We start from the raw sequence: 144,179 nt of genomic DNA on the forward strand, positions 1-144,179 counted from the left end.
GGCAGACTCCTTGTGATAGAAGGCAGTAAATGATGGGTAGGGCAGTTAACTGATAGAGATGACACAGATTCAGCTCACTATGCTTTAGAGAACTATGGACTAGAGAAATGATTGCATTTTGTATCATGTCAATGAAAATAATTTGAATGAAACTAACATAGATCACAGTTTTATTCTCAGGCAGGCTATTTCCTGAGCAGATATTAAAATCACTGTGTTTGGGCTTTCTTGTTTGCTTGCTCTTGCCTGTTATTAATTATACAGTATGTTTGTGGAAATCTCTGTGTAATGATACAGATCGCATATTAGTTTTAGCCCTGGTCTTTGGCATTTAGATATCAGTGTATCTATTTGCTATTTTTGTTATCTTCTTTTCTTTGTATACCCACTAGATTCAACAGGAAGTCCCCTAGAATGAGAAATAATACAATTGCCATTGATACAATACCTGCAGCTCATCTTAGTCATGGTAAGGTTTTATAAGGTTAAATTAAAATGCATGACACCTAAATTTATTTATTAAAATTAGCTCAAGTTTCTTTTCACAGAAATAAAACTCCGGCATGGAAACAGCATTGTCATGTCTAATTTAGATAATTTTTTTACTCATTAGTTTTACTTTGTGTATACCCTTTCCTCTTAATGAGAGCAGAAAGAGAATTTGCAGCCTACTGAGTCAGCCATCATAACTGTAAGCTTGTTTCAGGGCCTCTCAAACCACAGGTTTTGTTAAAATTATAAGCCAATTTAGCAACAAAGCCCTGTTAATGAACAGAGTGCAGTAGTGTTTTTAAAGCAGAAGTAAATTATCAGCTCTTCATGGATTTGTTGTGTGTGTACGAACAGAAGGTCTCAGTGCAACAAGATTGTATTTGTGGTGCAGCTGGATCATATGCTGCCTACATTTGCTGATTGTCATGGTGATTTATTGTTGTGACCAAAACTTTCCTGCTCCTGCATCCTGGTGATTGTAGGCTATTTGGAATATTTATGGCCAAAAGCATCACAAATGTTTTCTGAGGCTCAATCTGCATTAGTAAATTTAACAAGTGTTGTGGAACTTCCAGGATGTTAAAACAATCACTGGTAGATTTAAGTTGTTAAAATCATCATTTAGACAGCTTCAACATGTTCCCACATGATTCCCAGGGGCAGTCCATGGGCTAGCACAGGCAGTTTGCATGCAATCACCTTAATTTGGAAACTAAGAAAATATAATAGTCTGGATCTGATTCCTTATGTGTCAGTGAGTCTCAGCGGCAGGGAAGGATCCTGGGAACATAATGTATTTGATGATTCTGGTGTTTTGACTGCAGGAAACATCATACAATATATGCAAAACCAGTATTTTTCTCTTTCTAGGTTTGTAGTTGCAGACCTAACTCTTTGTATATTCATGTAATAAACATAAACTTCCTCCATCAACTAGGAAGGAGGGGAGGAGGAAGGAGTGTCTGTCAGTCATACTGGGGTCTAACTGCTGGTGTCTTGCTTAAGAGGTTCTCTGGGGTCATCCTGACTTGCCATTGGGAAAACATGATCTATTTTCACTGATTACTTTATGTCTTCCTGTACTGGATTGGGAGTGGATTATGTTGGATGAAAATGAGTGGCTCTTCACTTTTCAGGACAAAGGTCCTTGGGCATAATAATGGAAGACTATTTTAGCTACAATATAAAATTTACTTTCAATGCTTGTGGGAAAAAGAGGATTGGTGAATGTTTTAGGTAGGCAAATTTCATTTAAGTTGCTTGCTATATCTCTATAGCTCTTCAGAAGGTCTTGGTTTCAGATTTAAAAAGAGTAATTTTGAACAAAGAGGCAGTTTCTGTATAAATTTGTTCTGTTTTACTTGTTCCTATATATGAGAAAAAAACCCCTGAGAATATTGAGCAAGGTACTGACTTTTACACTTATTTTATAATAACATTCCTTTACCCCTGTACTAAGAGGTGTAATATGCTTTTTTGGTTTACCTACCATAGGATCTGAGCAGAATCATGATCCTGCCTTAAAGGCGATTCTTACTAATTTCGCAAACTTTTTCCAAGTTGAAAAATCTTAAACACAGTCTTTAAATGTGTTTTTCATGTACTCAATAATTTTTTGGGGGCTCTGTTGGAACAATTAAGATTATAGATTACATTGGATTAGTGCAAGTCAATGAATTTAAAATAATTAAAACACCGTTATTAACCAAGACTTATCAGCAGGAACCTCTATGTGAGGATTATATTCTCCTTTCCCAAATAATTATATTCCATATTTTTCATCCTTCATATGGCACTTCAACTTCCGGAAATGCTCCCAAATTATATATTCAATAGAAACTGGGTGTGATTTTAAACACTAACACATCAGAAGCACCTGCAAGGGTAGTGGGAGTGGGGAGGCAGGTGTCTGGATGGGAGCAAAAAATAAGAATGTGATGTTTCTGTCTTATATTGACAAAAAGATAAATAGCAGAGTGGGGGAGGGGGAAGTTTATCCCATTTTCTCATTAAAACTGTAGACAGTTCAATAAGTACCTGAGAGTGAGGCTTTTGTAATATTAATCCCAATACTGACTTTCTTGGTTCTCTATATAATTACTACTGTTTAAGTTTTAAAAAGTGGGGTAGAATCTCCTCCAACAATCCTTGTTTCTCAAAGTGATATGTTTGTATGACCCTTCCAGTCACCAAAGAATCCACACACAGGAGATTCACTAACTCTCATTCAACTTCCACAGATGATTACTTCCCTGAAATGAGTAGGACAAGACTTATCTGAGCTGCCACAGATATTCCTTCTCAGCAGAACACAGAAAATAACAGCTAAATCAGCAACAGTTCTGTATATCCACAAAACCTGGGATGCATAAATCACAATTTTAAATCCCAATCTTCTTTCCATGTCTCCAGCGAAGGAGAAAAGAAATCACAGATACCAAGACTAGATTTCTTCTGTGCTATTTGCACTGCAAACAGCTAGAACAACTCAGCACACAGAATTAAGCTGACGGAAGTAAAATTTTGGCCACGGACAGAAAGAGTAGGGTAAAAGCTAGAAATGAGTCAGAGATTACCCTAAGATAACAAGCAGTGTTTATAGTTCTTATAAATTCCTCCCAAATGGCAAGATTTTTGTTGGTCTCATAGTGACCCTGTGAATCTTCAGCTCACTCAGGAATTTCTGTCTGTTTAGTAAAAGTCCCCTCTTCCAAATAGCCCCTACCCTACGAAATGAGTGAAGGGCCAGGAGACAGAGCTTAGGAGGGAACTGTTCAGGGCAGGAGATGCAAAAATGAGGCAGAATGTAGAATTATGTGGGACAAAATGATAGAGCTTATTTTGGAGCTAGGGCAACAGGTGTGACTGCTGACAAGCAAGAGCTCTGGAAGTTCCAGAGGATGATAGCTCTAAAGTATACTGGATACTGGACCTCACACATGCTGGGGATGGGGAAAGGCACAGCTCACTACATGCACAAACATATTTCTCTTAAAAATCTCATCACTGATTGGCATCACAAGTCCCATCTATAAGGACAAAAAAGCTAGCTTTGAGTATGAGGAGAAAAGCGATTACTAGTTGTTTGAGAGAATTTATTCCAGGAAAATTTGTTCCTTGGTTTAGAACTAGTAAAACACCTGGGTAGTAGCCTAAAGATAAAATGAGAAGAGATGAGAGTACTATATGCATGAATGTGATCTCCATAGGAACTAAACCTTTTTTAATTGTCCACATGACATTAACCACAGTCATCCTTTGCAAGACCAAACCTGCTGTTAAACATGACAAAATACAAGTTCAAAAAGAAAAATAATAAAAAGTCCAACAAAAATAATACACTATAAAGGAGTGCATCTAAGACTGCTGAATCAGAATTGTATAGTTTTTCTTGTTTTACACTCAATATGAGGCAACATCTCTACTGTACCCAAATTATCAAATATAAAAGAAAATAATGAGACAGTGCTTTAAGCAAAGAGACATTAAGAACACCAGACGAGGACTGATTTGCAAAAGTTGTGGGTAATTTTTAGAATTTTTTAGTTGACCGCCTAAAAGGATCCAGTGATGTATAAGGACATTCTCCATACCTTCTGCAATTCTCTGTGTGCTGAACATCTGATATCTCATATTTGTTGTTAAATAGGTTTCTCCTCCATTGGAGAGGATTTGTAACAATGGGCAGTGGATTGGCATGCCAATGTACAGAAGATGCAACTTCTGCCTAGCAGCATGAATTTACCTGACCCTCTATTTCCAAATTAGGGAGCTAAGAGTACCCACAGTACATCGCTAGTGCTATGCAATTCCCATGGCCTCAGAAGGTAATTGGGAGATACAGCCCATCATGAGAGGCTACTTCCTTCTTCTTGTAATGCACAGAGATTTGGAGGTAGCATATGAAACAGCATGAGTGTCTCTCTGCTACCTAGGCAGCACAAGAGATCAAGAAAGCATTGTGATCTTGAGACCAGCAGAGAATAAGAAACCTTTATTCAATCTCAAAGTGAATAAATAAAAGACTGGAAGTAATTAAATTAAAAATTAGAAGAAGAGGAGCCATGAACAATGACTGTAACCATTCAACACAAAGATAATGTGAGTGAAGAGAACAACGAAAGCAGAGCAGCAATTTACATTGTGTGGAGTGATCACAGCCCACTTGTGTTGACAGAGAAATAAACCAGTGAATAGGAAGAGGCTCAGGCTGAAAAGAGCACTGAAAGGGACTGGGAAGTTTCGGCTGGAAGAAGCTGAGTGCTTCCATAGGTGGATATGTTTGGAGTGAAGAATGTGCATGAATTTCCAGTTTCAGCTCCAAAATCAAAAGACGAAAGGGACTGGAAAAGAGAAGGTAGTAAGACACATACAGTATTATCCAATTGTTTTTTTCTAGGATGCTGGTATGACCTTCGGAAGACAGACGAGAGTGAAGAGGAAAGGGACAGAGGAATGAAGCTACCAAAAAGTTGCCGTCCACTGCAAAAATTTTAGGTCAGAAAGTTGGCCAGACTGGAACTGCAAGGCATTGACCTCATAAGGCATGAGGTCCTCTTTCTGTATTTTTTTTAAATGTTGTATTCTGAAGACTTATTTTTTCAAAACATAATTTGACAAATCCCTGGCATCTGACATGCCCACTAGCATCGTTAAGGTTTAGTCAAATTAATTTTATCTGCCTATTGTGGCTTCAGTGCACTTTGCCCCTGGCACAGGATAGCAGGGAAGTAAACCCGAGCAATTCAGCTGATAACCAAGCGCGCCTAATGCCCACTGCCCGCGCCCGCGGAGGGACCCGGCGGGGCACGGCCCGGCCCGGCCCCAAGGGAATTGCGGGGGCCCGGTCCGGCCCGGAGGAACCCCGCGGGGCACAGCACGGCCCGGCCCAAAAGGACCCCGCGGGGCATGGCCCGGCCCGAGGGGACCCCGCGGGACCGAAAGCACCGCCCCGGGGAAGCCGCTGGGCCGCGGGGCGGGCGCCGCGCTCTGCCCCAGGTTTTTGCCGTACTATCGATAACGCGAGGACCACCGCTATCTCCTCCGCGGGCAGAGCGGAGCAGAAACACCGTGTAACGGGGCTCCTCTCCGTGTAAGCGGCGGAGGAAGGGGCGAGCCCCGCGCCGGGATGCGATGTCGGCAGTCCGGCCGGCCCTGCGGACGGGCAGCCAGAGCAGCACCACGGACACTGCCTCGGCCTCCCGCCAGTGGAGCGGCGGCTGCGGGGACCGCGCCCGGGGCCGGGGCCGAACCGGCAGCTGCGGTCCCGCTCCAGCGGGGCAGGGCCGTCCCCACGGGGCGCGGGTGCCTCGGCAAAGGGAGAAAAGGGTGCTCTTCCCGACTCTCGTCTCAGCCTGACCGCGAACAACCTGTGTTTACACAGGGCGACTCCTGGGCTCTCAAGTTTAGCGCTGAGACGAAATTTACTGCGGTTATTCCAGGGGAGGGAAGAGCTCTGATGCTTGCGGCAGCGGCGGCGAAAGGGACCGGAGGGAGAGAACGGGCGGGGGAAGCGGCGGCGGGTCAGACCGGCACCGGGGTCTCCTTGGACAGTTTTACTCGTCAGCAATTTGGCAGTAACTTTCTCATGCAGCTCCTTTCATTTGAAACAAACGTTTAGCCGAAAATATCAGCGTAATGTCTCAGAGATTGGTCATCTAGTGGAACATGAGCCGTGTCCTCCGTTACTGAGACCCGCCGGTCCTCCCGGGTGCTTGGCGAGCGACAACCTTGCCCCCAGTGATTCCCGTTCTGTCCCCATGTCCTGCTGTCCTTGCACTCAGTGGAGCCCGGTGCCTTTCCGCTTCTGCCCCAGTAACCCCCTATTTTGGGCGGTCGCCTGTTATTCTGGACTTCTCTGCTGGGGCGACCTGCGGCTGTGACGGTGTCAGTCCGGCGGAGGCGGGAAGAGGGGAGGAACGGGGGACGTGGAGTGACAGACACGTACATCACGGTGCCACTGAGATGGTGTCATTTGTCTTTCAACCTTAAGGCTGTAATTCCCCACCCTCCCGATTATTTTCTGTTATCGGGGCTACATGAGCGCTCGGAGCTGACCTTCCTTCTCCCTGGCCGCGGGAGCCCCGCTCGCACGGCTCCCCGGCCACCAGAGGCTCGGGGTTTTTCCGTCTCCCATCCGCGTGCCCTCCCCGGAGCGCTCCCGCCGCCGCCGCGCCGGTCCTCCCTCTCCTGGCGTGACCTTCCCAACATGGCGACGCGGCCGCCCCTGCTCCTCCGCCCGCCGCCGCCGCGAGGGGCCTCCCCGGCGAGGGGGCGGTGGCGGCTGTCAGCCGGGCGGGGCGGGACCCGGCCGGGAGCGGGCGCGGGGCCGGGCCGGGCGCTGCGGGGCGGTCCCGGCGCCGCGCACTCTGACAGGCGCTCGGCCAGCAGACGGCGGCCGCGCCGGGGTGCAGAGCCCGCCGCGCACCCTCCCACCGCCGCAGAGGAGCCGACGGGGAGACGGCGTCGCCTCGGCGGGGAGACGCGGAGCGAGCGGCGCTGGAAAGCCCCGACCGCCCCCCATACCTGTGCCCTCCGGGGGCGGCGAGTGGGTGTAGCCGCCGCCGATCACCTGGGAACCCGCCCCGCAGCGCCTCCGCCTCCCGTCCTCGCCCGCCCGGGGAAGGCGCCACCGCCACAGCGAGCGAGCGAGCTCCGGGCGGCCGCGGGCAGTAGGAGCGGGGCCCGCGGGCGGAGCGAGGCGAGGGCTGCGGCGCCGGTGGGGCTCGCCCGCTCCCGGCAGCCGGGGCCAGGCGGGCAGCAGGGGCGGCGGCCCCCGGCCGGCGGCGCCCGCGGCGCGGGGCGCTAGAGCCGCGGCAGGATGAACCCCAATGTCACCTACGCCAGTCGCAAGCGGCGGAAACCTGTGCAGAAAATGTAAGCGGCGCCGCGGGCGGGCGAGGGACGAGGCGAGGAGGGCAGAGCGAGTGCCGGGCTTCCCGGGGGCGCGCCGTCCTGCCCCGCGCCGCGGCGCGGGGGCCCCGGCGGGGGCGGTGCGGGGCAGAGGCGCCGGGAGCGCTGCTGCTGCTTCGGGGTGGCGGCAGGACTCTTACTGCTTTTAGGGATTTTCCCTCCACCCCGATAAAAAAGAAGAAGGGAGGGTCGGGGCGGTGGAAAGAGGGAGCGGTGCCGGCCGCGCGGCGCAGCCGGCTGACCTAGATTGGGAGGCATCTGAGGTGACGGCTCCGCGCGGTGGCTGCGCTCGCCCTACCGCGGTGGCCGCCGTGGGCGGGGGCCGCGTTCCCCCCGCAACGCCCCGCACCGCTCAGGTGTCTCTGCGGGGAACGCGGGGTCGGAGCCGGGAAAGGCTTGGCCGGTTCCCACCGTTCAGGGCCTGCCTGGGAGGGCTGAACCCCCGGCTTGAACCCTCCGATACCGCATGAGATGCGTTTATTTGTGCAGAGTCAAAGAAACTCAAGTGCTGTAGACCAGTCGGAAGAGAAAAAAAAAAAAACCCGAAAACCTGTCTATATAGTGGCTTTTTGTTTATTAATTTATATTTTTGAAACTGTGGGAACAGTTTAGTGCTGGAGTAATTTTGTTTGCTGCACCTGCTTTAGGTTGGCATCCTGGGTTTTATATGATTCACTAAAACGTTGCTCTCATGAGAGTGGAATTTTTAGGCTAGAAGAGATGCTTAACTTGCACTTTCAACTGAAAGTCAAGAATCTCTAGATCATAAAAAGTAGTAAAGGTAAACTACCGAGTTGCAAGAAAAATAAGCAAAGTTCAAAAAATCCAAGTGCATTTCTGTGGGCTACTTCTGTAGATGTAAAATAACTACGAGGGGCACAAAAGCACAGAAGGAGAGAACGGGAAATGTTTGATGAAATTGTATTGTGAATGATACGTTTTTAGATTCACAGCAGACAACTCAGTCTCAGAGTGAAGGGAATTAGCTTGAGCGCTTCTTTATGGTTGGAGTTGTTAGAATGAATGCATGTACATAGCTTGGGTTTTTACCCCACAAATTAGGGAAAAATGTCTAAAAATGTGTGTATGCATATCTATGTGTATATACATATGTATGTGTGTATATATAATTCCCCTGCTAGAAAATGCATTAATTATGAAAACACCAGTGCCTGCTTTTTTGACCATTCATTTCCAAATAAAAAATGTAGAGGTACCTAATTAAATTCACACTGTAGTTTTTGATTTTTAAGAATGAAATCAGTGTTTGTTCATGAGGAAATGAAATGTACTGGTGGCATTTGTAGCTTACTAATAGCTAAAGACAAGTGGTTCTGGTTGTGAATGGTGAGGTGTTCTGCCTTGCTGGTAAGATCTCCTTATTATTATATATTGGTTAGACTTGGATAGAGGATGTGAAACCTTTTTGTTTTACCTTACTGTAGTGTCTATGTAAGTAATCCTTTTCCCTGTATCTTCTTGTTATGTAAGTTGGCTGAACTGCTGTGATTAGTTGAACTTGAAGCTTTATTACTAATGGGAACTATTTATCTATTTGCCTTAGGATCAGAGGGAGAAGTTTCTTCTCAAAATAAATGCATTCATATCAAAACCGTTTGTTCACCTGTAATTGAAATGGAGGTTTATTATTAACCCGCCTTGCTTGGTTACTGGAAGTTATTTTTACGTAAGACATTTATCTTGCTTTTAACACATTTATCATGTTCATGTGGTTTTTGCTTCTCAAAATACCTTATGCTCTTTGGTTGCTGCTTCTGTTGGGCCAGCGTTGGAGAGCATTACTAGTGGGTCAGAGGGCTCTGATTTCTCACATAACTACAGACCACACCTTTAGGCCAAAAAAAAAAGTGAGACAGGCAATAAACCCTTTTTAACTGTTTGCAGGAGAGAGGAAAGATGTACTTGGTGCTGGCTAATAAAGGTTTGACGCTACCGTCATTTCCATCTGTTTGAATTCAATTTTTTCTCCCCTCAGTAGAATTCAGTTATTCAGAAAAAAAAAAAAAAGAAAACAGAAAAAGGTAGAGGTGGTACATTACTGGGACTAATATCTTTTGTAGAAGAGACTATATCTGTTGATAGTTCTAATGTTTTGTCATATATGCACCTCTTAATGGTGATTAATAATTAGTAAGATGTGTAGACGGCTTATAGAAGTGGAAGAAGGTCTAACTGTAATGCCATAGTTGCCATGGGAAAAAAACTAAGCAGAAGAAATAGTTCTTGTTTCAGGTACAAATAATTCATGAAAGCCATGGTCATAACTCTATAACAATTTAAGAAACTTCCTCCTTACAACTCCCAGTTTCTACTATGTACCCTGTAGAGAGCTGAATTTGAGAGGGAATCACAGGCTGTTGTCTGACTGTGCCAAGTGTTGAAATGTGCTTTTTTGATTCAGTTGGGAATTACAGTACTGCAGCTGAAAAAGAAACACAGTTGTGGGGGAGCATAATAAGCAGTTGTTCCTGCAATTCATCTTGTTATCTTGTCATGTAAGGGGAGAGAAGAAAAAGATGCTAAACACGTGCACTGCAATTGCTTGTGATATGCTACAGAAATCACTTTCTCAATACCTTGGAGTCTTTCAATTTCCTCCCTCTTTAAGGTTTAAACCCTGTGAGTCCCCCTGGTGGCAGCAGGGCTGGGGGGTGTTCCACTCCCCACTGAGGCTTGGGGAGCAATGCGTGGCCCCTGCTTTCTGTTTTTGTCTTTTTTTCCAAGTCTTCAACTTCTTTTGTCTAGTGATTATTAAGGGAACTAATATAGAAGCATTGTAGTTGGAGGGAAAAAATGCAAGTTTTATGGAAGTGGGGTTTTCTGCAGATAGATTCTAACGTGAGATGAAAGGTATTATATAAGTACAGCTCCAACTTGCAGTTTTTATGTCTTTCTGCTTACTAGCTCTGATTTGGTTTGTTTTTCTTTTTTTCAGTGTTTGGATAAGAATTGTTTTGTATAACTGGATGAATGTAATAGACAAGGAATGGGGTGGGGAGTTCTAAATGTTTCATGTTATGCAGAGGCAAAAAGCATAATGATTTGTTTATCTAGTAGATCAAATTAAAAAAAAAATACGATAGAGTTTTCTTCTTAGTTATCTTAAATGTATTTGGGACATTAAGTACTCCAGAGTTTTGACTGATTGATCTTTAGTAATGAGTAGTCCTAGTAGTATTAGAAAGCAGAGCACACATTTTAATTAAAAAAACTGGAACTATTTATGTGTTCATTCAAGGTAAACAAACAGAAAGTGCCAGAATAAGCTTTCAGAGAGGAAGTTCATCAGAAAAGAAAAATAATCACTGAAATATTGCTTTGTGTAAAGAAGTATCTGCCACAAAGCAGTCTGCACCTCTTATTTGAAATGGAAGTAGTAAGACTGTTGTCTTCCATAGAATAAACTTCTTATATATATATATATATTTGTCAGTCTTGGGATAACTGTATGTTACATGTAGTAAAATCACTGTTCTAAGTTACTTTATTGTTAAAAGTCACTTGTTTTAAAGTTTGTGGGGTTTTTTGATTGGTTGGTTTTGATTAACGTTTCTTGCAAAAGAATACTTTTTAGAAAGAGAATCTACATCAAATGGAGGTATACATATATAAGTAATGTGGTCAGTAGACAGGAACATAATTTTTTGGGTTTCTTTTTTCCAATAAATGCTGGCTTGTTATCTTAGAAAGTTGTGAAATATGTTAAAACTGAGTGTCTGACTTTCATCCTTGATTGGTGTTCTGGATGTTTCTGTCATTCTGGTTGAATCCTTAATGCACCAAACAAACCTCAACTAACTATTTGCTACTGGATGACAAATAGTAGCCCAGCATCAGATGAGTAGCATGTCACTGATTGAGGTTTTTTAATAAAACAACTTTATCCCTTCAGCAGTTTGAATCTTGACTGGTCTCAGTCTCTGCTGAAAGAGCCATTGGAAAGGGTCTCTGTCCTTTTAAGATTAGTTGACAATAACTTTAACAGGTTGTTAGTAATTCTTATCTGTTGTTTCCAAAGAAATCATCAGCTGAATTTTCAGTAATTGCAAATTCCGTGTGGGAAATAAGAGTAAATTCTTAGAAGTATTTTTTAGTTACTAAAGTAAATAAAGATATACTTTTTAGGATTCTATTACTTGCTTAGTTTCATAACTGATTTTATATACCTGGCCTCCACTGAGTGAAACCCTGTGCATAGGAAAAAGATATGTTATTGCATGTATTATTAAATATGAGATGAAAAATATTCAAAGCTGAGAAGATGAAATCCATTAGTTAGGTGGCTTGTATGTTTTTCCTTATATCCCTCTTTCCTATGGCATAAGATAGTTCTGATGAACTAATAGTTAGGGGTTTTTAACAAATTAGGTTTTTTTAAAACCTCTCTCTCTGTAGTGTTCTTTTTGCACATTCATTTATTCTCTGATTTCATTTCATGCTTCAGTCTTGTTATTAAGGTATCATGCTTTTCAATGCTTGGCTTTTCTATTTTTTCCCCCAGTGTTTTATGTTGTTATGAACAAAATAAACTTGTTCTCTCTTTGCATTTTCTCAGAAACTACTAAAATTTCCATCTAAAATAATACAAATGAGCATGTAAATATTGAAACTTAATTTGGCCTTTTGATAATAATTAAGACTCCAGTAATTGTGCACTTTTTAAACATTTGGGGTTAATGCCTATAAAGGTGCACATGATGAGCATGTGTAGTGAAAACTTCTAATTAAGTATGCTGTAGTAGACCTGTGAAAACAGCAGTCAGCTGGTGTTGTGATGGAAATGCTTTAAAATTATTAAATCAAAAAATTAAGTGTTCTTGCTTGCCTTGCAGCTCTTGGGTGACAAGGGTTGTAGATAAGTCCAGAGGCAGTGAGTGTACAGAGACCTCTGGCCTTTGGTTAGAGAATTCAGATTTTCTGTGAAAGGTAGAAGATTAAGAATGGAAAGATCAGCTTAAATACATTCCTTCTTTTGGTCTTTTTTTTTTCTTTTTTCTTTTAAATAAAACACGTACATGGATTTAATCTTGACATAGCACATAATTTGCCTTGGAGACAATTTTCTGCATTGAATCTGGGCTGTCTTTAGCATCAAGGGCTTATATAAATGGATGGAAAATGGTTAAGTTGCTGCTTATGCCCCCAGCATTTCTGCCCTCATTCCCATTGTCACTGACGGATCTGTTTTTATATAGTGAATTTTAGTTGGGTGACAAGGGGGAAAAGTAGGGATAATCGGTGTTTGATTTGGGGGAGAGAATATGGCAAGATTTATGATGCAAATACTGGTAACTTAGTATTCAAAAATACTTTCAGCTAGATAAAAGTAAGAGAATCTTTAGAAAGTAAATGTAAAGTAGAAAAACAATCACATCTAAATTTGATGAGATGACTGCAAGTTGAACATAGTTTTAGCTGCTTGGTCAATTTGCAAGTTTAAAGCAAAGCAGGGTACAGTTGTTAAGATAGAAAAGCCTGTTACTTAGTGCTGATATATTTTGTAAAGTTTGCATGTCTTAAATGGTTTCTATGAGGTCCTCTGCTTTTCAGAAGCAAATCACTTTGATTTGATAGTAGTTAGCTGTTCACTGGTTGTTATACAACTGTTACATGCTTAATGTTTGAAATTTGTTATTTTGTTTCTACATTTAGAAAATGTCTAATACATAAAAATATTAAAGAAATACCCCTTAAATGTTGCTGCTAATATTTGATGAATTTTAACTTTATTTTTTAAGGGCTGTATGTAAGTTTTGCTAATTATATGGCTTGTACAAATTAGTTTTCTACCAGCATAAGATAATATGAAGGAAACCTTGCTAAATTATTTAATATTCACTTGGGAATATGGGAACTGCTGATGTCAAAGTCATGATTTGTGACCGAAGCACCCATCTAACCAAGTAGTTAGTCATCCATTGACACTGATGATGAACCCATGGTTTTTTTTGAGAGAATTTTCCTAATTCTTGATTCAACTGTTTTGCCCACTTTTCAAATGTTTTTAGGCTAAAGCACTACTAATTTATGATGTTTATTCTGCAGTAAGTTTAACTTTATCCATCTGGGAAGTGATTTCTGCTGATACATTATATTTCTGTCTGTTATCAACATTTTGCATTATGGCGTCTTTGCATTTCCAGGCTCCACATAAGGCTCCTTTAATGTGGAAAAGGGCAATTGTAGCGCTGGGGAGCAGGCAGCCAGGCTGATGTGCAAGTTTTTGACAAAAGCGACAATTGAATAAGCCATGGCTGTAAAAAGAAGGGATTTGATTTAAACTAACAAGAGGTGTAATTGAAACATAAAGTAAAAGCAAGCTAAAAATAAGAGTGTCCACTCTATCGGTACTCATTTGACTGAAAATACAAGATGAAATTACTTTTCTGTATGGTTTACTTCAAGCAGTGGCAAAAATAACCGTTGGATCTTTTGCAATTGCTCATCATGTAATTGATATAAGGATGACAGTTGGGAGCAGATTAAATGAAATACTGAAGAAATTAGCTGCTGAATGTCTTTCTGCTCAGTACTTTTGAGTGATGGCTCTTGCAGAACCAACATTTCTGTGAGAGCAGCACAAATTGATAAATGCTGTAGATCTCACGTAGAACTGCAATACTGGAAAAGTGACAATGACTCACTCTCTAATTAGAAGACTGTTTAATAAAGAACATAAAATGTTCTATGGCTTAGGCAGATAAATTATTTGGTTTCAATATTGGCTTGTAATGACTAGTTGTCATTTAAATGAGTGGGGGTTTAAACCTTTTCCCAGACTTCTGGTATGTGGGAAGGGGTGAGTATCCAAGTATCTGGAATTGGAGCTCAGGGTGGATATGAATGGAAAATAGCAAGTTTACAAAAACTTCATTATGTAATTCATAACACAAAGATTTTTAAATTGTTCTTTGTACTGTACAAAGGCATGCTTTTGCCATGCTGTACTCAAATGAAGCACCTTCAACTGCGAGATGACTTAAGAGATGAGCTCACAGTGTTTCCTGCAAAATTTTACATACTGGCTGAGCTATATTTCATGGTTTTTAGCATAGTTTTGAATGCCTAGGAAGTTATTAAAACTTTTGTTATATTCAATTAATACTAGCCTGTTCCAAACTGATAAAAATTAAGGACATCCGTGAGAAATTGTTATTGAAGTGAAAAAGTGTACCGTCAAATTTATTTGTACACAAATATTACTGCAAGTTATCGGTATATTTGGAATACTAACATTTGGGAGAACTCAAGTGATATTTGACTGAAAGCATAGGAAGATTTTTATAAAAATTGCTGAATCTAAAAGGTTTTGAATATTCATTCAAAAGTTCAAGTAGACATTGTAGCTCAAACTGCTTCATTGTGTGTTGGAGGGGAGATTAGGCCATTTTAGGTTATTTTTTTTCCCCCAATGGGAAACAAAGTCACTCGGGAAAACATTTTGGTTGTTACAGTTTGAGACAATATGTAACATTAGGCACAGCAAATATTTGCCTTCATTTTGGAAAGGAGCTGACGTTTACATGGTGTTTGTTTTTCTGCCGCAGTGTAAAGCCGTCGCCAGCTGAAGGAGTCAAATCCAATCCCTCCAAGAGACACAGGGACCGCCTGAATGCGGAGCTGGACCGCCTGGCGAGCCTGCTGCCCTTCCCTCAGGATGTGATCGCTAAGTTGGATAAGCTGTCAGTGCTTAGGCTTAGCGTCAGTTACCTGAGAGCAAAAAGTTTTTTTGATGGTAAGCATTGGGAATTTATTTGGGTTTGAACTGCTTGTAAAATTCAGTTTATACTGTATGTTGATTTCAGCTGTTTAAGTGCTTAAAACTGTTAAATTTATCTGCATTTTAATGGCACCTGCAGTTGCATGAATATATACAATGTAACTGTGTAAAGTAAGCTTTCCACTTTCTTGAAACCAAATGTAACTACTTATATTTCACTTAGGTCGCCAGTCATTCAAAGCTTTGCATTTGGAAGTAATATTGCCCTTAATGAGTCCTTCAATCCTTTTCATCAGACTGTCAAAGATACCCAAGAGATTTCTCTTTTCCCCCTCAGAAAATTGCCTCAGTAAAACTATTACTGTTTCAAAATATGTCATAGGACTTCCCATCCAGCTGTATTTTGCTTAATGATTCATCAAAAATGACTTTGCTTTGATACAAAGTGATTGATAGTGCCCCTTCCTAAGGTTTATTGCAAAGGTGACTTGTAAAGGATAGAGGCAAAATCTTTCCTGTGTCCAAGCCCTGATTAATGCAGGACATGAGGCATTAAAATGACAGCTAAGATTCTGCAGTTAGGTGGGCAGGTGTGCACTGACCCCAGTTGTGGCCAGGGCAATACAACAGCACTAAGAGTAGTCATGGGGTCAGAAGTGTGTGTCCTTGGTCACCTCTGAGCTGGCCAAGGAGCCCTGTCCCTCTCTCTCCTTCACTACCTGAGCTGCTCTGTAGGGTGGGATTCACTGCTTGGCTTGGTGCCTGTTTCTTGAAAGGCAGGAGTAGTCTGATCCTATTCATTGCAGGAATAAAGCAAATAATTGTCCTTTTCTTTTACCAGTCACTGAGGTTTTACAGTTATTATATTGAAAATGAAATCTTATTGATCAGCTGTAGCTAAAGAATCTTGATTGCAATGAAGTTGATATTAAATTTCAAGTTTTCTTTGACATTAAAATAACTGCTGTCCTCATCAGTTTAAGATTGTCTCAGCCTTCAAAACATGGATGAAAGGATTCAAGAAACCTGTCTAAAATAGTTCCATGTTTTCCTGCAGGAATACAGAATGTTAGTTTTCATTTATTGTGTTACCTGGCTTCAGTTTATTAGTGCATATGAATTTATATTCTGTTTTATTGTTTGAAGAATATATCCAAGTGTCTTGATTTCTGTGATTGTTCAGGACAATTCTTAGTATGAAGTCTAACCTCTAAAGCTAGAGCTAACCAAATATTTCTAGCTGTGCTTTTTTCAAATGCAAATATTTTCTCCCATCAAATGAGGGTTCTCTTGGCACATCAGTTTCATGAACATCTTTGCAAGAGGTTATCTCAGACTGCTGTAAAAAATTATTTTACTTGTCTATGTTCTCTTGGTGAATTGAAGAAGTTCTCATCTCAATTAAATGTGTTTTGTTGTGGGTGATTTAATAATATTTTCTGAAATAATTCTAAGATTGCAAGTTTTTCTCTTACTTGGGATAAAGTGGTAAAAGTAAATCTTAATTTCTCATCTCAATTTCTTGTGCAATGGGACTGCTAGGTTTTTATTCTTCCTGCCTCTTCCCCCCAGTTTGCACTTGAAGGTCCTGGAATAAAGTTTAAGGCTATTATTTAGAGTTTAAGTCTATGATTTCTCTACAGGGAAAAAAAGAATAGATACCTTCAGTAGAAGTTGTCTTAAAGGGTTTTATTAGCAGAAAACGTCTTTTTGCTACTTCTTTTCAGATCTTTGTGTTGTAGGACTGCAAATTAGGTTAGTATCAGTCTCCATCTGAAGGTATTTAAAGATTAACATTGATGACTTCAGTGAAGATAAACAAAAGTAACAAATTTGTGACTGACAGAAGAGTGAAAATTAGATGTTTATACTATTTTAAATGTCTTTTATTCCATGGAATCTATTTTAGTAAAATTCACCATCAAAAAGAAAAATTAGTACTTTGAAGGACAGAATTAGCAAAAAAGCCCTGAAAAGTCCCTAGGTTTGATTTTCGTGCTCTGTCTGTGCAGTGCTTCTCAGAATGGCTTTTTTGAAAGAGCGTTTTGTGTGGTAGGATATATGTGGACAAACATGTAGAATAAATCTGACAAATGCAAGAGGGAGCACTGATTGTCACCTTGAGTGCCCAGGCTGAGCCAAGGCTCCACTTTATTAACGCAGCATGCTGAAGTGAAGGGAAACGCTAAATGAATAACAGGATGCAAATGGGGGGTGTGTAAATTCCTGCGGAAAGTAAAATATAAACGCGTAATCATATGATCTTGCTTGAAAGGAAACCCAAGTTTTTGCTGTAACAATAGATATTTTTTTCAAAGAAAACACTTGCATTTTTCCAAGTTTAAATAATCTAGAGTGAATGTCTGTTTTCTGAAGGCGGAAGTCTGTGGGGAGAAAAAGAACTGTTTCGTGAAAGGCATCTCAAAGAGTTACATCCATTTGAATAAATGTGCCTCACTTAAATGTCTACAGGGTTTCTTTGGTGTTACTTAAAAGCTAAGTGTGTGTGTGTATATGTGTATATATATATATATATATATATACATATAATTAAAAGAACACCTTCATTTCCCCTAGTTATTAAGATGGTAGAGTGGTACAGAATGTTCTCTGGAGCTAGAGACAGGTGAGTTTTTCTGTAGTGCTTACTGAAATATGGTAGACCTCTGCATGCTTGCCATATTTCAGGTTGTAGGAAATAGTTGTGCGCATTTTACTCTTCCACAGCCTCAAAAGATCTTAGTGTTGGTGATTGTATTCTGTCGAGCAGTGGCTTTTGATTGTTGTTTTTTTGTTAATGAAGTTATTGTGCTGCTAAGTGACTCTTTACACACACTACAGTTTAGTGTGATCAGGGTTGTTTCAAGTCCACATGATGTCAGCAGGCTTTCTGTATGCCCATATCAGGCACCCTGGCATGCTTTTATATGTACAGATTTCACCGTACTCAAGAAGGAAATTGTAGTAGTGGATTAAAATAGTGAGTCTCAAGTCTGTTTCTTTATAAAGATTAAAATAGTGAGTCTCAAGTCTGTTTCTTTATAAAGAATCTTGATTGCAATGAAGTTGATATTAAATATGTGTGGCAAGTCAAACCTAAAAAGTGGTTTAGGGTGGTGTCACTTCTCAGCTGTGCACTTCTACCTGCTGTACTGAAGTGGATTAGCAGTCCTCAAAGTCAAGCAGGTTAGCTTAAATCACTGCTGGAGTGTTTATTTTGTGCATGTAAGATACTTTCTGAAAGTGGCTTAAGGCAAGCTTTTTATATATAAGAGACTGGGATGAATCAGGCAGGTGTCTGCTGACAATCACTAAAGCCTTTGTGTGTTGTCCTGGTATTATTTCAATTCATTTTGCTGTTAAGTGCCTATGTATGTGTGCATTCAGCAGTGAAAAATATAAAGTAGAATGTGGGACAACAGCTCTTTGTGTGGATGCAGGTTAGTGTGAGCTCAGCTTCTGGAGCACAACTGGACAATCATTTAGGCATAGCCTGTGTTCCCCATGCACTAAAGGAAAAAGCCCTTTTGCCTCTAGCCTTGGTCACTGGTTATATGATGAATTGATAATCACTTAAGTACTTTCCTGTGGTAAAGAAAAGCATTCATAATTGTTCTTGGGATTTTGGTGAAACAGATTAAAGGGTTAAAAGTAGAGTTTGTATGACTGATCACTTTTTTAATGTTAAGGGCATGATTTTTTTCTTTATAAAGGTGTACTGAGAGTAAAGGAGTGGCTTGCAGAATCTAAAATGAAGTAGCTGTGCTATGTGTGCATATCAATACATTAGAAACAAAATTCAGCATGTTGCTTATTAATTGTCCTTTCATCCATTTCACTAAGAATTCCTGTGGTTTAAAGTATTTGGGTTTTTTTTTCCCCTCTTGCTTATTGGGCAGTATTTTGCATTTATAGAAGAAAGTTTCTGCTCAAAATTAGTTTAGAATTGGTTTCTTATGTAGGATGCTAGGGATTCTGGCAAGCACAACAATAACAAAATAATTAAGATTTATTTTTTCCACTAAGTTTGCATAGCCTTTTTTCTTTAACTTTGTAATATAATTAACACACATTCCTTGGCATCATATGGCTTAAATTTGCAGTGCAGCCATTGTCATCACATAGAATATATTTTTTGATAATGTATTTTTCCTGTCATGCCCACTGTTCTATCATGCTATGTGCTGGAGAGAACAGACTGCATGTGGTTCCTGTTCTGGAGAGTATAGCTAAGATGTAGAAATGGGAAAGACCTGCAAAGTGGGAGACAATGTGTTTATTCTGTCACCCTGAGAAGGGCAGCAACATTTTGCCAGTGTAGCAGGTATAGATAGCCCTTCTGCCGAGTGTCAGGTGGTGGTCTGGAACAGAAAACTGAAAGCACAAAAATTATTAAAACGCAGTATCCCAGTAAGACCAGGATAATACAGTCCTGACTTTCTTGTATTTCAGACCGCTACCATCTTTGCCTGCTGTGTGTCTCTAATGCAGTTATCCTTGTGTATGTTTTGAAGGTGTGACTTCCCTTTCATGTTATACCTTCTTTCCCTGCTCCTTTTGCTGCATTCATAGATACTTGATCTCCACACCAGGAAAAGCTACAGCCTTGTAGCGCAGTGGAGTTAGGCTGCACTTACTGCTTTTGAGTGTTTATGTGGATGCTGTATAGGAATTTGCTGCTGCCAGCAGCTTCTAGTGGGTCTGGCTAGTATTACTTGATTCATGACTGTCTTGAGCCATTTTTCTACACCCAAGGTAGAAAATACCCCATAGTTTGGTTGTTCCCTAATTACTTTCTGGTATCTGGTATTTTATACAATGCACATGAAGTAATTTTCACAGTTTTGAATGTGCTTCTTTGAATGTTGTCTGAGAGTTGGAGGAAAAAAAATATTGGGGAAAAAAAACCCAACCCAAACAAACCAACTCTGTTTCCTTTTGTACTGTCTTCCCCCTGGCCCAAATACAAAATTAATAAATTAATACAAAATATGAACTTTGGAATTGTATTATTATTACAGTATCAGACTACAATACAATTCATGTTATTTCCTAATCCATGCTTCTTCTTTCACTGCTTGTTTTTTTTTCTTCTTTTTTTTTTTTTTTTTTTTTTCTTTTTTTCTCCAAACCTCCCCCCTTCTCTCCAATCCCCTGAGATTCACACTGGCCATTTGGGACTGTCTACTACAGACTATTTTAGCCTGTATTTTACGTAACAGATGATAAGTAGGGATTTAAGCTTTGAAGTCCTAAATTCTGATCTTCAAAAATGATGATTAGAGCCATGTAGCTGTGACATCATTCTAAATCTCAAAATATGTATGTTTCCACAATCTTAGCTTTTATTTTTAGGAGTGCTGTGTCACTGAGCATCTGATGCAGCTGGGCAGCTCTATACCCCCGTGGATTGATGCAATTTAATATAACCCAAAGGGAATATCTAAGATTGAAAATTCTGTTTATATAAGAAAGTAAGAACTTAAAATGTTAATGTATTTGTAGTATAAGAGGAGAAACCAGATACAAATGCTAACAATTAATATGTTCTTTGGATTTTCTTTTCCTATTTATTACATTCTGGTATTTCAGTGATTGATGTTAATCATTGTTAGAACTCCCTTTGCAAGGAAGGGAAATGAAAGGTTATCTCTTCTTCTCTGCCCTATGTGTACTATTTAATCAAAAGCATATGAAAAGTCAGTGTAGGAGCCTCTTATGTTCCACAAAGCTGTTGTAAATTTACTTAAAAACCCAGTCCCAGTATGCAGAGCATTTGTTATTTCTCTGTCGGCCTTGTTAATAGGGAGATTAGTTTTAAGCATACTGTTCTGGGCTTTACTCAGGATTCCCAACTCTTGTTTGCAAGGTCTGAGCCTAAAATATAATTTATCCTGTTCTAGCAACATCAGTGTTCTGGAGATTGACACTGTTGTATGACATTGAAACCTAGAACAGGTAGCAAGATAAAAAGCCTAGGCTTAGGAAGTACCACTGCTTCTCTGGCCTTGTGTATTACAGGTCTTTTTATCTTTGCTAACATTATTGCTGTACTGTAGCACCTAAAGATACGAGGATTTGGAGCTTTTTTGTTTTGTAATACAAATCACCACAATTGTTGTTCCCTCCTCCAATGACAGTTTGAGTAAAGAATTATAACTGGGCTCTCAACATCTGTCTTCGATGGGCTTCATGATTCATCCATCTGAATTTGTAGAAGTATGGTTTGCTTGACTATGACCTTAGAAATATGTCCTAGTTATTTAAGGTTTCAGTATGAATACGAATTAAAAATGTGTACAAATAATCTATTAATGCTGGAATGGTTTTTGCTGCTGTCTGTGCTGTTTGTGACTCAGCAGTTTTCCTCCTGTGTGTGTTTGCCAACGGGAGAAATGCCCTAGTTTTGCCTTATCAGAATACAGATACAGTCAAACAGGAAATAAGACACGTATGATTGAGTTCTGTAGATGTTTACAGTTCTAGCTAGTTCTAACACTGTTTGTTTTTCCTGAGTAAACAAAAGCTTCACCTCTGTTTGAACAGTTTCTGCTGCGTACATGCTTTCATAAACTACTCGCTTAAAGAATGATTGCTTTGTGAATGGTCTTGGAGCTCCAGTTAGAAGCTAATTCTATTTACCAGACCTTGGTCATTGTAATTGTTTAATTTATTAATTTATTATTAAAAATAATAAATTAAATATTTTACCTCTTTTTAAAGAGGTTAAAAATAATGAATTTCAAATGTGCTCTTCAAAGTTTCAGGTATCAATGTGTTGATAAATGTTTCCTGGGAAAAGTCTCTCAGGAGTTCCTGCTCATCAGTGCTGTGTCCAATCTGTGCATGTTTAAGAAGGCATTATGTTAATGATAAAACTTCACCATAGTTGTTCTAGAAACTTAACTGCTCATTCTAGTTCTTACAGTTTAGTTCATTTATCTGAAACTCCTTAAGAAAATGTACATTTACTGCCTGCCAGCTGTGAACATTAAAAGGGACCTACAAATAGGAATTAGTTGTCCTTAGTGATGCATGCTAAACTCTGTTTTTAATTGAACAAAGAGATGGTTATTTTTTTCCACTGAATAATTGCCTCTTGAAATTCAACCCATGTGCCTTTTGATTGCACAGTACTGCACACTTTGTGCATGGCATTGTATAACATCTAATGAGCTGAAATATGTACACCCTTGGCCCCTCAAGACAAGTTCTAACTGATTGCATAAAGTAGGGATTACTGGAGTAAGTCCACTGCCTGACTAGTCAAATAATCTGACTTCCCCATCAAACTCTGTTGTCACATATTCAGCAGTACAATTCCTGTGGGACCACCAGAAGACACTAGCTTTGTGAATGAATTCCGTTTTTCCTTTTGGTGTCTCCATCTGAGCTACAAACTGAAGGATGATGTCTTTCCTTTATTGATGCTTTTCTTTACGCTGCATTTTTTAGCATTTTACTTATTTAGAGGAAAAAATAAGGGTAGCCCCCAGTTTCCTCCTTGCTTATACAATTTGTTGTTTGATTTACTTTTACCAGACCCAGGACATGCATGTGGCTTTTTACAAGATAAGCCCATGAGCTCTGGCAGTGAAGTAAGCTCAGAGGGACTCCCATATCCCAAGTAGAGAAAAGACAGTCTTGGTCTGGAAAGGAAGCAATCCTCCAAAAGCCCACTTGATTCCCTTGCTATAATTCAGTCATTTCAGAAAGCCTTCTGCTAAATTGCTGAGAAGTTATGGATTGGTATAAAAATACAACTTCATCTCCTTGCTGAAATGCATTTTTTCCTCTCTCAATTTCAATAAGAGATATTTCTGTTAGAAAGTGCTTATTCATTAATATTTTTATATAGCAAGGTTTGGAATTGAATGGTCTTGTAAAGAAACCTTCCAAACTCACTTCCATATCCTTTTAATGCAGTAGTTGCAAAACTCAACATTGCCTTTTACCAGTAGAATAAACTGTCCTCTTTCATGTATGGAATATAATTGACAGTTTTTGTTTTATCAGTTAAAATGGTAGAGAAATTCCCCAGGCAAAAATCCTATGAAGTTGCTGTTGAGCCATCAGTTCAGTGAAGATAAAGTTAGGACACTGTTTCAGTAGAAAAAAAAAAAAAAATAAGAATTTGAGTTAATGTTTGAGTACCAGGTCCAAGTTTGTGTGAGGTGAGTTCCCTAATAAAACTGATGGATAAGAAAAGAACTGGGAACTGTAAAAGGAATTAAAAAACCACTTTTGGTTCTTAGGCTTTATAATAAAAATTAATACTGATGTATAAAAAGGACCAGTTATTTCAATATTATTTTTTTCTTAAACAAAGGGTTTAACCATTTCAGAACTAGTGATTTATTAAAAAATAAAAATCTATGGTAGTAGATTGTAATTTTCTAGTTGTTATTAACTTGTCTTCTTTTCTACAAACCAAAACCCTAACAAAAGGCAGTTTAAACAATATATAATATTTGATTAGCTTTTGCTTTGTTCTAACATATTGAAAAATTGTTATAGGAAGAGAAAACTCTGATTTTAGGAACCAGAGTCTCAGAAGTAGGAAACTGTTAATCTAGGTTCAACTTCCCACAGATCTCATTCCACAAGGAATTAAATTACTTTCATCTTTGATTTTTTGTGCCTCACCTCAAAAAAAAAAATAGGAAGGCCTTTTTCCATCCCTTTTTGTGACTAAAGCCACAAAATTGATTTCACATCAATAGGTCTGATGAGAAGTTACAATTTGCCACCATGCAATTCTTGTTGACCTTTTTTTTTTCTGAAGAAGCAAAGACGATGTACCAAGAGAAACAACTGAATGGGAAATAGCTCAGAAGAAATATGTGTATGCCAGGATATGGTTTTGGTGATTCAGCTGGTGACTGTCACCTCTGTGACAGGGGACAAGAGTTCATTGCCTCTAAGTCTTGAAACCACAAGCAGTATACATTTTGTTATGTGGTTGTTAAGCTTCAAAGCCCAAGTGAGAGATTACAAATTCGAGCAACTGTATGCTTCCTGAGATTTACTTTTCTGTTTTTAAGTACAAGATAAAAGCAAAAGTGAAGTTTTATTCCTTGTGTATGTTAAAAAAAAAAAGAACTAAAATTTTATCAGGTGACTTGGTGCAACTGACTAACCATAAAAGCATTGCACACTTATTTCTGTTCCTGCTGCATTATACATATTCATAGGCAGTCATTCTTGAGGCTTGTTTTTTTCTCAGCTTTAAGTTGAGAACCACCACTGATGCATTGGAAACTTAGAAATTCCCACCCACTTTTGACCCTCTCTGACAAAGACATAATAGTTTACTCCTGATCCTACACTTACAAGGTCCTGTAACCTGTCCACTTCTTGCTCTCAAAAATAGCAAACTGCCTTTCAGCTCCCATAGAAATCTCATTTTGCCTTCCTTTTATGTTCTCTGAATCTGGGCGGCTGATGGGGTATTTTGAGCAAGACGCACACACATGCTTTTAGGCTTTAAGGGAATGAGCATTTATTCCGTAGTGGTTGCAACTATTTATGACCCCATTTTTATTTTTCTGTTCTTTTTTATTTTGTCTTCATTCTCACACCCAGATCAGGAGTAGTGGCTCCTAATGCATAGCACAGTTTGGGAACATCTGCTATAGGAAGTGCAGCTGTGTGAGCAAAGGCTTGAGTCTTCCAAATGCAGTGACTGAGCTCTCATTTTTATAGGCTGGTGCATTTGACTTAGTGCTGGTCTGGACTGATTAATTATCACGCTGTGAAATAAATTCAGTATCAGTCACTTAAGGCAAAAAAGATATACACAACTTAGTTGTTGGTTTTACCTTCTACTTAAGAAAACAGAGTTGTGTTAAGTACCACTTTGTAGCAACTGAGGATATGTCCCCCATTTAAGGGAGACTACTGCATAAACACTTAACATTCCACACTTAATAATGCTGTTAACTCTTTAAAAAGCAACATAAAAAAGGCTAAAAACATATAAAAACCTGAGTTCAGCTGACCTGTGTAGCAGAGCTTGGGTTGGTTTTAATCAGTGTTGTGAGTGATTCTGTGCTGTATAATGGTTTTTCAGCTCTTTACAAGCAGATATTTTATTTATTTTAATTTTTTTATTGGTCTTAAGAGAAACACCAATCTAGTTCAACAAGCAGTTCAGGGCTTGCTGAGCTATGTTTTGGGAATGGCTCAAAAGAGAGTATTTTGTGAAAGCTGTGGAAAATCATCCCCCACACAATCTGGTTAAAATTCAAGTTCTTGAGTTAGGTGAATGTTTTAAAACAGAGTATAGTATATATGTTAGGCAAATCTAGTAAAATCTAATGTCTTCATTTGGTAAAATGTTTCTAAAACCCGTAAGTGTATTGCTTCAATGTTACTACTTCAGCCAAATTTAAGAATGTCATAGCTACTGTTAATGCTTTCAAAAGAAACATGTTCTGCATGGGTGTGATATGGTAGGGAAAAGGGTTCCATTACTGTACCACCAATGCTTTTTGCAAAGCATTTTGCTCTAAGCATGCAGCAAGCATTTTTTTCATAATTTTTCTGTAGTTAGCAATGCAAATTTACTGTTTGTTAGTAAATTTTATGGACAAAATGGGCTGTGAATTGAGGAGTGAGATTTAGCCAATGTTTTGTACATTTGTCTGGGTGGGAGGAAAATAGGACATTAAGAGCTCAGGCATTAAACTACTGCTGTTCATGCTAGCTTTCCATTTTAGTGGGTCTAGCACTAGGATGTGGTCTTTCAGACATGACATTTCTACTGCTTCAAAAATCAAGAGATCTTAATCAAGAAATTTTTTGAGGATAAACTGCTTATGTTATGAGATTTGCATGTTTGAGCTGAATTAGGAATACTTCAGCAGAACACCATCGACAAGATTTACAATTGCATTTAGTCTGATTTGTGTATTTTGAAAACATTTTATAACCGCTGCTTACATATTTAACTCACTTCAGAATTCAAGAGCAAAATAGACATTTGCTGCTCTGAAACCCTATTGGAAGTAAAGGTTGCTAGGCAGTTTCAGTTCTAGATAAGGTTGGGTGTTTCTGTGGCTGTTTTAATGTTTTTGCATTAGTGATACAGAAAGGAATATGGATTGAGAAAATGCTGGAAAAAAATAAGGTGGTTAATTGTCTGGACTTGTGAGTATTATGCTGCGCTATGTGGTTTCCTTCTCAGACACAACTTCTGCTTACTTAATTAAAAGTGCTTGCTGTAATGAGAATAGGCTTAAAAAAGAAAATCTGGTTTTGCTGGACAGACCAAGTAATTAGGCTAACTTTTATAAACAATAAAAAAGCTTGGTTGTTAAAAAAACCCAAACAAAAAAATTCTGAGTGGACCTGTGTGTGCAAGCAGATCACCCTTCACCAAATGGTTCTGAGCTGCCTAATCATCATAATGTGTGATTTAGGATATGTTAGAAATCAAAAGTTGTGGCAAACTTTCAAAAAGTCATGAATGCATGATATGGATCAGTTGTATTTTTGACCTCTTCCTAATTTGTTTTCCCAATAAAATAGAGTTTAAAAACCATGAAATTGCATGCAAGACTGGATGAAAATAGAGAACACATACAAAATCATTAGACTTCATATCAGAGATTTAAATAAGACATCTCATAAAAGAGAGAAAGCTATAAAAGCAGTGTGCACAAATGAGAAGTTTAAAAGCAAAGTTAAAATAACAAAGAAGAACATTTTACACTAAGCAGTTAGGAAGCCTGGGAAACAGTGGAATGTTGTAATAAATGTTATAAGCTATATAGGAAAAAAATAATTCAGGCAAAGGATTGGATTACTAACAATCAAAAAAATGTACTGGACAATGAGAAAAATGTAATGGGTCTTACAGTGCCTTTTGTAACTAGAGAAGAAAGCATTAGAGATACTAATGACAGAATTAGGTTCCACCTGTTGTGTGCAAGAATGCTGGTTTAGTCTTATGAGCTTGTTTCTTGCAGGATTTGAGTCCATCTGAATTAGACCAAAACAGAGGAATGCAACAAAAACTTGTGCAAAATCAAGAAACTGTGGCTATGTTTGGGAGAAACCTTAGCAAGTGTTTTCATTCCATGCCTTGCAACTTCAAATTACTTTGCCATCATTTTACGTCACCTGTAACATCCATGCCAGTCTGTGTTTGTATCATGCAAAGGACTTGTGTTTCTTGTGCACATATTTACTTACATTTCCATTCGTGGGGTCAAGTAGCAGTGCCGAGGGACAGCTAATGCTGTGAAATGCATCTTCTCTCTGAAATACTATGGCTCAAGTGAGTCTTTATATCTATGTACAATGACATGTTTTTGGAAGGGCTCCCACCCTTGCACTTCAAATAGTGTCTCTCCATTAAGAGACAGAAAACCAGCTGCTGTCCTTTTGTGCCTTCCTCTAAATGAGGATACCTGACTGTTAGTAACTAAGCTGGTCAGACTAACCTAAATAGCTGAGACTGTCATTCAGTTTCAACCCTTTGCCTTATTTTAAGCTCCTAAGTGTCCTAGAAAAGAATATAGCCACGTTCATTTTTGCCTCTTCTCTCCCAGGAAACCCATATGTAAATTATTTTATAATCTCTTGGGGAGGATTTGTCTGATTTAGGAACATAAATGAATGGGGAGGGAAGGCAGTAATCAAGTGGAAGGGGACAGATCCTGATGATACACTAATAGATGGTTATAACTGTTCAGAAAAGACTACTGCTCTAAACCCATCTGGGAGAAAATTACTTGTGCAGACTCTTTCAGTGCTGTCCAAAGCCATGTGCTGCTTTTAACTCTTGTATGGGTGAAGTCATACAGAAAAGATTTGTCTCCCTTTAGATTTGGTTATGCCCCCCAAGCTCACAGTTGCACGTGTTCATGAAGTGGGTCATGTTTTCATTCAAGATGAAAATAAAATACAGGAATTTACAGGGTATATAAATATTGTCATACTTGAGGTATCTTTAAAGTATTCTGAAGATTCTTTGTCTGCATTATCTAACCTCACTCTATGGCTGTATTAAGTAGAGACACGATAAATTAAATGCAAGAGACTTTTGGAGAAATTGCTTCAGTTTCTTTCACTTTTTTTATGAAGATATTGAAGTGAGAGTACACTTACATTTCAGACATTTTCAGATATTCTGACTCGAGGTTTCATGATGGCGTTGAATGCTCATCTATGTGATTCTTACAGGGATCCTTCTAGGACTCCCTGGTGGGAATCCCTGCCTTTGTAGGGGTGTTTACTGACTTTTGTATGTCATGACCAAATTCTCTCCTTTGTTTGCCTTCTCTGGTGCAAGAACCCAGTGGGCGCTATTATGGACCTTCTTTGCATCAAAAATTTGAGTTCTGCATTCAAGGAACTTTTAAAATGTGAAACATACTGTTTAATGTACACAGATGTACTTCAGGCTTACAGGTATTGGAAGGTTCTCTGGAAGAAATGTACTCAAGATTATCACTTTCCAAGATATCACACCGGACGATTTAATCTTCCCTAATTAGAAACTTAATGCTTAACAGGATGTAGCACATGTGCCAGCCCCTGAGAGATGTTTAGGGAATCAGTTCTGTATTTCAACAGCTTTATGGTTTTCTTTCTGATATTGAACATTGTAATCTGTAGGAGCCAAACCACTAGCAAGTTTCCCAAAATGCCACTTTCTTATGTGAAAACAAACTAGGAAATAATAATAATTTTTAAAATCCATCTAATGGGATATCTGCTTCATTTAGATTATATTAAGGCCACTGAACTTTCTTCCTCTTAAACCATTGATAATAGCCTTAAGAAATTTACACTTAAATGATAATTGTGTAATTTCTAGTAACTCATAAATTAATCTCAGCCTGGTAAATTGTTAGTTGAAGCAGTAAGTGCAAATATAACATTGCTGCAAGATCGCCTTTTCTATGTACATCTCTGAAAATAAGTGTTGCTGTCTACTTTCAGAATGTGATAATAGACAATATGTTACTAGATTTTAGAGATTGTCACCCCACTTAAAGGTTCTGTATAAGAAAGTTACATGCATAAGATAAGTGGAACTAAGAGATCCAAATAATAAATAATTTTATAAAAGCTGGTTATTTTTTGTATTTGTATGCTGAGCAACAGTGAAAATTTCAATCAATTCTGATTCTTTTGTGTATTTTATGAGCAGGGTCAATTGCTTATAGCAAAAGCTTTTGGTGTTTTGCTTGCAGAGTGAGTTGATTCGAGATTGAATGTAAAATATTTGTTACTTGAATTTATTTTGCAAGGCTGGCAGCTATATATTTATGTATGCAAAGTGGAATACTACTAAATGTTTGGAATTAAATAGTAGATTTTTGTTGGCACTAGGATCTAAGGATGGAAATACCATTTGGTACATAAAAGCAAGAAACTGTAAATTGCTACAGTTCTAACTGGAATGAACACCCATAGTTCCTTTAATGAGAAATACATTACTGAATTACATGTAGTTTATTTTTAATTCACTCCTAAATTATTCCAGTTATGCTTGAGGAGAGAGATGCATATCAATAGTTTTCACAGCCTGCATGAAGAGCAGGAAAATAAATCTGATACATTAACTACTACTTTTTTAATAACTTATTTGGTTGCTAGAGCAAGAAATAGAATAGGAAAGTTCATAGAAATATTAACTTTTTATCTTCCCCGCAAAGCCAAGCTGTCCTGAAGAAGGAATGCCTAGCAATTTTGTTTCAGTCTTTTTGGGAGACTGAACAAGATCAGTTAAATTTCAGAAGCTGTGTATATACTTTGTGCAAAACAGATCATGTCTATCCCACCTGTTTTTTTATCTTTGTACAGGTCAGTACATTTCTCTGCTTGTACATTTAGTATAGTCATCACCAGTAATATGCCTTTTTAATTTCCTTTTGCACTTGAGTTTTTTCAGTTTAAACATACCTGAGAAACCAGTTACGCTTTTAGCAGGGTGAATTTTATTTTGCTGAGTAGCTTATGCATATGTATCACAGAGCTGAAGCAGTATAGACTCATTTCACTTTTCCTAAACTGGTAAAATGACATAAATCAAACTTTTCCAACAGTCTTGCACAGCCTTGTTGTTTTAGTTGAATATTTGGGTCAGAAAACATTAAGAACTGGTTATGAAATATTAAAACTTGCAGTGAAAAGATAGTAGTGATAGTTTTCTACTCTGTTAAATGTAATGTTAGATTCAGTGACATTTAATAATTGGCCATCACATCTGAAAATATTTGATGTATGCAAAGGAGGCTTTTAAAATGGTGAGCTTGCAGCAATATGTGTTATCATATATGTTCTGCTAAACTTTATTTGGGCTCCAGGCTTGTTTTAGCTGTTGAGCTTGGCAGTCCTGGCTGAAGCTGGTGGTGGTGAATGTTGAGTTTTGGGGATTTACTGCTCACTGTGTGGAAGAGGAATCACTGGGTTTGTTTTACCTGAACACTGTATGCTGTGAGCTGTCCTAAGTTGAAGGCAAATATGATCCCTGCTAAAACTATCCAAGCTGTAGAGTGAACCATGTCCTCTCTTGGGTTGGAAGGCATGCTGGGGGAAAGTGAGGGCTGTCTCACCTTTCTAAATCAAAGTCTTCTGTTCTTCACACCATTGCATTTCTTGCCATTTTATTACTTGTGTTTTGCTGCAAGAATGAGGGTCATTCAACTTTGTATTCACTTGGAATGCAGATATCTGAAGCTGAGCTGCAGAATTAATAAACTATATCCAGGATGTGTTTGTAAGCAAGCACTTCTCCAACAAAGATGAAAACTGGTTAGAAATTGAAACATGCATCTGTCCTTTTATACCTTTATGTATTAAATGTAATGGCAAAATGAAATCCTTGAATTATGATTGGCAGTAGTGTTACAAAAATGGTGATGTGCAAGGCAGTGAGGGGGTTTGTGTACAGCTTTTGCCAAAAATTCTCCTATTGCTCTTCTTTCTTTTGTACTGTAAGGTCAGGGAAATTAGTATGAAGTTGTGCCTGGAATCAGTCTGGACTTATTTCTACAAAACCATTCATAGCAGCAGTATATTTGAAAAAAAAGTTATTGTGAGAATATGCCATAATTTATAAACTCAAATTAAAACACTCTTGGTGAGTTCAGCATCCTCCTGCACAAAGGGCTGGATGCAGGAAGGAAGTGGGGTTTGTCTCACTAACAGTCACCATCTGAATCCTGCAGAGAGTTCTGTGTCATCTTTTCATCTGTCCTATTGCATGTCCCTCACTAACACATTAAAACTAATAATAGATTCTCATTCTGGTTTATCAAAGCTTTTATTTGATGGATTAATTTTAGAATTGAAGTAAATGTGGAAGCAAAATTTAGTTTCTATTTAAAGATTAAACAAATATGGTGAATAGTTGCAACTGGATTATTTTATATAAAAATATATCTTTAATGACAACTGTCAAAGGAACATATTTGTAAGTGTTGTTATGAATAATTCAAATGGCTTAGTAGAGCAGATGGAGTCAATTGAGTGAAATTGTCACTAGAGTGCTTCAAAGTATTTTTGCACTATTTTAGCTTATATTTTAAATTGTTAAACTAAATGCATATATTTCTGTAAATTTGTGTTGTGTTTTTTTCTGATGAACATAGTGAAATAAATTGTTAATGTAAATCTTTTTACCTAAGAATCAACTGCATAAGGATAACTTGATGTGTATTTTGGGGAGGAACTACTCAACTATGAGAATTGATTTTGCTTTTCTTCTTGGCTAAATCCCAAATATTCTAAGCATATGGAACAATTTAGCAGAAAGTACGTAATTATCAAACAGATCTGTCTTTGCCACCTTGAAAATTATTTCTTGTGGCAGGGTAAATGAAACCTCATGTTTAGGTTTTACTTCATTTGATCTTTTGTTGCTTTGGCAGTAGAATACAAAAAAATATGACAGATGCCACCATTAAAATATGAGTTGATTTGTGCTTACTCTAATATGAATCTGAATATGCTTGATAAAGGCATGGCACAAACTTATAACTGAAATTTTGAAGCAAAGTACATTTATCTTGGTAAGAACATGAACAATTTGTGTAACTGTAAAAACAAATTTAATATCGTGCAGGTGTTCACAAGAAAATATGTGCTCATTATTCCTTTTATTATAAATAAAACTGCAATCAAATTTTGGCTTTAAGCTTGTTTCTGTTTCTCTTTTCTGTGTGGAGTCCAATATCAGTGATTGCCAATTCTCCATTGCAGTGTCCACTCTGTGGCCAGATAGCCTTAATGATGTTGTAGTCTTAGCTATAAAAAACAATTTTTACAACATAAAAAATGTTCTGTCAAGATTAATTCAGTATGCTCTTATTTACTTGACTTCTGATTTTTCTTTATTACCTTACTGGATCTAAAGTCTTTTGAAAATTGAATTTTCTGGACTACATTATGCATTTCCCATGAAACACTCATCCCATAACAGAGTGGTCCCTTTCCAATGGGGACTGGGTCAGAGATTAATCTTGCCCTGTTTTGTCAGTGTCCCAGGTCGAACATGCTTTCTGATTTGGTATTTCAGACTTGAGAAACTTTTTTTTTTTCCTTTATATATGGTAGATATTTTTCAGCTGGAAGAGTTAGTATTACCTGTATGCCCAGCTTTCAGACCTCTTCTGCAGTGGAAAAGGAAGGAGTAGGAACCACCTGTAGCGGAGGAGTGAATAAAACCTGGGTCTATGTCCTGATATTGAAAAAAAAGAGCTATGTAATTTTCTTCAGACCTGTAAAAGAATCAGTGACTACCAGCTGCCAGAAGAACCTGGATTTATGCCATATGGGGGAAGAGTCAGGAGAAATCCAGTTTCTGCACCATGCTTAGGGTCAGGGTGACTTGTGTGCCAAGCCATTCTTACCCATCCAGAGGGGAGGTACAGCAGCTATGCATGCTGAGGCTTACAGTGGAACTTAGGAAACTGAAGTACATATGGTATTTAAACTGGGAGTTTTCTAAGTTGTATGTTGGGTCTAGAAGCCCAAATTTTGTGTATCAGGTCCTATATATGGATCTGGCCTTCTGGAGTTGTGCAGTACTCTGGCCCATAGCCATATCCATCTCTACTGCAATAAAATAATGTTTCCTGTTATATGACTGTTTTCAGAAGTCTGGGAGCCAGACAATAACTGTCTAAACTAAAATGTTGAGAATGTTTTTCACTTCAGTAGCTACAGTTAATAAATACTGATAAATATTTTTGTAAACTTGTAGTCATTCTCAAAGTCCCAACTTTTCTGCTGGGACTAAAACAAGTGATGTGGAAGACTTTATTAAGCTGGACTTAACTGTCTTTTGTTTCTCCTTTCTGAAGATTTTGGTAGATTCTCTTGGAGCAGTCTTGGAGGTAGTATTGAAGGGTACATTCCTGTAGAGCAAGGTTACTTCATTTATCAAAGAATTTAAAACAACTGAGATTCTCTAGAACATCTGAGAGATTGTCATTCAGTTTGTCAAATCAAGTTAGGGTCTTACAAATATCACAGGAACAGGAACAAAGAAGCCCTAGAGAGTACATATTAGAGGAGATGACTCTGTTTGTCATGTTTAGCATGGCAGAATGCAGGCTAGGGGTTATGATTGCTGTCTCTGAATTTACCAAGTAGGGTAATACCAAAAAGGGAGAAGAGCTGTTGAAGATAATGGGCAGTGTTATCACAGGAGGACATAAGCTGGACATGATAAAATGGTCACAAGCAAAGAAAGCCTTACTAGAATGTCAGTGAGGGGAGAAAAAAAAAACAAAAAAAAAAAAGAGGGAGAAGTAAGTATTATTGAGATTTAACTAAATATTTGCTGTGGTGATGCAGTGTAGCAGCAGTTATTGTCTGAAAATGTTGCTTTGTCCCCTTTAAGACATTGCATCTTCCAACTTACCTTTTTAATGGCATTTCAGGTGCAGTGAAAGTTGAACATGCTTCAAAAAGCATTTTGTGAGGAAATGGCAATTACTTATGTACAGCCTTTCCAATGTTGTATTTTCTTTAGAAATAAGAATTTATGGAATTCCCAAACAAGAAAGGAATGCATGTGAAATGAAGAGTCCGTGAAAGGAGCAGTTCTTTCTGAACATCTAGCAAAGTCTCACGTTTACTGTAAAGCTGCAGAATTAAGTTATGTGGAAGCAGATGGAAATCCTTTTTAAATTTGCTGTGGCATTGTTTACTTCAGTGATACAAGATACCCATGGTGTGTAGTTGCAGTATCTATGAGCTCTGTGGCCAGGTAGTGTCACAGCTCCAGAGAGGTCCCTTTGCTGTCAGATTCTCAGAACAATCTTTGTATTTCTACACAGTTGCAAAACAAACAAAATTTCTCCATTGCACAAACAGAAAACAAACAAAAACCCCCAAAGCCTCAACACCCTCAATCCCTCTCCTTCCCAACTGAAAAAATTCTGCCAGTCCACACAAGCCACATAGTTCTTCTAAAGTATGAAACTGAAGAAGAAAATGAACAAGCAACAAGAAACTGAAATCTTGAGATGATAGTATCACATATCTTTCTTTGTGTGTGTGGTTGCCCTCCAGGGCAATCTCATCAAGGCAGGAGTTTTCTGTGTTTATATGTATCTGTGGGTAAAATTAAGTGGTGATGTTTAATGAATAGCATTTAAGTATCTGTCTTGATTTCTGAAGCAGTTTATTAAAAGTAGAATGCAGGCATTAAAAATATTAAGAAAATTTTGTGTACCTTTTGGTTTACTAAAAGCTTATGCTATGAAAGGGACATATCATTTCTGTATTTAAAATTGTTGGGAATAGAACCTTTACTAGAGTGGTTTTTTACAACAATATGTAAAATTTTCTATATTAATTTTAGAATCTTAAAACCATAAAATATGTTAAAATATTTTATGGTATTGAAGAAAATGTTCTAAGAGAACTTGTAGACATACCTGGTAAAATATTAATGAAAATATCGTTTTGCTTTAAGTTTACTGTTCATACACATCTGACTCAATTGAGCAGTTGTTTCTGAAAGATAAATAAATAAGTTGTTCCAGTAGTAAGTTTTTGTTAATACTTGTTGTCTTTAGGGTGTGTTTTAATATTTAAGATATTTATTATATAAAATCCTGTAAGTCTAGAATTATTGGAATAAACTTTGCAAACTTAAACTATGGTTTCCCTGTGATTTTATCAGACTGTTTCTATCAAGTTTACTTATGGACAGACTAGAACAGGCCCTCTGTGAAATGAATCCCTGTGGGGCAGAGCAGATGACAGAGGCAGAGGTTCCTGTTACCCAAGTCGTCTTCCAGAGTTTGTCTGTGGGCTCCAGTTCCCCTTCTTTGCAGCATTCCTTGCCTTTCTATTTCCCTCCTCTTTGGGGTTGTAATGAATAAAATATAGTTTTCCTTTGCGTCACAGCCTAACCCTTAGCAACATAAGTTATATAACGCTTGCTGTTGCTATTTCTGTATTTCTGCTAGATCAGAAACATGGACCTCTGTCCTGTGTGACCTCCTAAGCAGAGTCTTCAATAAAAGTGTCTGGGAAAAAAAATCCAGTCTGACCTTTTTTCCCTTTTTGTTCTTTCTATATAAGAAGCCATTGAAAATTTTACCTTGCTAGTTATATGGAGACTATAACCATTCATAGGTCTTCAATTCATAAACTTCATAGTTCAACATAGCAAACCAAAATTGTTGGGAAAGATGATATTGAAATACTGTGCAATTATAAACTTTAAGCTTTGTGTCATCTAATGTGATTTTTACATGGAGCACTGAAATCTCTCCCAGTTGTACAATCTGAACTTCCAAATCTTTATTGCATTTATTCTTGCAGTGCTGGTGGAGCTGAAGTGCTCCTGTTCTGGTTTCATGGTTAAGGAAATAAAGTGTACAGTGCCTGTGTGATTTCCACCACAATGCACAGGAAGATGATGTCAGAACCACAAAACCATTCCTCCTCTCAACTTTTAGGCATATTTTTGATAACTTCCTCATTGTCTTCAGCCTCTCAGTCTTTTTCTTTCTTGCCTGCCTACCACCCAGCCAGCCCCATGGATATGCTGTAGTGTGTATTATAATCCCATATTTGCTTGAAAAGCATAATAGTGGCTGGTAATGTGCGAAAAATATACCTAAGCCACAGACTCTGCATTATTTATTGCCTTCCTCATTTTTGGATGTAGACTTCTGCTGTCTTAAGGTGCTGCCATGACTGAAGCCATGGAGAAAGACAGCTGCCAATTTTGCTGGCTGTTGCAGTTAAAGCATCATTCTTTTAGGATATTATTATGAGGTTGTGGATATTTCTCCAAAATGACAGCGGAGACCCAGCATCTTGTCCAAATTCTGGCTCAGGAAGTTGCTACACATTTAGCCCATCATAAATAAACTCATTAGGTAAGATCTAATTCCTGTCCTGGTTACCTGCTGTTACCTATTCAGCTTTCCATAGGAGACTGAGGTTAGAGTTAATTTCTTCTAAGAGGCTTTTTGGTGGTATAAAAATAATGCCAGGAAGAGTTAGAAATGTTTCATACAGGCTTTCCCATGTTTCAGGTGCTAGAAAGGAAAAGTTTATGGTTTTCTTCCTCCTGTTTAGGATGTACACATGTAGTCATCAATTTAGCAGAACTTTTCAGTACAACCAACTATTAAAATATATCTCCTTGTTTTATTATAAATGAGTTTTAGGATTTAAATTGAGGTCCACCAAACCCACAACTTGTAAAACAGCAGATAAGTTACCAGCTTGCTGGTTCACCTTTGGTAACTACAAGATATTTTGAAAAGTAGATAATATGGCCTTGTATTTTTTTTTTATATATGTAGTTTAATAATTATTTAAATTTAAAAAATGCAAATTTAAATGAAAATCTTGTTCTTTAGAAGATACATATTCAAATAGTATGTTCAAGTATAAAATATCATAAAGTAAGGGGAATTAAAATACATTACAGTACTTCTAGGATATGGTGGTTTATCAACAAAAGTTGTAGGATTTAGAAACTTTTTGAAAGTTTTTTTCTGCTTTTGTTTGTTGTTAGTGTTGGTAAATTTTACTAAGTAGCAAAATTAGATTTAGAGAAAAGATTGTTTCTTTTTTTCCCCCAGTAGAACAAATGAGTGTACTCATTTACTATCTTATAAATAATCTTGTGATTCAGAAATGTAATTTCTGGCAATTTGTGGCTCCCTTTGTGTCTTGGCCAATGAAATTTGATTGAAGTTTAGGTAGGAAAAAAATGACACTCCTGCCAAGTTTTTGTCAGGTTTATGATTTATAACACTGAACACTGGAAATGTATCCTTGCCATAGACCTGGAAACCAAGTAGAACTGATCTGAACTCCAGACATGTCAATTTTGAAAGGGCAAGCAACAGACTTCCTCATGCCAAAAATAGCTTTCATGCTAAATTATTTAAGTGTATTATTTGATCACAGATAAATGAAAAATAATATTTTTCACTTTGGAACTTTTTTGTATAGTAGGGCAAACACAAGGTCATTTTAAATTTAGATGGGTTTTGTTAGGTCAGTCTGAAATATCACACGCTCAAATATTCTGGTATTTGATATTGAGAAAAATGTTGTGTGCTGCTTTTATTCCTCATGTATATTTGTTATATATTGATTGCAATGAAGAGACTATTTTAGACTCCTGCAGCAATTCAAGTAATGTGTACCATTTCTGCACTTTTCTCTTGTTGAGTGTAAAATATGTATGAAGACATGTCTGAAGTGTAAGTACAGCAGGGCCCTTGGGAAGCCTTCTGGAGCTGTACCTTGAGTAATTTCAGTCCAATGCCGACAAAATATTTACTGGTTTATTTTTGGTTTGTGGGTCTGTTTTTATCCATGGTCTCTGAAATGTTCAAGTAGGATTCTTACAAAAACTTAATATTGAAATTTCTTTATCTTGATTATGCCAGAAGAATAAATATTTCCCCATAGCCTAGCAAATACATATGGCTATATTGCAGTAGGTGCTTTGGTGACAGCCACTAAAAGTTCCCAACAATTTCTATTGAAACATTTTGTATTAAGGCACTTTTAACCTTTGGATTCATCTGCTTTGGAGATGAAAATTTCCCTTTTCCTGTTCTTAGCTGGAGCATTTTTGGGCAAGCCCTACATTTCTTCCTCCCTTAAATAAAATTTGTTTTATACTTGAACATTGTCACATATGGGTAGATTTGTGATCTCTGCTGTGTCTAATTGTATAGCTGATGAGTATGCATTTTATTTGGTTTGAATTTGGGTGAGAAAGAAAGTACTGGATGACTGGAAATTGAGGGGTGCACATGCACAGAGCTTGTGGTGCTTCCAGCGCATCTGTGGCACTACTGGGCTCTGGTTGTAGTCACAAATCTTCACACCTGGAAATATTTGATTTCTAGAGATTTGTTACATCATTAAGCAATCTGTATCTGTACAACAGTTAAGTTACTGACTCTCAAAAGCCCAGGAAATGCCCAGAACCTGACCACTTACCCACGTTCTGTTCTCCTTTTTTAAGTAGTGGAAATCATTTTTCAGTTAAAACTTACTCTGACAAAAGTTTTACTTCCCCTGAGTCTCCGTTTTTTTTCTTTCACCAGCCATAACCTACTAACATTTCTTTAAAGTATTCATGGTGGTATGATTTATCCTCTTGTGGTAGCTGCTTCATGGCATTTTCTCTCTCTTGAACCATGAATAATTTCTTTGAGGCCAAATCAAGAATACCTGTCTTCTGTGGCTTATTAGTTCTTTCAGTAGCTTTTCCTAAATATGTAGACATATTAATATGTTTCCACATTAGCTGAAAATATGCTTATAAATCAATGTACCATGTCTTCTGAGTCTAAAGGTTGGTCGTAACTAGTTTTTAAACTATATTGGACCATATTAAACTTTTTTCTGGAAAGTAAAGGCAGCTCCTGGGTATGTTTTATTGGTAATTTTTCTGTTTTAAAATGTATTATTTGAAAGCAGTTCCAGTACTGTCATAATTAGGTGCATTCGTTGATGCTTAAGGGGGAAAAATGTATCCTTTGTTATTAGTCACCACAAAATGTACAATTTCATCCTCATTTTCCTTATATTTACAAAATCTGGTTATTCAACTTCCATGACCACTTTTGTAAGGTGTTTTCTTCTGATATTGCTCTGAAATCTTCTGGTGTTGCTCTGCACATCAGAAAAGTTATGTATTTTTACATTTTTATTAATGTATTTATTACATTTTGGAGTATCAGTAGTAATGGAGAACACAAGTTGTTATACATTGCACAGTTTACTGTAATTTAGAAGCTGACCTGTAATTTATAACACATTTACCAGGAAGACTGCTCTTAAATTATTTCATCTTCAGACATGTAAGCAAGAAGACCCACTGTAAATCTATCTTGACAATTATTCAGAATCATAAATGAAAAGGTAAAAAATTGAAAATTTAAGGCGGCAAAACACAGCAAAAACTTATTCTCCTCTATATGTAATGTGTTTTGCTTGTAAATGGAGCCCACACAAAAGTAAACCTTGCTTCATGTAACATAATTATGACTTTAGAACTAGTTATGGTAATCCTGAATTTTATTTATTTTCTCTTGTATCTCTGAATGCAGAGCAATCCTTCACAAGTTTTATTACTAAAATTTGTAGGTTTTGCTATCTAAAGTGTAGCTGTTTACAAAATATGCAGTCAATGCATCTTTTATCTTCCTGGAAAAATAATTAGTTGCATTTTTTTCCTTGTGTTACTTAACTTTCAGAAACATTTTTTCCTTGACAGTGTCAGAGATGGCAGGTGCAAAATGTTTTATATAGTCTTAAGTAATGGAAATAGATAAGGTTGCATGTAGATACAGGGATGTGTATATATAATACTTTCTCCCACTTAAAATGGATCTTTCATCAGTATAAACAGTTTAGCTTATGTTAATGATTTAGGCAGGAGTTTAATATTAAACTACTGTTTTCTCAGCAGTGCCCTCCTTGTCTTGTGTTAGCTGGTGACCTTTGTGTTGAAGCCCAGCATTTGTTGCTGGAGCAAGACCACCCCCCTCAAGAGAACTGTTGTTTTTGTACAGTAATCTAGAACAGACAAAGAGAATTTATAAATCTGCTGAAAAGGTTATGAAACCGTCTCAATTGGCTTTGACTGCAAACTTTGACCTGTTTGGCTGGATTTTGGAAACCGTGCCAAAATTTGATTTAAAGCAGTTCTGGGAAGCTCTTTAAGATTAAATTCCAGCACTGCATGGCTGATGTGGTAGTGATATACTTGCAATATTAGACAAGTGTTGCTTCTATACAGGTTAGCCTTGTACAGATCATTCACCTATAAGTAAAAATTATCTCAAGTCAGATTCAAAGAAATTTGTGGAATCTCAATATGATTTTTAAAAGTCTGTTTAAAATTTGGCATCTTGATATTCTGTTCTCTACACCTCTCAGTAGTGAGCTACTCCTAGTCCTCCAAAACAATTTGCTATGCTTTTTCTTTGGGGAAGGAAAGGTAGGAAAAGGTTCTAAACACATTGTACTTTGGTATGGTTTCCATAAAGCTTTTCAGCCAGCAGTTACTGAAATGGTTTTATTCAGCACTCTAATAACACATGGCTGGATTAGATGAATTTTGAGATGGAAAGCTTAATCATACATTTTTTCACTCCTTTGATAATCAAATAAGAGAGATTTGGTGTGCGAATGCCCAGGTTTCAGTGGAGAAAATTCTCTCCAGACTTCACAGCTGAGCACCAGCAAATGTGCATTTAGGTCAGAAAAGCTTCTTTATTCACTCACAACAGAAAAAGGAACTTTTATTTCTTTTTCTCATTTACTTTGTTCTTTCTGATTACTCGAAAAAAAAAAGTACTTTTTCCCCAATTTTGTAGTTTCTAGATTTGAGGAAAACAGTATAATAAACTTGGTTTGGCCAAGTTGAGTATTGACAGTGTCCTCATAGACACAATGTTGCATGGATGCTACTGTGTTGTTTTATGGTCAGGCAACTGATTATTACATAAAATATTAATCAAATTGAGGTTAAAGGTATTTTTATTAGATTTTGTTGTTATTTATATTTCTTTTGAATATTTGTCTAAGTGTTGTAGGTTGTCACTTCTTTTATAAACGGGGGAAGTGGAACAGTTTTTGAATCCTTAGTCTTTAAGTAATTTAACTATCTAAACTGTATTCTTAAAGTAATAGTAAATTCTACAGTTCAAGTATGTATGTGTTAAATCAGTCTTCTGCATAAATGCTTTTCAGAAACTTAATAATAATTAGATAATTGCTAACTTGATGCCTTATGCCTTATGATGGATTCTCTGCATCTCCACTTACTTTATTGACTTTACAACAATTAGCACAAGTAGGGCCCTCTCAAGTACAGCAGTTAGAGTCTATTTGCACTTGCTCTGTGACAATTTTGCAATTCTCTGCTGTTGTTAACTTCTGGTAAGAGAATATGGAATCATCATTTACAGGATTCCTGTTGAAGGTGCTCTGGAAGCTACAGATGGCTGCCTGGTCATTGATTTTGCAAGCTGAAGTGGGTGAAATTGTGGAGCTGGGACTTCAGAGCAGCAGTCTGTTGAGTGAGGAAGTCGTGGCAAGGGTTCTTATTGAGAGCAGGAGTGGCAACCTGGAAGGAAGAGGACACTGGTTGTGGGTTGGAGCTTGAGGGGAGCATACCTACCAAGTATAAACCCTAGAGATCAGGTGTTTGAAGGTGAAAAAGACATTTTTAATCTTGGACTAGAGGCAGTCTTTAAGGACAGCATAGTGATTAAATGAGACAGTAGATAGACTTATTTTTAAAATAATTTTCCTCGTATTAGATTACTTTCTAAGTATCTTGGCAGATAATTAATGAAATTAATCTATCATGAATTATTAGTTGATTCAGCAAGCTGCTTATAACTCATGTCGTTTCTTATACTGACTATTGGTCCTTGGAAAGAAAATCCCCTAATACCGGTTGTCCTTATGTAAATAATTTTTTAATGAGTACTTTTATGGTTTTAAAATGAAAGATAGCTTTTTTCAGTAGTTAGAACTCAATTGCTAGAACTCTGTTTCAGACTTGAAGAAGTAGTTGTATGTCAAACATTTTTTCCCCCCACTCCATACTGTTAGTCTAATAAAGTACACTGCATCTCTATATAAGTCTCTTATCACCTGAATGTAACGGTTAAAGTCAGAGATAAGAAGCTGGCAAACACTGATGTAACCATTGTTATTGAATTTATCTTTGTAGATGTAAGGTAAAAGCAACTGTCTTTTACATTTGCTGGCTTGGGTGCTAAAGCATTTCACAGTCATAAAACAAATGTATCAGAATATATATATATATATATATATATTTATGTCTAGAAAAATCTATTAAATGTCACTATCTAGTTGTCTTTGAGATTTAACTTGTACTTCAAATCAGGGAAGTCTAGGCAATGGAAATTACACTTATTGCTGGACATAGGATTAAATGACAATCATTAACCTACTTGGGAAGGAGGTGCTTACAATCCAACCCTTCTCTTCAAGTTGTGTAACTGATATTTTTTGGTTTGGGGTTTTTTTGTTTGTTTGCTCATTTGATTTTGGGTTTTTTAACAAGTATAAGCAAATTTGCTGTATTTTTGATGCTTTAAAATTATGAATGGGAAATTCTGAGAAGTAATTTGATGGTGAATATAATCTAGAGTATATGAACAGATTTTTCCTCTTTACTCTGTGAGGTATTCATGTTTTAATTTCCTGTGTAGGAAAATTAAGTGAGTATAGCCCACAATGCATTCTATTTAATTCAGATATTCAAAGACTATAAAACAATGAACTACTGAGATTATTTTTTCTGATGACATGAGTAAAATAGACTATGAGAACTAGCAAAACACACATGGCTTAGTTTAAGCTGAGCTATATTGACTGCAATATTACTTTTGGATGAGTTATGCTTTTTAAGATTTAGTTCTCCTTTCCATTACCTATTATTATATCTCTAGCTGGTATTTCTGAGGCCACCTGATTGTGTGGCTAAGTCGTGTTCAGAACTGCTGCTTAGCAAGGTGGTCCTCCCATGCTATAAGGTTCCTTGTTTCTGGTGGCCTTCATTTTGACTGTGTAGAAGCACACATTACAAGTGTGCATCCTGGTATCTGGGATTGTTCAGTGCCAGGGACTTGGGTGGCTTGTAGCAGGCACTGACAGTCCTGTGAGTTATCTGTCAGAAAAGGGAAAATCTGGATTTATTTCATGGATATAAAACTCTAATTTCCACTGTATCTTCCATTTTTACTAATCCAAATTGTTGGCAATTTTCCATGTGCCTTAGTTGTAAACAGCTTGATTCCATCCACATTCTGATTTCTGCAAAATGTGTAGATTCCAATTCAGGAAAATGTTTAACTTCACACTTACCTCTTGTGCACCTTGAAAGTTAGGAGGACTGTAGCCACCAGTGCATTGGCTACATTTGAGCTCAGGAGCCCTGATAGATTTTATCTCTCAGACATTATAAAAGAAAAAACCCACTTGTATTTAATGACATATAGTATTTTGCAGAATGGCAGGGTGATTAGGAATCTTTACTTGCAGCTCTCACAGCTGAATTTGGACTTTTTCAATAATCATACACATAAATTTTAAAATGTTTTCTTCTACAGCCTGTTTGCCTCAGGGTTGTTAAGTGAATATTCTATATATCCTTTTGAAATAATGCTAGAAAAAAAATTGGCTTTGTAATGTATTCACATGAATTTGCTGTGACTGCACCTCCGTGTGGCCGTGTTGCAGGACATTTTGACTACCTTGTAAGAAAAACAGCATTAGGGTTTCAATTTCAAAGCAAACCTTGAGATGCATTCTGATCTGTTAATCAGTTAATGTCTCTTTAAAACACATTTTTCCTCTGTGGTGCCTTTGAGGTATATTTTAATGAAAACTGTCTGGCTTAAAAGTTCTTAGCTACCATGATAGCTTAAAAAAAGGGGAAAGGCATCATTTATCTTTCAGTTAATATATAATAGTGTAAAATATAATTTAATGTAATTTAAAAGTGAGTGAACAGAAGTTCTTCAGGATTCTTGAATAAAGTTCTGAACAGTGGAAAAATGAAGGTTTTCAGCAGATTGAAAAATCATTTGAAATTTAGGCTGAATGTCCCTCATTGTGAGAAACTTGTATTTTACAGAAGTGCAGTTGTTTTTATAGGTTTTATTCTGTTATAAATTTCCCTTTGCTTTGCATCATAGAAATTTTGGAGCTGGCATGTGGTGGCCTTTAATTTTATGGTAAAGGTTTAAGGTACAATTGCTCAAGTAATTTTAAGCTGTTTAGACACTCCCGACCTACTCAGACTAATTTCAGATTTGAAGACTTCTTTCTTTTCCCCCTCTTTTTTGGAGCAGTGAAGAGTAGGGAAATTCTGAGTTATGGATGATCTTTGAGTATGTAGTTTTATTTGACAGCATCCTGTTTATTAGAAGGATGCAGAGATGGGAATGTTTTTTGGGAACTTCATAGCAATATGATCTGATTCTTCATTTCTTAGTCTTTGGGTATTTTTTTTTCTTTCAATTAGATATATTTGTGATCTGAATAATGATGATTCATTGTTACGGTATTTTATCTGAAGTTGGAAAGAGTGCCTAGTTGTTTAAAAGGTTAAAATTTAACTATGACAGAAAATACCCACACGTTTTTGTTTGAAATACCTTTCTTTGTTTTGTTGGGATTTTTTACTATGTACCATGTACATTTAGGGTTCATGTTTCTTTCCTTCCTTTCCCTGAAGGGAGCCTTAGGTCTAGAGCAGGCTTTACCTGTGTGATGAACCATAGCTTGATGTCTGAAATTAGGTGGGATAAGAATAAGCACAAGTGTTTCCCTACCTTGACAGAAAGTTATTGCCGTCACAGGAGGATGGCCTATGAAAACAAAAATGTTCTTTATTTGTCACAAGAGGGACAATCTAGAAGTAAGTCTTATAGTAGAGAGAAGGAGAAGAAGGAAAAAAGGTATAAAATAATAAGACTTGTGTTGATAGCAATAATAATGATTTTGTTGTGAAAGTATTATTTATAAAAAAGAGAAAGATGACAAAATTGGAGGGTTCAGTCTTAAGGTAAGGAAAAAAGTTTGACATGGAAACAAAAATCTTTCATTGGATTGTATTTGTAATATATAAAAATGCATATATTTAAACCATTATTTTCTTACACAAAATAGCAGATCATTACCTAAATTTCTATTAAACCTTTCAAATACCACTCTTTTTTTTTTTTTTTTTTTTTTCTCCTAGTTGCATTGAAATCATCTAGCTCTACCAGACCAGAAAGAAATGGCATTCAGGAAACCTCTAGAACAGGAAAGTGTGGAGAAGGGATGCAGATCCTGGAAGGAGAACTCCTCTTGCAGGTATGTTTTGCAATAGACATACTTTACAAAGATTTAAATTTTAAAAAACCAAACGCCTGTATTTACATTCAGATCCTCGGTGATAAGATATAAAAAGTTTTCTTATTGTGAAATTCTTTCCTCATTTTCTTTAGGGTAATATTATCTTGGATTTTTTTTGTAGTAGGGACTTTAGAGTGGATGTTAGAACATGGGCTGCTCTTCAGTGTTTCTAAGTAATTTATTGAGGGGGTTCCTATCTCTTTGCATCTGTTGTTAATAAAGATGTTAATATAAAGGAGCAGTTTTTATAAGGGCCAGATAAGTTACTGATTTACTGTAAATTTGGTGACTAATTGTCTGAAAGAAACAATTTTTAACTTCAAAGACCTTGGCTTGCTGGGATATCATGCTTTCTCAGTGATTTGAAAGAACTCAGCATGCATAGCATAGATTCAGGACAAATTTTAAAACACTTTGAATAACTTTTATATGAACTAATGGAAAATATTAATTTAAAAACTGTGGGGTTTTTTTAAGTTGTCTACCCTGTTTTAATATCCTAGAGTGTCAAAGCTTATGGATAATTCTATACTACCAAGTCCAGATTAAACTCAAGAAATTACAAATGTAGATATTACTATGTTCTAACTAGTTTCACAGAATGGATTTTATGGAGACCTGCAGCTCCATTTGAAATATGTTGTTAGTCTGTCTTCTACACAGGTTCCACACTGATGTATCTATCAAAAGTGGCAAATCGTTCAGTCAGAGCCAATTGCTTGCTTCAAACAAAATGAATTTCAGTGTTCAAAGACTAGAAATGAAAACAGATTCTTAGAATACCACAAAACAATTATTTTAAATTGATGCTAATTGAAAATTGTTTTCTAACCAACTAAAAAAACTAGGACATTTATTTCATTTTCTAACCTTAATAAAGTATGACAAAGAACTGTTGTGGAGTTACTGCCAGAGAGCAGCTTTCTTTTAAGCAGGAAAGAACCTAAAAAGCTAAAATATGTAGTTTATATTGGAGGCATCTATTTAATCTGAAATATAGGGGAGGCTTTATGACTTCTGACTCAAGTTATATGAGGGAACTCTTTTCCAGTATGAAAATTAGGTGGGTGATATGGTTATTAATGAAAATTCTGCCCCTCTTGGGAAGTAAATAAACCGAATTTCTTAAATGAATTTGTTTTGTAAATATTTTATATATGTGAAAAAATTTATGAGAATGAATATGTAGATAGAGTTTTCTTAGGTTATGTAACAAGTCATGAGTGTGACGTAATTGGGAATTTTCCGGAAGATAGTGGGAAGCAGTAAGTTGTAAATATTGGCAAAGTCCTTCCCTTCCATTTATGCTCAGAAGTATTTAGCATTACACAGGTGAATAAATGATAACTGATGATGAATGTTTTCCTTTTATTATCCCCTCAGATTTTTTTTGTTTTTCCAAGGTGATATGAATAACCACCCTATTGTTTGTATTTGCTTTTATTTGTTCATCAGTTGTTCTTGCTTGCTTCTTAACAAACAGAAAATTGTCTTTAATTTCCAACATAGAAACTGTCTTACCAGTTCAATACATTGTGGAAGCAGAGATAAAATACATAAATGTGTCTTTCTTAAAAGCAAGCTAAATTTCCTTTAAAATTATTTAAATTATTTAAAATTCTTATTTTAAATACAAGATCCATTGCAGCCCAAACAAGTTTATTAAAAAAAAAGTGCAAGAAAAATTATGACCTTTAAGAAATTTTTAAAACTTAGTTCTCAACACTAATGAACAATTTTGTAATTACCTCTTTATTAGGAGCATTGAGAGTATTTTAGAGGTGCAAATATCATCTTCAGTTCTCCAGAATAATAAACTCACTGAGAAATTTCATTATGTGTTTTCAGATAATTGTTTTTGGATTGCATTTTGCAAAAACCTCCGTCAGAACTCATCTCCCACTTATTGGTCTATCCAGATATATGCATTTTACAGAATTTTTGGCTTAAGTAATGCACATTGCTATCTCAGTAACAATCCTATTTAGAGATGAATTGTGTACCAGAGCCAGTGCAAAATGTGATTGATTTCCAGGCACAGAAAGCGTAGGTAGCTCTGTATGAAATGGACCAGAATAACCAATTTTAACATTTGAGACAAAGTTAGATGCTGTGCAGCTTGCAGATGTTTTGTGTCAAGCAGCTGAGGTGAAATGCCCTGCAGAACAGGTCAGCAGAGGACACGAGCACCTGCCACTGCGGCATTCTGCAGCCGTGGAATTACTGTAAGCTTCATCAAAACCAAGGATTCTGTGTAGCCGCTCAACATTTCTTGGATTGGCCATGCTATTTAATTTCAGATTATGATTGATTTTTTATCTCAATCTTTATTCATGTAAAATTTACTAAACTTATAAGGAGTTTTTATAGAGCTACCAATTGTTTATGAGAGTAGATTAAATAATATCTGCACATAAAATTGGAGTGGTTCACAGCATTTTAAGACCAGTCATTTAACAAGATATTTCATTTATATATTATTACTTTGTTGCAGTAAGATATACGATAGCCTTCACTTACTTTACATTTTCTATGTTCAAAAATTCTGCATAAATAAAGAGGTTTTTTTAAAAGATGGTTTTGAGTATGCTGGCCAAATTTGCCTTTGAATGCAGCTGAGGAAATTAAGTGGCACAATATACTCAATCCAGCCCCTAGAGACTGCCTTTTGTTAAATCTTGACTGAGATCCATAGAAGTAAACCGGCACCTTTCAGATGAGCTGCCAAGTCACAAATGTACTGTTTGCTATCACAACAATTGCCGTGGACCCTATTGATTGGAGTTCAGATAAATGCCCTTTGCGTGACTTTGAGTGTGGAGCCGCCTCGTCTGCTGCTCCACCGAGGGGGAAGTCTCTTCAAAAATATTGTTTACTTGCAACAGTCTGCTTTTGCAGAGTTTTCTATTTTAAGTAAACTATAAAATGTTTTCTTGGACTATATAGGGGATCTTGATAGCTTGATTTCCCGTCCACAGTGGCCTGTCTGCACTATGAATAGAATGGATTTTGGGACTGGGTTTGTGACATGGCTCTTGTTTGTGCTGTGGGCAGCTGGGGGTATCTAAGGCTTGAGCCACACAAACATTGTGAAATGTGGTTGATGTTAGATAAACTTATAGTTCTTCATATATGTCCCTTGTCTTCTTCAATCAAGGGTATTGAAAAGTCATCAACACAGATTGTCTTCTCCACTGAATTTTAAAATAAAGTTTGGGTTTTTTTCATTAGATCAAATTTTCTTCATTTTAACACTTAAGCTGTAGAGAGATGCAATGAGGAATCCTGTTTGTGCTGTCAGATAATGATGTGCTTTTGCATGCTTCACATTTTATTGGGGGACTACAGTATAGGTAGACCTAGAGACACAATAATAAATTATCTGGAATTTTATCTCTGAACCTGACAGATTGCTGTGTTTCTTCCCCAGGCATTAAATGGATTTGTGTTAGTTGTTACAGCAGATGCTCTGGTGTTTTATGTGTCTTCTACTATCCAAGACTACTTGGGTTTCCAACAAGTAAGTTTATTTTTTCTTCTATTTTTTTCAAAAGTTTTGCCTAATTTCAGGGAACATCAGTGTTCATATTTAGGGTCTTAAAATTTTTTTGTAATAAAACTCTCAGTTAGGTACCTTAGCTTGAATTACTTTGAAGCCATATTTTCTATCAGCTTCCATAGCCAGGATGTCAGGCCAAGCACAACAGGAATATAATTTCCAAAGCTGAGTTAGGCAAGATAGGAAATTTTCACACTTAATTATTCTTTACTGGAACAACTGTTTGAAATTTATACTGTGGTGTTACCCAGTTTATGATGCTGAGTGAGACATAATTCAGTGGGGAGGTAATTATTTTAATAGAATCCTTTCATGAAAAATTATTTCCATATGTCTTGAGATTTATAAATATCAAGTGACTGATTTTGGTATTTTTGGTATTTGTTCTCTTGCTCATGTTTATTTATTTAATTATTAATTTCAAGACAAGCATTTGTTTTTTACTATTTATGGTGCAGATCACATATGGCTGACTTCATCGGGGTTGAAAATCAGGTGCCAAAATACTAAAGACTGAGGCATAGCAGGCAAATTCTGCCTTTGTTAGAAAACTCCTGGGATTACTTTATGTGAAGATGATAGTTATAGTTCTCAAAGTATACATATGAATACTGCATATTGATAGATTCAGCTGCTGTCTAAAAGTAGCAAGAAACCTTGCTTGGTCTGCAATTTCAGGTAACTGATAAGAGATTGGGGAAAGTTTGTGTAAAAGAAAATATTTCAAAAAAGCCCATTTTTATTCCTGGGTTTATGTATTCCTTCAGTGCTGGGGAACGAAAAAGAAAAAAGCTTGGAAAACAAATTGGGCATAACATTCATGAAGTAATGCTAGTAAATCAAGTGCATGATATAGAAATAAAGTCTTAAAGTTACAAAAATTAGCATTTCTGGCAATTTATTCTGGAAAATATTGATTGTTTTATGAAACTCGTCATAGCAAAATTTGACCTAGGCCTTTGCTTCTGCCAGTTCATCTCAATTACATAGATCTATGTTTTATTTAAGTATTTTCTGTTTATATAATGGTTGGGTTTTTGAAACATGCCAAAAAACAGCATCTTAACTCTTGTCAGTCAACTGAGTCTTTTCTTGACTATTTTGGATGGGGTTTTTTCCCCCCTTTAATTCCTTTAAGCACTAATCCTTGCTTTTGAGCCTTTGCCATTTAGATCACATTCCTAACCACAGAATTGGTATTGGAATAAGGGCTTAATAATTACATGTTTTAAAGCATCCTTGAGAAATGACAAAGAACAAATCCACTGCTTATAATCTGCTTGGCTTTGTTTTGGCAGTTTGGTTCAGGGTCTTTAGCTTCTTTTGTATTCCTGTAGCACCTATAGTGGGTCAAGTCAAGTACTACCTGGTAAATACTTTATTTACCAGTATATGAAATTAAATAACTTAAACGCAACCTAAGCATAGCATCTCCAGGCCTTCTTAGGTAGAAGCAGGTAAAGAGCTAGTTGACATAATGTAACTTCTTTTTCTAAGGCAATATCTTTTATTATTGTTTCCCATGCTTATAGTCATGTGTGTAATTGAGCTGTTCTCTGTGCTGCTAAAAATTTTTTCATGAAGATTTGCCACCTGTATGTGATTGTATGTATTTATCCCTGAGAAAAATGGATTTTGCTATATCCATTACAGTGTTGTGAATGAGACAACTTGTACCATAATGTGATATAATTTTCTTATTGTCATTCTCTCTCCCCTTTCTCCTTTTGTTCACAGTCAGATATTATACATCAGAGTGTATTTGAATTGATTCACACAGAAGACAGACCTGAGTTTCAGCGACAGCTACATTGGGCATTAAATCCTGCCCAGTCAGGAGATTCTGGACCAAGTGTACAAGGTGAGAACAGGATTTATTGTTTGCCTGTCGGATTAGATGTTTGTTTTTTGGGCTTTTTAAATTTGTCTATGTAAAAAAAAAAGTAGATAATTTTAGATGAATAAAGGAAGAAATAGCATCTTTCAAATTTATTTGAATTTTATGGACACATTTAGTCAACAGTGAGAATTACTATTTTTCGCACTTTAAATATGCACTGTTATTAATAGCATTTAAGTACTAATTATACTTTAAATTGGAAGACTTTAATTTGGAGTATAAGTGACAATGTTTCTTAGACTGATCAGTCCAAGAATATACTAGTTACAGTGTTACATAGGGAATAGTGCATTCATTGCCACATAGAGCAGTACTTCTCTTGGAGATAAAAGGGGAAGAAAAATAAAAGATTCAATAGATGAGCCTTTAAGATCAAGAGGTATGCATGTTAGAGCAGAATTGTCACATGTTACTGGCTGATGCTTAAGTGGGCTGCTATACTGAGGAACAACTAAGGAGAAACATATTGCATGTGTGACAGAGCAAAGATGTGTAGGTCAAGGTTATGTGTAGTCCAGGAAGCGTGTGCCTGCATCATAATGACAACAAAGCCATTGAGACAACTGCCCCATTTTAATGCTCCCTTTGCACAACAGTTGTTTAAACACATAGGTAAAATCTTCTGTCACTGTGACGTGATTATAGGGGCTTTATTAATCCATAAAAAGTCAATTTTTTAAATAAATCTTTAAGTAATTAAAAAAATTAGAGTATGGAAATGCCTTGATTTAATATAGAAAGGTTACTCTGTTTGTAACACATCTCAGTATATTTCAGTTTTTCATTTAGCAGTCGTTGTTACATCATCTCTAGATCAATCTCCACAGGCCTGCTGCACAGCTAGTTAATAGCAGAGTTCAGTACAGCAAAGAGTAAGGTTCTCAGAAACCAGATTTTCATCCTGCTTGCTTCAGAGTGAAATTGTGTTCTGTCGACCTGAAGCAACTGCATATGAGTTTAGAAAAGGTTATTTGAAAAGAATGACACCAGGTTGGATTGGCCTCAGATTTGACTGAACATGAGGATGTGCTGAACAGGATTACAAACAATTTTTTGTTTTGTATGTAGTGTTTCTAGCTTGCTAAAAGCTGCTAATTGTGCCCCATTCCTGAAAGCATTCAGGGACTGGGTGGATGGGGCTTTGAGCAACCTGGTCTAGCAAGAGGTGTCCCTGTCCATGGCAGAGGAGTTGGAATTAGGTGATCTCCATGGTCCCTTTCTATCTCAAACCATTCTATGATTCAATGATGACTTTTAAGCCTCAAATGGCATAAAATGTTTGGATGTTGAGGATTTTTAAACTGAATTCAGATTTATAGCAAAGGATAATGCTATGACCGTAAGGATCCCCTCCATTTTTGCTAATTTAATCCATTTCTTTTTTAATACATTCAGCTGGCATTATGTAGATATTTATAGATATCTCAGACTCAGGCACAGATTCCATCCTGAGTCTGGGAACTGATTCTGCTTCAGTTAGCCTGGGCTGGTTATTTCTCACTCAGTACTCTGGTATGCTGTTAGACCACTGGTTTCCTCAGCTGTTACTGTGCTTCCCAGACATGCCTCCCAGTCACTGACTTGTTCCCAGAGAAGTTTGCAAAATTCTGATTTTTTCAGTCCCAAATATCTGCTTTGGGGCATTAAGTCTGGATTATCTTTTGAACTTGACGTGTTGCGCAACCATATGGTCTTGAGTTTAAAGGCAAGCATTTAATGCACTGCATGTTCTGCACGTTGCTCCATGGGATTGATGAGATCCAGTGGGAGCTTTGTGAGGGATATGGCTTCTAACCCCTGTAGTGTTAACTGGTAGTTTTGCTCTAGGGATTGTAGATGCTCTGTAAGATTCTTTGCTTTCTTACAGTGAGTCACTTCAAGATCCTGGCAGTAAAAGCTTCCTGCCTTCTGTCTGCCTGGAAAAGTGCAGCAGTGCTGCTTTAACAAGTGTAGGAGGCTCAGTTTTGAAGCCCACTGCCTCCTGTTTTGAATTCTGTTCCCCTCCTGTTGGGAGCCACTTCTTTCACCACAGCTTTGCTCACTCTTGGGAACTGTGCATTTTGCTATTTGACAAACTCCACAGCATCCAGCTGGACTTGCTGAACCTTCAAATTTCAGCTCTATACTTACCCAAAGAATAACACTGAGTTTCTCCTGTGGCAGAAATGCTGAAGGACACACCTAACAGTGCTGAGGATGCCTGCAGAAACCCTGGCACTGCTTATTGGGTACTACATCTGCACCCAGTCAGAGTTGGCATCTTTGAAATATTATTTAGGATTTGAAAGCTGTTTCCTTGATGCTCTTTCTTCATAATCAGTGCTTCTTCAGAGAGCTTCCTAGAGAAGTACCATCTCAGAAGTGTTGAAAATTCTCACTGTCAGTTAAGCAATTTATAATAAAAAACCTGCAGCAGTAGCAAGTATGGAAGTTTACATTGTCTGTTGAGAACCATCCATATGACAGGTGTGGGAATTTCTTATTTTGTAATTCCAAAATTATATGGTAACTGTCTTGGACTACAAATACCTGAGTTTGTCTGCCTGTGGGATCTGCTCATAATGCTGACTGGCCAATACAGTTCTTTACAGGGCTGTAATTTCAGATTATCACTTTTCATCACACTACCATCTAGGACAGAAGAAGGTTTCTTTTTCTCCATACCTTGAAGTTTATTCAGCAAAAACTGGCCTTGCATAGCAGTTCTTTTAAGAAAAAAAGGTGTCTCCTGATTTTATCTGAAAAGCTAGATAACTAAGCATACTTGTAGGATTTAGATGGCCTTAGGATGGAAGGCCTATTGGTAAGATATCAGCAATCTCATTTAGCTCCAAATCAGTCCCTTGAATTCATAGGAGATTAAATAGGACTGGCTTTTGGTAATGATTTGTTTACCTTTGGGTTTGTTTTGCCAGTGTACTAACCTCTGAGCCTATCTGTAAGTTTTTCCAGCTGTTCATGAGACAGAATTATATTTCAGAAAATATAATGTAGTGTGTTATTAAGTGACATGCTCTTCCTGACCTCATCTCCATGTCTGGAAAGTCAATATGAGTTCTTAAAATCTGTAGTATTATTTTGTCCATACTGGATAATCAGTTCCCTAAAAGTACATGGATTATTTTTTAAAATTAAAGATTATTTTATTATAAAATGTCTTTTAAGCTGGATTTTTCTCAATTTTCTGCATGTATGAATTCCTAGGGTATGACTGTTTTTTTAATATGTATTGCAAACAAGATTGCTTTGCTAAAATTGCTATGAGTAGTCATGCTCTGGTATCTCTGTATATATAGTCTCATGTAGAACATATGCATTTTATCAGAGGTTTATTGATTTACCTTCTGGTTTTACTTTATATTCCAAATGTTAAAGTCTGTTTTGTAAATACCAGTTAGCAGCAAATGCTTGTCCTGACAAGGTGGAAGGATACCATGTTGTTATCCTAGCTAACAATCATGGTTTTGAGTATTTTGTAAAACAAACAACTGCAAAACACAAGTACTCCAGGTATACTTGGAGAGGTAGCTGTGATGTTTTCATCCAAATATTTCACCCAGAAATATTTTCACTATTTAGTAGGGTCATTTTACCTTCATTGGAGAAGAATGCTGATTTTTATTTATTGCTATTGCTTTCACCTGGCTGTCTGGAGAAAGTAAGTTTCACAATTTGATACTGAGTTTTTGAATACTCAGTTCATGCAGTTGCTGGGCCTTTTTGCAGATCCTGCCATTGTAGGAACATGGTTGTGTTCTCTGCTGAGAACTCTGCTCTTTGCAACTGGTCCAGAATCTAGGCTGTTGACAAATATAATGAATGAATTAAAAACCCAAACAGACAAAAACCCCAAAGTAAAAAAAATTCAAAACCTGATAATTACATTCAGTTTTCAAATACCATAGCCTGTAAAACATAGTCCCATAAGAAGAATTGATGTTTAACCTCAGTGTTACAATAATAATAGGTTCTGAGGATGTTTCCAGTTCACATTGTTCTTGCTCAGGTCATGACCTAACGCTTTGTTTATGAAAAGGAAGATTGTTTGTTATAGATAGCCTTCTCTAGGTGTTCTTCTAAAAATAATCCTTATAAATAATCCTTTCCTGCAGGAGATAATGGCTTTTCACAGCCAGCAACCTATTATAACCCAGACCAACTTCCTCCAGAGAATTCTTCCTTTATGGAAAGGAATTTCATCTGCAGGTTACGATGTCTCCTGGATAATTCATCTGGATTCCTGGTAAGTATGGAGTTACCTAAAAACCTCCACATATGCTTAAAAGTAGGAAATCTGCACCTCTTAACAAGAGGTGCAGCAACTTACTTTATTTGTTAGGTCTCCAAAGGCATCTGGGCTGCTTGAACCACTATGTTTCAGTTAGTGAACTGAATGACTCCCCTTTAAGATTGTTGTCACAACCAGGTGCAAGTTCTCTCTCATGGCCAAGTTTCCTCAGTGAAATGCAAATAAGCAACTGCTTTTGTAAAATGCTGTCTGATTTGTAGATTAAAATGCATTATGAGAGTATTTTCTTGTAGCAAGTTGAGTATCTTGAGATGCAGTAAGTTATGGTAATTAAGAGGACCGTAGTTTTTCCTTATTTGGAAAAGTTTGTGCTTGCTCTTTTTAATGCATTTTTTTGTTAGCCAATTATTTAGATTTTAAAATGAGTATGAGTTTATCACCCTCTATGTGATTTCTTACAAAATAGAATTCTTTACAATTGCAAAATTGAACATAACAAATTTTCAAGAGAAATAATGAAATAATTACATTCATGTATGTTCATTAGAATATTAGAAGCTCAAGTTGATATTTGATACTACATGCTTATTTTTTTGGTTTTTAACAGAATAATCTTCCCATTTATTAATTCTTCAGTATGTTTATTAGTAGATGTTGAAGCGATACCCTCAGAGGTGTAACAACAGTGTTCTGTACTTGTTAGCTACCTTTTATGTATGCCATCCTATAAAACTTGAATCTGATGGATCTTAAGCAAAAGGAAAAATACATGTTTTACATCATAACAAAAATATCTTGCTTTCAAATATCTCCAGCATGTAACAATTACTTTTTTCCTCATCCTAAGGCTATGAATTTTCAAGGACGATTGAAGTTTCTCCATGGACAAAACAAGAAAGGGAAGGATGGTGCTGCTTTGTCTCCTCAGCTTGCACTGTTTGCAGTAGCTACTCCCCTGCAGCCGCCATCCATCCTTGAGATACGAACCAAAAACTTCATCTTCAGAACTAAACACAAACTGGATTTCACACCCACTGGCTGTGATGCAAAGTAGGTGTAAATTATTCTCTGTAATTGTCTAATAATTTGCCAATGAAATAGATTTCAGGTATGTATTTGAAATATAAAGCAGGCTACTCTTTTGGTATATAAACTGTTTCAGTGATGGTTGTTTAGAAGCTGTTGAAGTTTTTCTCTCCAGCCCTGCTATCAGGTAAAGAGAAATGGGTTTGCCATAGTCTATTTTCTTGAAATGGCATGCTGCTCTCTGACTCTCAGTTGTTAGAAAAAAAAAAGCAAAAACCTGCAAAACCGACGCAAAATAGAAAAACTGAAAGACAGCATAGTAGTAGATTAGGGAACAAGAAAAGTTGCATGTTAAATCTGGTTTGAAATTTGGTTTTAGAACTGATAGAGCAAGTGTTTAATTTCATTCCACATTTCTCCTTCAGTTCAAATAGGTATAAAATACAATGGAAATGGTTTTTTCCTTCAACAGAATTTAAATACTTTTTTTATTCTATGATTTTACCCACTTCCAAACCATTCTTTTCCCTATGTAAAATTTGGAAGCACTACTGCAGTACCAGATCAAAATAATGTTACTATGCTTCAACATGGCAAGAAGCCCATTAGGATGCTTTTTTATCAAAAAAAGAGCCTCTGGCCTCCTTCCTTTTCCTCTCCCTCCTATTTCTGGCTGACAATGCTTTCATTTTCAGTGGTGTCTCTCACATGGGTTTCCATGCCTACCTACAGGATAGAATTGAATTACTTGGTGTTTTGTCAAGTGAGAGACCAAAATGTTTTATTTCTCTAAGCCGATACAAGTAAAAAGCAACAAAATGTTAACAGAAGTGTTTCTTTTCTCTGTTTGATGTTTTTATTCACTTGAAAATATGTTTTTATGTATATTGTTCCCCATCTCTACTTTCCACCTTTTTTTACCTTTTGTCTTTGCATCTCCATGTCTTTGTTTCAAATCCTGTTTAGGTCTCTCTTTGACTATGTCTTTTTATCAGGTATCACACAGAGATCCCATGAATTCTGTTAAGTGTCTTATCTCCCCAGCCTCTAGTAAAGTACTTTAATTTTAGCTACAGGCTCAAACATGACTCTTGCTAGCGGTCCTCTGAGTCATATCTTGTTTAAATGCAAACACAGGGGTCTCATACCACTCAGTAGCAAAGGGGATGTAGTTCTGAGATACATCTGGGTTCGAACTTTAAGCTACTAAAAATTCTACTTTGGACAAGAAGTTTTAGATGACTGAAGTTAAACCCCTATTTAATTCTGCACACAAGCACCTATAGGTAAATGATAAGAAGCAGGACTAAGAAAACAGTGTCTTTCTTTGGAAGTAATGGGAGCTGCCTGCTAGGAGTGAATATGTTCAGTAGTATGGAATTGAGAGTCTGGTTGTAGGCATCCACTCTTTTTTATGATCTAATGGTTTTGTGAACCCAGTCCTAGTCACTGAAGGCAACCTGGCAGACTAGTTAAAGTTTTATGATTTGTTGACTCTATTTTTTATTGGAGCTTTTCTGCTTCCGTGTACAATTGATATAGCCACAAACTGTAGTTAGCATTTGCACCTGAAATATTCTAGCCATAATTAACTTGCTGACGTTCATTCTGTGAGTTGCTTCATCAGCCGTGTTGCAATTTTTCGGTTTTATCTTCCAGAGGAAAAATTGTCCTGGGATACACTGAAGCAGAGCTGTGTATGAGAGGAACAGGATACCAGTTTATTCATGCAGCTGACATGCTTTACTGTGCTGAAAATCACATCCGAAGTAAGTTTCATCCCCTAAAAAAAGCTGTACACAAACGTTTCTGGGTTTGATTCTTGGCAGCTTGAACTGGTTTAAGTAACAATTATGAAGAGAAGTATAGTGTTGAGGAAATAAGCACCAGCTATCTGATGTATAACTATTTAGGGGACTCTGTTTTTTACTTTTGCTGCTAGTTATAACAGAATTATCTTTGTAACTTACAGAATCATCTTCAGAATATTATGGTACTTCTTTTCTGCTGACATCTCTTGAAAAGTTCATTTTTTTTCTCTTATCCCCTCATAGACAATTGGATAATGCCCCTCAACAGGTTGTGTTCAGCCTATTTAAACACATTTTCTGCTTCAGGTGTAGCTCAGTCACTGTTGCTTATCAGTGGTTTTGTTTCTTTCAAAAAGAAAAAGAGATGGTTCCAGAGTAGAAGGGGATGAAATTTGAATGGTTTGAAACTTTGTCTTAAAACTGGTTTTTCTACATTTTTTATGCTAAGATAAAAAAAAAAATAGGTTTTCTAACAAAGATTTTGGTTAGATTCTTAGACTTTCCTAATAGATTTTATTTAGTTTTTCTGTCTAGAAGTGCAGGGTTTTTGAGCAATTGTATTACTTCCACCTCTTGCCTCTGTGAATCACATATTTAAGAATTATCTTTAAAATTCACATTCATCACACAACCTTCACTTAGAACAACTAAACCAGCCAAAATAAACTAAAGCTCCCCACACATAAAACAAAGATAACTTCATCACAACACAGAACAAAATTGGAAAATTTGCACAAAATCTACCCCATCCCTTTACCACAATTACAACAAAACTTTCCCATTATAATTTTACTCTCTAAGATTGTTCAGTACTCATTTTGCCTGTTACCTCTCCCGGTTACTCTCTGTATCTCAGCATCCTCATGATCCTGGGTTTTGGCACAAAATGACTGTTAACCCTGGCTGCATGCCAGGCACCCACCAAAGCCTCTCCATCTCTGCCCTCCACAAATGGACAAGGGAGAGAAAATATAGTGAAGGGTTCATGGATTGAGATAAGGAACAGGAGAGATCACTCACCAAATGCTGTTACAGGCAGAACAGACTTCATCTGGGCATATTAATTGAATTGAGTACTAACAAAAGAGCAGAATAATGAGAAGTAAAATAAGGCCTTGAAAACACCTGCCACCAGGAGACCTTCTCCAGTATGGGCTCCTCACTCCATGGGTCTGCAAGTCTCTGCCAGGAGCCTCCTCCAGCACTGGCCTCCCATGGGCTCACAGCCTCCTGTAAGGCATCCACCTGCCCTGGCATGGGTCTCCTCCATGGACTGCAGGTGGATGGATCTCTGCATCCACATAGTTCTGCATGGCACAGACTCTGCATCATGGGCTGCAGGGGAATCTCAGCTCTGGAGCCTCCTGCTCTTCCTTCCTCACTGACCTTGCTGTCTGCAGAGCTGTTCCTCTCACATATTCTCAGCCTACTCTTCTCTGGCCACAATTACATCTGCACAATAACTTTTTTTTTCCTCAAATCTTATCACGGAGGCATTATCACAATTTCTAATTGTCCCAAACTTGCCCAGCAGCCTGTCCCCCTTGGAGCTGCTAGGGATTTGCTCTGCTGGAAATGGAGGAAGCGTCTAGCAGCTCCTTACAGTGGCCACCCCTGTAGCCCTCCCTGTCACTACCAAAACCTGGCCACACAAAACCAATACAGAAACGTACTGTGAAAATTGAGTATGTTTATCAAGCATTGTTGGTGGTAGTGGGAATGAAACATAAGATTTTTAACTACCTCTGCATAAACCAGTCAAAATCTGAAAGGATTGCATTCAGAACTAATGTGTTTTCTAAATATTAAAGTAATAGCTGCTTTATGAAGGTGAGAGAGACTTGGGCTTTTGTCATTTACGTGTTCTAGTATTTATTAATTTCTGTTATTGAAGAAATAATGGACAAAGCCCCATATAGAAAGTTACCAATCTCTAGCAGATATCTTGCAGTTTTGACTTCTATTTTACGAGTAAATTAGACATCTGGAAGTGATCAGTCATCCTGATTCACTGGGAATGGATTAGTGCCACACCAAATTGGGTGATTGAGGACATGAGATTTGTAAAATTTTTCTATGAATGGGATTTTATTAATGACATACAGGTTTTCATGATTTGTTTGCTGGACAGTAAACAGTATGCTTACTCTTTAGTGATGAAGACAGGTGAGAGTGGAATGACTGTATTTAGGCTTCTAACCAAAGAAAACCGATGGGCCTGGGTGCAGGCAAATGCACGGCTTGTCTACAAAAATGGAAGACCAGATTACATCATTGCCACGCAAAGACCTCTCACGTAAGTCACCAGTTCATAAAGTAGTATGCTTCCAAAACTGAAAACTAGTTTGAGGCTATTTATATTCAGAAAGGAATTTCTGTTTTTAAATTATTACCATTTATATTTCACATTCTCCAAATTCTTTCAGTTTGCTAAAAAACATGCAGAAAATTCTGATATTTCAGAACTTGTGGCATAGTCCTTTTGCATAAAACTTTAGACAAATTGATTTCTTTTAAAGAACAAGATCAGCAGCAGAGAAGCATGAAGTTATTCTATCTACCGTATTCAATCCCAATGAGCAAAACCTGAGAAATCCGACTGCAGTTTTATAGAAGAAGCCACAAAAAAAGAAATTCAGTCCTGAATTTTAGTGCTGAACTAAATTCTGCATAATATGGAATTCAGCTTTCTTAAATAGATTAAATAATTTTTGCTAAGGATTCTGTAAAATGGAAAAAACCAGATACTTAAAGTACTGATTTACTTGCTATACAAAGAAAAGCTTAATGCATAGAACAAAGCCCATTTGTTTTCATTTCAGCCCATAATGCACAGAAAATGGTGTATGCTGTCTAGATTTAATTACAAATGTAATATGTAAATGTGGTATTACAGTCATAAGCTCCTTATTTCATAATCTGCCTCTTGGTTTAACTCAGCCAAGTTGAGCTGGAATAGGTAGGAATTCGAAAAATGCCTACAAATAGAATAGTTCATTTTTTATGTTAATTCCAGGGGAAAAAAAAGATTAGAATAACTGTGCAGTTATTAGTGCAGTACCATGCTACATATCTGATTTATTTTCAGAGATGAAGAAGGGGCAGAACATCTACGGAAGCGTAACATGAAGTTGCCCTTCATGTTTGCCACGGGTGAGGCTGTGTTATATGAGGTGTCTTTCCCTATGTCAAGCCTTATGGACCCCTCTCAACTGAAGAGTAAAAGCACAGTGGGAAAAGGAGCCAAAGCAACGCTACACGATGACCCTGTGGATCCAAACTCCCTCCTAGGTGTCATGTTAAGGCAAGATGAGTCTGTTTATCTCTGCCCTCCAGCCTCACATAAACTTTCTTTTGAGCGGAATTTCTTTGCAGACAGTAGGGATGAACTGGGTGGTGTTGTTAGCAGTGGCTGGACAGACAATCTCCTACCTGCTGGAAATCACAACATTCTCAAACGGGAGCTGATGGAGTGTTCCCAGGACAGTACTGTTCCACTTCCTGAAGACAGTGCAGCACTCTTTCAGGATAACAAAACCAGTGATTTGTACAGCATCATGAAAAATCTGGGTATTGACTTTGAAGATCTAAAGTGTATTCAGCAGGATGAGGAGTTTTTTAAAACTGAATTATCTGATGTGGATGATATTGGGGACATCAACATAACTGACGAAATCCTGACTTATGTTCAGGATTCCTTAAATAAATCTGACTTCTTATATTCAGACTGTAACCAGCAGCAGCCCTTGGTCCAGAATGAAGGTTGCACGGTACAGCAAGACTTAGATCCACATCGACTTTATCAGCACCAGAAGCAGCTTGTGGAACAGCAACAACAGCAGCAGCAGCAGCAGCAGCAACAGCAGCTGTGTCAAAAGATGAAACATATGCAAGTCAATGGGATGTTCACAAATTGGAGCTCTGGCATGCCTCTTAGCTGCTCACAGCAGCAGCCCCAGCAATACATGTTCCCTGGCATGCATGCCAGTACATCTGAGTTCCCTTACAAATCAGAAGTTAACAGTTCCCCTTATGAGTGTAGGCAAGACTTTGTTCCTTATAAGCAACCCACAGCCATGATGCCACAGCTTTCTAATTTTTCTCAAATGGATTTTCCTGCAGCAGCATTTGATGGATCGACCTATTCTGCTTCTTCCAACTTTGAGGATTTTCTCAGTTGTTTGCAGCAAGTCCCTGAAAACCTTGAGTGTGGGATAAACTCTGAGTCAGTTATGCTGACTCCTCAAACATGCTATGCGGGCGCTGTTTCCATGTACCCGTGCACGCAGGAGGCACAGCCCAGCTGCGTGGATCAAATGCAATATGATCCTATGATGACAAATCAACAGCAACAAACCTTGGGGAACAAGGTATGGTAAACAGTGCTGCTGCACTGCTTGCACTTTGAATCTGGTTTATATTGTTTTGGGTGACTGTTTGGGGAGCAGAGTTTGTTGTGACTGAATTGCTGAGTTTGACATGGTTGGCTTAGCAGTGTGTGGATGTCTTTGCTTTATTTGTTCATGAGAGTGAAGAGAGTTGCATTTGGTCAAGTTTATATATACATGTACCTACAGTCTGATAGCTCTCTTTAGCAGTATTAATCAAGAGTGAATTAACTAGTCTGTGGTACTATACCAGTAATTTTCCTGATAGGAGCAAATATATTAGCAAATTCCAAGTCTTGAAATTTGCTAATAAACCCTTTATAGAGTCATTGAGTTTGCTTATTTCATTTCATTTTTATTAAATATGTTGTAAGGATCAAAAAAATGGTTTTGTAGTGTGAATATTGTCTAGCTACTCAGGTTCCTCAATGATTTTAGGATTAGTGAAAGCATTAGATAATAGTATCATAAAAATGGCCTGAAATAGGAACTGTTTCATTCCTATATACAATGTTCCTGGAAAAACAAAGTTTTTATATATTGCTATGAGTGAAAGCCAGCTTGTTCCTCAAGTTGCTGTCTAACTTAACTGCAGGAGAAAAAAGAGTTGGAAAAAGTTATAGTCACAGTAAAATAATCTGGTCCTTTTTCACCAAGCAGAATACACAATAAAAGTCATAGAAGAGGGGATCCTGGCTGTAGTACAGACTACAGTTGTAAACACTGTTCTTAATTGGTAAAATTAACTTAGAAACAAAATTCAATTGCTAGTTCCTGATTCTGAATAATCTTTGTTGCAGTACTTTATTTTGTACCCTTTATTTCTGTTAATGCTGCTAGAGTACAGACTCACGATTCCTTTTTTGTTGTTGTTGTATCTCAATGAGTTAATGTTCTGGAGTACTGATCCTGCAAATGCTTATGCACATGCATAAGCATTTACAGAATTAAAGTATTAAGTGGCATTTAATTTATGCAAGACAAAGGTGAGGAATGCAATTAGAGCATATCCGTTTTTTACATGCTTAATACAAGTACGAAACATTCCCTTTTTAAAACTACTTCACTGCTGAAAAGAATGCAATTGCAGAATTGCAGAAATTTACCTAAATTATAGCACAGTTCAGCATGATGAATGGCTTCTCCCTGAGGTTTGATTGAAATTGCATGAAGTGACTTCGAGAAACTGCACTGCGCAAACTTGAACATGACTTGGCTGTGCCTTGCCTGGCTGTGCTCAGTGTTTAGTCTTTCAGAGTGCTTCTTAATGGGGCTGCAGAGCAGCTCCAGGGCCATCCAAGTTTGTCTTTATAATAACAAAGCATTACTCTTTACACAAAAGCTGCACTAATGCAATGCATTAGTTTTTGAACAGCCGTTGCATTTGCAGTTCCATTTTTTTATTTTTAATGGCTGGTTTTAATTGCATTTATTTTGCAGATTATTTTGTTGTTACACTTCCTTAATAATTTTTGTTATGACCCTCTTTTTTTGTTTTCTTCCTTGCATTTACTTCACATCTATCTATAAAAAGTTTAATGACTAAGACAGCACCTCTGAAAAAATGATATCTATTACTTCCTATTTACTAGAATGCTGTGCTGTAATAATAATAGGACTTTTAGTTTGTTGTAAAAAAAATTATCAAAGGCCACTTTGTGGAAAAATTGTGTTTACTTAAGTTGTTCAGAGGCAAATTCAGCCCTTCTTGTTAGGGTGTTCCTGTGCTGCATGGGGCTGAGTAGCACTGCATGAGCAGAAGCCTTGTGTGACTGAGCAGATAGGATACTGCTGTCTGAGCTCACATTCACACAGCCAAACCAAAGCAGGGCAGTCTTGGTGGCTGGGTTTAGTACACTCACATCCCTGTCAGTGGTTGGAGTCCAGAGAGAGGACAGATGTCACTATACAAGCCATGACTGGTATCCTTTCAGACTTCTAACTCCCATTGATTTCTCCATGAAAAGACTATGGAATTAGAAAGCCAGAAGGGTCTATTGTGGTGATGTACCTTAACTTTCTGCCTATCTTTTAATTGTGGTAGGAGCATAGCCAGTGCAGTCTGAAATTACTTTCAGTGATGGAGAATGACAGAAAGGCCTGTGATCATTTGGCTGCTTGTTTAGGATTAGTATTCCTTTATTAAGCAGGAGAAACCTTCCTAAGTACTTGATTCCATGTTGAGAGCATTCTTAAAAATTTAATGAGTGTGGTCATCTTATTAATGAAGAATATTGAAATAACCTGCTTCTGTCAGAAACAATCCTTGTGTGTACTCTTAAAAGTATGTTAGCTTTGATTGAAAACATAATTTACATGGCTATAGCCTTGTTGTTAAAAAGTTAGAAGAATTGTGCACAGTTAGTCAAATTTCAATGTTTGCGTAGAAGGAAAAAAGAAGAACTAATACCCAGCATAATTTGATAGATGAATGGATGAATGAATGTATAAGATATGTTCTTAAAGTTCTTAAAGACAAACCTTGTAAGGAATGAATACTTATAAGCTACTCCCACAGAGATGATGGAAATGTTTAAAATACTTTGTTGTATTTTCTTTGCATGACCGAATGGAGTATTTTGTAGATAAAGTCCACAGCATGACAGGAAGCATTACATTAGGTGATTAAAATAATCCTATGAACAATTATGTTAAGACTGATGAAAGCCATTCATTGCTCTTACTTGGCACTGTCAATATGAAGACTGTCAAAAAGCCCACCCTGCAACATTTCAGCCAGGGGATTGCACACAGTATGCTTCAGTTTATGGATAGGAGCGCATGTGCATTCCTGGAGGAGCTGTTATGTCTGGATCTCACTGCAGGCATGGAAAGATGTAAATAGGTTGCTTTTAAAATGTAACAGCTGGATGTGACAATGAGGAGTTCTCAGACTGTACTTTCTAGAAATAGAAACTCTATTGCACTTTAGATAATAGAATTATTTCTTTGCTAAGCCAGAAGTAGGGCTCCCATTGACTTCAACGTGGATACAGTTCACTGATGATTCAGTCCCTATTTTAATGCAAATGATATTATCATTAATCATAATTTAAAAAACAATTAAAGGTAATCAATATATTTTAAGATTATTTCATCCAGTGTGTCTTTAGGAGGATTTTTAAATACTTATTAATAAATTAGTTTCCTATTCTAACCATTTATATTCTCTTTTTTCCTGCCAGTTCCAAAATGGTTTCAATGGAGGAAATGTAAATGAATCATATCCCTCTCAGTTAGATGTGATCAGTAATGCACAGACTGCCACACATCTTCAGCCTCTTCATCATCCAAAAGAACCCAGATCCTTCTCAGATTTGGCATCTAGTGGATTTATGTGATTCAGACCTAGAGCTCCATCTGTGATTTTGTCTGGGCATCAGGTTGCTCTGAGGAAAAGCTTGATATGTCTCTCTTTGAGGGTCAGACTTGAACAGCTAAATTACATTTTGAGAATATGAGGTTGGTTGCACTATATACGGGTGGATATGTAATTCAAGACCTGGCTTCTTAGAATGACAGGTGGAATTAAATCTTCTGATTTAAAGTATGCATGTGCTGTTTTCCATCAGGCTGACTGTGTCCTTGCAGTATGGATTACATACATACTACAGACTATGTCATGCTATACAACATAAGATAAGGCAAATGGTTTTGTTGTTTAGAAAATAATTGGGCACTTTACAAATAGCATTGATGGCACAAGGAAGGTGATTCACATGTGGATTATTTCCAGACTTTATTTTTTAAAAACTATTAAAAAGCTCTAAATTCATGAGAATCAAAAGCACTTAATTTTAATGCATACTAAGCTCTGTAATCACTTATTTTATATTTGAATCCTTTTGTTTTAAGTCTCCATTTCTAGCACTTTAATAGAAGGCTTAATACAAGGATATGATATGCAACTTCAGGTTTTCTATGAAACAGACCCCTTGCATTCCTCCTTTTCATGTCAACCTTAAGTGCCTCACAATTTAGCTACCTTGTTTCTGATGGGAGCTTATTTTAGCAAAACTCACTATAAATGTCATCTCTAGTATGTGAACTTTTAGCTAACATCAACAGTGCTACTGGCTGCGTCTTTTTTTCTTTCCCTCTAACAATTATTTGTTTAGAAAGTGACTTAATTCATCTGTGGATTTGTTACACTATTATCAGGAGTTGTTAATGTTCTGAATTTAGTTCAGCTAAAGAATTTGAGTTTATTCTATACTGCTTTTCTGCTTTCTTCAGGTAATACAGGGTATATTAAAAAACCAGATTTTGCTGAGGGGAAGGAGCAGATCCTCAGGATTAGTTTTAGATTATTAATGCTGAAAAACATGTGCCTTATCTTGTGTTAAAATGCTCATAATGTTCTTTAGAAATAATACATGGCTGCTCTATGCAAATATTTTCATTAAAATGGATATTGAAATGGATTGCATTTTCAATAAAAGGGGTAAAGGAGTCTCAATAGTGATTGGCATTGACATTATTTTGACTGCAATTTTCAATGTTAATAGTGGGGAAAGGGTCAGTTTGGTTTCAGTTTTATCCCTGACAAATTGCACTGCAAAGAACAGAGAGGTTATTCTTCTTATGTATGTTGATCCTTCTGGAAAGCTTTGTGCAAACTATGAAATTGGGGAAAGAAAAAAATCATTAGAGAAATTCTCTTTGCAATAGGTTTTATTTTCAGGAAAAAACCCAAACTAAACATATCCACTAAACATTCTGGGGTTTTGTTTTGCTTTTAACTGAGGACTGTAAAATTGCAGACACCAATGTTTGGTGCAAAATAATAATCTACGTGAAAAATACAGAAATGTGTATATGTTCAAAATATTTCATACTCTTGTGTGTTGTATAGTTCATATATAATAAAATGTCTTTGTAAAATATTTTAAACAGTTAATTTTAAAGTATTACATCGTTATATGTTAAGAACAATTTTATTACATTTGTTATATATAATGGAAAATGGCAATTTAACTACTTTGTTTGAAACAGGCAAAAGTAAATTGGCTCCCTCCAGATAATTGTTAATATTATTTAATAAAGGACAATCACTTAAAATTCTAATCTTTTCATAGCTGAAACATGCTTTCTTTGAAGAAGAGCATATTTTCTTCCATTCTGTGTGATGTGATACATGATGCCAAACTTCTATCTCAGTTACAACTTTTCAGATTAATAAATTCAGCAGTTCTTTTAAGTGAAATTAGCATATATGAAAGGGACATTAAGGAAGCAGTTACTATTCAGGAAAAGCCCACAAATACATTGTGGGTTTTATTATAAGGTCACTTGTTTCCCCATGTTTCAGATTTTGTTTTCCGCACAAGACAATAGTAACAAATTCACTTTCTATAATTTGAATTAATCCTTGATTCTGTCTTTTTTTAATTCAAGGTGATGTTTTAAGCCAACATCTGAAATGTCTTCCATATCTAGCTAGTGTGTCATGTTTGCATTTGAACTGGAAAATTAGAAAAATGCTGTAAAACCAGAAGGTTGAAAGGGATAATATATGTGTTCCATCTTACAAACCATTATATATCCTGTTTATGAATTTAGTTAAACCAAATACATGTTGTCCTATCACTAAGTGCCAAGGATGCAGTACTACAACAGTGCTGCCCTACTTAATGTAAACAAGTTAGTTGTTTATATGCATATCAGCGTATTTTGTGCATTATGTTATGCATACAACTTTGACTGTATTAGTGCACTCTTGATCTACACCAAACTGTACCTACAGTGCACAGGTGTTTCTGAATTGGATCTCTATTAGCCCTTCAGGTCTGTTATAAGTAAGATTATAACCCAGTGTTAGTCAGTATTACTGTCCATTTTTGTACAAGTTTTCTTACCTTGTTTTCCTTTCCAGTTCTCCTCTCTCCTTGGCTATGCCTGCACATACCATGCAATACACCTCTTGCGTTAAGGTATGGTTCTGTAGCGCTCCTGCTCATCTCCACTGAAGTTTGTAAGACATAATACATGGTAATAAAATATTCACTTGAATGTAGCTGAAATGTATGTTCTTTTACTACAAAAATGTTTGATTTCAGCAGTATACAAAAAATACCTTATCATATGGTTACTAATATCTTTTGAGAGCTTGTCATCTAAAATAGTTTACAAAACTTGTTCTTTACGTCACTGTGGACTTTGCACTTCTCTGAATATTAGATGCAAATACAATGTATATAATTTAGAGTGGTGAACAAATGTGTATTTGTCCATGGAATTAGTATTTTATACTTGCATGAAAATGAGTTTATAAATAAAGTTTGTAAATAGCAAGCCACAATTAGTAGTTGGAAGGCTCTTATATTCATTGCTTAGTCACAGTAAATTCACAGTTGAACAGTACTGAGGCAGGAACAGATTTCTGCATTGATGCTGCTGAAAAGAAGCATGTTCTTTTTTGTGATCTGGAGCTGGCCATTGGTACTTACATTACACTGGTATTTACTGTTTATTACTGGTTCAAAATGAGATTAAGTTAAGAAAACAATTTGTTTATTTCTAATAATATTTGCTAATATTACTGTTTCCTGTGTGCTCTTTTGGCGCTGCATGATAATCTTTTAAATTGTTTGTAATGCTAAATCAAATGTTTCACTGTAATTCCCTATGCAGTTTACCAAATTTACAGTAGTTTTTCAGTTTAGTGACATGATGGGCAATAATTTAATTGGCTGGAACTACATCATTGTCTTGTAAAGTGTGTTAAGACAAATGTCTTATCCGGAATCAATACGAGGCTATGAACTCTGTATGTCAGTACTATTGTTTACTTTTCTTGCACTGCACAAAGAGACATGCTAAGGTACAAGTATAATTCAACAAGACTGCAAATCTATAGGGTAACATCTGGAAATAATCAAGCAATAATATAAGCAACACTGGTTATCCTTTTCTTTGTAGTCTGTTGCATTTGTTAAAAGTACACCTTCGAGCCACATATTAACCTGTTCCCAGCAGTATAGGACCTTACTGTCCTTTTGTTTGAGGGAAGGAGATACTTTCTTCTGCAGAAAGCCATTTTCTTAAAGATTTAGTAAGTTTTTTCTTTGCTCTAATCAGCATGAAAGTTAACAACCATGGTGATACCAAACCAACAGTAGGGCACTGTATCAAAAGCTCAGGCAATTTGTTGATAGAAATCATAATCTTACTCAAGGCTCTGTCAGAGGAGAGCTTTTCCAAATAGATGTTTTGGAGATCTTCCTAGTGAGGAACAATGTTTCCCACTCACACACTTAAACTGAGAGCTGTTTTATTCTCGGGTGTTTTTGTTTATCTGAGAACTGGCCTTTTTAGTAGAGTTAATTCTACTATTTAGAGTAAGAGCCTGACTCTACTTCTAAAATTTTTATTCTGTCATTGATTAATTTAGCAAATTATCTTCCTGCCTTCTTTCCTCTCTGCTCAGACATCCTTCCCTACTAGCTGACACTTGTAGTTCAAACTAAGTAATACAAGACCGAAACATCTTTAGACATCCAAAATGTAAGTTGACATCTAAAACAAAAAATAAACTCCCCACATTGTATACTTTGCACAATCTCAACATGTAATTTCCAGTGTGGGGTGCTGTTCAGTTTCACCCATTTCATTCCTGCTTCCTTCAGGAAACAATGCTTGCTTTGATTGCTTGTCAATGAATCTGAGCCAGGTCTACAGAGAGACATCCGTTCTTTCACTCTAGTAAGTTCTGGTGCATTGATTTTTCTGGTGAACCCACATTCTATAAATCCTCTTATCTCTTGAAGTTTGTCTTCCTGACAAGCAAAGAAGAATTATAGTATTAAGGCATCAGTATCTAAGTGAAAAAATTTCGAAGATCCAACCAAATATGTGAAATCAAAGATGTGATTAGTCTTGTGAGATAAGGAGTTTTCCTCTTAATAACCTGACTTTTCTATTTGATGTCCAACACACAATGTTATTAGTATTAAATAAAGATGTATACACTTAGTTTCCAAAGTAGGCAGTCTTTGAGAAAAGGAGAGCTCCCTCAACCTTAAACTTTTTTTATGATTTATGCTGAAGCTAACAGGCTCTTATCTTCATTTGAATCTGGCCTGGATGCAAATAAAAGTATAAGCAATATTGCTTATAACTTTTATTAATTACTAAATTAACTTAAAAATTAATAACTTCAACAGATATTTTAACACATTTTGAAGGCTGTATATGATCATAATCATCTGGATGCCTGAAATCTATAAAAAATAAGTTTGAGAAGTTTCATTATTGAAAACAAATCATAAAAACAGTAGAGGATGCCTAAGGGATGTTTGGACTAATGGGAATCCTTCATGCTGCATAATAGGAATAATAATAAGAAACGTAAAAGTTCCTCCCATTCTTACAGAATGAAAATTTTTGATCAAATTTTCTCATTTTTGCTGGTTATGGACATTCAGACTTCCCACAACACACAATAGTGGGCATCTGTTTATACATGGTATGAACAACTTGAGAACTTGACTCCTTGTTAGTAAAAGTAAGAGCTAAATTAGAAGAAATGGTGAAATTAATTTGTGACACTTGTCATTAAAGTTTTGAGGGGGAGGTGTAGGAGGAGAAAGGATGGTGTCATTCTCAGTGGACTTAAAAGGTGTTTGAAGGTATTTGTATTCTTTTCTCCTTTCTAAATTATAATCCATGCTCTTTTAAAGAGCAAATTTTAAATCTTCAGAGTCCCTACTTGTCTGCCTTGATTATTCCATAACTGCTCAGATCCTGGCAATTCCAAGCTACTTGGCTACCAAGCCCTCAAAGTTGCACATCAGGTGTTTCCTGCGTCTCTGTGGGGCCCGAACCAGTAAGCATTTTCAGAACATACCGAGAAAATTTGTCCAACAGAAAGCAGCCAGAAAGTCTGTCAAAAGGAGCTATTGTGTAAGCAAAACAAGTTAGCTCCATCCTCTGCCTTGTTTGGAGTTTGGATGTGAAAGAAATGGTATCCATAGTGCTTCGTAGGATATTCTGAAATGAAAAAGTCTCTCCTTTAAAGTCATTCCACTTGGAACAAGTAGTTCATGAATAACAGAGAGAATGAGAGAGCAAGGGATGTGTCCTTTGATCTAGGATCTAGGACATGCACTCAAGACAATTGGATTCCTCAGGAGGAGGTGCTAGATTCCCAGGATAGTCTGTGGCCCAGCAATTAGGACATTCATTCAGCTCGTCATCAACATCTTTTTCATTCTCTTGAGGGGAGAAATGTAATCAATTTTGGATGGAGGTTTAGACATAAAAGCCTGCAAACAAAACTAGCTTCATACTTGGTTTTACATCTGCAGTAGATGAAGGAACTCTGCAGCTGAAATATATTACAAATGGCCTCATTGGAGATTTTATTCCCTTTGATTTTAGCTGTCCATACTGACATACATGTTTTTTAAAGCACAAATATTGAAAGTTCTCTTCAACATTATGATTGTAACTGTCTCTCAAAAGTTTTTCTACAGAACGTGCAAGTTGCTCTTCCAAGTTATAAATGAAACTGTAGAGTAAGTGCAGAATGACTTTCTGCCAGTGGAGCTCCAAATACGGTGCCAAGAGCTGGTCAGGACTTCACAGCACTGCCAGTTGCTATAAAAAATAGAGCAGTCCTTTGTTGGCAGAAGTGTCCATAATTGCTGAACAGAACGGTGCAACATTTGTGAGTCCCTGGTGGGTGGTGGCAACAGCTCTGTGTAACGTGCACATGCATGCACACAGAGCAGCCTGTGATCATGAAGGCACATGACCATGGCCAAAGAATGTTTTAATTATACTGGCATCTAATCAGAGCTTGAAAGGCTAATAAGAACCTGTGACACCTCTTTCAGTATAAAGAAGGATCTGCGTTAAACTTCAGACCTAGACTTATAATCAGTACATAAGCTTTTATGTACTTAGCTTTATGGCTCAAATTTATTTTTAGTCCCTCAATAGTTCTTAATAAAATAAATAAAAAGAAGTTCTCAGGCAAAGAAAAGTTATGCTAACTTTGTATTTCAATTTTAATATTGCAAAGTAAAATAACAATCGTAGGACCTTCAGACCAAGAATATTATTATTAAGCAGCAAAAATGTGGAAATGATCAGTTTAAAGAATGTAGATAAACCTCATCAAACGCTTCTAAGCTCTGACTTTTTCCCTCAAATATAACTCTGTGAAGTGACTTTGTCAAGTTTGTTCCAGTCCTTCCTTTTTTTGCAGATATCTAAAACCAGCATTTAAAATGTTTTTTGCTACAGATGAGAAAGACACAGATTTTCTGACTCAGCTGTTACTTCAAAACTTGTGGAAGTTCAAAGTGCTTTGAAGTCAGCATGCCCATTGCTACAATCTGGACAAAAGTAAAATATGTGGCAAAAGATCCAGATCTGAGTGGATTTACCACTGGAACATTTTTCATTGCTTTTATTTATTTTTAGAACTAGAGTATTTTTGTATTAATGGACACACTTACCTACCCACTCTCAGGGGTCATATAAATCTTACAAAACCTGCTCCAAGGGATACCAGTTGAATGAGACCAATTTGATTTTATTGTTTAGATATTATTTAGATATAGATATTAGTTTTTAGTCACTGCTGGTTCTGAAGGAAGACAACTGTGTAGCTTCTGCAGTAAGGTCTGAAGTATACTCTTGAAATCACTTTGACATATGGCAAAGGCAGGTGAAGAACATAGCCTGTGGGAGTCTGTCGAGCAAGAACAGTTGCTTCATGGCTGGAGCAGTTGCCTGTTTCATCAGAGAACAAGGTATCCAGACTCCTGCAACAGCACTGCACAGTAGCTGAAGTTACTAATAGGACATACAAAGGACAAATATGGCTCAGAATTGCTGCCAAGACTCTTAACTCCTGTACAGGCACTGCAGGGAGATCTGCAGTGCTAAGTGCTCTTCACACAACAGGGCCCAGAGCCAACTGTAAGCTCTTAGACCAGACTTGTCTGACTGGTGACTCCTTCTTGTGCAACAGCCTTGTCGTTCTAGGATGAGCCTTCTGCCAGGGCTCAACCGGCAGCAGGAAGGACTGCATTCAAATGTGGATCCTCCCAACAAATACACCAGCTGAGCTTCCACCCAGGAACTTGGAATAACTGATGGGAATTATTTGATGTTCCAAATGAGCTGACTCCCATGCTCACAGACACAGATCACCCAGTCGTTGTTATTTAAGGGGGAAGGGGGGGGGGAGGTGAGAAAGAAAATTCCAACAAGTTGGTTAAACAGGATGATTTATAACACCTAATGCCTAAAGCAAATACCACACTATTTTAGAATCTGTTCTCCTCTGATGTGGCAACTGTTAGGTCAGCTCTCGTCCACTTTCAGGTACGACTTAAGCAGCAGCCTTCAATTGATAAAATCTATTGGGTAACATGACCCGATTTGAACAGCTGCTAAGTTACTTATCTGCTTTTTGTAGTTTTTCCAAACCTCTTTGCTACAATTCTTTGCAACTTCTCATTGCTTTTCTTCTCATTGTCTTTACCCATGGCACGTTAGTGAGTGGTTCCTGCTACAGCAGCTCAGAGCCCTGAAAATAACACATATTACTAGCATACATGTTTATGTGTGTTAGCTTAAACAGCTTTTCCTCCTTTGCAGCAGAAAGGGAATTGTTTCATATCAATCCTCTATTCTGCTTTAGTGGAGAGATTGATTTTTTTTTTTAAGGCCTTGACCATCTGTCTTACAGCAGACTTGGCTAGTAGGATACCTGTCTTGGGATTGTCCCTTGTCATCACTCTTCCTCCTCTGCCCCCTGCATGCTAAGAACATGGCAGTAGTTCTGCTCTCTTTTCCAGTTGCTTCTGAGTCACATCTTCCCTCAAAGCAATCTTTCTCAACATTTTGGGCTGTCAATCTTCATGCAGCCCTGAGTCAGTTCTCCTGCCCAGGAGAAATCAAGGCACTGCCAGCAGTGAGAGGTAGGTAGCAATTCTCTGGCTAAGATAAACATACCCAGCTAGATATTACAGCCCACTCATGTTCCCTTGTCACTCCCCACAGAAGAGGAATAAAACTTGTACATACTTCTTCCACCCATTACATCTTTAGAGCCTTTTATAACTTCCTAGATGTAACCTAAAACTTGAGAAACACTTCTTTAAAAATTGCATGCAATAAATGATGAAGGACCCTTCTTCCATCCCTCAAGAGCTAGCATTTCACCTTTCATTTACCATACTATGTTTTTAGTGGTATAATTTCAGATACAATTACCTACACTCAGCTTTTAAATCATGCATGAAATGCTTTTTCAGTGCCACATTAATAACTAGCTACTCAGCTTGCTGGAATTAGAAACCAGATATGTTGTTCTATTTACAATAAAAAATCAGACTGTGGTTTTCTTGTAGATTGCTATAATAAAGAAAAAAGGTCCCTTTGGTGTTCTTTAATTTATGACGCACTGTAAAATGTCCAGGCACATTTTGCCTGGTAGCAGAAGGAGAAAAAATAGTAACTCTTGGCTGGAGATTAAAAAAGTCTCACACACCATTAATGTATTTTGAGATCCTGCACATTTGGGAGCAAATCAGCTACTTATCTGCTTCTGGGATCATACTCATTTGTAACCACAGTGAAGGCTCCGTGGCTTTCAAGATTTTTTTTGTTAGTCTGCCTAAATAAAATCATTCACATCAGATGAATGTCAGTACAGTGCCATTAAGATCACATTAAAGAGATCTTTAGGCTAACATTTTTGGCCTTGCAGGATAAATTGCATCCTGTTCTGTTTTTGTTTTTTTTTTTGAGTCTTAATGTCTCAAAGCCTGCTTTTTAAGCACTAGAAACTAAAAATAGTCGAGTGCTGTGAATTACAGCTATATTGTGCCCTTTACCCTGCTCATGAAAAGTCATGTCATCATTCTGCTGAGTGTTTCCTGGGGAGCTGCAGAAACAGCTATGAACCTATAGTTTGCTATAGCTTGTGATCAAACTGTTCAATCTCTGCTTGTCAGTCAGGAACCTTCAAAATAGCTACTTCACTGCAGAGCTTGTAGTAGAAGTACATCATCTGATTAACTTCAATCAACAGCATCAGTAAACAGAAACATTACTAATGGTTCACAGAATGATGCAAAGATCTCTTACATCATCTCTCTCCTTGCACTGACAGAACAGGATTCCTCATTGTTGTAGAAAAGCTTCATCTGTCTGATTAGGGTGACTGTGGTACATCCTATTCATGCAAGATCTCAGTAGGCCTGTAAAAGCTTCATTTCTTCCTTTTAGTCTTTATATAGTTATCTCAAGAAGCTGCCTTCCAGAGATAAGCACAACAAAATATTTCTTGATGATGACCCTTAGTCAATTTGAACAGTATGTATTCAGGGACTGGTATTTTCATATACCAAATTATAAAATAATTTGTATGAAGAGACACGTAAAAAGAAATACAATGATCCAGCATTGTATTTCTGTGGCAGATCACAGGCTATTATTTTTTTTTCTTGACAAGACAATTCTTCAATAAAATACTCCCCTTGTAACACAAGCCCATTGTTTTTATTGTGTTTTGAAATCCTTTTCTTTCAACAAGCTGGGTTTTCAGGGGGTTGGCATTTTTGTTTTTATTTTTTTCTCAAAGTGAATGTAGTCCATTACATCAGCACTGGACAAAGAGACATTAGTTGAATTGATTATTATATTAGACGCATACATATATGGGAAAATCTCTTGCCTCCTTTTTGTATGAGGTAATTCCTTGTGCATGCCAGATTTACATTGGTTTGATTTTGCTGAACATTATGTTGAAAACTCATGTCAAATGCCTATCCAATGTCTCTTTTTCCATCACTAAGAATTCCTTGTTTTATTCATTCTTTGGAAGAGTTGACAGTCTGCATTTCCCAAAAAATGAGATAAAAAGGGAGATCTTTCCTGACTGAAGAGGATGGAACAGGGAGCTACTAGATAAAACTGTGGAAGAAAGGCCAAAATATTAAGGAAGCTTTGGGAGTAATAGGACATCCAGCCCTTGGGGGTTAGTTCGAGGTGCCATTGTGTCAGACAGACACTCAGACCTAGACTGAGCTAGTTTGTACTCTGCAAACAATTTTTATAACTTACTGGAGTTCTCCCATCTTTTATTCATGACTCTGCTTGGTCCATGACTGGGTCCTTTCATTCTGTGGGAGAAACATGTGTGCACAGCTCAAGACTGGGTCTTGCTCGTGTGCTTCTAAAGGGCCCATAGCTACCTGCCAAACTGAGCTTTCTTTTTGGTTTCATGTGTTTTTGAAATTAATACAAAACCTTTGGAAATGACTCACACAAATATTTCAAAATCTATCCAGAAGAATTGGAAAAAGAAGCTGTTTATTCCCTAGCTGACAGCCTTTGTGTGTCATATCTCAGCCTGCAGCAGGTGTTCTCAGCTATCATCAAGATGCTTTCACAGCAGCTGAACACACATATTTCTTTGCTCATGATATTCGTTTACCTTATGGAACTTGTCAAATTGCAGCATAAGTTATCTGGGCTTATTTGCAAAAACTGCAGGGAAATCCTGTATCTGCCACTTCTAAATATTTCTGACAATGTTTTGTGGAATCCTTTTGGCCTATGGGAGAAACAAACAAAAAGATAAGTATAGATTTACCCGCTCACTTTCTGTCTTCCCCTCTATCCCTGGCAGTGTCTGTACCCTGACTATTCTTCCCCACCTGGAGGCCCAGTCACAGTGGATTTAGTTCAGTCTGCAAAGTAAGAAAATTACCTTGTTTAAAGTTGTCAGGTGAGTTTAGAAGTGGCCTACCTTACTCAGGAACTCTGTGCCTCAGGATAGAGATCACTTCTGCCTGTTCATGTAGAAAAAATACAGAACATATTTGCAAAAATAACTGTACTGTCCATATACACCTAAAACAATTCTGGCAGTCTCTGGCTCTGAATGTCACCTCTGGGTCTCCCAACTTTTCTCCCATCCCAGCAGGAATGGTTACTGCTTCTGAAGCTGGAGATAATTGTCATCCATGCAAAACAGGGAAAAGCTCTTATGCCTATTTTAAAAATCAATATTTATAACTTTGAAAACATTGACTGTGGGTTTTTTTTTAACCTTAGTTTTCTGACCTGTGCTGCAACTATTTTGGCATCAAAGGGAAGGTAGCAAATAATGACAAGAGCACAAAACCACAGATCTTTCCACATGTCATTCCTGCCACTAATTGACAGATGTTTTTCATAAATGATGATATACTATTTTAAGAGGTTGAGGCAATAGAAGAAAAAAAGTAGTTTATTTTCTAAACACCTTTGGAAGATTATCTTTTCTACAGGTGGAGAAATCAGCTTTTGTGTGGTTCCTCCTTTCTATTTTATTTTTTCTCAATCATTCAGCCTCTCCTTGGCATCCGTGTAGTTTCAAAGAATGTAATTCCTGCCCTTCACTGAGAAATTGAAACCTCTGCAATCTACTGACACAGCAATTAGCATTGTACTGACACAGTCTTACTGGTATGCATCTTTTCTTCCTTGCTCAGCGATAATGTAATCATACATTTTACTCTTAACTCAGTAATGAAAAGTGACTATTTGAAATACTTCACTGTTGGAAATGGAACAGATCTGTTACCAGATGTAATGCTAGATGTAGCTTTATTCTGTATTTTACAGAATATCAAGGGCATGACTAGGGTGTAAGATCAAGATCAGCTATTTAATTACTCAGAGTATACATAGCTAGTGGTAACAGAAATTTTGAAATTCAGAACTCTTAAATTCAATCTCCTATGCATGTCAATGAATGACACACTAGAAGATATTCAAGGACTAAAACACAGACATCTAGAGCCATTTTAGCTATAGGCTATCTAAAATATCTACATAAGCAATTCCATTCCATGACTTTTACAGAAGCAGCTGGTAGGCCAGGGAAGATTGGTGCCTATTCCAGATATAGGAATCCCCACCACATCGAGGCATCTGCATGTTGTTGAGAAGCACTTAGGAGGAAAAAAACTGGTAAATAATTACATTCTTTTTTCATTCTGATATGATCAGCATGTGGATTTGTTTAACGTGTTAATCGGCAATCAGTTTGATTTACAAACCATCTCTTAGACATGGAAATCAGGAGGGTAAAATTGAATTTAATTTCTTATTAGTTCTAATCCACCCCCAGGTCACCATCCTTTTGCGCTCACAGCTGGTCAATATTGTTGTGATAAAACTTTTTAAAATTTGAAAGACTTAATTGTATCACCGCAGCACTGGAATGCAGAAGCAACTTATATTTTTATGCACAAGAAACTGCCAATCTCCTCTCACTACAGAAAATGCAGAATTCATGTCCAAATGTGACCCCATGACAAAGTGTCTGTTCTGCCCTCTGATGCTCAGCCTTCAATATAAACTCACTCTATCAATTATCCAACACATTCAGCTAGATTGCATCCTGCTTCTTAGTATTCTGTGAGCAGAAGTCCTTGGGAATCATTCATTTGTTGCTGCCAGTGGCATCTTGCCTGCTCCCTGTGACAGGGGATATGAAAGTTGACCAGAAAGCCTTCACAGTGACAGGGATGAGGCTGTCTGCCAGTACCAGTGGGTGTTGCAGCAAGGCTGTTTGCCAGTACCAGTGGGTGTTACAGCAATCAGCACAGGCTGCCTTAGGCAGGCAGGAAAGCCAGATACAGTGATCCCAGTACTTCAGCTCTGCTGGAACTGCTGGCATTCAGCTTACTTTTCTATGCTTACTGTTTTTTCTGCAGATCTCTGGCCTGGTGAGGAGGAAGAACATTTTTTAAGAGGTATTTTTCAAGCAAAGTCTTTTAAAGCTGATTGCAATCCCTTAATATGTCTTGCATGTTTCTGGGCAGCATCAGCTAGCTGGGACAGTGCTGGATATTTTTCACAGATGATGCATCCACTTCTCCAATAGAAGCTCTGCCATAACTGTTCCACTCTTATCTCCTATTTCTCTTTCTAAAGAGACTTTCTGTTCGCAGATGAGGTAATTGGCTAAATACAAGCTTGCTGACCAGGCCAAAAATTCTGTGGACAATTCTTCACAGTTTTACAAACTAGCTGATCTATGACTCAAAAAATTCTGAGAACTATGTGAAAAGACTCACCTGGGACATGTGCAGAATGTAAACTCTTATATTAGCTGTTGCAAGTGATTAAATCATCCAGACTATCCAAAATAAAACTTTAAATAAAGCTAAAACATGAGCAGAGAGGTTCCAAAGAGTGTACTGAGAATCTCCACTACGAAATGAATAAGGCTGAGAATTATCTTTTGCCAAGGTCTCAGCTAATAGGGGAATCAGGCAGTTTTAAATAAATAGATAGTTAGATACATACACACACAGATAAGAACCAAATTAACTCTGAAATAATCTTGTTAGAATAGTTGCAGTAAGAATCGACAAAAACAAACTATTGTATGTTATAGAGTTCTAATCTTTAGAAAACCCTCCTATCGCTTCTTCCAATAAATCTGCTCCTTTTATAGATTTCCTCCTGGCCAAATGTCTGTGTTGTCAATAAAAGAGGTATTTTATTTTCAAAACACATGCAATTTACTTGATGCTTTAAATTGCCTATGAAAAAGTTTGGCTTCAAAGAAGCACAGAACAATTATCCCACACCTATGAAGTGAATAATAACTTCACTTTCTCTGAAAAGCAATGGTACAGCATTTTTCTTTGGCTTTTTGCCAGATGCAGAGGCATTTATTAAAGTTTTACTGCATTTTTCTTTATCAACACTGTCTGATTTACCTGAAATACCAACATGATCTTTTCCAGAAAGATCATTTACTTTAAGGTTTTTTTTCCTGTACGACATACTTTGCTTGGGGATGACTATCATTTGAAGTCATAGAGCCACTGACCACGTGTGCCAGACTCTAAACATTGCAGAACATTGTAGATACGTTCTGACATCTGAGTCCCAACATACGCCAGGTATGGTCAGGTCTTCTGACCCCCTCTTTGTATTTAGTGTAATTTTAGCATAATATTTTTGCTTTATTCCCTTGACCCATTCCGTAGTCTTTCTCTATTGCTTTGATTAGTTTTGGGGAAGCCCCCTTTCCTACTTGAATCTATGTTTACCATTATTTATTAAGTTCAATTGGATTCTGCTGTATGCTGAGAGCCACTGAATTACATTGAGGAAGAAAAGAATATACACAATGTCACATCAGACAAAGTGCTAGCATGATTTCATTTAGTTTCATAGTCTTCTTTTAGGTACCAAAAAGGGAACTAGAATGTAAGGTCACTTCCTCTGCTTACTGCAGTGGAAGATGTGTACTTTATTCACAAACAGGAAAAATTAAGGCTTAGGGTATAACATGATCCTTATGGGCCCCTTCCAACCTGAGATATGATATGGTTCTATGATCTCCTGCATCCAAATAGTCAGTCCCAGACTAAAATAAAATGTAAAATAATAAATCTAAACGTAAATTAGTTTGGAGTCCCATTACCTATATTTCATTTTTTGTTATACATTTCCTGGTTTTTCTGTCTTGGCAAATATGTCAAAATAGACTCAAAGAAATGTAACTTCTTTGCTGTACTCACAGGAGACCTCTGGTCCATTTTCCCCTGACACAATCAGATACAGTCATAGAAGCTGCTAGAGATGGACCTTTCTGATTTTAACACGGACAATGGGTGGGCTCCCATGGAAAAGTCTTGTATTGCCTTTGCAATGGAAAATTCTGTTCCAAAGTGATCCATTCCCCTTCTCCCATAAGTGTGACTAGATCTCGATGGAAATGGAGACCTGTACTCTTTCTTGCTCCCTTGTGAAGCACTGAGTCATGTAATGGGGCTGCCCCAAAGCAGGGGAGATTACCCCAGTGATAAAACGTAATTCCTCTCTAGAGTCCTTTCTTAAATATGCGTCCCTTTCATTTAATTAAAGTTGAGTTTAAAAAAAGAGTTTAAAAAAAATGTTTTCATATTCTATGTATGCAGACCTCAGCATATGAGTGAGATTTTTTTATTGTGCATTTAAAACTTCTTTTGATTTACAGATTCATGGATGAATCAGAATGATCTGTGCCAGCTAGTCTGCATGGCCATTATTTAGTTCTATCTTGACTCACACATTGAAAAAGTGCAACAGAAACAACAACAGACTGAAAGAGTGTGGAGTCAGCACCAGCCTAATTTTAGAATCTACTTGTGAGCCCGATGTCAGTACTTTATTATTATCAGCAAAGATCTCAACCTACAGTCAAGTGAAGTCTGGAGAGTGATTCAGACACTGGAGTCTGGTCTGGTGTAATCAGAAAGGCTCCCTGATATCAGTTGAGAAGGACTTCCAGGTCACCAGCACTAGATCTTTGGTGGTAAAGGAATATGGTCATGTCATCCCACACACAAAGTTATCAAGCACCACTGCATTTTTCTGTTAGTTAGGACAAATTTTCTAATTACTGGCCTAACTGTGGTTGGGCAATGATAATTTATCCTCCAGAACAGGGGAATCTAGATCACACAGTGATGGAACAACAGGAACTAAGGGCCTGCTCATCTCAGCATGCAGTCCCATAATCTCGGGTCAGTTCTATTTTGGCTGCTACTGAGCTTTCAGGCTTTTACCTGATATCAGCTCTGGATGAGTTCCTGATGTAGTACTATTGCCTTGCACTGCATGGAGCAAGCATACATTCTTTACCAAAACAGCAGAAAATTGCAATGCTGACTTGTATTTATTTTCACCTCATTGCTTCATCCTTTGAACTTTGTGCTGGCTGGTCACCACAATAACCATGTATGTCACTTTATGCTGAACATAATGTTTGCACAATTATATAGCTTGTGTAGCATTATGATCATCATCACATCTATGCTGCTTTTCTGACAGTTCCTGAGAGTTAGATTTACTTATGTGTAAAAACAGGTTACTGACTTAGTTTGGAAAACACTTGTGAACACCATGCTTTTTGTTTCTTTTGGGTTGTTTTATTTTGTTATGGAAGTCCCATTCCAGAAATCAACCTGACAATTTTTACTAAACCCAGCTATTTGTAAAGCCCAGAAAAGTTTTCTGTCTTAATCTATTCTTGAAAATCTGAAGCTCTGTACATATTTTTCCTTAGTGTTTTAACCAATAATTTTCTTGGGAAAAAAAAAGCACAGAACACGTCCACCGCTTTTCATGTTTCAGAAGATAAATATGTCTTCCAAATATAAGAAATCTTTTACTATTTCATTATCTCTAAAGCAAGAATAAAGTGAAAGTTTTGAATCGAAGTTTCAAGTGACAGCTGAAGATGGCCAACTGTCAAAACAGACAATAAAATAAAGGGAACATGACCAAGACCATTCTGAAACATTATTTCAAAGTGAATTTTTGCAGTTGTTCTGTTTCATTCTCTTTGTGTTTTCATACCTTGAAATATTATACTGGTTGTTATTCTTAATTCTTAAAGAAGATATTTGAAGAATGGTTCACAGCCCATTTATTGTTATTCTGTACAGAGATGTGATGAAATCTATGTACTCTGCACCGCAGGCATAATGTAAAGCAGATGGTTTTTCCTCAAGCAATGAGTACATTAAAATCAAAACTATAACACAATGTATATAGTGCTTCTAGATTAAAGCTCTTGCATGCCAGATTTGTAGCTTTGATTCTTTCTGATTTTAATGCTTAGTAGGATTTAGCCCAGTGATTCTGCCCTTGGGTCAAAGTGAATCAGCTTTTATCTAGGATGATCATATATTGGCTAAGCCTTGTAGCTTTTATTTTAATAAACACATAGCTTTAACCTACCATTACATGTACATAAAACACTACAAGCTTGCGCACAACACTATGGAAAACCAGAATCCATTAGAGTTTCAAAACGTGGTTCATTTGCAGCAAGAACAGTTCTAATTTGTGCCCTTTTAATTGCTCTGATTGCCTTTTAGTCAGCTTTCTTATAATCAAATTCATGCTTGCCAAGGTTAAGCTTCTCATGTTCACAAAGAAAAGGCGTCTTCAGACTCTTGCCTTCAGAGTGAAAAGTCCTCATCAATTTGCAGTTTCTTGCTAGAAAGTGACATAGTCTTGTGTGCAAAGTGACTTTCTGATTTTCTTATCTTTTTTGGTAGCACGAGAAGCAACTTTCCAAAAATGTTTCTGTATCAGTATGGCTTATTTTTTTAAACATCCTTATTTCTCAACACTTTCAGGGCTTTGCTTATATTCTAAAAGATTAAATTTCTTGAACCTGGAGTTATTATTATTCTTTTCCCAACTCTCCAAAAATACATTTTGAACTTTGAAAGTAGTCAAGTATATCCTCTTTTCCAAACTGTTCTTTTACTACTGTTCAAGGGCAGAAGTGAAAATCTAAGGCTCCTACCTGTGATACTTGCAAGATATGTATTATTTACAGGATTAACTTTGTAGGCCCCCCCCAGCTTTGGTCATCAGGGCACATGGTGTGGTGAGACACAGACAAAAGCAAAAGGGCAAGTTGCAGTCTGCTCTAGAACATTCTGATTTTCTCAGCACATGGGAAAATCTTTCAGGGTCATATTCAAATTGAAGTTGGAGGGCAGAGGGTCATAAGCAGTTCTTTCCACAAGTGATGTTCTTCAGTAATTCATTGAAAGCATCCTTAGATCTGTGGGAATACAAGCTTGTTTTGTTTGGGAAGATATTTACAGAAACTGAAGCTAGAAGAAAATGAGTATCAGACATGCAGCCCAAAAATTTAACTGATTAGTTTCAGAAAAATTAGAAAATAATTCCCTCTCACTTCAAATTTAGTTTATATATCTCTTTGTCTAGACTACTCAAAGAGGCAGGCTGAGTCTGACCTGCACTCTCTGTTGCATTGACTATATGCTTCAGTTTCCCAGATTTAACTCATTAACTCAGCTATTGCCTGAGCAGTCCCACAAAGAAGCTCTCTCCTACGAGCAATAACATCTACATAGCCCTGAGCTATTCAAGATCAGGTGAAAAAATTGTTTCGGTCAGTCCACCATGTTGAAGACTATATTTTACTGAGGCAGGAGTCCTGTACCTGTTTGCACAGGGATGTGCACTACTACCATCCCTCTCTTTGCCACCAGCTCTGTAGATCTTTGTAGATCTGCCTAGATTCACTACAGAGTGTCATTTCCAAAACTGGATCATCAGCTCCTCAACGAGACTACCTCGAGCACTATGCAAAAGAGATATACTATCAATCATATAAACAAATTAGAGGGGTTTTCCCTCCTGCCTTTTTCTCCTGCATGTAAAGCAGAGGCCTATTTATCATTTCCTGTAAGTCTGGCAGCTCCTGACTCAGAGCAAAATCATTTACATTAATAAAGAAAGAAAGCGAGGCTTTCTCTCTAAATATAGCACAGACTTTTTCCTGACTGGTTCAAATTCAGACACAAGGAGTATAAGGTTGTCACTGAGTGTTAATATAACTCTTAGAAAAGACCCACCAATAAAAAGAGTGCAGAAGATGCAGAGAAAGCAGAGTCCTCCTACGCTTTGCAGTTTGATGTCAAGATCATGCAGCATGTGACTTGGAGTAAGCACATTTCCTGCAGCCTCTAAAGATGCTCAGCGGGTCTGCAGCAGCTCTGTAGCAGGTGTCAACACATCAAATAAAAAAGTACAAGTATTCGAAACAATTTGTATATTTCACATGTTAATTTACCCTAGGTGCCTTTAATACTGTCTGTTCCTTCAGACATTCCCACAGCAAGCTCTCCCAACCTGTCCTTCAGTTGAATATTCCTAGGGGTGAGGTCTAAATTCAGTCCTGAATGCTGAATTCCTGCTAGTGTGCTGGGACAGCCACAAAGCCCCTGATGACAGTGGGAGCTGCCCTGGTACATGTAACTGAAACTGCTGCTCATTTGGCCAAGAAAACAGATCAGTAGATCTTTATTCAGGACAATAAAACCTTTGGGTTACTCCAGCCAGCTACAAAAAGATGAAAGATGCTTTCTTGAAGTACATATCTACTGAAACCTTCCAGCTCTGGATTGAAATATGATCAGTTTTAATTACCATATTGTTAGAACTTGTTCACCCTGACACAATTAATGCAAGGAGAATGCATCTGCCCAGCAAATTGTTTGATCATTATTTCATTTTAAATGGGGGATATAAAATTACTGCTGTGCAGATACTCCCTTTTTTTATTGAATAACTCATTGTTCTCCATGAGATTAACTATGACACTCCTATATTTTGTTAACATTTTCTTCTCCAGTTGGAAACTGGTGGTTTCTGTGACTGCTAAGAATTCTATTAATCTACATTGAGCATTTAGTTTCAAAGGAGTAATAACAGCTAGGGTAAATGACTGATATTGCCTGCACTAATAAATCCCGTGTCTAATGTTGTTTTAACCAAAAAGCATTGTCTTTCTAATGTATGGAGTTCACTTTACACAGAAAATTTCCCCTAAATTTTAAAATCTAAGGTAAAATGTGGGATTATCTATTTCGATCTTGTTTGAAGCGGGTTTTTTTGTGCCATGTACTGTTTCCAAACAATTCAGAAATATGAATTTTGGACATAATTATCTGTTTAGTTCAAAGCTATAATACATAATGAATATTTTTCTACTTTTAAAAATTTCAAAAGCTGCTCAGTCAATCTTCCTACATTAGAACAATTTTTGAAAGAAAAAAAATCCAAACAGAGATAAATTCAAAGTAAAGCTTTCAATACAAGAAGAAAAAATTAATGGAAAACATTCTTGTTACAGAGGTTACATTTAAGATTATGATGGTCTGACTGTCTGTAAGTGGTAGGTATGCCTTTCTCCTTCAGATTGACATAAATAAAAGGTAATCACTGTGTAAACAAGGATATTCTAGAGAAGGATGAAAAGATCAAGTGATATTAGCCAATTTTATGTTACACCTATATATAGATATATAAGTCTTTAAACATATTTATATTGTTGTGGCTGTCATTTTGCTAAAAAACATTCATGGAGGTTATTTTCATTTTATCCCACCACACAGGCAATGTAATGATTCTGTGGGGTTTCATCTGGAAATATGCTGTGGTTTAGTACTGAGTTCACTTACTTTTTGTTTAAATTCCCTTTTCATTTTTTCACTATGTAGTTATACATATATTTGAATTACAGAACAGTTTCATTATGGTGGCTTCTATACTCAGGGAAAACAAGGATAAATAAAGCTCTAAATAAAATAAAACCATATGCCAAGTATGAATGCTTTGAACCTTTGCAATAACAGAGGAAGTGAAATGTGAATTCTTTCCTGTGAAAACATTTGGGGGAAGTATGAAATTTGGGAGCTGGCTGGGTTCTGCACCCTGTTTGTTTACCAGATCAAACACATAATTGCACCAGGTTATGCAATGCACCGTTGTGCGTTACCTGTGGGCGCCTTCACAGAGAAGTCTTTCAGGAAGAAAGTAATAAGGAAAAAAGTATTAAAAAATAAATCTACAGTTCACACATAAAATCATCCTCTTATGGAAACTAAAATTTGCCCCACAGTTTTGGTGAAGAGCAGCTGCTGTCACTGGGACTGGTAGATCGTGGAAGGACCCTGACGGCAGCCTCAGAGAAACTTGGAGATATTTGTGGAATAGTCTGAGGCAGAACAGCCACAGGTGTGGTGCCCCTGGCCAGAGCCAAGAAAGACCCTGGAGAGGGAGGTTGAGACAAAAACCTGGGTTTGGACAAGGTGCTGGCATGTCGGACTGGGACGTGTCAGGATGGGACCAGACCTGCAGGTCAAAAGAGGAGGCCCAGTTTAGGGGCTGGGTGAAGGGTTGGAGTCAACAAGAGGTGAGACAAAGGAAGATAAACAGACAGAGAAGAAAAGACCCATTTTAGAATATCCCATTTCAGAAAGAGCAGGGATTACTCTGTGTGCCACTTAAAGCACCCCAAGTGGGGCTGATCCAGACCCTGGATTCACCCTGGGGCTCTCAAGCAGAATTTGAGCGGTGAATGCAGCACTGAGGCACCAAACAAGAGCACACAGCTGCTGCAGAAGCTGCAGACACATAAACACCAGAGCTGCTTTCCTCTTTCACCACAGTTCCCTGGGGCCAGGGCTCACATCTCAGCACGTGGCCAGAACGGGCCCATTTCTGACAAGGCTGAGCAGCTGGGAGCTGGGGATGCAGGCATTCCTGTCCCTAAATTCCATGGCTGGAGAGGCATTTGCAGAGCAGGCTGAAGGCCATGGTGACTGACACGTCCCTTTAAACCTTGCCACAGTGGAGGGGCCCTTGGCAGCACTCTCGTGCTCGCTGAGGGGATAAAGAGCTCACCCCACCTGCAGAGCAGCACCTCTGCTTCCCCAGCAGCCATCTTCAGGATCCAGGAACCCAGACCCACACTTATCTTTCCTAGTCAGGCCAGCAGGAAAACTATGCTTCCTGGAAAAGGTGCTGGAAATAAGCTTGCATCCAGTTTGTAGGAGTATGTGGGCCCCAGCGATTGTAGGAGTAAGTGGGCCTCACTTGGAGCAGTGTGTGGTACTGACCTGGAGGAATCTGGACATCTACACCATGGTGGAGACGGGGAGGAGGATGCTCTTGTGAAATAAGCATGGCCTGCAAGCACTGCTGTGAGGCCATCTTCTCTGCAGTCTGCCAGGGTTCTGCTGGCCTCCATGCACAGCCAGGGACACCTACCCTGGTCAGGGTACTGGAAGATACATTAACATAAAAAAGAGGACCTTTAGTAAGTCAGAGCACAGTTATGTTGGCAGGGGCAGACCTTGGCAGGTCTGCGAAAACAAAGATGTGGTTGTGTGCCCTACCTGATATTCTGTCCCATGCAAGCCAATTCCTATTGCTATGTATTTTTACAGTAAAAGCAACGAAATAAATCTGATCAGCACTCTGCACAATGTTGATTTATAGCTTCAGACTTTAATTTGACTTTTTATCTCTTTTTATATTGATTTTACTCCCTTCGGTGGCATGCCATAAATGAGAGCATCCTAATATTTATTACACCAATATATCTTTGTTATAAGTCAATGCATGGTTACAAGTAACAGAAGGCAATAAAAAAGGAATAGTGTGAGAACTACAGTGCTTACAATCACTGCAATAGCTCCTTGATTATGTTATAAAGTACGTGCTTTACTTCACCACATATAAATGCAGTCTGTATTTCACCACGTGTTACGGTCTTTAAAAAACAGTGTCATCAGGTTGATTCCTCTAGCTCTGAATTTCTGTACATGTCTTGCATCAGGCTTTTCTTCATGGCCAGACTCTTCTCCATGTGCCATGTGCCTGCAGATGCATAATCTGGGGTGCCTGCCCCAGCGTGCTTGGGGTTGAACAGTGCCAGGCATAGCCAGGCAAGCTGCCTGGGAGACAAGGCTGTGGTGGGAAGCTGGAAACTGGGCACCACTCAGCCTCTGCTCACTGTCATGACTATTTGGAGACATTATTTTTCCACTAGTAAAATATTTCCCTACTTCCTCTTAGCTCACATATTGGACCATGCAAAATGGAACCTCTTCTCTTTGACAAGCACTTTAATAAGTTAGTCATTTATTTCCTTGTACTTCAATCAGCCTTTCTGTCCTGAGATAAAAGTGAACAAAGAAAGAAATTTTTTATCCCTTTTAAAAGCTGTTAAATATCCTTAAGCTACTCTTTCTCTCATAGTGATATACAAGTGGAAGGTAAAAAGGATGAAAAAGTCACTGAGATGGACTTAAATGGTAGTTGACCATTCTATTTGTAAAAGGGAGGAAACACAGAAATCTCTGTGAAACTTTCCTCAAATTAAATTTATGTATCCCAAGTTAGGAATTACCTCTGGGAGAATACTGGGAAATTAAGAGATCTGACCCATGGACCCCTGACAGAGTTTGTATCTCTGCTGTAACCTTTAGACAGAAGCACTTTGGTTTTACCCTAATAATCCTTGCAATCTCACTTGGTTTCATTTTCAGCAAAATAGAGAAGGAGTTTCTCCATCTCCACCCAGCCCAGCGGATGCAGGAACAATCCTGATTTAAAGATGAGAGGTAATTACAACACAAGTGTAAGAGCTGAAATACTGGTGCAAACAGTGTATACAATCCATCAACACTTCAGTGGTAGCCTCAGGCCACCTTTCAGGTCGCCAGGTAAAGCAGGACTCTGGTGCAACTCTGATGGCCCAGTGTCTCTATGTGAAAAGATACTCAATAAACTTCTCAATTCCAACTAAATGTTAAGCACCACCTCTATTCTGACACTACCCGTCATATCTCTCTGTACATCCAGTGTCCTCAAAAAATGACCTAAGCCATAAACACTGTGATCTCAATATGAAACCTAGTTCTGCTGTTGCTGTTGCAATCCCACAGAATCAGCACCCATCACACACCCCGGACATAATTTCCCCTCTAATTCCTTTTCTTTATTCACCTATATATCTATTTATTACTTCTGTGTGTATCTTGTGTGTATCTTGTGTATCTTCTGTGTGTACACACAATAGGAAAAAAAATAAGACTGTGGAATTCCATTCTCTTTTATTTATTCAATAAGTTTCAGAAAGGGAAATATTTTTATAGGTAGGAAACCTTCCTTAAGGAAAGGCAAAATGAATAAAGATTAAGGTAACAAGTAAAAAATCAAAAGCTGTTACAATAGTCCATAAAAACCAGCAAATTCTGGGGTGGTGTAATGCATTTTTATTGTATTTACTATGATATAACACATAACACTTTTAATACCATAGGAGTGATTCAAACTAAACTGAGTGGAGAGTCCACCTACGCTTTTTAAAGGTCTTTGAAAAGCTACATAAAAGCCTAACTGTATGAGATGTCTGTAATCCATTGACAAAACAAAAATACAGTGAAAGTGTGTGCCTGGGAGAAGCACTGTATATGCTCTGTAAGCAGCTTCCAAACCACAATATCTTAGCAGCTTTCCGTTTCCAAAACAAAAAGCAATAAACTATATAATGCACTGTAACACTGCCAAAATAGTTTTAACCATAGTTTATGGTTAGATAAGCACAAATACAGCCAAAATGAATAAGGTTTGGGACTTCATCTGTGTGTATATGCTTCAGAACAACCATATACATTTTTGTCTTATCCAAGAAAGTAATTGGTGTACTCTAGTGCACCACAAGTAGGGTTTACAGCCAAAAACTTAGTTCATTGTATTGCAACTAAACTAGTTCTTAGGTTTTGTTTTGTGGGGTTTTTTTCATCTCAAGAAAAATAATAGGGCTAGCCAGTTTCTCATTCTAGACGTCAAAGATTTATTACTTGTTTTGAAAGTAAATGGAAAGAGAGAGGTGTCAGTTCCATTTGAAACATAATCTGAAGTGAGAGTGTGTATGTTAACCATTTTGGGGGTTTCCAAGCATGATCTAAATATGTGTCTAAAACACTGGTTGTGCCTATTCATTCTTTCAATGAGTAACACAGACCAGGCCAAATCATAAGGTGCTACTGCTAGCAGATCCTTGTCATCTGGAGCTCCAAGTTAATGCTCTATAATTATTAGTTATACCTAAAAAATCCCGTTTTTATGGGAGAGTGTAGGCTGAGTAATACCATAAGTTTACATATGACATCGTAGTGAACCTAAGCACTAAATTTAATGCAATTAGCAATACATTGCACAGCTTGCCCTCCTCAAAAAGTTTTATACTAAATGGCAGTGGGAAGACTCATCTCACACTCCTGCCTGCAATCACCAAATTTATTCTCCCATGGAAGTAATTTTCCCTTTCTACTTCAGATCCCCTCATTTTGAAATGTTGTCTGACCTTGAACTTCCCTAAGCAGTGCCTCTTCTTGGCTATCCAAGATTCAGAGGAACAGCTGGAAGAACACCTTTGTTCTTTTAGTCTTGTCCATCCACATGCACTACTAGCCATTATCAGGTTCCAGACCCTGCATCTCCCACTGCCCTGGCCAGCACAGTTTAGGAGAATGGTGTTTTAGAGCTTTGAAAGGCACCACAAACTGGTGTGTAGAAGGCTGTTGCAGTAACATTCCAGTCAGAAATGCCACAGATTGATTTACTAAAACTGGCTAAAATTGATATTAAAAAACACCTTGTTTTTTTAAATGCCCAAGACATAGGATTGCACAGTGCCATATTTTCAGCTAAAAGAAACACTTAAGGATTCACAAGAGCATGTCAAATGAAAAAGGAAAATTGAAGGCCTTTTTGTTATACAGTCCCTCATGTTTAATTGTTTAAACTACTAATTTTATCATTTCCATCTCATCCCGAGGCAGTTCTTGGTGGAGGGGAGAAATATCAGTAACATGTTCTAAGAAACATCAGTAACATGTTCTAAAAACTGTTCGCCCACTGACCATTACCTTGAGGTTTCATCTTCTTTGATGTCCTTATTCTGCTCATATCTGTGATTTATTAAGACAGCATGATGTGAAAAAAGGAGATTTTCCCTGAAATGGGATATTTCTTCACATTGCCTTGCCTGGAAATTTTTTTGGGGGGTGGCTGGAGGTCCAGAAGGGCGGTGCTATGTGCAGGCCATGCATGTCTCATGTTTTTGCCTACAACAGAGGTCTCAGGTCAAAACTAAACCAAGAATTAGCACTACATTCTGTAAGGAGGTAACTCTGTAACAAAACATCTTTTAGTCATAATATAAATAAGCTTTAGGAGCTTGAGGTGTCTACATTCCACTGCAAGCTGGGTCTTTAATTTCCCTAAGTTCTTCAAAAATCCTAGGCTTTGTTCATGCAATGATCAACATCATCACTGTCCTTCAAAAATTTGCAACTAAGCCACTTAATTCTAGAATTAACTTTCAATAATGCAAATGAAGACTGTAGAGAGCCTGATCAAATTTAAATCTGGGCGATGCGACAAATTCACAAATGATCTTTAATTGTTTATCAGAAGGCTGTTCCTGGATTTCTTAGAAATGGTATCCAGTTATTAGCAGTGAGCATTAATTTCCCACAAAAAAAGACAAGATATTGTTTTTTTTTAAGAACAAGCACAACATGGTTCCAATAAATTTTATGTTCTTTAAGATTGCTTAATCTCAGACTTGGTATTGCAAGTCCTAGAAATAACTACATGTTTGAAGTTCTTTCTTCAACTATTAAAGCATGGGAAAATTCAAACACATCTATACATTTGTATTTTTTTAATCCTTCTGTTTTCTTAAAATAAATGATATTTATGGGCCCAAAGAAATCAGCACATATTGGGTACCTACATTAAAGTTCTCTAAATGAAAATATTATGAATTCCTAATGCAGACAAAAAGGTGTAAATACTGACATTTACGAGCTGGACAAGCTGAGACCTAGACTTCCTTTATCTTACAGTAGAAACTGTAAGCATAGACTCACAATGTGGACTCCAATGCAGGATTACAGAAAGTAATAATTTATGTAGTCTAGCAATTCAGTTCACTTCTTCCAGGCAAATCCATAAGTTCCTTTGGAAAACACAAGGCAGATTTTCCAAAACTAGTTACTAATTGCATTTGGAATGGAGTTCTGAATTCTGTGGAATGGAAATATTTGTAGCCTTTTGCTCAGTCACAGGGTTTTGGTGTGTGACACCTTTTGCAGGGTCTACCTACCATGTGTCACGTGCTTGATTGATGTAAAAAAGCAAAATTTCTCATATCAATAGGCAGAGTTTGTTGTTCTGGAACTGTTGATGTAAGAGAAATAGTATAAATACAAAGGATGGAGAATAGTTGACATAAAGGAATGGGAAAATTTAGAAGTAAAATCTACTCTTTATACAGACTTCCATATGATGACAGTTCAAAGAAAAAGGACAAACCTTTTCTTGTTAGAAAAGTTAGTGATCATGACAGGTTTAATAATGCTTTTTATGGCCTGGAAGAGGGTGATGCTGATCTGCTGAAGTGGTCTGACTCTCTGAACATTGAAGACAGTTCCAAATTTCTGAATGACTTTCCACAGATAGCTATGACTCCACAGAGACTCCGCTGTCTCTATTTCATACTGTATACAAATAAAAACCAAATAGACATAAAGATCTTGAAAATTATGCAAACAAATATAGACAGAAAATTCTTGTTCCAAAGTTTATCCTAGGGCTCCAGATGACAAGAACATTGAAACATTTGTTTCAAAAGCATCAAAATTATCATGGATTCTGCTCAAGCATCAACCTGCACCATGTTTCTATTGGAAGCAGAGCAAAGTCAGCGAGAGGTCACAGTCACTGCTTATTTATCTGTTTGTATATTTTTGGAGGTAAGGAGGAGGATGGGAAAAGGATTGTGGAAAAAAAAGGCAAAGAATGCAACACACCAAAGGAGCAAAGGGCTAGCTAACTGGCCATTGATAGGATAGGTGGATGAGTTTAGAGAAAGACTGTAAAGACACCACGGGGAAGAGGAATTCTGAGGTTCCCGAAATTTGTGGGATTTCTTGTTTGAGTTCTGCCTCTTGCCACGGATTGCTAGCAGTTTTCTACAATTAGCTGCGATTTGTTCCTCTTCACATTTGATACAGTTTCTAACTCCCTACTCAAATGTCAATGTTTTAGCCTTCCTGGTGGATCAGGACTGAATTTCTGCTGTATCCCACCTAAATGAGTTAGGCTTCAGAAAGCCCACAAACCCACAGGCTCTCATGGAGTGGAACTGGGGTGAGGAGATGAACAGATGGGCAGCAGACAACAAGAGCTTGTTGCATAGATCAAAGTACTCAGAGTGGCAGCACTAACTCCAAGTCATTATGACCCTTTGGTATGAAAAAGGAAGGTTTTAGCAAGTGTTTGAGGCACCATTTGCAAAGAATTTAAGTGTGTGTTTAACTTATAATGCTGAAGTCACTCTTGAATCAACAAGATTTAAGTATATCTCTTTGCATTTGCAATATGTGCTGTGAATATTTTGAAAACACTGATGTTCTTGTGCCTATATAAAAGCTAGCATAGGAAAAAGTATATCTCAACTATACTGAGTAGGGTTATCCTTGCAAATTTCTTCTTTGAGATTTGCTTTCATGGGAGGAGACATCAAATAAGCAAACAAACATAGCTATAGAGAACACATGATAAAACATTGTGCAAATGGAAATGAAACATGATTTCTCATAAATATCTGTGCTTTTGAAAAAAAAATCTCTATACTGCATGAAAAGCACCACATGTCAGTTTTATATTCCTGCCCAGCTTCATTTCCTAGAGGCAGTCATTGACTGAAGAGTTTTTTTTCCCATGTTTTCAGAGAGTTGAAATATTTTCTCAGTGGAAACTTCTGGGCTCCGCAATGTCTTCAGAAAAGTCTTAAAACATTAGTTTCTGCTTGGTGGCAAATATATCATGAAGGCTCTGTGACCAGCTAACAAGTGATCCAGCTGCTACTGGAGAGGAACAGGTGGACGACACACAGCTGATGTGATGAGTTTAAATCAGCACGTCGTAGACAGGCCTTCCTCTGCAAAAGAAGCACAGGCCAGCAATACCAGATAGGTCTGGGGTGATGTGGGCATTCTTCAAGCCAAACTTAAGATCCCTACTTCACATCTGCACTACTGACATGTCTCACACCTCCCCAGTTTCTGCCCACTCCCCATCCCAAGTCCCCCTTCCTCAAACCAATTTAGTCATACAGCATCTCTAAACTGGTTGTTCTTTATACACCTGTGACGTAGTCTTAATTATTTCTGTCCAATCACAATCTTCAAGCCCCTCTTGAGATGCAAAACAGTGGAAATACAGACTGAAAAGCTGTTAGTGTGGGCAGAATGTGACAGAAGAACTTACCAGGAAGGGGACTGAATGAGACAGACCAAATAATCCTGGAGCCCTCAAACTCATGAGACCTATGCAGCCCTTTAAACTGATTGAGCTTTAGCTCTGCTTTGTGTCAGCATTTCATTTTTCTCACAAAACAGATGCTTGTTTTATGTTGTATCTTCCATATTCTTTCAGTTTTGAGCATTTCACAATTAACTCTGTCCATGACAAATAAACCCTGACAGAATTCAGTGCATGGGAGACAGATGTAAATTTGCAGCATTGCTTTGACCAGCTGTATCTGGCTGAACCTCAGCAGCAAGCTGCCTGTCAAACTCTGCCATTAAAAGACAACCCCTCGCATCTTGTGAGCTGGTGTGTGAGCTTGTGTGTGCTGCAGAGGCCTGAGCTGGAATAGAGATCATACTAAATGGGGAAGAAGAGAACCTGTGGTGGAGCAGCTGCTGCAACTCAGTGCAGCTTCATTTAGATTTCCCCCCCTCCCACAGCAAATGCTAAATCTGCTAAAGAGGAGTTCAAACCATGAAGATATTCTGCACAGAAGAGGATTATAAAGACCTGTGATGAGCCTGGAATGAAATTAAATATAGCCTGGGAAATAATGTACTTTTCTTACTCTGCTCTGGGAGGTTTCATGAAGGAGATTTTGCCTCTCAAAGCAATAAGAGTAATCTCTCATGGATAGATCCCAAAATGTCCACTAAATGTGTCACAAATTTAGATGACTATTTAAAAGGAATGTACTTGCCTTGTCTGGGGTCTTTTTTTGTGTTTTTGGGGCAAGGGAAGCATGTGTGTGCATGTGAGTATGTGTGTAGGAAAAGGAGGGCTCAGCCAGTCGATCAGATTTCATTAGGTTTCTAACTGCCAGCTTTAGGCTAGTGGTTTTGGAATATTACTTGGGATCATTTCAAGTATTTTCAGCTTTGAAAAGCAAGTTGTTGTAGTTTCTAATTAAAAGAGAGGAAAAAAAGGCCCCTTTGTCAGTTAATAAATAATGGTCATTGACACTTCAGTTCAAAAAAAACAGGAAACTCTGGAGCTTTCCTTTCTCCCATCTCAGCTAAGGGCTCTTGGCAAGAGACAGTGTCCCCAGCAGAGGACCACCTGCAGCTCAGGAGCAGCCAAGTTCTCAAGCTGAGATAGAGGAATTTTTTACATGACCATGATGTCCACTTCCACTCCAGCCCATCTTGAGACCAGATGCATCCAGATACAGAAGTAGAGAGTGCCAGATTTACAGTATAAAACACCTTCTTTTAGCATTACTCAGTCTATGGGATCCCTGGCTGCTTATTTTATCCCTCATAATATTAGAAAAGAATATGGATCCTGCCAAGTTTAGTAGTTTCATGTAAAGCAATGACAAAAAACCTTAAATGGTAAATTATCAAAGAGTTCTCTTATGTCTGCAAAGTACCATAAACACTCCTGCTGAAATATACACATATTCATATATGTATATAACATCATCTCAAGGATAGGGAAAAGGTATACTCAGCATTTCTACTTGCCTCATTCATGTCACTTATTTCATCTTGTTGTGACAATTCTTATCCTTGCCTAATAACATCAAAATTATATCATGCAGCTGTTTTAGTATCTTCAGAAACTTTTAAAAATATTTGAATATCTTCTCCAGATACATGGAGTTTGAGCTCACACCCACTTAGTGCTCAACTGAAGCTACAGATAAGACTCATGCTGGGATTAGTCAAGGGAATAGGAAATTGATGGGACTTAGGTCTCTGTTATGTTCGTGCTACACATTGTCCCAGAAATCAATATATGTAGATGACTGGAAGTTTTATGTGTAGAGATCTTAAGACACTACAGGTGAAATTAAAGTCTAGCTCTAAAATTAATCATGGCTAGAGAACACCACACTCACTGGTATTTCTGTGGCTCATGTGAATGTAAGGATGGCCAAGAACAGCTAAGCTGAGCCTTGTACCTCAATATGAGGAAGGTGGGTTGGCAAAAAATCCTCTGGCTCTCAGAAACTTTTGTTCTTGATTCTGTTTCTGTGATAATGATCCAAAAAATTTTGGAAGGGTCCCTTCATAGAAGTTTTACATGACATCATCTTTCCCTGTGACCAGCTCAAAAAACAGCTATAAGAGGTATATATGGAAACAATAAAGACCTACTGTTTTTATGGAAGTGTAATGCCATCCAAATAAAATCCACAATCTATGGAAACTTTCATTAAAAACATAACTCTGAAAGACTCACTACTAGTAATTCAACAAAAAGAACCCTTGTTTTCTAATGTAAGTGAGAGTCCTATAATGTCAGGTTTATCAGAGAAAAAAAAAAGAGCTATTCACAAACACATCAGAGGGAACTCTGTATGTGAAGATAATGAAAGACAGATGTTATCTCATCAGAGATAAAGATGAGATGCTGAACTTAGGATTTTATGCAATGGAGTCTCAAGAATAGGTGTTTTATGCATCATATGCCATTGAAAATTATGCATTTTTTTCATTATATTTGGTATTATGCCTGCACTTTACAGGGGACACAATACTCCTTGGGCAAGATCAAGCTTTCCATCAGCTGCTGACAATGTGATAAACTGTCCTCACTATTCTTCTCTGTCTGAACATCGTTCAGTTCCTTGTGCCCAATCCTCTGCCAGTCCCAGAGCACATACACCTGTGTGAGGAAATAGTGATTAGTCAGTCCCAGCTCTAAAGGGCTACAAATGTAGAAGAGGCTCTGACAATTCCTAGGACAGCACAAAAGTGATTTTACATGAGTCTGATCCCTCATGCATGCCCCGTGTCTGTCCACTGTGTTTAAACTACTCTTTTGTATCTCAAACACATGGAAAATTAGGCTCAACTTCTCAGACATATCTCAGTATATGCACAAAAACATGATTGCTGAATGATTGTTTTTTCTCAGGTGGCTGAGAAAAATCATGGAACAGCCTATAAATAATCAAATACCCTTTGAGAAATATTTTAAAGGTAATGAGTTAATATTAATTCAACAAAGGGTCAGCAGCATAAATGATAAAGTTCTATCATGAGTAAGGATTTGGCTATAAAGCAAGAAAAAATACTCAGCTTTCAACATGTAAAGTGATTATTAATGACTATTTTTAATTAATTGAAAAAATAGTAGAGTGTATAAAAAATAAGTGTCCTAGTATAATTTAGATCAGAATTAAACTGTCCAACTGAGATTTAAAGATGGCTTGCATTCGTTTTAAATTGCTAAGTTGCCTTTTTACATGTTTTTAATTATTTTATTGAAGCAAACATTTTTGTTTTAGCTTGGTTGAGTGAATAGAATGGCCACTGCGTTTATAAAGAAGAGTTGTTTTAGGTCTCTCTCAGAAATCATTATCTTTCATGCTTTTCAGTGCCCAGTCCTGTTAAAAATGTGGCTGTGACTTATCATCTGCTGACATTATTTTTTGACTTTTTTTATACTGGTGGGGAAGCCTGTGAAAGGGTCTTTAAAACATTTAACAGGGCTTTAGATAAGTAAGTTAGAGAGTATGGGTATCATGTAAGACTTCAGTGCTTACATGATAGGTACAGGGTGTTTGAAAGGTAATACTTTGTACCTACTATAATTGCTTGTTCTTGCAGATTGCAGAGTAATCAAAAAAGAATTCTATAGTCACTCTACATTAACACAGAACAGGACGGGTTGTAATGTGTACATTCCTTCTCCAATTATGCAGGCATAACAAAAGAATTAAGTAGGTGTGCCACAGACCTGTTTATTTCCCACAACACAGGCTGCTTCTTTCAGAGCAGAGAGATCAGACATAGTAGTGTGGAAAGCAGCCCTGGAGTAGCAAGTACAGCAAGTTCAGACAGGTACAGATAATAGCAAAATATTTTTTCGGCATTTCAGGTGCAACAGCTGAAAGTTGAATGTTGACACTACCCAGTTCTTTTCAAGTCTGCTACAGAATAGGACTGAAATATATTTTGGCCTGGACAGGTTATTATCAATTTTAATAGTTTTGGGAAACGGGGGTGGAGTGTGTAATTTATCTGCATTTTCTTTTACATATGTTCATTTATGAGTTCATTTGTTTAATCTGTGTGTGGTATTTTATCAAAACCTAATCTTTTTTCATAAATAATTTCTCTTAGTTCTTATTATATAAGCAAAGTTCTTACATTTGCCTACGGAAGAGAAACATAATTTATTTGAGGAGAATGAATCATTGTTAGCTTTGCTCACTGTTTTACATTTAGCAACTTTAAAAGTTCCAACTCAAATTCTCAGAAAGATTAGGTATAACCTGCTATTGATTCTTAATGTATTAATTAGAAATTCTTAGTTTGATGTATCCCTTGGCAATAGTCTTCCTTGTGATATATTTACAGATCACAAAGCAAAGATAAACCAGGAAGCAAAAGAATGAAAGCCTGTGCAATATAAGCATGGATGAAATCCCACCAGCAACTCAGCTGAAAAAAAAAATAATTCAGTTAATTGCATGCTTACAATTTACTCCATCCCAAAGCATCTTTATGCTTTGAAGGATGACTAACAATCATATTCAAAGAAGGACACTTCCTCACCCACATTTGCAATATACACACAGAACAAAACATTCATGGATGCAGGAGATGGCTGTGCTTGCCCATGTGCCATGATCAGCACACTGCATTTGCCATCCCTGATTTTGCCAGGGATCACAATAAAAGGTGCAAGACACACTGCCATAAATGATGGGTCAGCAAATTGTTTTGAGAAGAACTTAATTCAGGTTCAGGGGTACTGCTGTCTTTCTGCTCTACTGTGGTGGGGAGCTTCCCTGGGGCAAGACACATGGGACACATTCGCTCTTTAAATAAAGAGAATGAGAAATAACAAGCGCAACAGGGACATAATATCCTGACAGAGTTTACCTGGGCTGAGTTGAAAGTTTAATATGGAAAATTATTTAGGTAACCACAGTTTGTTATGGGAATGTGAAGGGAAGGGAACAGGAGAGGAATGTTAATTCCTCAGTTCTGAGGAATCCAAATTATTTTCACTAGATTTATCAAGTGCAAGAAATTCTGGAAGTCTCACTCCATTTCTTAAAACTCAGCTTTCTAAAATGAGAATATTGCAAGTGTACCAATCTGATACTGGTTAACCATAACATTGCTAACAACTACCTCATACCTCAAATCTTTGCCAAGGGTTTCTATTTGCATGGAAAAAGGCTGGCAGTACCCACAGCCTTTGCTTCAGGCAAAGCCTCTCAGGTTGTTTTCCATGTTTTTCCTCTTTCTAAATGCAGTCTTTTTATAAGGTTCCCTGGTTTCATTCTTTCCATATGTTTTCTCCTGGGCTTTTGCCAATTGCCCAAAGTTTGAGGGCTGGGTTCTGCCCCAGGTGGTGTCGCAGAGAGAGGTTGGCTGTGCCCACCCCCTGTCCTGGGGCCCAGTGGAACTTTCCCAGTGTCTCCAGGCTCTCCACCCCACCAAGGAGTCAGCGTCCCCCTTTCTGTCCCCACAACCTTCGAAGAGTCCCTGGAGCCATCACCCTTCCGTGTTTGGCCTGAGCACACAGGGAAATGGATCCCAGTTGCACAATTCTCACCAGCCAAATTAGTGCCAGGCAATTGATAGAGTGCATTTAAATATCTGAAGCCAGGAGGCTCAGAAAAAAACACCCAGATGTATGCGAGGTAACTTAAGCTGGCCAACAGGGGATTCCCAGGCAAGAGCAGGATTTAGCTCTCTTTTAAAAGGTAGTTCTTCTGCAGATTTTTTAATAGAGGGGCAGAGGATTCTGTTAACATACACTTCACAGCTACAAATCAATTCCAGAAGTAGGGTAGATGCAGAAGCAATGCTAAACCAAAAAAGGAAGTCTGTTATCCCAGCTGAATTCAAAGCAGTGAATCCTAAAATTCAAGTCCCCATAAATTTGATTTAGAGCAACGCCTTGAAATAAAATTGCTTTCCTCCCAAGAGAGCTGCCTTACACTTAGAATAAGCTGAGAAAAGTCTGTGTTTGTTGAAGGTGATCCACTTGACACACACATTAGTAGATGTATGAGCAGAGATTGTGATCTAAATATAGTAATTTTTACACTCTCCCTAAGCTCAATGAATAATTACGTGGTTTTGCACAGTAGGACAAGAGGGACTGAGAGGTTACCAGAACTGAACATGTCTAGCTTTGCTTTGTAGTGGTTAGATGACCTAGGTTTAAATCCTATACACAGATCAGACAGAGCAAAGATCTCTAGCTGGATATTCCACCCTGCCTAAGCGCTCCCAACATTGATTTGTCAGTGATGAATGACAGGGGAAGACATGGACTTGAATCAGTGTGCTTTGTTTGAAAAGAATTATCCATGGTCCTAAAAGCTGTTGAGAGAGAAGGCAAACCAAGATCTTTCTGTAACATGCTAGAACATAGTCATGAGTTACAGACTCATTTTATGACGTCAAGATTTAAGCAGAAATATGCAAGAACTTAGGCCCTGGAAATTGTGAGTATCAAAGGCAAGTCAGGGAGGTGAATGGACAGAAAGGTAAGTTTAATCAATCTTTCCAAACTTTCCCAGATTGAATATGTAGCAGAAAAAGATGTCTTGATTTAGTCATGTTCTCTAGTGAGAAATTGACACTGGAACAAACAAACAAACAAAAAGCAATGGCAACGACTCTTGTGTGTTTCAATGAAGAGAAAATTCTCCACAGGTTTATAGAAAGGCTGGATCTGCTCATTTGAATTCTTTGGCAGCTCTGTAGTAAAACTATAAACATGCAGCCTGTCTTGAAAAACCAAAATATCTAAAGCTAGATAATTCAGAATTTAGGGAATAGACTTAAGGGCTATCTTTGTGACAACAATCCAGATTTTTTGTGCCTATGCATCAAGATAGGACCCTGGACCACCCTTGTCCTGTCCTGTGCTCAGGATGAATGGTAAGTCAGTTTATAAAAATCAATTTCTTCTGTGTATTGTCCCCAGTGTTTTTACTCTAAACTGTTTAAATTCTAGTCAAGACAGAATTGGTTTTTTCACCTTGTTTTTTTTGGTACTCCTTAGGACACAGTGCCTATGTAGGATACCTCAGTATATTTCCCAGCTCAGTGGAAGCAGGTACACACAGGCAGCTCTGTGCCTTTAAGACTCAACTGACAAGATATTGGAGGATCTGGACTTCAGCAGAGCTGTTTCATTGCCATCCTGTACACTTGCAAAGTCATCAGTTCTTGGAAGCAATTAAACTATTTAGTTAAAATCCCTATTAACATACTCAGTGGTGATGTGTGTGTTTTACATTATTCTTTTGCGTGATTCATTTGGCGTCCTTAATAACATCAGAGCTCAGTAATTTTCTAGCTTGCTTGTTTTTCAGGACAAAACTTTGAGACAAAATAACCCCATGCAGCCCTGCAGGCTGAGGGCAGAGTGGTTGGAAAGTGGCTCAGTGGAGAAGGACCTGGGGATGCTGGTAGAGAGAAGCTGAGCGTGAGCCATCGTGTGCTCAGGTGGCCAAGATGGCCAATCTCATTCTGACTTGTACCAGGAACACTGTGGCCAGCAGGACTGGGAAAGTGATTCTACCCCTGTATTTAGCACTGGTAAGGTCACACCTCGAGTGCTGAGTCCAATTCTGGGCCCTCAGTTCAGGAAGGACTTAGAGGTGCTGAAGCATGTCCAGATAAGGGCAATGAAGCTGGGGAAGGTCTGAAGACCAAGCTGGATGACAAGCAGCTGAGGGAGCTGAGGGAGCACTGACAATTTAGCCTGGAGAAAAGGAGGCTCGGGAGTGATCTTATCTCTACAACTGCCTGAAAAGGGGGTGTAGCCAGGTGGGGGTCGATCTATTCTCCCAGGTAACCAGCAACAAGACAAGAGGACATTAAGTTGCAGCAGAGAATGTTTTGGTTAGATATTGGAAAGAATTTCTTCACAAAGAGAGTGATTGGACATTGGAATGGGCTGCCCAGGGAGATGATGGAATCACCATCCCTGGAGGTTTAAGGAGAGCCTGGATGTGGCACTTTGCCATGGTCTAGTTGGCATGGTGGTGTTCAGTCATGGGTTGTGCTCAATGATCTTAGAGGTCTTTTCTGACCTAATTTATTCCGTGATTCTTTGATTATGTGATATAACAGTTCAGGATGATGCCTTCTTTTAGTTATTTGAGAGTCATTTTAGGACAATTTTCAACACCAAGGTCACTCAAAAGGAGGATCTCCACATATTCCCTCGGATAACAATGCTTTTCCAATTGGCTCTTCCATGGTGCTGACTACAGCAATGGAGATAGACTCACAGAATCATAGAATGGTTTCCTTTGGAAGGTGACCTTGAAAATCATCAAGTTCAACCCTTCTGCTGGGAGCAGAGACACCTTCAACCAGACTACGTTGCTCAAAGACCATCCAGCCTTGAACACTTCCAGGGATGGAGCATCCACAACTTCTCTGGACAACCTGTTCATGTGCCTCACCACACACACAGTGAAGAATTTTTTCATAATAACTAATCTAAACTTACTTTCTGCACATGAGAAGCCTAGATTTTTTTTCTCTCTTTATGAAGGTATTTAGGTTTTTGCAAAGCTTAAATAAAAGAGCTGAATTGTATGGTGCATCTTATTTAAAAACAAAGTTTGTTCATTCTTCTTTAGAGTTCTCTCAGAAAAAGCATAAAAAGACTTGTTTCCTCAGAGCAGAAGAACTCAGAGGACAGCTGGAGTGGCATTATTCATTTTTTTATTTCCTCTGTTTCTGTTTTTAATACATGATCAAGCTTAAAACAAAAACACAGTGAATATTCCTTTGCTTGTGGAGTGACAGTGTGGTCTGAAGAAGGGGTGACAGTGTGGCCTAACCAGAGATGGTTTCTCATTGTATTTCTGTCTGTCTTCTGGCCTGAACTCAGGGATCACAGAGTGTGTAGGAGTGATTAGGTTGGGTTTGGAAAATTTCAGTGTTATTTTCTTCAGGTCAGGGAGTTTGCCTATTAACTCAACTTTTCCTGTGGAAAATCTTGTGCCAGTGAACAGACAGTGAATGAAGGGACAGATTAAAATAAATATGTTAACTGTTCATTATCTACCTGTGCTATCCTTTTCCACTATAATTAATGCTTTTGTAATGGAAACGATGGCCAGACTCACATAGGAGATAGGTCCCCTGCTTTCATGTGAGGAGAAAGTCAGGCACACTTAGGGTTCAAGAACTGTCTGTTGCCTGCCACAAATCTCAGTTCTGCACTGGTAGATTTTTTGGTGCACAATAAATTTCCATTTATTATGAATTCTGTCTTCTGTGTCCTATAGTGTATTGGATGGATCAGCCTAAAGCACTGACAATTGCAACCAGTTGGTTTCTGCATCTGACTGAAGTCGCTCTGAGGGATGAGTTCTTTCCTTCCTTCACCAAAGCCCTGAACACTTGGAGGAGGTTTACCACCCTTACAGATGCTTTCCTGACAGCTGCCATGACAGGAAAGAACATCTTCTGAGAGTGTGGGCCTGCAAAGCTTGTTGATTATCTGTGTTCAGTATAAATCACTGCTTAATGCTGCTAATTATTGACAACTAAATCTAGAGTCTTGTATATTCTTACTTCTTGCTACTTATATCTAATGAAAAGTCAAGCCGTGCTTCCTTGCAAATGGACAGAGAATGCAAAACCGAGCCAGAGTGTGAGACAACAACAATTTTGTGTTACAACAGTTTTGGGAAGCTGGTCTTAATCTGTAGTTTTCCCCACAGTAATTAAAATTATTTTTCTAAGTGATTGCAGTGACCTTTTTGTGGCAACACTCATGTTGCTATGGCAAGGCTTTTATTAATATTAAAAGGTGCTCTCAGATCACATGCCTCCTCTGAGACATACAAATGCCTGAAGTTGGGAAATCTGCCAAGATATTCCTTCTACACAGTTAGGAAAAGGAATGTATGGTTAATCATTGTTTTACTCAGAAGCAAGGAAGGAGAGATACATTTGTACCTTATGTATGCACCATTCCTCAACATCAGAAGAAAATAAGGCCCAAAATTTCACAGAGTTGTTTGCAACTATTACAAAAACATTTGAATATACAAATAGTTTGACAGGAATTTTTGATAATCATGGTTGTCTGTCGCCGGTAGGCCACAAGGTTTTCGGGGTGAAGGAAGAGACAAGATGGGCTCCATGATCAGAAGGCTTGATTTATTAAGTTATGATATATACATCTATTATAACTATACTAAAATGAAAAAGAAGAGGAGTTTCCAGAAGCTGCTAGCTACCTAAGAATAGAAAGTAAAGAATGAATAACAAACCTTGCTCTCTCGGACTGTGTCCGAGAGATCTCAGTTCTGGATTGGTCACCAACTCCAAACATCCAAACTGGGCCAATCCAGGCAGACCTGCCACATTCCACAGCAGCAGATAACCTATTGTTTATGTCTGGTTGCTGAACTTCTCAGCTTCAGCAGGAAAATCCTAAGAGAGGATTTTTCATAAAAGAAATGTCTGTGACAGTTGTCTATGTTTACTTTCAAAAGAGAAATCATGACCAAGCTCAAAAAGATTTCTTTTCAAAAGCAGTTATAACTGAGAAACTTCATTGACTTCACTAGGCTTGCAGAACTTTTGGAAGCATGTCAAAAAGCCTATGAAATCAGAAGATTAAAAGAAAACCTCACACCATTTTTATAATAGATTATAGAAGGCTCTTTGCAATATTTCAGGATCAAATTCTGCTTTTTTAACTCTGTCTTCCCACATGTAGGAAGAAACATTTTTCATTTCTACAGCTCTTAATCTGAACATTTTCTGCACTCCAATTTCTTTAGTTTACATGAATATCAGTCAGTACATGTGATTTTGTTAATCTACAGACGCATTTCATATAAGATACATAAGCAACAAAGGGTTAAAAATACCTATTTCAGGTAATTAATTTCAGCCACAAAACCTGATTTTGAGTTTGGCCTGTAGACATTTCTCTGGGTACTGCCCAGACCAGTGGTGTGATGGATGGCAAACACTTCTGTATGTACTGTGGCACAGTGCCCAGCCTTTATACTGTCTGCTTCCTCCTCTTTGCAGCCCATGAGGTCTCCAGTTATTTTTCAAAATTGCAGTCCTCAAATGATACCAGAATTCCAGACTATAGCTGAGACATATATGTCTCCAGCATACCCTCTTATTGTATGAGAAATGTCAGTCTCTACCTAATGAGCCCAAATAAGCTATAATTAGCAGAAAGCCTCTTTATACCCCTAATAACAGAATGGCCAATTGTAAATCAGTGGATGAGGTCATTATTTTAAATCAGAGTCTTCTGTCAAACACCAAAATTTCGTAGCTAAGAAAGCAGAGACTTTTTACAAACCACTAATCCTCATTCATTTCATAAGTAGCTTAGCACAGTTCACATGAACATATGAATCACTCTGTTTATCTTTTTATATTATTTTATAACTGTTCCAAAGAAAACTCTTTTATAACAGCGATTTATAGTGTAATAAAATTCCCAGCAGATATTCATGCTGTTATTGTTGCAAAATTAAGATTTTTTAAAAATTCTTCTTATTCTTTTTGAGGAAGTGAATATTTGGATTGTGAATATTTCAGTCCCATTAGCAATAAAGTTCAGAATCACTTTGACTAATTCAATGAACAATGCAACAACTTTATGAACCAGAAATTTCTGCAGACATATGTTTGGGTGGAGACAGAGATGCAGATAAAGGGAACAAACCTATCTGGTGTTTAGGTAACAAAGTTTAGTCGCTTCAAACATGGAGAGAGGATTTTTTCTTGACTCTTACGCTGTTGGGTGAGAATGGGTTTCCTCAAAAGTTCACTCAAAATATCTGTCACCTATAGCACACTGAGGATTGAGACTCTTTTCAAAAGCCAGAGCAGAAGCAACAGAGCCACTGATTAGTGTGATCCAGTTGTGGTTTATCGAGAGCAAACGGGTCTGTCATAATACTGCTGTTCCCACACTTACCCCATCCTTGAGATTCCAAACAGAAAGCCTTGCTGGCATCATCTGCTGCATTGATTTCTGTTATACCTTGACAGGAATTGAAGGAAAATCACACACAAAAAAGGTTTAAAAGTTATTGAGAGACAATGTAAATGAAAGAGAACAGAGGGTGGAATCTACTGGAGGTTTTATGCGTACAGAGTGCTTGTCTGCACACAAAATACCCCTGTAACAGCATTAACATCAGAGTTTAAGCAGCTTTTGAAATTTGTAAATAAACAATTTCTTTTGGTTACCTACCAAAAGTAGGTACTACCTCACCAGGTTGTGAGGAGTACAAATGCTTTTAATAAGTTACAAGGAGATTCAGTGTGAGATAATAACTTCTAATATGTGTGTGGGGTGCAGTTTTGCAGCAGGATTTTGCATTGCTAATTAATAATCGTGTTATTAAAAAAAATCATTTAAAAAATCATTAAAATTACTTTTGCTGGCTGGTAAACCCTATTGTACTTAAATGAATTTCTTTGTACTTTTCTATTGCTGTAATGATGGAGGAAGCAAACTTACAAATTATTTGTTTTAAATAAGAACAACAATAAAACTAATATGCAGCAGCTCTTTAAACTTTCACTTAAGCACTATTTTTAAATTATATACAAAACATCTGTTAGAGATATTAAAATATCTGGGACTGTTTTCCAGATGTGAAATAATGTTTATCAAAGGGTGGAACAAAAAGCAGCTATCACTGAAGTAGGTCAAGAGGGAGGTCTCTGGATTACACAGCTCTACCAGTGCTACACAATAGGCACAATAGGTTATGAAACAAACCTGTGGTCATAGTCAATATAACTTTATTTGCCCTGTGAATAGGGTACTTAGCAGGATGCATCACTAACTGAGACAAGCTGGGATTCAGAAGAGTGCACTGTAAATAGCAAGCAGCCTTATCCATACACTTTTTGTTGTATGTTGAATTAAAGACTATCTGTCATGTTCAGACAGAGATTAATTGTTGTGCTTAGGCACAGCTCCGACTTGAGTTACACCTTCCCTGAAGGAGTTTGGCGAGATTAAAATGCTTCCCAGGACTCCAGAGCTTGTGGTGTGAACTTGGAGTGTGCACCAGCTGCAAGCCTGCTCTTTGTCCCTGTTAGTGGGCTGGTCCCTTCTCAGTGACACCATCAACACCTTCTGTGAGCAGAAACCAGTAGACCACAAGACTGAACACAGCTCCTACTTTATAGCTATGCTAACTAATGTCACCCTTTCTACAAAGGCTTTCTCTTATAATTTGGGCTTCCAGCCATATCTTTAAACTGCCTTTGTATCCTGTGCTCTGGAATTGACTGCTGCCCTTTATTTCCTGATTTACTGATACATCTGTTTCTTCTGTGCTGCTTTTGTGAACTTTCAAGTTATACAGTATATGTAGTTTTCTCATACTGTTTGTGCAGACATTTATTTTACTACAATTCTTACAGAGTTTATTTCTCCCAATAAATGGATGTCAGAATTTTAAGAGGCCCATGGCATCAGAGATATTTTGGTATCCTGAGATCATCCTCATTTGGTCTGTTCCTGTTCAGAAGATAGTGCAGACTTGGGCCATCGACTGACCCATTAAGCTCACAACTCTTTCATAATGTATTAGTAGTCCTAAAAGACATGTGCAGCTGTAAAAATGTCATGGTTTCAATGTGACCTTTGCTGATCTTGAAATCAAATGTGAAAGCTAAATAAAAATATCAGGAGTGATGAGGAAAATGCTCCCTTCACCAAAGTTAAAGAAAGAATTTGTGACATCCTGAGAGGGAAATTTCTTACCATACACTGCTTAGCAATGTGTCACAATAATGAAGAATGGTAGAATATTGCATTCCAGTCAAAACCACTTTGATCTTTCCTTGCAAGCAGAGATATTATGTTTCCAGATACATAAAATTGAGGTTGTATTAGAATTCCTGTTATACTCCTCCAAAATTTCTCAGTCTGGATTGCAAACATCTAAATGCAAGACTCAGACTCCTGGGATTGCTCACTGTTTGACAGCTTCATATAAATTTGAATATTCAAATGTGTCTGCTTTGCAGTAGGGTACATTATAATGAAATGCCTAAGTGATATAAATCAAAGAGATGAGAGAAAAACAGTTATAAACTGTCCTTCTGATGGATTAATAGATAATATACTCATTTTTCCAGTTTGAGGTTTCAAGCTTTACTGCTTCCACCTGTGTAGCCAGGGCTTTTGATTTGAATGACTATCATTACAACATGGTATCTTTAGTCCTACTTCCCATGGTACTTTAGTAAATCCACTCCATGATTTGGCAGAGCAGGATGATTATTAGGTATTGTTGGTATATTGAAGCAGCAAGTAGAGCTGGTTTTGATGTCTGAACAAATCTGCTTTGGCAGAAGGCCAGAAAAAAAGGGAAGGAAACAAGCTCATGACCTCCAGGCAATTGCTGGCAGCTCTTTGGGGAGGCTGCTGGATCATGATAGCAAAAAAGTCATCACTGTAGATTGTGGCATCTTGACTCTGAGAAAAAAATTGTGTTTTCCATTTTTAAAATTGTTTTATATGTAGCAAGAATTCAGCTATGCTTCTGAATAGACTTATAAATAAGTCTTGATACATAAAGCAGATATATGCTAATACTTCCCATGCAGTGATCCTGCGACCCCGTGATCTGAATAGAAGTACAGGATATTGCTTCAAATCAAAATGTGTGCTGCTTTTTCTTATACAACTGTTGACCTTTTAAAGATGACTGCTGTGTGAAAATACATTCTTGCAAAACAGAATCTGTGTACCTTTGCATATAATTAGATAAGCCAAACTCTTATTTACTCAAGGAGGAAAAAAACAAACCAATTCCCAAAAATGCCTCCCTCCCTGGTTCAAATGAGTCATATGATTTCTAGCAACATCCTGGTGTTATTCAATATTCCATCTGTGTTGACTGAGGCACCAAGAAGTCAAGTGACTTCAAGGGTGTCTTTCCCATAAAGGCAGATCCAGCAGCTGTCTAACAGAGGAAATATAAAAGCAGTATAATATTGGTTGACACTGGAACATTTAAATAACTGCGGGCTGGGAGGAGATGGCATTTTCCCATTTCCCTGGAGCAGCTAAGCCTTTACAGAAGTTGCTAGTGAGATGACTGCAAGCAGTGGGCTTTTCACTGAGCTGCCAGCAGGGGTTTTGCATTCCCTGGCGCTGATGTCTGATCTCCAGGCAATGCAGTTATGTCCATAAACGCGTACCTGGCCTTGACCTACTCTCCTGATGACAAAATGACTTTAAAATCAGTTTAAAGAAGATGATAAGTTCATTACTCCTTATAAAGTTTATAATTCACACATAAAATGTGAAAAATCATGATGGTGTTACAAACTTTTATTTAGACTTATTTTCTCTTTGATTCTTAAGAGTAGGGCTAGGCACAAAGAACAGTTATTTGCCAACACTTACTCTGTGGCAGAGTTTGGGATAAAACATAATGACTTTAGTCTGAACAGAGGTATAATCTCTGTGAGAGTGGTAACCTACAGAAGGTGTTGAACCAGCCTTTGGAGGGCCCAGGCTCCTGGCAGATACAGAGAAACACTGGCAGTGCTGCTCACACAGAAACTGCCCTTCTGCCTTGCCAAATGGCTTGCTATTGAAACGACTTCCAAAATAGTGCAGTGCTTTCATCAACACTACTGAGCTAGATCTCACTTTTTCCCTGAGATCTGGGAAAAACACTCTTGCTCATGTGTCTTGGCCTGATTATGCTTTTTTATAATATCTATCAGCTGTGGAACACATTCTGCTGTGCAGCCAAGATGCAGCTGGGCAGCCCAGCAAATCCTGGATATGGACATGTCCTTGGTGCAAAGGTATCCCAAGTGTCCCCTGCAATAAACCTGGCCTTGTCCGCCAAAATGTCTGATGCTATCCTGAGTTGTGCAACCAGTTTGAATAAAGCAGGGAAGGATGAAATCAGCTGTTAGCATCTCTCACAAAGTGGACTGGTACTGTCATGCAAGCTGTCCCTATCCTCCCTTTGCAGACGAGACATCACACCAGAGTTCAGCATAGCTCTCTGTTTCCTGGCTGAACCAGCTGCACTCCTGCCAACTCTGCAAAAACAAAACTTCATCATTTGTTTCAGTTTCAATGGATTTCTAGAGGGACCAGGGTGGGTTTTTGCTTCTTTTGTTTTTCTTTTTATTTTGGCCTTCAGCACACTCCATGCCCAGGCCTCTGTCCAGTACCAATATCCGAGGCAGCATGAGGTAAGCAAGAACTCAGATACTGATGAGAGAAATTTCCCCTTGTAAAACAAAGATAATGATGTCAATTTATTCAATGGCAACAATACTTAGAAATTCCCATTAATTCCTGCAATTACTGACAATATACATAGGCATCAGTCCAAGACTAATACTTTTGTTCTGGACACTTTCACTTTTAAGGGTCAAGAAAGTAAAAAGTATTAAGCAGGACAAAGTGGATTTTTGAAGCAATGCATGAGAAAGAAACTACATAATATTCCTTGGCTTTTCTAGCACTTGTTCTCTGGCTGTCCTGTTCTGAGCCCATTTATATAATTAAGATAAAGAACAACTCTCTGACAGAAAAAAAAAAAAAAGCAAATCCTTTGTTTGCTGGAAATATATCTTTATACAGCTATTGCCTTAGGAAGAAAGTTTTCTTGGGTCAATGGACTCCTCTAACAATATGGAGTGAATAAAGATAGGGAAGAGGGAGCCCGAAAATATCTTAAGGAGCTTGTATAGTTGAAGAGGGATGTGTATAAGAAAAAGAAAAGTAATTAAATTTTTAAAGGAGATATAGACAGAGTTTCAGGATCTGTACCCAAGATTGCAGGCAAGAAAATTGCGATAAACTTGTTCTAAATCCACAACTGCTTTGCTCTTTAACATTCTTCAGGTACTCGAAATCCAACCTTACTCTGCTTCGAAGAGTGTTTTGTCTAATTTCTCCCCAAATTAATTAGGGCCATCTTTTAATTTAATTTTCCTGGGAGCAACAATTTCCCAGGCCTCCTTTGGCAAAACCAGACTTCACTTCAAAAATAGTGGATGTTGCCTAATATTAATTTAGAATGTTTCCCTGAGAAATGGAAAGAAAGGTTAACATTTTTCCTCAGCTTGAGACGTGTGAAATCTGTGTCTTCTATGCTGTATAAAAAAGGCTGCATAGCAGCTGCTGAGGTTTTTAGGCAAATACATTAAGGAAAAGTGAAGCCAATGTTTGTTTGTACTCCTGCTAGACTGAAAGGTAACATTTTTAGTGCGTATGGCCAAATTCTAGTGAAGTGCATTGGGAGGAAATATTAATTTTTGACTCCAATGTTTATAACATTTGGTTCAAAGATATTCATTCCTGAAACATAATCTTGGAAACAAAATGGTTTATGCACATTGAATTTTTCGCCTTAGAAAATGCAGATATAAGGGATCCAAAATTAAAATACAGTACTTTAATGCTTTTGCTCATCTTCTCTGCACATGAAACTGCAATCATTTCCTGACATTTTCAGAGCATAAAACCAGGAAGTTCCCTCACCCAGAATATCCCATATCTGATTGCAAAATTTCTCTCCTGATATGTGGTTTTGAAATCTTTCATCCAGATGAAAGATCTGATTTACTTCAGCTCTTAATTTCTATTTGTATGCTTTAGATATGGGGTCATTAAACAGGTCATACATACCCATTTGTCTTTCAAAGAGTACTTTCACTGCTGCATTTTTTGGTCTCTGCATCCTTTATTAGACTTAACACAAAATTTTTAACATGTAAGTCAACTACTGTTGATGCAACTTTCCATCTGCCATTTCCCTTACCCCCTCCAAGAGAGTTTTCTTGCTCTGGCTGTTAGCTAGCTCTGCTTAAAATAGATCCATTAGCCTGTGCCAGACAGATGTTTACAATGTGAGGTATTCTGAGCAAGAACTATATGAAAGCTCTGATTTTCACTAAATTGTTCCAGTTTAATTCATTTTATATCTGCTAAATTATTAAAGAAATCTGGTAAGCAGTACTGGAATATTTAAATGAGCATATAAAATAGTCTAGGATAGACACTGGAGTTAAACACTCAAAATGCTTATGAACACATTTTATGATATCACACATTTACAGGAAATATGGGCATTGAGAATAAGCTTTATTAATTCCCTCCTGCATTCTATTGCTGTTTGTATCTGCAAAGGAAGCTTCCCCTCATTTACAGTTAAAGATATATGAGACTGACATACAGTAACCAAGTATTATATAATACACACATTTGGGGAGCTGGGGTAGGTTTCTCAATTCAGAATTTGCTTGAAGATCATTGTGATTTTTTTTCTTTTGGTTTGATTTGAGTTTTTGACTGAAATCACCGAATAAAGGATATTCAGTGAGTAAAATTTCATAATTCCACGACAATTCTTCCTTATTCTGAATGCATCTGTTTCTCAGAAGTTATAAAGTTTCTTTAATTTTTAGTGATTTGTGAAATGGCCTAATTCAAAATACTGGTAAGCTCGAATACTGGCGAACAGGTGTGGTATTTACAGTTGTGATTGTTACAAGACATGCAGTGTGGTCAGTCATCAGGGAAAGGGTTAATTGACATTCAAAATTAAAGTTTTATTGGTTTCTGGTCTGGTTAAATCACCGTAAATGCCTACATTTAACAGCACCACAAGACAATGAGGTCTGTGTATCAGCTGGTGTCTGAGCTTCACCTTCCATATGATGGAAACACACCCCAGAAAACATTTTAGACCATACTGCATATGGAGAGCCAGAAGTGACATGGGGTTCCAATTATAGTAAAATGAACCATGTGTCTAATTAAATATGTATGTTTTCTATTGATCTCTGCACTAATTGCTAAAAACAGATGCACATGTTTCATCTAAACAGCAATTAGCTATGGGTAGCTATAATATGTGATTCTCCCCCATACATCTTTTTCTCACCTGCTGCTCATCTTACCCACCATGGAAATATTTTTTTTTTTGGCTATAGATTTCTTTTAACTTAGAATATGCATGAGTTCTCATGCTTGTTCATATGTCACATATAATTAGCTTTCCCTGAAAGAAATAAGCAAATATTTTAGGAAGTAATGATATGATATTTCTCCAGTTTTATGTGAGACATCTTAAAAGATTTCCTGAGGGTGGTGCTAAGCACATTATGAAAATCACCCCTGCAAGAACTGCCGAATTAGGAATACGCAGAAATGCTGCAGATGTTTGAATGGAATTAATTTTCTTGGTTATTTCTTGATGAGAAAGATTTCTATAAAATTATTTCCTTTAAACTGCACAGAAGTAGGCACAATAAAAGTTCTCAATGTGTTTCCAGTTTTAGCAAAACATACATAAAATTATCATCTGAATAAATTGCCCTTTTTTAAGAAATGTAAAAGCAGAGCAGCAATTCTTTTTGTTCTACTAATCTAAAAAAATTTATATCTCATTCTTAGACACAAAGTCAATGTAAAAACCTTTACAAAAAGAAATTCCCGAAGTAAGATGCAATTTTTATGCAAATTTTTACGAAGTTTAAATGAAGACTGAAATCATCCTGCCCAGCTGGAGTCTTAAATGCATTCAGTTGTGCAAGGAGGACTTTAACAACAAAGTAAATTGCATTATGAATAGCATAACATCTGTAGATGCAGAACTCCAGCTTGAAGCAAAGATAAGGTATCAGAGTTTTTCTGCTTTTAAACATGACAGTGCATTAATGACTTGTCACATAAAGTTTTTCACAGGAATTTTTAAAATCATCCTTGTAGGCATTATGCTGTTGAACATGCTCATTCTCTGAAAACATTTGAAAACACATACAGCATAAATAAGTAAATCCGTTTGAAATTTTTCCATTAAATTTTCAGTGAGGTCTTTTTATGAGAATAAAAAGCTGCTTGGAAAAATTGTCACAATAAAAGAATTCTCTTTTAGGGGACCAGAGAGAGAGATTTGAGATATAAGAGAGATTTGTCAGTTCTTAATGGTGTATTTTTCCAAAGGGATTGCTCTGCATTTTTTCTGTGCTGGTTGTTTACCAAAAAAAGAGAGTATTTTCATAGCAAATGAGCATTGTCTCATTTTAGGTGTGCAGCTTAGGTGTGTTTCAGAAAACTAAGATTTTCTTCTCCTCATAGTTAAAGGGAAAAGTGTGAAAGCTTTCAAAGGGCAGGGAGAGGAAAAGGAGCAGGATGAGGAGTCATACCTGTTAGGTGTTTGAAATGGTTTAACCACTGACAGTGTTCAACACAATGCCAAATGCAAATATACCAAGAAGGCAATAGTAAAGATGAAACACAGATTGAAATCAAATTTAAGCTTATTATGAACGTATTGTGCTCAAAAAATCCCATTTTATGCAAACCTGTAAATTTTCAGGTGGCTTGCACATTTATTGAGAAGGTTTCTGGCATTTCAGAAGAGATCAGAATGTCTGGGAATGATTCACAAACAGAGTAATGACTTCACTTGGTCATTATATAAAAGGGTGTTGGTTAGTTGTAAGTTTTCCTTGTCTCTCTTTCAAAGTCCACAAGCTTTTGTGCCAGTCTAGGCAGAGGTGAGCTACAGTGGTTTAGCACTGCTTTGAATGCAATGCTTCATGCAGTTCAGCTACCATTGTGTTTCTGGACTTTGAGTTAGTCTGTTTTTTGGGAATCAACATATTCATAAAACCTCTGTTAGTATTGCTGAAAAAAACCAAAAGCGTCCAAAAGATTATTTACTCCACCTCACTTGGCCACTCCCCATTGATAATCAGAGTTATTTTGGGAATTTTCGAAGGAATGAAGTCTACACACATCCTTATAAGGAAAAGTAGTCACATACATTTCATTTGGTGTATTCATACAGAAAGGCAATTGTAAAATGAGTGGTAAATGGGTCGTTAATTTGCTAAAGTGGATTCTTTAAAATTACCTTTTTAATGGAATAAATTATTTAAGTTGGGAATATATGTTAGTTTCACCAGAAGAAACTTTTATTGCAGATCTGAGAGATAGAATTTGAGAAGGTTTGTTACATTTACTCTTATAGGAAAGACTTGAGTTAAATTCTGCAATTCCAATTCACATATTTTCCTGGAAAATTAGTTTCCTGCTTTACATAACATAATAAACTTCAGAACCATTTAATTCTCTTTTGCCTAACCTTTGAAGTGGAATTTCCAAAATGAAAATAGATCAGATCACTTTGTTATTTTATTCTGATGAAGACTTCCTTTTCTGAAGCAATCAACCTCCTTTTGTTCTGTTTACATGAATGGGTCATGTTGAGTAATGCCATCTGCTGACAGAAATATGGATGAGTGAGTCAAACAACACAAAAGCTAGGGCATGAGATAAGAAATACTTATGCTAAAGAAAGACTAATGGTCAAAGAACCTGCCTCTGTCAAGGTCTGAAGCTGATATTTATGAAAAGGATACATGAAAACTGTAAGAATATATGTCTAATGTATCTGCAAAATGTCTGTCTTCAAGATACTTAACATGTTTCATAATCCTTGATAGACTTTTCTTTCAAAATTCTTATGTGAAATAAATCTTTATGATTTAGCTAAATCTGGTAGCAATTTAGGATTCAGTACCGAGTGCATCTTGTCTTACAACGTACCACACTGTAATCATATGTGTGAAAAATAATGTCTTTAGCTGTTTTTACATCTATTATCTTTGAGTATCCCCACCGCATCCTTTCTTATGAAAAACTGTTAATAATTTGTTGCTCAATCATTCATGAATTTTCAGAACATATGTAAAACTTTTCAACAAGTAGAATTTATATTCATACTTAGGAAAATCTGCCAGGTCCTTCCATAGAATAGTAACTATTACAACTACAAATTCCCTACTGATCAAAACTGCCCTTTTCCCTTATGCTAAGTGAAAATCCTACTCACTTCTCTGCTATTGGTGGTGTGCTCAAAATGCAACAGCAGTAGTGTGAGAAGGATGAGGTAAAAAGCAAGTTCAGTAAAACTGAAGACCTTTTTTCACAGGTCTTTATGAAAATTCTTCATCATATATGCAGAGTTTTTTTCGCAGCGGTTGCCTTATCTCTAACTAGATGTGCAGTCTTGCATAAGTAAAACAGCAGGGTTTTGGTTGATAACATCTGACCTTAAAAGAGTGGTTGGCGTTTCCATTGATTTTTCTGCCAAGACTGCATTTACAGTTGGGATGATTGATTAATGAATTTCTAGTTTCAGAGAGATTATTGCTACTTAAACTGATTAGCTAGCACAGAAGTATTTTATGGCTTTCCAGCCATTAATCTTTATAGCTAAACTGACGTAGGAGTATCCTCTTCACTGTAGCATTTCTACTTTGTGCAGAAACCAGTACAGAAACAGTAGCTGACTGTTAATCATATCAAGAAAACAAAAATACAGTTGAAACAAAAACGCAGTGTGAGAATGTCACAGGACAAGTATATGATTTAGTAACAGGAGGACATATTAAAGGCACTGTGAGTTAAATATGGAGCTCTTTGTCATATCCTGTACAGATACAACTTTGTGCACAGTGTGGTGTAGGGAGGATGGTCACTTGCTGCCACAAGGTACTCATTTAGACAGTGACAAAGCACTTAGCTGAGCTCAAATACAGTCTCTTCAGGGTCGAGAGAAATTCCATTGATTGCTGGTAGCAATAGAGAAAAAGAATATTTTCAAGAAAAATAAGTTCTTTGGCTCCCGAAAAATAAGAGAAAAAAAGAAAATGGGAAAGAGAAATTGGACTTGAAGTGTCGCCAGGTTGTATTTGAATAATCATGACTTGCTGCAGTGCTGTGTTATATATACAAATTAAATGTACATTACACAATATTGTTTGTAGGAACCATGCTATATTGGATAACATCTCTGCATTTAAGAAAGAACAAAAAATTCTAAAAGGCTCTGCCCTTGGGAAACCGCCTCACACTGACCTAATTACTTTATTAAGCTTGGATTGAATTGTTGATCCCAAAGTAGATAAAGCTGGAAGCAGGAAAACAGAAAATTCTCTCTCTCTCCCTCTGTCTCTCTCTCCCTCTGGGAAGAAATGTCATTAGGACGATGCTTTGTATCATAAAAAAATTCCTGCTCTGTGTCTCTGTTCAGGAAATTGTCCTGGGTTGCAAATGCATTACACTGTGCAGAGCTGCAGTAATTCATGAAAAAAAGAAATTGCCGTAATCTTCACTTTGGAGAAGGTGCTGCAAACAGGAAGAAGGTTTGTGTTTTGTGGGGTGTTTTGTTCTTCAAGTGCGAAGGAAAACATATAGAAAAGGGGAGAGCTAAAACACGAGAAAGGGAATGTGGGAGGAAGTGTTTGGGCTGTAAAAATGTGTAGTGTGAAGGAATGTGTGTGGAGCTTTCAAGAGGAAAAGCACTGAAATTTTAATCTCATCATAAATGACATAGAAAACAGTGAACAAATCTGATGAGAAAAAAAATTCCCTCCATTAGGAGCAAAACTTGAAGAAGAAAGCAAGGGGAGAGCATGATATTTCTGCTGTCACTGACTATAGTGCAAGCCAGCCCCCAGTGAAAACAAATTCCTTCTGTGATCACTCCAGTATCCCCAGAGTGATCTGAAATCCCCTGACAATTTCAGATTAGCAGAACAGCAAAGGCTGTCCTCAGCTTTTTTCAGTGTGCCTGCAAAGTACCCACGGTTCTTTGGATACAGTATGAGGATGCACAAAGAGGATGCAGAATGTCTTTCAGGACAAGTTCCAAATTTCTTTTTAAATATTTCTGGGACTGCACCAAAACAAAATTGTGCCAGTCTAATAATCAGTCTTAACTACAAGTTTCTTCACCTTATCTTTGAATTGTTTGTGCTTCTCCTTGCAGTCATGTGACCTTGATAAGATTTCATCAGCTGTACTGGGGATCCGCTTAGTGTAAAAAACCTGATTTTCACAGATTCATGTAACCCAATGAACTGTTAACCTCTGCTCTGAACGAAATTGATAGATTGCTATGATTATGGTCCTCACAAGAAGCACTTTTCTGAACTCTGTCTCCCAATGTAAACTCAAAGGTCATAGCACCGTAGTCCTAATCTTACTAACACCATAGCAACTTGGGATTCTTTTGTCCACATATCTTTGTTTTCTCTCTTACTTACAATGTTGGAGTGAAAGTTGACACACAGCTGTCTTTTTTCATGTTTCCTAGTGCATCATGTCAAAGTTTGGAATTTTTATGTCATGAGAAACTTTCATGTTTCCGTAATTTTTGTTCAAAAATTGAAATTTCATGAGAAAATAAAAAAAAATGTTTTCACAAAGATTATTTTAGAATAAAGATTCTTTTCAGAATCTCCAAACTTCATCTCAAATACCATTTTTGTTTCTTAATTGAGAGAAATATTTTAACTTCACCTCATACCATACTATGTATCTTACTGTCACAGCTCATCACCTCTATCCTGAGATGTTAAAGATGACACTGTGTAATAGTTGAAATAGTCTATTCTATCTTTAAAACCATTAAAGACAGCTGTTATTCAGTGCTGATTGAAACATCTCCTTTTATAGATCAAAGCATATACTGTATATGACATAGTGTGGCACTTGGATATTTTAAATAGATGGTCTTCAGATGTTCTCCATGGATCTCAGATTTAAATTCGACTTGGAAGAACATCACAAAATTTTGAGTTTTTTGAGTTTGCAAATAATTGTAGCACTCATTTCTGATGGTAGAACCTTCCAGGGAAATGTGAAACATTTTAATGTAAGGGCTTCCTAGCGCACAAACTAAAATTTTAATGGTAGCTGGGAAGCCCAGTGAAACAAGAGCTTGTACACAGTCCTGGAGAAAGCTCTCAAATGTGGAATAAAAATGGACAGTAAAATAAGAACAGACGGTATCAGTGGCTGAATTTGCATGTGGAGGGCTTTCAAATATAATCCTCAGGCTGGACAAAGCTGCCTTGACTGAATTTCCCCATAAGGGTGGTACTTTCTAAAGATCCAGGAAAGTTAAAAATAATTAAGTTCTACATGTAGAGAATAAGCTTCAGTTTTGCTTCCAAGTAAAATTAACATTTGAAACACAGGTTGTATTTAGAAAAGTCCATGGGGTTAAAAATTGAAGGAATATCAAAATACCTTCAAACCATTACTGTGCTAGGCAACTTTTTAGTATACTTAATATACCTATTGAGGACACAGATAACTCAGGGTTAGATGGTTAAGTTACATTACTTACATCTGAGATAGAAGTGAAAAGGAATAATACTGTATTTTAATATTTTTATTCAGGACTTTGCTCAGGGATCTGGTTAAGAATAACCAGTCACCAGACTCCAGCCTGGCTGGGCATAATATTATTCCAAAGGGCTGATGGCTGCAAATGCTCCGGAAGAATGTGAGTAAACAACCATATTAATTCAACTTGTATAACTGTATATTCAGGATCCAGATGCTTGAGAGTGAACTACTAATGGCCAACCTGGCTTGTATATTTAATTGTATGTTGCATGTTTCATTCTCTGTACTCTGCTATCTGCTTGGACTTGAGGCACAAACAAAAATAGGATAGTTATTTTAATGTAATAAATGAATAACAAACATACTACAGTCTCTTGCTTCCCCACTGTTTTCCAAGAACAGAAGCCCCTGAGAGTAGGACACTTTTCCCTAATCTTCTAATCAGCCACATTTGTGGTTAGTTGAACTGTTTCCATTTGCAACCATTTATTTTTATTATTCTTGTCCCCTCACACAAGAGAGAAATTCTGGGGACGGGAGGGTGGGGAGAGAAGGAGAGGGTGTTATGGGGAAGAGACAGACAAAAAAGAAAATATCATATTGCAGAAATCCTATCACCCTGATGTCACAGCTTAAGATCCAAACTAGTGCCATATCCTGAAAACAGATATTTTTTTACTGTGTGAGCAAAGTAACGAATTTAGCTCAGCCAACAAATAAAAAGCTTTCCACTGTGGCAAGGATTAATACTTCTTTGAAGTATGCCCACTGTGTTCAATGTTACTTCTAAGATAAAGAAAGTTACATTGAAACAAGATTTTGTGGTTTAAAAGTCAAAGAACTACTCTGAAGTCTGTTTTAAAATTTGGTTTGCAAGATTTGGCCACAATAAGAACATTTAATTGTATTACTTCAATACAAAAGACATTAGCCAATGCACTCTCCAGTGCTGTGTGTAGCCATGGACATTTGCTACTCCACAACATCCCATTTACTCTTGTAGACTTGAGGAAGTTTTGGATGATCGTTGTTTAACTATTTTAGTATCCTGTAGGTAACAAACATCATAAATAGATAGCTATGGAAAGTTGGTTACATACAGGCTGCAATGGAGCCCGTTGCACTGTAAGTCACTTTACATTCATTTCCTCTAAAACTTCATGTTCATTTTATCTGCAAAGTTATTTTTGGGATGAGAAGCTGTCATGATTACATGCTGACAGAAATTCTCATGCCAGAGATATGCAGTAGTTATTAGAAATGCTTCTGTGGGTTTGGGAGGCATCCAGCAGGGTCCAATAGGTAACTCAAAAAGAGAAAATAGATACATTTGCTGAGTCAATTGTGTACTAAGAATAGTTCTCCCTGCTCTAGGAGTTTGTCCCTTGCTTTGCACGTATTGCTGGCTGAGCTTGGATAACACATAAACACAAATTTCATGGCTGTGTATATTATGATAGCATCTGAGAAAATACTAATGAATTTCTAGTTAAGGATCAGCTTCCAAATTGCCTGCTAATCACTGACAAAGATATAGGAACATAGATAAGTAGATTGTTGATGGTTTTAGTGATTAGACACAGCTATGTCAGAGTACCCAGAAAAAATTCACACAAACACTCACTCCACAGACATACAAATACCACACAAGTCTGAACATGAGTTCTTTGAGGCAGCAAATCTATTTGAGATGGCAAAAAAAGAGGGATGCATAACCTGGAGGAGTTTGGGAGGGCAAGAGTAATGACAAATTTATCATTTGTCCTCAGAGAACATCAGACATGATTGATTCACCTCAAATAGTGCAATCTCTCTAAGAAGCACAATACTCATCTTTGTACACAAAGAGTGCAATTCTGCCATGTTAAAAAACATCTAGGAGTATAAATTCAGATCGATCGAAAGAATATTTACTACAGTTTTTACATCTAAGGAGCATTGAACTGAGGCAGATATTTATGGGGCATAGGGTTGTGTTGTGTGAGAGACAAATGTTGAACCATGTTCAGCTGATTACTGTTATTACATCATTACTGTTCATTCCAGCTGCTACTATGCAGACAGTTACACTGAGTTAATTAAACAGTTTTCCAAGTCAATCCAAAGGTATTAGAATAAATGCTTTCATTTACATTCTGTTAGCTTTGATATGGTTCAAAGCAAAACTTTGTGATCTGAAAAAAAGCAACAGTTCTCAAAGAGTGTCAGAAATTCAATTGCGGACATCTTGAATGAGCAGCAGTACTCAATAATGATTTATCTTTTTTTTTTTTTCCGGAAAGCAGTGTTGGGATTGTAAAAGCTGAACCTCTGAAATGAAACTAAGACAGATAGTCTTTCATGCCATCTTGCTTTTTTTAAAACATACTACTGTCCAAATACTTCTATGCTCCCACAATCCCTCCAAGCATAGCAAAGATTGCAGTGTATCAGAATTCTCTCAGGATTCCAGCTGGCTCTTGAAGAGATCTTCTGTGTAACCCTGTGCACATCTCTTCAGCTCACTGATTTCTTTCTTCAAGACTGAATTTAGACTGAAGGCACTGAGACAGGAATTGTTTAATCATGAAGTCCTGATTTCCACTGGACTCCAGAAATTACAGCACCCTATAAAATCTCTGTACAAAGCACAATTTAGCTGATAAAAAGGACATTTTACTGTAAAGAAAGGCAAATTATAGTTTAATAGATTTAGCTTTTCATAACGTGTATTTGAGGAAATACATTGCATGTAGTGTTCATGTCAGCTGTTGCTCTGCCATTTTCTGAAGACAGCATAAGGATGTTGGTATTTTTTGTAAGCATGGCTTTTTCTTTACAGATTAAGATTTTGTAATTTCAGACAAGTTCTGAGATAGCATGAAGTGTTAAGCCTTCCACACTTGTTGGAAAACTAGAAAACATTTTCATAGGTTACTAAGATCCCAAGGAAACATTTGTGTAATCTAAAATGTATAATACCAGTCCCCAATTTTTATTCAATAATTGTTCCAAATATTGTATTTCTGCATCTCTATTGTCTGTGCCAAACTGTTTTTGATAAAATATTGTTTATTGTTTGAAGTGTGCAAAATCCTTTAACAGACATGCAGTTTTGTCTTGAAAAAAGAAAAGTGTGGCTATTTTATCATATTTGAGGGTAATTTAATCCAGAACTGTTATGACAGTCACAGGGGAATGGAGAGGGTCTCTTTTAAATTCAGGCTGGTATTCTGTGTGTTTCCATTTCTACTTGATGGTGCAACAGCTTTCCTAAGGTACTTGAGTGACAATGGAAATATCTGAACTAAATTTTATCCTTAAATACAGGCATAATCCCTTCTGGAGTGCTATAGCCTAGCTATATAATGTACAGTTTTTATCAGGTACTGCTAGTCAGTATTTAATTTTCTGTGCTTCTTTCATGTGAAATTCTTCAGCAAAACTCAAAATCCTGTGTCCTAAACGTCCTCTCATAGCTGACAAAAATGCATGCTGCTCTTTCTGTAAAAGTTACGAATTTGTGTTTTTTCTACTTGAGTTCAAGTAACATTAGTCTTGTAAGGGACTCATTGACTCATCAGGCATTAGGAAATAGCACAGACTGGTAGTCTGTGGGTCTGCTGAGTAGCTGATCCCCTCATCTGGTGACAAGGACCTGATGCCCATGTTAAATGTTTTGACACCTTTTATTTCAACCTAGTTTGTTTCAGTGGACTGAATCCCCAGCGATGGCTGGATCCCATCAGCTCTGCTCCTGGGGTATATCATTGTTTAGTTGCATCCAAAAAGTGTCCAGTTTCAGAAGTCCTAGAATTTTTGTTCACCAAAGTACAGTAAGAGGGAACAATCAGGAGACTGGCTCTAATACTCTCAATCTGAGTAAAAAATTATTGTGTAAATATCACAGTTTTCACATACTGAGAAAAAAACCAAACCCAAACTAAACCACCCTACTTTATGAAAATCTCTGCTGGTAAGAGCAATGCTGAGAGAATTGCAATAAATCAGCTCTCCATACTAAAGAAACAAAATAACCTTTTCCAACATCAGAAAAGACAGACAGCTTTCTGCGTCACTTACTTGTTAGCTTTGAAGAAGATATAAACAAAGCATTAAACCAGACTACCAGCTTCCCCAAAAGGTCATACCTGCCAGCATCATATCTCAGGGGGGTTAATTTCACAGCAGATCATAAGCAAACCTGTGCTGTAAACATCAAAGTCCCTTCAGATCTTAAACCCAAAAATTGTTGTGGATTTTGTGGAATTATGAACACCTAACAAGAAACTGGATTTCATGCCTGTCAGGTTAACAGTGCATCATGTTATTGAGTCCCAGTAGTGCTGTTCTAGTTGTGCTCTCTCTGGTGTACCCCTAAAATTCCAGAGATTTTAAGCTAAGCTCACTCACCCTTGTCTGCAGTCTGTTTATGCAGGTTGTTTGAGAATACCCATACCACCTCTGCCTGTGATGCTCTGCATTAAGGAGCAGCATCTGGCAGAGCCATGCTTTCAAGAAAACTGTAGGAGTGAATATAGATGGACTGGGGTTGGAGGCCTTAGACAGCAAGTAGGAAAGCCGCATTCATCCCCTTCTTCAGTCATATGCAGGTTCTGGATGCAAAACATGAAAGAAAGGATTCCTTTCATCTTCATGTTAGATGTTTCTTCTCTTCTTGAAGAAAAGAGCTCACCCACATTCCCTGGTAAAAATATGAAAGAATAAAAGCTGTGCAAAATGCATTTTTGAAGACTATTGAGTATCACTCCTCCCAAGGAGTTCCTTTGTATCTCTCCAGCTTGTCTTATATAGTTACTGTCTTTTTTCAGAGGAGATTTTAAGCTGTCCCTCTGATAACTCTTGATTTTAGAAATTTTATGCAATTTTTCTACAGAATAGGTGGTGTAATTTGTTCATTTGGCTTATTTACAGCTCACAGCACTGTGAATCATCACAAGACATTCCAGGTTCCTTGAAATCTTTGAGGAAATTCTCTTTGCGGAGACCATATTGAGAACAGGGAGCAAGACTAGAAAAGACACCTGAGTTTACAAAGAGTTTAGTGAGACAGACAATATAAACCCATGAAAGGAAAAGATGTATCAGTTGTCAAAACTCCATTATCTACCTCTTTCTAAGCTAAGGTTAAATATTCCATCTTGACCAGCAGCTAAATAGTTACTTTATAAAAAGTCTAACTTCTGGTTTGGCTCAGAAAACTAGAACTTAGTTTATTTTTCCATCCAAATTTCTCATAATAAGAAGTTAATATAATTTAATTTCTTCAGTCATACAGAAGAAAATACTCAAAGACATTCAGACAATTCCCATTTTTCTCAGTGTTTCAAGGATATGTGCAGTTTCCTAGGCACATGGTGAAAGAGGTTATGCAAAAATCTTATAATAAAGCTAGAGGCAGTAGCTTTTCTAGTCAGTGTCTAACCAATAGCTGGTATTCCTGGGATATTTCAATTAAGACAAAAAAACAATTCTAGATTTAAAGCAGTACTAGTATCTTTGAAGGAGTTCTAGTTAGAACAGAAACAATACTGCTAAATTCCAGCAATGAGAAGCACAAATGTAATAGAAGTGTTGCACCTCTAATGTGGTTGGAACAGCAAAAGAAGTCCTTGCCTCCTACCAAGTTCTGAGCTGACACATATGCCAAAAAATGTAGAAAATCCTTCTCTCTTGGACATACAATGAAACAAATAGTTAGTCTGAAGTCAGCACGTCCACTCCAACACCCACCATCTCCAGACCTTTGCAGTTTTCTGAATCTCCTTTCTTTATTGACGTCTCTATACTCCAACTGAGGAGCTTCTTTTCTGCATTCACAGTTTAGCAAAACAATTCTAAGCCACGTCTTGCCACACAGATAATCTGAATTTTATTTGGGTTTTTATTTATGGAAGCACAGCTGTAACTCTCTCTTTCAGCTACCTCAAAAACAGGCAGAGTTCCTTGGTTCTGGTGAAAGACAAATCCAACACAGTTATATAGTTTTGTTCCAGTAGTCCTAAATGGGACACACCTTAATTATCTATGCAAACAAAAAGAAAGAGAAATAATTTGACAGACTATCAATGCTGAAAAACAACCCTCCTAATATATATACTATATATATATATATATATATATATATATATATATATATATATATATATATATATGCAGTATTTTTTGGAAGTGTTTCACTCTGTCAAAATTCAATTCCTGTCCAAATCACTTTCTTGAATTCCTTCCAAGCCCCATGGTAGTTTTCCTTTGAAGTGCCCAGGGCAAGCCACACTCACATAGCCCTGATGAAGCACTACAGTTTCTGTAAATCTTGCAAGCTGGAAGGTACTCTTTTTCTACCATTCACTATTTTATTACACTTTTTCTCTTTAGTAGAAAATCCTGCACCAATATTTCCAACTTTACATGGAGACGAAGCAAAAAAAGAGATGTCAAGACATCACATCCTACAGGATTCTTAAATTTGGGATTTTTTTTCTTTAGAGATTTTCTAAAAGCAAAAATGAGACATATTTTTAGCATATGCCCAGATGTAAATACTGGACTACACTTCATATAACAAATGCTTGTTTTCTATAGATTATCTAGGAAAAAACAGCATAACGCTTAACAGGCAGCAAAAACTATGATCATGGTTACTATTTCCACTATTCAAGCAAAGCCTTGAAAATCCAGGATCCATAAAACCTCACAGTTTTCAGATCTGTGCTTAAATTTAACAGACATGACAATCTCTGCAGATTTCACTCACTAGTGCCAATTCCAATTCCATAGCCTTTTGGTACCTGAATGGATAAGTAGCAGCCAATATTTGCATGTAGCTGCAGTCCAGCATGCCCCTTCTCAAAAATACCTTTGCACTTTGACAGCCACATGTTGCAATAAAACTTAAAATGGCACTGTATATGGGCCCTCCTCCCCTAAACCACACTGTCTTTGGCAACACAGGTACAACAACCTTTCCTGCTCCTACAGCTCTAGCTGAACCTGCAGGCTTCAAACCCTATAGATGTCACAGAATATTCTGAGTTGGCAGGAACCCCCATGATCACTGAGTCCAGCTCGTGGGTGAATGGCCCATTCAAGGATTGAACCCACAACCTTGGTGTTATCAGCACCATGCTCTAACTAACTGAGCTAATCCCAACCTGTATTTTTCCTTTTTGGGGACAATGTTTTATTTATCTAGAAATATTTAAATGCTTCAGAGTCATTCTATCGAGGTTATTTATTTTCAACCTGTCATGTACAACAGCCATCTGGTCTGTCTGTTAGCTACTTTTGCCTTATTCTGTAGAAACTTACTTTAAGTCACACTTCCCCCAGATACCCTGAGATCCTGATGGGATTCTGAACTTGATGACAATTGCCTGTACCAAGAAACCTCCTAGGCTCACACAGTCTAATTAATTATATCAATTTCTTTAAATTTATGCAGGAAAAAAACCCACTTTCTGTTATAAGTGCTCTGTCAGATAGCCTTAGATGCAATTCTGATTGCAAAGGTGATGGGACCAGTGATAGATTGCAGCCAAATACAATCATCTTGCTACAACTTGACAGTACTTAACTGAACACTGGCTTTATCATTCTGTGAAAGCAGCAGGAAATACAAATCAAATCAGGTGTATCTAGGAGTAGCCCTAGATCAGAGTTTGAATTTTCAAGGACATCTAAAGAAAACAGCTGCAAAAGCAAGGACATCTGTGAAGTAGATTAGCTGGCTTATCATGGGGTGCCTAAACACAAACCTTTCTAACATCCGTACCAGCCATCTGTTCCTCAGCCATTCCAGCCTGCTCCTGACTGTCACACACAAAGCTGGAGGGTGGCCAGCTCTATTTAATCATGCCTTATATCATAAACCTTCTGATCCAACCTTTTCCCATCTCTGCTAGTGCTTCATGACGTACTGCATGCGTCCTGTGAGCACTTAACAGTCAACTCTGCAGAGAAAGTCCCAGAGCACCATTTAGTATGGATCCATCCAGCTGACCCAGAGTGCCCCAGGACATATCTGTGGAATCTCACTGCTAACAGGAATGGTCTTCATTAGTGGTAACTGACTTGTCAGTTTGTTCAGTAGCAAATATAAACCTTCTGATTTTAACCTGCCACACATGCACCCTGGCAAATAAGTCATGCCAGGATTGTTGTAGAGCCTACACTCATTCCTTTGTGGTCCTCTCTCAATGCTGGTGACAATGACTACAACAAACTAAAAATCTATCTCAACGAGACATATATTAAGCCAAAAAGAACATAAAAGTTGCTTGAAATCACACCTAACCAGCTTTAGTAACTCACAGAAGATGCAAAATTGAATTTATACAGACGCAGCAATTCGTTTCCATTTTCTTTATTAAAGACTGCTTTTGCTTCCAATGCACTGGTACAGGAGCACAGGTTCTGGACAATGGTCTGAACCATATTTGCAAGCTGTTTGATTGATCTTATCTCAGTTATAGCAGTGCCATTACACTAATGGGGACTGGTAACAGGGAAGTATAAAAATAGATAAAATGTTTATTTGAATACAATGAAGAGAAGATCAATTGCAGTGAATGTAAATGTAACTCACTAGCTCATCTGATTACCATATACTGGATACAATCTTTACTTGATTGTAAATTCCTCTAAATTCCTCTTATCTCCTAGGGGTTTCAAAAACCACTTGTAATACAATTGTGCTTTCACATGCACTATTTAACGAGGATTTAGGAGAAGTGTCATACAAAGCCATTAGCAGTTAGTGAAGTATTAACACGATAGCACAAGACAAATGTATTTAGATCTTGTATATTTGAAAACAGAGAAAAAGGGATTTTTATCTCCTACATGCCTGTTTCTGTGCACAGCCTGAGGTGCCACAAGCCTGTCCCTGATTTCAGGGTAAGCCAAGCAACTGAACTGCCTGCATAGGGCTGACATGAAGATGTAATGTCCTTCCTAAATCCATGGGTTATGATGCTAGACTTGATGTAAAGATGCATCTGCACCCTGAGAAAGAGGGAAATAAAATCCAGAAATATTTTACAAACTTACAAATTTATGGGAAATAAAACTCTGTCCTCAAGGTAAGAACCTGAACTGATCCTTACAGTTATAATTTGGAGTTATCATTTGACTTTATAGTGAGGCAGCCAAGTTAAGTCTGTAAACAGACTTAAAATTAATGTAAAATGTAATGTAAAAATTAATGTGCGGTGTCAAATGAGCCTTCTCCAGTTCAGAAATATCAAAAAAACATCCCAGTATAATAATCTGTTACAATAATATTAACTCTTTTGGAAAATAGCCTGGATAGGAGAGATGTTTCAGAAGGAGATGCTTCAGAAGGCTGCAGATAGAAAGCTATTTTCTGCCAATCACCTTTGCAGATCTGTTCAGCCCTGCTGCACACTTCTTTTCCAAGCTGCATGACAGCAGACACAATTTCCTGCCTTTGACAACTCCCCCTCCTCACACACTGCCCTTCCCTGACCCAGAGACACCAGAGGTCCCAGCTGTAGAGACTTAGTCCTCTCCAGCACTTGGATGGGCAGGAAAAGGAGGGAGGCAGTGGGGGACTGAGGTCTGCCTTGAAGCGGTGAGCAATGTGAGTCCTCTGCTGTGTTGTTACTCTGGCTTAGGGGCAGTGCAGGCTGTTGGGACTCGGGTCAGGACTTTTCTGAATCATCTGGAAAGCTGGTATCAGTGAGTTCCTAAGTGGAACAGTTGTGGTAGAACTGGCACCTTAAATTTTTCCCTTTTCAATACTGCAAATGCTGGCGTTCCACCAAACATCCTGCATTCTTATTTTGTTTTGCCCCCCTTCAATTCATTATACACACACTAACAGAATACATATTTATGGATTTTTTGCAAAGGACTGCAACCCCAGCTGAGCATTACAGGAGCCTTTGCCCTTCATGTTGTCCTCAGAAACAGAAAAAGATTGCTGATGGGTGGGTAACACCACTTTAGGAAGTATCTTTATAAGTCTACCCTAAAGACACAGAGATGCAGTCAGACTGCTGATTAGACCATTGACAGACACTGAAAGAACATTTACTGCATATGAAGATTAGATAAGATGTTCTTTGTCAAGTTTTTTCTTTTCTGTTTAAGTGGATAGGATGAATGACAGGAAGTTTCTCTAGTCTTATATTTTCATACAGTAGATTAGACAGGAGTTAGTTCCGAATTTCCACTTAAAATGTCTTTTGGAATGCATAGCTAATTTCCTGCAGACATGATTCTTGGGCTTTTATGTAGACTTCCAATAAATCTCTCAAAAGTCTGTCCAAATAACTTTCAGACATAGGATTATTTTTCCTTCCTTTTATTTTTTATGTTCTCTTTTTGAATATAGGCATCAAGGTAAATTCACAATGAGGAACTTACTGTGTTGTTCTAGATAATCACTTTTTACAGAGATTTTCTGAACAATGTTACACAAGGTAAAATGCAGTCAATAGAATGCAGAAGACCTCCATAACAGCACTCATTAATATTGAATTTGTGAGAAAAGTAGATGAGCTTACATAGTAAACAACTGCATTAGAAGGTTGGGAAGGCTGTGATTCTAGACAAGTTAATTTTGTTCTGGAAAACCATAACAGAATAGAGCTACAAAATGGAAGTGTCATGAACCATCTACACAGCTTCACTGTATGAATCCCATGATAATGTTTTTTCTTTCCATACATACATCTGCTTTTTAGCCTTTTTATTTCAAATTTTTGACCAGTAGATATGAAGCAGACTAGTAAAGTTCCTGAAAAAGCCACATGTCACAGAATTTCAAGTTATATGTTCACAGGTCAGAGACTCTTAGTGCCTGAGCCTAATGAATAAGGTTGGTGGTGTATATTCCATGCACTTTTAAAGGTATGTGCACGCTATATGGTTATAACCATTACTATTCAGAATTTGGTGTTTAATGGCTTCTTAATATGACCCTTAAATTGCGAAGTTATTAAAGCTGTACATGTCCAAATTGCTGAAATATAACATGTTCAGTGTATCTGTTGGTGTCCTGTGGTTGGAATGTTGCAAACATCCAAAAAATAAACAGATGTTGAACCTTTTTTGTATGCTCATTAATTACTTGCTTTATTAATGGACAAATATATTATATTTTCATGTAAGCATTTGCTAATCTGGGGCTCACTGGGGTGTGAGCATCTCCAAAAAGGAAAACTACCAAATGACTGTTATCAATCAGCTTTACTTGATAGACTAGATGGTCAAAAGAATAATTTTCCATAGATCAAATAAGGAACTGGCAGAGGTGTTAGTGGTTGTTTTATGACTTAATTTATCATTTGTTATTTTAAAATTCTGATTGTGTCATTTACATGCAATGATTGTGATATGAGAGTGGCAGTGACAAAATTTATTCTTGTTGTGTTTGACTTCAAAGGAAAATTTGGAAATCTCCTATTTACCTTCCCAGGTCTCTCAGAGGTCAACTCATTTCTTCCCAGATAGCTAAGTATCTTCTCACCTCAGCAGTCTCTAGGTGCTAAAAAAAAGTAACTCAGTCACAAGCAGCTGCTTAAACTGGTCAGGAAGCAGCAATTCCATGCAGATGGGAACTGGAGTGAAGAGTATCGACATGGAGGGTTTCTGCCCTGGATAAACCTCCAGAATTATCCCAGTTCCTTTCAAAGCCATAGATTATTGCCTTGTCCTAAATTTTTGGTATATCTATTGGAACGATTTCATGTTGTTTTGCCTTTTTCCTGGGATGCTCCCAAATGGGTTGCTATTCTTGCATACCAGATATGGCTGCATACTGCACTGCAATGTTTTGAGAACTCTGTCTTCTTGCTCTGTCCAGGCTGGATTCCTATTCAAAATCAACAAATTTTAGAGATAAGGGTTACTTGAAAAGTAAATATGGTTCTCATGTGGCCTCACAGGAATTCAGTAATATTCCCTACTATAAGCTTATTCCTGCAATGATAATTAATTCAACATAGCCATAGAGATGCTTGATGCATAGATGGAACATACCAGTGCTGAATCAAAAAAATATGCATTCAATGATATGTCCTTTTTTGGGAAACTGACAACAATCTATGATACAATGATAACATGGTCTCTCTATGAAACACATGGCAAACTTGACAATCATTTATTTACCTGGCCATGTTTTTTTAAATCCCTATGTTGGCATACAGAAACTTGAAATATCTTCCATTAAGTGAAAATAAAGGAAAAAATACTCCTAAAAGCAAAAAGCCAGGAACTTTACCCTTTACTAGTGACCTTTAGAGACAGAACTGATAAGCAGTTTTGAAAGAGCAGCACTCAGGTAACCCCAGTGATCCTCTCTCTTAAATGTCATTTGAGGCAAAAAAAAATCACAGTATATTTCCAGGTTTATAGAATAAAGCTACCTCTAGTATTATGTTCAGGTTAATTTGCTGTTACAGAAATATGACCATATAGCTGTTGTTAAATACATGTCTGATGCCAGAGGCCTTCTATATTTTCTAATTTAGAGGCATCCTTTTCTATAAATGCTCACTCAGAACAAATGCATTTATCTCCGAGAGTTTAAATGTTATTTAATTTCTTCTTTGTATAAAAATGCTGATTTTTTCTCAGATGGCCACCTTTTAGCTTTTAGCAACTGCTTATAGATTTGATATTTGAGTTATATGATATTTATGTAACAGTCTAAATATTCACCTGTACCACCCAGGGGAATCAGAAAGTGAAATTTGAATTTTCATGATGTGCTGGCTGCTCTGATAATGACAATGAATTGATTTCTCATGTATGTTAACACCCACACTGTGTGGTGCTTTCTTACAATCTGGGCTTAAACTATGACATGAAGTCGATAGTCCTTGTATCCTTAAATCCTTCAGAAGCAGACCTAGATTTGTACTGATTTGCTTTCCCATTTAGGACCTTCTCTGCATAAATACATTTCAGTCAAAGAATTGTCAATAAACTCTTTAGAATTCATCATCTGAAGGTTGGAATTGTGACTAAAACTACGACTAATGATGATCTAGCTCAGTTTAGATTACAAATGCACTTATAAAATTAATTGTACAGTTTTGCATTTTTTTGTGCTTTCATTCACAGGCCAAATTGGGCTCATCAACTTCTAATTTAGCTTCATTAATAAGCACCCCAGCTCAGGTATTGGGATGCTTATTAATGAAGCTAAATTAGAAGCTAATCAGGTGCACAGGAAATACAGGCTGGCTGAAGCATGAGAAGTGCACAGAGGCACATTTTATTTTTCTTTTGCAAGTTTTCCAGGAAGTACAGAGATGCGCCATATTCTAGGCCCTTTGGCCTTCCCTTGGATCCTCCGAGTAATATGTAAAAGTCACCATGAAATATGTCCAATAGAAGCCAGTGATGGAGATGTAGGGTAGAGAAAGGGATTTTTTCAACATCTGAGTAGCTGGGGAAGAAAACAGAACAGCGTGTCTACCCGTCTTACGTTCTACAAGTACCAAGGACACAAATCCTTTAGGCTTGGAGCTGTAACCATCAAAGAAATTTCAGACACATTGGTGAAGAGTAAAAGAATGTTTTTGTTTGGCAGGAACATTGGAAAGCTGAAAAGAAAATCTTGTATTGTTTGTAAAAATTTTTGGCCTGGATTGCTTTTGTTTTAAGGGAATAAGTAGCCCCTGGAGTAAAAGATGTGATAAGAGACTAAATTTGGATCCCCAATTGCAGACAGCTGTTAAATAAGTCACGAGTGAAATGGCTTTGGCATTGCTAACTCTTGAAAACAGATACAAGCTGAACATTCAACATGCCTGACTTCAGCACCTAATTTTTCACTCCATCTCTGTTTTCTGTGAGTCCTTAAACACAAGAACTTCAATTTTAAATCTGTAGTCTATTGCCAGGAGTTGATTGAAAAAATATGGTTTAAAAATATATGCTCTCTAGGTATATTTTTAACAGTAGAAAGTATCTTAAAAGTAAAGTAACTATTATAACATGAAGTGAATTTTAATGGAATTCCTCTGAATATTTTTGAAAACTAACATCTTCGTAATCTGTAGAAATTATTTTCTCCTAAATCACTTTTTATCTATGTCCCCTATTAGATATATTTTGATGCTTTCTGAGCTGCAAAAATTCCAATTTTGAACCGTACAAGATAAAATATAAGTGCTTACAAATAAAATTATATTTGCATGCACATAATTTTTTAATTTAGGTACCTTGAATTGTTACTGGAGCACAGGTTGGGAGCTGAGCACCACCAGCATTGGCTTATGACTTTTTATTTGGGTTTTCATCTTTCCTTTATCTCCGTCTTTGGTCTTGCTGGCCATGAATACTTCAGCTATATGTGAGGCTGAGTAGCTCCATTCATTTTCAAGTCCATCTTGACCAAACTCTTAAGCATCAATCTGACAGAAGGTAGTTGAGTGTGCAGGAAATTTACTTAGGATCTCTGTTCTACTCATTACTCTACCCCAGGTGGCAACTGGAAAAATTGCTTGTTTCCAGTATGAGAAACAAGGACAGTAATCTTTCTTGCACACCAATGGGCATGCAGGCAGGGAAGATTTTCAAAGACAGTTGACCTCCCAAACCCAGCTTAGAGTCCTTTACCCAACATAGTCACAGCCAGCTGTGGTCACAAGTGGGAACAGATAACCTATGCTGCAGAGGACAAGATCTAGGGAATCAAGCTCTTTGGAAGTTCAAAGTATGTTCCCGGACCATGAAAAGTATAATTTTTGGTATTTCGATTTTAGGACAGCGGCACAAATTCAACCAGTGCACCGGCAGTGCTATCCTCCGAGGAAGTGCCTTTCAGAGCAAGTGAGTAACACCTCTGGCAGTGGTTTTACACAAGAACACAGATGTGGCCAGATGCCTTTTCTCAGTGAAACCCACTGAGGAGCCAGGAGCCTTGTCTGCTTCAGTTGTGCCCACTTGACTCCTTCTTGTCAATGAATCCCTTTCCCTTATCAAACTTGTCTCGCCTTTCAGGGGATTTGACCTTTCTGAATTATACACAGAGCTCTTGTGTAACAGCCCTTATATCAGTGTGTTTACCATCTGTTCTCCTTTTCTGAATGCAGACATGTGTTGCTGTTTATCCACTATGTGTCACCAGTTTACTACAACAAATTCATTCAAGTGGAAATCAGGTCAAGGTGAAATTTATTTCAGGCACTTTTGTTCCACTTCATTTTACAGTTCGCCACATGCTAATCATATGAATTCTGAACAAGGATCAAAAAACCCAAATAAAATTATGTTTCTGGCTTCTGACTGACATTTTCAATGGATTGTTTCATTCACCTTTTGGAAAACTTCATCCTGTACTTGGCTTCACTGAAAAACATAGCTGCTGGAAATTTTAGCGGATTGTTGGACAATATGGAAGGTGAAAGCTGAACACTAAATGCAAAGCTAAAAAAACAAAGGTATATTTGTCTTTTAACACTGTATAGTGGGGAGAAAAGTTGTATCATTCCCATCCTTTCCTCATGTGTCCTGAATGCATGGAACATAATGCAAAATCCTGAAAAAAAACTCCATACCCACTGTGTAAGAACTTGCCACCACCCTAAAGATTATGCAGATTTTAATCTGATTTGCTGGAAATCGGTCTGCATGCAGCCTTTGGGTTATTGAATGATACAATATTGCTACATAAAATAATTATTACTAATTATAGTTCTGTGAGAATGGAGCATGAGTATGGGTTCAGAAGTGAGATGATGTCGGAGGATATGTAAGAGCAGACACTGATTACCCTGGGCTTCCATGACTGCTTGCTGGTGGGATGAGGTATGTTGGGTGTACTCAGCCCTTTAGACCTCAGAGAATAACCCAAGACATTTACTTGGATTGTGCAAATTTGCCTTAGCTACGGAAATTTCATTAACTGCTTTCCCCAGAAAAAGCAATTTTGCAGACCTCGAAGTGCATACCAGAGCTATTACCACTGTGCTTGTACAAAGAATCCCTTCCTCTTTGCATAAACATAAATTACTTGTTTCTGTGGACCCCTGAGAAAGTTTAAATCTAGTCAAGATTCAAGACATGAAAATTTAGTGAGTGAACAAGATTTTGCCTTAAAACATGCATTTCTTTCACATGATTATATTTCTCAGTATTAACTTTTCTAAAGCAGTCCATTCTTATCAAGGAAAAAAAGGATTCTTGCAAAATGTTTGCAATTTCTGCTCACTCATTTTATTACCATTTCAGATGTGTTTCATGACATTTTATTAACACAGTCATGTTCTAGTCTGCTGGTCAAAGAACTTTTCGCAAATAAAAGTACATAGTGCCAACCTCAATAACAGCAAATGGAGTCCTCAGCCACAAAGAAAGATGCACTTTTCTCTCTCTTTTTCTTCCTCTCTTCTCCATAAGCAGGCTGATCTATGGTGAGATTGGGCAAGGATTCATTTCTCTAAGTAAATCTATTGTCACAGATTAGTTCAGTGTAGAAAACTTAATGAACTTCTATGGTTATAGAAGGTATTGATAAACTTACTGGGTCAAAACGTAAATTAATTGATATGGGTTAATAATATTCATTCATATAGCACAAAGACTCCCAGTTTTGCTGATTTGCACAAGTGTTGAATACTTGTTCTAGATAATCACTAGAGCTGTGTCCTGTTGTTTATAGATGTGACCTGTGATACTGATCCCATGTTGCCATTTTTCAAGAAACTGATAAAAAAAACCACATGCAATTGAACCTCATGACACACTAGAGATGTTTTACTTGTGGCTAAATATTTATGTTTCATTAATCTGGAAAAGAATCAGCTAGCATGGAGATCCACTGAGGTAGGTCATGTAAAATATGCAAAGGAATTGTTGGTTCTGGCCCATATGAACACCCAATCTATATGATGGGACCATTGTAATTCCATTGAAGGAATAGAGGGTGACTTCAGTATTTGGGGTTGTCATGGTAATTTCATTTCAAAAAATTTAAAAAGTCTTGAAGCCAGCTGCTAATCTCAAGGGATTGGCTGTGCCAGTGGAGATGAGGTCTCCTACAGGATGACGCAAAACAGGAGGCCACACATCCTCTCTTGATTTCAAGGTGACACCATTCAGATTTCCTGGTATACATCTTCCATAGGAACAGCAATCTACTGCTGAGGAGCTTAAAAAAATGTAGGTGCTTCTGCAGCTAACAGGGTTTTACTACAATTCCAAGGACAAAACTTCTGTGCAGGTTTTTTTTCTGCTCCTTCCTGTGTTCATATATTCCATCATGAGATCACCTTCAGAGATGCATTGCCTGTTGTAGTACTCTGCTTACTACCTGAAAGTTGAGGATTTAAATATTTGTTTCCTTTCTCTAGTCTGGATGCAACTTTCACTAGGTGACTTTTCTCTGAGCTGGGGAGAAATTAGCAGAAGCTCATAAACAAATGTAACACATTTTTAGAGCATGTGTTGGGTTGACCTTGACTGGACCATTTGCCCACCAAGCTGCTGTGTCACTCTTCTCCTCATTAGGACAGGGAGAAAATAAGATGGAAGAAAATATACGGGTCAAGATAAAAGTCAGTTTAATAAAGCAAAATAAAACACTGCACATGCAGAAGCAAAGAAATCCAAAAGATTTATTGTCTCCTTCCACTCAGCAGACAATATCCAGCCATTCCCTGGGAAGCAGGGTCTCAGTACATGCAGCAATTGCTCCAGAAGACAAATGTCATAATAAAAAATGCTCCCCTCCTCTTTCTCTTAGCCTCTATTGCTGACCAGACATCACACGGTATGGAATATCCCTGTGGGCAGTTTGGGTCAGGTGTCCTGGATATGTTCCCTCCAAAACTCATGTCTACTACCTGCAGACTGCTAAGGGGAAAATGTTGAAGAGGCCATGCTGAGGCTGAGTGAAAACTTTTCAACAACAGCCAAAACACTGATGTGTTATCAACACCTTTCTAGCTACAAATACAAAGCACAGCACTCTGAGGGCTGCTGTGGGAAAATTAACTCTACCTCAGCCAAACCCATTACAGTTAATTATGACATTAGTTCGATAATGTTTGATGGACAGCTGTGTTTTTATAACTAGATATTATCTGAGTGTAAGGAAGAGTGCCCACAGAGAACCTAAATTCCTGTAGATGTAAGCAATTTTTCTAATCAGAATAGAAAAAAATGGCTTTGTGCCCACCACCAGAGAGTCCAGAACAACTACAATAGCTGGAATTGGTTCTTCCTTTATTTCCCTCAATGTAGTGCACTGCAGTATAGATGTTTAAGTCACAATTTTGTGTTAGGTTGTTCAGTTGGGAATATGGCTGAACTCCTTGAGGCTATAGTAATACAGTCAAGAAACATAAAACATCCAAAATCAAAGCACAGCAAAATATGTGTTTCTGCTTTTTCCTTATCAGAGCTGGATTCCTAGGCTGCCTTCACACGTGGAATAGAGCTGTAAGATAAAAGAGTGTTATTAAACATTTGACCTTTGTAACCTGGCATCAGTCTCTCAGCTCAGTACAAAGGTTCACCTTCCCCTCCCTCACCCTGCTCTGCATGACTGAGATCAGCATCCCTCAACTCTCATCATGACTGCCATAAAGCTTAGCCCTGTCCTCTTCTAACCAGTCCCTCAATTTATCACCTACCAGGCACCTGGCAGAAGTGTTCTTGCAGTGGTGCCTTCCTTTGTAATAGTCAAGCCTTAGATTTATGAGTCATGCTAAGTTCCTTCATTAAATCCATTAAGGATTTACAAAATTTGGAAGTATTTTTCTTGTGAGTATTTGTTAAAAATAACAGAAAACATAAGCAACTCTCTTAAAATTTATACACAGTTGTAAAATTTTCTGCAACTCAATTAAATATCTAATTGACTTTTTAAAAACTGTGACAATTACAACTAAATAAAAACTCTTACAGCTCCAGTCTGGAAAGCTAAAAATGCCAAGAAAAAGAGTAACTTTGCACCATAAGCATGATAATTAATTTAAAAATGCCCCAATAGACAGCATAAAATTACGTGATCTTTTCCACAATAGGAGTTCTTAGACTGGGCTTATACAAAACACTCTACTGTATGAAAAATATTTGATTATTCAAATATTTTATGATTATTTAATGATTAGAAAGTTTAACATTATCTCTTTCATATATAATTGTGGAAAATGCCTGTCATGTCCATGGCAACATGAATAAAGCTAAAAACTATTATGGCTCAAGAAAAGAATTTCTTGTCATAAGAAACAGAATGAATTATTTGTCCATTATTATAAAATTTGATACAGAATTACCTTATAAAAAACTTGCCATTCATAAGATCACAGAACTTTTCATATTTAAGTTGTTATATTTATAAGATAGCTCTCAGTACTTTAGTGGCTTTCAGCAATTTTTTCAGCATTGGTTATTTCACTGCATACAATCCAATTTATTAATTTTTTTTCAATTACTGTTTTTACAGAAGATACTTCTCTGTAGTATAAAACAGATCAGATTCTATGAAGCATAAGGAAAATGCCTAATGGAGGAATACATTCTGTTTCTGAAAAATAATAATATTCTGAAAAATGCTCCATCACTCTCTAATCTGTTTCCCACTATTCATTGCTGGAATTTTAAATTGATCATTTCTCACATTTTCCTCCTTTTACCTTCAATAACACCTCATATCACAATTATGTATGACAGAAAATAACTGCAATTACTAATGAAGAAACATCTATTGAAAAAAAAATTCTACATGTGAATTGAGTTTATTGATCATCAATATGAAGAGACATTAATTATAATTATTTTATTTAAGGAAATGCATGGCTACATGGGGAAGAACTTGGTAAAACATGTTGGGACCATCATTTGGACATTTCACATTTAATATGCTTCATTACTCTTATCATGTATGTATATCAATCATGGTTATCTCACCTTCATTCACAGATTTCTCATGCTTTAGCAAGAAAGTCCCATCATGTGAATCCTTTCCTCTTTCCTTTTTCACATTATCTGTGCAATCAATCCAAAGAACAGGGTTTCATTTTTCCCTCTACAAAGAGGGAAGGCACTTGTTTCAAATCCTGAGACATGAACCTGGAACAAGAGTAGAGCTCACCTAGTCGAGACTGCCCTGTAAGGTTTATTGAATCGGGTCTCGCAACAGGCATGGACAGATTTTGGTCAAAACCAGAAATTTCCTTTCATGTGCTTCAGTGACCTTCAGCTCTGATTTGCAGCTCAGGAGGGAAGCAGCAGAGGCTGTGGTTGTCTGCTAGGAGATGGGGTTTTACCAACATGGAGCTGGAGTGCAGAGCAGCGCCAAGCAGGTGGTGCGCCTGCAGGACACCACACAACTCTCAGCAGGGATGTTACCTGAGACCCTGAATGTGGTAGAACAGTTCTGGCATGTGGCAATGGAGCCATTCCCATGGCAGTGCCAGAGCTCTGCTGTTCAGACTGCCCCAAGGTGTCCCCACATCTGCACTGGGTGCCATGTGCTCCTACACAGGTGTCCCCATTTCCATGTCTGCATTTGGAGGCAAATTCCCAAATGCAGTAGTAGAGATGTACATTAAGATTGATGAACTATCATGTGTGGAACTAGAAACCCAATGGACAGTGAAGGTAACATATGCAGAGTGATACTGTACTATATTTGTGAAATAAAGTAATGAAAGAACTTGATAAAACTCAATATTGGAAAAAAAGGAATCCTACAAGCGAGCTTAAATATACTTGATTTGAACAGCAGCTCTGAGCTTTGGGGTTTTTGTTTGCTAGACTATTCTGTTCTGTGTATTTCAGAAAAACTTCAACTTACTTATAAAAGAGGAGAAATAAGGAAAGTCAAAAACTTCTAAAAGACCATTGAACAGTCCATGAAACAATAGAAAAATAAAGAAACAAAGAGTACCTCCGTATAGAAAAAAGCCAACATAATGAAAATGTCTGTAACTATGGAGATAATACACTTTGAAGCAACCTGCCTATAATAAAGTTTCACTTACTGGATTACTGCAAATATTTAATAACTTGTAGTACTGCCAAAGCTCAGACTAAACTATAGTTATTTTCCCTGTCAAAAACTATTCAGCTGTGCAATGTCAAGCCACCAGAATTGGTCTTTATTGCATCCGTATGAGAAAAGCTAACCACATTTCATTTTTCTAGAGTAACAGTTTTCTTTTTGTTAGCATGCTATGAATGTCCTGGGAGATCAAAAAGTTGTTATTTAAAACAAAATGTTAGAATGGTTCAAATTAAAATTAAATCATATTCATTTGTTGAACTGGCAAGACTAGGAGCAATCTGGTCATGTGATTGTAATTAATACAGACTAATGACTCAACAAAAAGCCTTTCAAAATATAGGTGTATTTATAAAAATTTGGTTTTAATATATCCATTAACAGTAATCTTTCAGCTTTTGGTACATCCCAAAGTCACTATAATACTATGATAAACTGATCACAGAACAATATAATCTGCAAGTTTCGTTGCTTACATATGAACCTACGCAGTTGAGAATTGGAAGCACAAAAGGTGAAGACCATGGGTTGAGATAAGAACAAATTACTGGAAACAGCAATGAAATAAGTAAATTAATAGTAACAGCAAAAATATTAATAACAAAATTATACAAAAGAGAGATCAATTCACATGCAAAAATGCTCACTTTGGACCCCAACATTGAACAATGGTGGATGGCTTCCCCCTCGTTTATGTATGAAAGTCTAAAATACTTTCATAAAAAACTATAAGTGCACAGACATGCAGACAATACCTTTACTTTAATGCCTTTTATGTAACTATTAAATACCCTTAGGCTTAATTGTCAGCCATTGATTAGCCTGTCTTTTTGACAGAAATTCCACTAATGGTGGATTATATTTAGCCAATCATAATTAGTATTTTTGTTGTACACAATGTCTTGTGCAATAAAAAAATAAGGAAAGTGAAGTCTACAGGGAAAAAAAGGACAGAAAACGCCTTTACAGACAGCAGGAAGAGGATTGGAAGGACTTTAGTAACAAGGGAAGGTAGAGATATTTGTTACTGAAAAGTAAAACACAGCAGGGTGTAGTCCATGTGTTGCCACACAAAACCACAAGAAGAAGGCATCAAGAAAAAGCTAACAGAAACATTTACAAGGAACACATGGATTGTAGGGAAGGCAAAACACAGAAGGAATGCAAAAACTGCCAGAGAAGCTATAAGAGCACAGAAGTGAATGGAAACTGTCAAAGGAGAAGATGGTACCACTGATTTGTTGGTATAGATGGGCAGCAAAAGACCTATCAATACAAGGATTTTTAGGTAGAAAATCCATCAAATCTTTTACTACATTCAGATGTAATGAAATTCACAAACAGAATTGTAGACATGTAGTTGTTACTCAGTAGTTATTTATTAGGTTCTGTTACACTTGTGAAAAAGCAGATAGCCCACAGGTATCTGGATTTGCCACGAACCTGCTTCTGCATTAATATTAGACATCTCCCAAACAGTTAGTTCTCAGGAATTGCTTCTTAAAATTCTGCTCTAACTGAATTCAGCAGAGAAACTCACATCAGTTTTAATGTAGATTTTGGCCTTTTCTTCTAATTAGGATATGAAAAAATGTCTCTTTCCAGTTCATCTTCTGGAATACATTTATTTTTAAAATGTGTTTTTGGAAGACTACTTTAAACACATGGGCAGCCTACTAGCTTTTTATCTTGCTGGGTTATTAGCAGAGAATTAGCAATAGAAAAATAATCTATTGCATATTCAGTATGCAGCACAGACTTTTGCTGAGCCCTAAGGGAATATAATCCAGCAAGGAAGGAAAAATATTCCTCTCTTCTTTTTCCACAGGGTTGTTTTCATTTCCTCCTGCCTTCTACTGGAAGACATCAGACCTTCCCAAGAGGGGCCAGCTTCAGAGTCTAAAAGCCAAATGACCTAGAACAGTGAGACCTCTGGCATTGTTCTTGCTTTTTATATCTATTCTGCATGTAAAAGCTATATAAAGAAACAAAGGAGAAATATTTGTTAATTATTCAACTTAATTGCAGGCAGAGGCTACACTGTGAGATTGTATTTATTTTATTGCGCATGAAGACTTGTGCAAATGAACCAAAATTAATGCAGGTAGACAGGAAACAAAGGCAACTGGCAGGTCAAAAGTGCAGTAGACTTGCCATGCCTGTCTGCATAGCTTGTCCTCAGCTCAGAAGACAGGGAACAGTGCATCACTGGGAAGAAATGAGAGGAAGCAGCCAGCCCTTGAGTATGATTATAAAATAGCCCATCTAAATGTTATAACTAAGCTTTTGAGTGCTTCAAGTAAATGTTTAGAATAGCTCTCTTTTTCCTCCCTGTTCTTCTGAATTTCTAGGGTACTAACTTTATTTTACTTCTACATCCCTATCTCATGAAAGGTCACATGAGCAGTATAGGATTAATTGAATAGTACATTAAATCAAATTATCACAAGTTATTTTTACATATACTGTTTTTATAAGTTCAGAAAGTGAATGTTTAAAAACATTACCAAAGGCAATGCCATGGTCAGGGACAAAAATGCAAATGGTCCATGAGAGCAGAGACTTAAGGTCTGGAGCTCTGGGATCACAATTCCTTTAATATTTTCTTCATAGAAAACAATTCTTGCACAGCTTCTGCCTTCAGAGCTTGGCATTGAGAACAGAATTTATCTTACAAATTTTCCACTATTTAAAAATTAACTTTTTAGCTAAATTCACTGTCCTAATTAATAAAGAGCTCCTTACACCCAAAGAATTGGTTTAATGTCAGGGTAGGAGCCATAAATCACTAGTTACAGAAG

At 37.5% G+C, this 144,179-nt stretch overlaps 1 protein-coding gene across 1 annotated transcript; it reads left to right on the forward strand.

Moving 5' to 3' along the window:
- Positions 1 to 6,870: 6,870 nt before the first annotated feature.
- On the forward strand, positions 6,871 to 66,232 carry AHR (aryl hydrocarbon receptor). Its single transcript, XM_030965341.1, has 11 exons — positions 6,871 to 7,368; positions 14,973 to 15,160; positions 45,402 to 45,517; positions 48,990 to 49,079; positions 50,856 to 50,979; positions 55,131 to 55,261; positions 56,115 to 56,317; positions 57,953 to 58,062; positions 60,259 to 60,400; positions 61,193 to 62,474; positions 65,678 to 66,232. The coding sequence occupies exons 1-11, from the start codon at positions 7,313 to 7,315 to the stop codon at positions 65,831 to 65,833; spliced, it is 2,598 nt and encodes an 865-aa protein (XP_030821201.1). The 5' UTR covers positions 6,871 to 7,312; the 3' UTR covers positions 65,834 to 66,232.
- The last annotated feature ends 77,947 nt before the right edge of the window (positions 66,233 to 144,179 follow it).

The sequence above is a fragment of the Camarhynchus parvulus genome, chromosome 2 (assembly GCF_901933205.1).
Source record: "Camarhynchus parvulus chromosome 2, STF_HiC, whole genome shotgun sequence".
Lineage (NCBI taxonomy): Eukaryota > Metazoa > Chordata > Aves > Passeriformes > Thraupidae > Camarhynchus > Camarhynchus parvulus.

Coding starts and splice junctions, on each gene's coding strand:
- AHR (XM_030965341.1), top strand. CDS start 7,313: ATGAACCCCAATGTCACCTACGCCAGTCGCAAGCGGCGGAAACCTGTG. Junction 55,262..56,114: donor ATAATTCATCTGGATTCCTG/GTAAGTATGGAG, acceptor CCTCATCCTAAG/GCTATGAATTTTCAAGGACG. Junction 56,318..57,952: donor CCCACTGGCTGTGATGCAAA/GTAGGTGTAAAT, acceptor TTTATCTTCCAG/AGGAAAAATTGTCCTGGGAT.